The following is a 133,086-nucleotide window of genomic DNA, read 5'->3' on the forward strand; positions in this document are numbered from 1 at the left end:
TCTAAAATTAAAAGCGTAATAAAAACAAAAACAGGATTTTTAAGCCTCTGTCCACTTTTATTCGAATACAAATACAAATAATTTTGCTGCCTCAACAAATACAGATACAAATACAAATACTGGGCCCTCTGCACATCCCCAGTCCAAATATAAAGGAACCACAGCTTGTAAAGAAAAGTCAGAAAGAGCTCATTTGTTGAACAAAATCAAACAAAGTCAGCCAAACTCATGTGAAACATATCAAATATCATGTGGTTTTTGTCGTCTAAGCGCTGGTCAGTCCCTGCATACACCTAGCTCAGCAGAGAATGGGGAGTGACGACAGGAAACAGATGGTCTTTTGAATCGCAGCCTGTGGATATGGTACAGTGGTGGCAGGTGTTATAAAATTCAACATGAAAAGCAGCAGTGTTTGGGGAGTGGAATTACTACTCCTCACCTCCCAAAACAGGAAAAAACAAACGTACAAAAAAGCCCATATATACATACAGTACTGTGCAAAAGTTTTAGGCACCCTAGATGTTTAGATTCTTATCCATTATGCAATACCATCAGGGACGTGTCTGATCGGTCCCAAATTTATTCATGACATGACAATGACCCCAAGCAACAAGAAGAATGATGAGTCCTGCAACAGATGGTATGGTTTGGCCCCCACAGATCTCAACATCATGAAGTCAATCTGGGATTACATGAAGAAGCACCTGAGATGGCCTAAATAATAAATCCACAGAAGAACGTTCTTTCTCCAGGATGGTTACAACAACTTACCTGCAAGTTACCATGAAAAACTGTGTTAAAGTGAACCGAGGAGAACTGCTGCTGTTTTAGAGGCAAAGCTGCTCACAGCAAATATTGATTTCATTTAGGTTTCTGCTGTTTGCTCAACTTTGTAAGAAGTTAATTGATTAATTAAAACAATTTATAGCAATATTTTTGTAAGCATTCTCACTTTACTTTTAATGCCTAAAACTTTTGCACAGTACTGTATAGCCCAATACACATAAATATTGTGTCATTGCTACATAAATCAACAGCATGAAAGCATCATAATGCATATTGAATGCCAAACAATCAGATTGTTGGCAGTTGAGCTTGCTGATATGATATACAGAAAAGTGCAGCAATGACAGTTTAAATACTGCAAAGGGTGTGTTGGATATAATATATGTTACAACTAGTAGATTATGACATGTGATTTTGTTATTATAGCTTCTCAAAAGTGGTTTATTACTTTTTTCAAGTAATTATAACTGTGTGTTCAGACAGAATGTGAAAAAAATTTCTGACGCATCGCGATTACATACAAAGTCAATGCAAAGACACAAGTAAATGCAAATTCAAAACCAACCCAGTCGCCAGAAGAAAAGTTGGCATTTCTGCAAACCACAGAAACGTTGAATATCTACGTTTCAACATGTGAGTTACGTATCGTATCAACATTTCTACAAACGTAGCATATTAACATTTCTACCTGCTGAATAATGATGTTTTATGGTGTGACAACGCTGTGGTTAAGGTCTGATTAGGTTTAGGCACAAAGACCACTTGGTTAGGGTTAGGGAAAGGGTTAGGGTTAAAATAAAAAATAAAATAAAAACGGCCGATGTCTCACTGAAAACACTCAGTTTTCTTGCCAGAAAAACGGCTGCACATGTCCTGACGTCTCGCTAAAAACACCAGTTTTTGACAGTTGAAACAGGAAGCGGACATTGGTTTCGAGGTGGTCTCTCTGCTGACTTCCCATTTCTGCCAAAAAACTTCCTGACCATCCACCGATCCCTCCTCCTCCTAATAGGAAAGATCAACTCTTATAGATCGCATGTGAACTACGTCACTTTAGAAATGTTGATATGATACGTTTTGTTGAAATGTTAATATGCTACGTATTTCACGTGTTGAAACGTAGATATTCAAAGTTTCTTTGGTTTGCAGAAACGTAAATTGCCAACGTTTTATTCTGGCGACCAGGCTGAATTCACCCACGTCCGACAGTGTGAAAATGTTTAAACTTGCACGTATCCCAGAGCTTTATGAATCTACTTCACAAACATACAGAGATGAGTGGAAAAAAGGGGAGAAACTGGAGGAAAATAAAGAGATGGAGTCTCTGAGTTCTGAGTTCAGTTAGAAGCTGAACTGAACACACAGAAACGCTCCCACGGACACGGTCAGTGCATCCGTTGCTAGCTAGCTGACAGCTAACATACAGTCGGTGTTATGGAATTTTCCATCTTTAGAGGTTACAAATTGGGTTACATTGGGTCAAGCTTGGCTTTGAGGTCACACTGTAATTCTTAATCAGACATTAAGATATCTTCTCCTTGAGACTTCAGCTGTCTGTGAGGTTTTGGAGAAGGCAGAAACCTCTCTGATAGACGGTAAATCAGCATTTCCATGGTTACCAAGGTCAGAGGAGGCTTCCCTAAACAACACAGATGGGTGGATGACACAGTCAGACGCTCAAACCAAAACTACTGAAATTACACGCAACGTGACTTAAACGGTCACGGGTAAAGTGCAGTCCCTTGTTTAGAAACTAGTGAACCAATCAGACTAATTTTTCATATTGTAGGCTGATAAAGACGAGGACTCAGACCTTCAGAGGGCAGAACGGAAAGAGATGGCATCTCGAAGATCACTCTGGTGTTCAGTGTTTTTGGTTCTCCACTTGGCCAAGTGCTTCAATAAACATTTTCAGCATTAAGACATCAAAAGTCTCGTGTGTGCCTTTCTCCACTGCTGACCATCGCTCAAAATATCCACAACAGTCGGTATATTGGGTGTTTGCGGCAAATATACACAAACAGTCCAGCTCGTGAATGACGCCAGGTGTAAATTTGCTTTCTGTCTGAATGCAATATAATAATTTCAATGGAATTTCTATCATTATCTTTCTAAAATGTTATATTCTCAAAAGGATCACCTAGGATGGATACCAGTGTCGCTGATACTGTTAAATAAAATAGATGTTTTGGCATTGAATTAAAAAAAAAACCCAGTGTTATCATTCAAGCCTGGAGGAAGGACTGAGTTTCAAGTTTTTATTTGAAGTTTGAGTCTGAATGCTGTTTTTCTCATTCGGGCAAAGAGCTGAAATCAAATGCTCCGAGCTCGTCTGTGAAAGCAGACTAATACTCTTTCTCCCTCTTTCCCTGTTCGGCTTTACTTTAAAGGCTTTGTATTAAATAGAAAGAAACAAAATAACATCCTATGATCTGAGGGAGAGGGAATGAGGATATATTCATAGGCTCCCAAAAAACTTCATCATTTAACTGTCAGACCACTGCATCTATACAGGCTTGTATAACATGTTATGGTGAGACAATATCACATAAACCGAGTTACACAGCTTCACTGCTTTGCTAGACTAGACACAATATCTCTGAATGAAACAAAGCAATGACTCCAGTCTTTTTTAGACTTCTACTCTTTTTTAACACTGTCCGGTAACCATGTGAAGGGGAAGGCTTAGAGATTCCTCGTCTCATAATACACGTCAAGTCCTTATTGCCTCCGGGTTATTAAAAGTAAATGTTATATTGACATTTCAATCATTCAGCCTTATTGCTTTCTTCAAGACACTTACAGCCGAATGCTTGAATCTGAGGAAATTTTTCTTTAGACCTCTGTTTCTGTTACATGCAGAGCTTATGCTGCCAGAGCAAAGGTCATCTATAGACTCTGTGAATGTTTTAGTAGTCTGCTTCTTACCCCGCGTAATGAGGTTTTCATGATAACTTATAGAACTCACACTTTATAAAGTCTCCGGGGAGATTAGAGCAACCTGCTATGAAATCCAGCGAGAGGTTTCACCGCACACAAACCATGCGGAAAAGTTTAACACAACATTGCGGGCAGTGGATTTTTTTCTTATTTTCTGCCTCTGTACCACATATCCAAGTGTAAGATGATAGTTTAATTTGAAATTAATCTTTTTTTCCTTTTTTTTTTTTACCAGCAAGAATATGTGTGTTTATGAAAGCCTCAGCGTCTATTCCATCCTTAATAAACTGCCGGTTCCTCTCAGTCTCTGCCCGGTGACAGTTTCCAAAGCTGTGACATTTATATCCAAATGGTAATTGATTCAGAGGAAGCTGTTAGTATGCAGCTACAATTTAACAACTCTCCTCTTGGGGGAGGAGGAGGGATCAAGCCCTGGAAAGGAGAGACAAGATTATTTTTCTTTTTTTTTTTTGGTGATGTTTTCGGTGTTTGAGGCAGAAACCCTTCCCTCGAGATGGAAGAAAAGATTTGAATGCTACAAAGGAGAGGTGGCTTGTTTTTTTTCCACGTTTTTTGCTTCCTGGCTCGACACCACGGCTCGTGCAACGGGATGCTGCTGAGGCTGTTATTGATTGGATGCCACTGACAGAATGGACTTTGTCACAGGCAGAACTCTCCACCACTCGGGCTTGCAGGCTGTGTTTACTGGTGCGTCTTACCTGCAAAGTCAAGGCACCAACACCACTGTGGATGACAACAACAACAACAACAACAACAACAACATCATGAGGGACCCGACAAGCTGCAGTAATCCTCCCCAGATACTGTCAGGCCTGGTGAACAGAAATAATGGCATCACATCCAGCATGCCGCCCCACAAAATTGCCAGAGTTGTCACTCATAATTACCGCTCGCGAGCACCGGCCACGGACCGTTACAATTATGGCACACTTAACGAGAACAAATGAAGCGATGATTGGCCATATAATGTGACCTCTAGCAACTGCCAGCGGGGTTCATTGTATGCCCTCGCTGTGCATTTTCCTTCAACAGCTGCTAACACGGATGAAGCTAATCACTTATCATGAAAGGTGCTATTAACAAAAGAAGAGAGGGGAAAAAGAGCAATCGCTGTGCCCAAGGATTATTCCGTTCATTACAGCGATCCAGAACTTGTCTTGAAAACAAACAATCGCCCCGGCATTCAATTTTAGGTTGGGCTGGAATAGAGGTGGAATTAGTTTAGCACCACAGTCTCCGCTAAACAAGACAAATGCACTGTGTTGTACAGTTTACACCCTCTAATCTAGTCTCCTCCTGATTATTAGTGTTGCACAAGTGACAAAAAAAGGAAGAAATCATGAAACTCCCACAGTTGTAAAGCCTCTGTTTCCTCCGGCGTCTTTCATTACACTCCACTTTCTCTCTGAATCATGTAAACCAGCATGAGAAGGAAGCACAAGTGGTTCTTTTTTAACACTTTTTTTCGTTTGATTTTACGTCCGTGTGTCTGTGTGTGTTGCTCACATGTAAGCGCTGAGATATATCAGTGCGCCACAATGTTCCTCTTAAAAACTCGAGTGGTCGCTGTTGAAACTGCACTTTATTTTTCCACCGACTCTGACGGCCAGATGTCCTCTCAGTAATGTGTGTTTGTACGTCACAAAACACCTGTGATGGTGGGATACACACGGACACACACACTCAAACACACACACACACACACACACACACACAGTCTGTTTCTGTTTTGATATTTACTTTGCAATCACTGATCTCCGCTGAGAAAATATGAGCAATTCTCACTTCTGCACTGCAGTTCTTTACCTTAATTTCATACCTTGCTTTCATGCAGCATTTCAAAAACACAAACATAAAAGTTTTAATTTCCCTCGACCCTTCTTTGCATTCTTTAGGAATTCATTAAGTATTCTTTAAGGTGCAACTCATCCAGTCACTTAGGTCCAAATTAGGAGTTTGAATGTGTTATAATCCCCTTCACTGATTCACAGAGCAGTGAGGTGTGTCAAATACATACTAATTACAGGAAGAAAACATGCCAACACGTCTTTCTGGCTGCACAGGTTTGGCTTCTGAAACTTTGTTGATCCCCATGAACATATTTAGAGCATTTTATTTAGGCTTTTATTCTTTTAATTGAATTTGTTCAGGTAACAAAGTTTCACCAAATAAAGCCTTGATGTCCACTAGGGGTGTGCCCGAATACAAATACGTTATTCGGCAAAGCACAAATAGTGTTTTTTTTTTTAAGAATATTTGTTTCATACAAATATTTTTAAAATTATTTGTTTTCGGGAAGAAAAAAAAACATGTTAAATACCAGTGCGCAGGTCGGTTACATCGTTATCTCAGTCTTTCTCCTCTGCTACGCTGTTACGTCTATTAGCAGGTCTCAACGGGGGGAGTCACATCCACCTGCTACATGACGCACATTTCCTAATTTGGATGTCGCTCCTGGAGTTGGGGGTGTTCCTCAGAGATAAAGTTGAACAACTGATACAAATGAAGTGCTCCCAAGGGAACACTTCATGAACCCTTATTGTAACACTTTAATTTTCTAAAATTAAAAGCGTAATAAAAACAAAAACAGGATTTTTAAACCTCTTTCCACTTTTATCCGAATACAAATGCAAATAATTTTGCTGCCTCAACAAATACAGATACAAATACAAATACTGGGCCCTCTGCACATCCCTAATGTCCACTTCCTGGCTAGCCGCTGTTCCACTAGCTAATGTGACTTCTTTCTGAAAAATTAAAATGTACAGGGTTTAATATAAGCTAATATAAGCTGAAGCACTCTTGCTATTAAAATGTGAACCCTTCATGATTTAATAAGGTTAAACTACAGCTCCCATGATGGTTTATTAGCCTGGCAGTGCGCATCATGTGTAGGGTGTCTGGGCCGGTAGTAAATAAACAAACATTTATCAGAAATAACTACAGTATGAATGGTTAATTTATGTTTACACAGCATTATACACCAGCTGCATCAAGTATGAACCAAGAAAACTTCAACATCAGTTTTCTCAAAATGACATTCCCTGCAGGGCTTGAGGAGCACTCTCCACGAAAAAAAGGGGCAACAAATCTGAGATTTTCTTCATTTACATAATATTTGGTGAATAATTCATCAGACCATCAGGATCTCTTCCACGTGGGAATAAAAGTCTCAGTGACAGGTGAGTTGGTAGAGTAGAACAAGCTCAGTCAGAGTGCGCTCTGCGGCATTCTGTCATCACTGGAAATATTTTCTATTAACTGCAAACATTTTGTTGAGCCTCCAGAGAAACTTGTAATTAATATATAACATTTTGCAAGGAATATTGTCAAAACTTTTTTTTATTTTTAATCTGATGAGTAAAAAGCGGTTGTAACTTGTAAATATTTGTGCATATTTCATAAAATAAGCCTTCACTGACACTGATTCAATTTTTTTTATCTTCCATTTATGTTCCCAAACTTAATTTTGATACTGTGGGATAAAATGAATTTAACATCCTTTTAGTCTGTAACATAAAAATGGGATATCTCTGATTACACTAGAATTTCATTGGAAATTCATAGGGAAACATTTATATTTTTCTTATTGTCAACAAATTTCATGTGTACAGCCAAAAGAACAATGAACTGATCTACTAACAAGTACTGTGTGTGTATCCTGAAGCCTGATATATCTTATTCCTCTGTGCCATAGACCTCCATTGTTGTCCAGAAAATATCAAAAACAGTCAGTGAGCCATACTGCTGCACTGGGTGACATGTTCCTTCATTATGAAGAGTTTGGTCACATTAGTTTGTTTAGAAATGGCTCCAAAGACTAATTTCACCGATCACGTTTTCAGTCTTCAGAGAGTAGTTCTGTGTAAGTCACTGAGCATGTGCAGGAATGTGGTTCTGTTTACAGAGCTTTGCTAGCTTGTTGTGCTACATATAACAACCTATTGACTTTGTACTTAAGTTATTTACGATGTACAATGTAGTACAAAGTCAAGAGAAGATGTGTTCTCATGCATGTGCAGTGGCATCTTCCTAACACAGAACTACTCTCTGGAGACTGAAAACTATGATCTCTGTCATTAGTTTTTGTTATTAATGTGACCAAACTCATCTTAATGAAGGAACATGTTACCCAGTGTAGTGCTGTGACTCACTGATGTGTTTTTAATCGTTTTTGGACAACAACGGAGGTCTACGGCACACAGAGGAATAAGATATATCAGGCTCTGGATACACACACAATACTTGTAAGTAGATCAATTCATTGTTGGTTTGGCTCCAAAGAAGAAAAATATAGAATATTGCCAGCCATATCCTTTCAGAGAAGCATTGTGTGAACTAAGGTCAACAGGATTAAATTGCATGTCTTCTTTAGTAAAACCAAAAACACCATCACACCAAAATGGTGAAGTAAAGATTCACTTTGCATGGAGTGTTGAGCTTTTGAAACATGGTGAGACTGCCTGGCTCCTTAACAAAGGCGACGGAGCGGACCCTTGAACAGGGCCGGTGTCAGAGGAGAGCAATTCCCCTCTGCACGAGAACTGGGGCAGACATTTTGGTTGGTGCTCTGAGCTAAGCCAAATCAAGACCCACATACTGTAGATTCCCTGATTGAAAGACAAAATATAGACCAACTAGGTACTAGAGAGAGAATGTGGGGCAAATATCCGTGATGCTAATCAACGTGACAATTACAAGACGAGTGCTTTCAAGAGCCTTCCTCCTGTGGTGTATAGAGCTGTATTACTTTCCCAGTGTGATTGTTTTGTGCTGTTGGCATGGAAAGCTAACTCCGAGCACCAGATCTCTTTGTTGTCATTCATTATTTCATTCTTCTGTGGAAATATGGTCTCATTATTCTTCAGCCAATGTCGACCCTGTCGTTACCTGTCAGTGCTTTTTTGCTGAGGCCAGCTTTGCGCACTTGAAGCCGTTTAACACTAATGGACAATCCCTCTTCCCTTTGTGCTCAACATGCCATCTGATGTGCCGTTTTGACTGACAGAGGAATGGAGGGCCAATTTGCAATGCTGTCTTCCGGAGCATCCGGTGTGGAAAGACATTCATCAAAAGCTCTGTGCCCTTTTTCTCGTCTCCTTGTCATATTATCTGTACAACACTGTCAGGGGCGCTGTGGAGTTGATCACACTTTATTTCAAAGGCCTACATGGATATATCACACGGCGGGTTTAAAGTGTGGGTGGGCAATTAGGTCCATTTCTTCTTCTTCTGCTGTCTGGGATGTGAAATTAACAGGGTAAGATAAAGTGCTTCAGGCAGCTGATGAGTTCTCCTGCAAAAAGATGTATTAACTGAAATTACTCTTGAATACATCTGTGTAGAGCAAAGGGCGTAAGACACCTGTCATATCTTATGCTTTAATGACCAACTCAAGAATGTATAAACTTTACTTGAACTATGTCCGCAGTATAAAGATATACTGCAGGATGCTAGTCCTGCCTGTGCCCAACCTGTTTTGGCTTGTGACCCTTTAAAATGATGTAATGATGCAGAAAGCTTACTTTGGAAACATTTTTGTGAAATTAAACCTGCCATTTTTATTATATTATACTTTATTTCTATTTTTTATGGTGGCCCTGAAGTGCAAAACACGAGAACATTCAGGAAAAACATTAACAAAACTGAAAATATTGAGTCTTTGGCTTTGATGTTGTGTTTTCTGAGATGTTGTGTTTTGCACCTCATGTCCACTGTAATTTTTATTGTATTTATGTATTTTAAAACATTTTAAAACATTTTGTTGATACTGTGTCCCTGCCATTTATCCTCATCATTGTCCTGAATTGTTTTTAACGCTATGTGGTGAAGCCAAAGATAATTTTCAACAACATAATGAAGTTCCTAACTAACTAACTAAAAACTACTAACTGCTAAAAACTACTCAGCTCTGTAACCACTGAATCTACATTTCATCTGATGGTCTTCTCATATAATCTCTAATAATCTTGCTTTTAATTTGACAAGTTTACATTATTAATTTCTGGTTGACATTGTGCGTGTATGTGATGTGTTATTGTGTGTAGCTTTCTGTTTTGTATCATGTGTCCTGTGTGTTTTTTTGCTTTGTACTGTTTGTTATTGTGCTGTTATATGTTTTATTTGTAAGGGACTGCAGATGAAAATTAGTTTGAACTAACTAACTAACTACTGTATAAAGTCAACTCATGACCCCTCATCAAAGGTTACATATTTCCGTGACCACGAGTACTTCAAGCGAGCGACGAGTGATTTATCTTCTTCTCGGATAGTTAAATTTCAATCATTTTTGGAGGCCTGGAGTGATAAAACCATCCAATATATTTCCATAAAAGCAAAGGTAAATTTACATAATTTCATGCAAGAGCAGATTTTTTTTTTTGTTTTGTTTTTCTTCCCTAACTTGTTAATCATCTAGTGACCCCTCAGATTGATCATATGACCTCTTTGGGTCTGATGATGCAGGACATGTATAGATGCTTGAGTATAAATGCCTTAATTAATCAATCAGTCCTATCAATAGTAGTATAAGTCCTATTATTGGTGATAATAACAATAGTATCATAATACTGATATAGTCGTGTATAGACGATTGACCATTTTTGTCATAGTCATCATCCTCCTCCTCATCATCACTTATAAAATCTAAAATTATACAAATTCTAGCAACTAAACTAACCTTGTCTGACAAAATGATCTCAACTCAGGGTCCACTTCCTAGTTTTTTCTGAGCTTTTAACCACATATCAGGGTCTTCCTCAGGGAATTGAAGTGGCTCAGGTTTCATCACGTAACCAACAGTATGTATGGAACTTTGGTCATGTGATAACAGGTGGTTATATATAGACGGGAGATTGAAACGTCTGCCTTGCCTCAGAGATGGTCTTTGGCGTCAGGTGTGAATGACCTCTGTTGATCTATAGCATCTGCTGTAAACAGTATCTGTCTTGTTTATTGAAGCAACAGGAAACCCCTTAACAAGCAGCAGCCTGTTGGCGGGTCATTCTTTACAGACTCATGCTGTGCAGCAAAACACTGAAACGTTCACACTGAAATTTATTACAAATTCTAGTGGAGATCCCAAAGTTTTCAAAGATATCAAATATGTCACGCTGAATAAAATGCATAAAATGACAAACAAGACATTTAGAATTTTTCATTTGATAGAATTATGTAGCCATAAAATATTTGACTCAGCTGTGATGCAGAATATAAATGATAGTCAAGACAAGTCAAATTCATTTATCATAAATTTGCCTCGAAGGTATTTATAATATGTACAGTGCACAATAACCTCTGTCCTTAGACCCTTGATTGAGATGAAGAAATACCCCCCCCCCCCCCCCCCCAAGAGGAAGAAACCTCAGAAAGAGCACCAGTAGATGGATCCTTCTTAAAGGATGGACAGACATACAATAGACATATTTTGTACAGTATAGACTGAAGTAACAATATGGAAAATCAGGATGACAGTATTGCAAACGTATATGAAGAATATAGATCCAAGAGGATGTCGAGCAACTTCAAGGTATGAACAAATAAACAGATACTTCCTGAGCCACACATCAAGACAAGAGGCGAAGCTCAAGGACATCATTCACAAAGACGGAGAGAGAGAGACAAGGACATAATTCACAGGATGAGAGAGAGAGAGACAAGGTGAGGCTGAGACTCCTGGAAGACGAAGGTCCACATCCATACACACCTGGAAATGAAGCACTGACAGCCAAACGTACAAATAGAAGGATCCATGAACGGCTGATGGTCAGAGCACAGAGAAGCCAGCACTGCAAAGAGAGGACAAGGGGGAGAAAACAGGCTGGCAGCTTGGATGCTCATGTGGCTGTGATACAGTCAGACAATGTGGAATAAATAATCAAAGGTACCTAAAGGCGCCTTTAGATTGTGCAACAACTATAATCCTCTAAGTTTACTGCATGTCACACTGTGCAAGATGCCTCTATTAATCTTGGTCACAATCTGTGTCAGACTGTATAATATCAATTTGAGGCGTGTCAAATTAAAAGATGATGCATCAACCATCTGCAGCTCTGATGTTTGAAAACAACAAACTTCTTTTTCGTTTCACCTGCATTGTTTTGGTTTGTGTGCCACAGACATATTAATGAGAACAAGTGTGTTTTCCCTTAATTTGAAAAACTGCAATTATGAAACCTCACACTGCCCACTGTATTCTTTATCATTTCATGTCGTTTTCTGATTGGTTGGTTTGTAGACGTGGGTCGTAGCAGAAGTCACATTGTGAGAATTTGCTCCTAAATTTCTGACAGTTTCAGAATTTTTGCCTCAGTCTGTCTTTGGTCGCCAAAGCTCCAAATCATTCGTCATGGTGACATCTCGGAGCACTGTTTTGGATTGATGACAAAAGATTTGTCACGATTGTCAATTTTCATCTCAAACACCCTAAAATTGCACAGTGTAAAGATGCCTTAAGATGGGGAAAGAAAATTAACTATATTAAGTAGTGATGCTGAGATACAGACACAATTATACTCTGTGTTATTTTTTAAGATGCAGTAAAACAGTTAATGTACTTTCAATTTTTGCCTGAATGCAAACTGTGACATTTCTGTCATTTTATCAATTCTTGTGTAGATTATATATAAAATATGACATTGGTTTACTTTACTAACTTAGCTGTGATGAGGTAATGGAACATATTTTCCTAAAGGAACCCAACAAGCCCTGCTTGGTAATAAAGGATACTTTCGATAAAGACTAGTGATTTGTGGCTTTTAAGGATCACTGTAACAACTTTAATGTAATTAAATGTTTCAGAAGACCCCAATAAAAAAAAATTTAAAAAATCTCCTCGTCCCACTGGGGGCCGCGTGAAACCTCTGAGCTATAAAAGTAATAACAGCAGACCTTGGTCAAACAGCATTCACCTTGATCAAATAGCACTCGAGCCGGCTAAAACAAATAAATCTTGGCAGTGGTTTTTAGTCTGCACACCAGATGGATGAGCTTTGACATGTTGGATAATAACTGAGTGAGTGAGGACAGTGGAGTTTAGGCAATGACAGCAAAGTATTTGAAAGTCAATTAAATGTGGCTTCCTCTAGCTGTCACATTACCTGTCTGGGAAGTTTTAATGTGGTCATTTTCACCATCTGGTGCAACCAGATTTTACCAGATTAAAACACAATTAAGCCTCCATTGAAAATGAAGTTTTTCTCCTCGAAACACCTTTGTGGAAATGTTGCATTATGGAAGTGACTCAATAAACTCATTGATGATGAGTGTAGGTTCAGTACAATGTTAGGTTGTAAACTAAAAAGAAGCATTTAGCCTAATGTTTTCCCACAGAGAGACATAAAATCACAAAACTCTGGCTTTTTTTGGTCAAAATCTTGCAATTAAATTCACAATTTTGAGAGAGTCAAGTGGACCCTGAGATGACTTTTTACATGAAAGTCTCTGAGATTGGAACAACAGAGAATAAGGTTAATATTCGTATACAAAATTAAAAAAAAAAAAAGAGAAAATTCTGAGATGAAATTCTGAATTTGAAAATAAATTTAAAATTCTGAATTAAGTCTGAATTCTGAGATAAAACATTATGACATTAGAAATTCCGATTCAAAGTCAAAATTCAAAATTCCTTGATCAGAATCTGAATTTTGAGACAAAAGACATCATGATTCTGAGAATGAAGTTGAAATTTTAGATAAATGCATCTGAGATTCAGAAATTCTGAGATGAATATGATAATTGAAAGGTACATTTTCAGAAGAATTGTGTCTTTGTTATCAAAAACTGGATTTTGAGTTGTGATTTTCTGAGAGTAAATTGGATTTTGAGAGTAAAGTCAGAATTGTTGGACAAAAGTTTCCCAAATTCAGAATAATTTCTTGACATTAAAGTAAAATTTCAGAAAAAATCCAAACTCTGACTCTAAGATCAGAGTTAGGCTCTTGAGAATAAAGGCTGCTGTAGTTTACGATGGAAGAAGGAAGTGCTGCACGGTTTTGACGGTTCATACAGGTGCTCTTTAGTCGGGCAGGTGAAAGTACGAAAAACAAGATCCAGGGAGAATATGCGGCTCGGTTGCCTATATGCTCGAAGAATAAACTGACAGTATTATTTCACCTGAAGATGGAGTGCCTTAGCTTTTTTTGTCTGCACCACATAAGGACAAATAAAGTCATACTGTAGTTTTAACAGTAAAGTGTATTCTTAAAATGAAGTCACAATGTTTAGATAACATTTTTTACTAAAAATGAGAAAATCTGAGAATAAATCCATAACGCAATTTCATAAAAATGTCAAAACTCTGCGATCAGAATCAGAATTTGACATTTGGAGTCAAATTTCTCTCAGAAATGTGAACTTTTTTTTCCACATAGCTCTTTCCATACATCCAAAAATAACTTATTTTACTTTGAACGTCAGATTAAAATTCCGCCTTTATTCATTCTGGACACTTTTGAAGCACCCAAATCCTTTCCACCTCCCCCACCTCCCCATCCGCTTACATGGCATTTCATTTATAATTCTAAAGTAAACCAGCGCACATTCGCATTGAGTCACATTCGCCTGAACACACACACACACATACAGATACACAGTGGAACTGTGCACACTGCAACACAGGACGTGATTGGTGACTTGTGAGTGGATGCAGCTTGTGTGAGCACTGATGCGTGAATGTTCACCAACAGCAGCGCCTCGCCTCTTACAGACAACTTCTAATACGCTGTTATCTTTCTTTTTCTTTTTTTTTCCCACCTCCGCGTTTTATCGAGTGAAGCCTGGAGGCATATGACCAAGGAAAAGGAGGGTGAAGATGCCGATTGATAATTAACTGAGGTACCTGAATCGGTGACGTGGGTGGAGGGTGGGTGGGGGGGGTGAAAAGAGAGAGAGAGAGAAGGAGAGAGAGAGAGAGGGAGAGAGAGAGAGGTGGAGGGAGGCGGGCCGGAGAGGAGAGAGAGGTCTTGCCTCTTGTCTTGCTGAGGCTCTTTGATTCAGTGGCAGTGGCTGAGACAACCCCATTACCAGCCACCGTTAACCCGGTAAGTCCTCATCATCTCCTCTCATTTCTTCCATTTTCATCTCTCATTAGGAGGAAAAAGTAGAAGTTAAAGCTTCTGTTTTCTCTGAGGAAGCCGCATGAAAGAAAGTTTATGCGTACAATAAAGGCGAGTGAGGCGAAAAAGCGGCATTTTTTCAATCTTCTGTGTCATTCAGGAACACAAATAGTGTCTATTTTCTAGTTAACTGACTAAATGTTATGTTTTAAGTGGTATTAAACTGAAAAAAGATTGAATTTATGTACTTTTCTGGTGCTGAAGCGCTCCAAAAACCCCAATGGAAACTTGGGCGCTGTCCGCGGTGCTGAAAGTGTTCGCAAGTCAAATTATTGCCAATTATTGATCCAGATTGGGTTTAACCTTTTTTCTGTTATGTCTGTTTTTTGATAAAGTTTCTCATGCATCGTTTGCCTGATTTAAAGTCCTGCTTTACCCACTAAACCCCTCTGCCCATGCCTCTCCTCTTCACAGTGTAATTACAATCTTCGATGATACTCAAGATCAACAGCTCACGGTAAAGAAAAGACAGATTTCCCTGGAGCACATCGGGTCTTTATTACGTCTCTGCAGCCGAAATCAAAGAAGACCGAGAAAGCAGGCTCTGTGCTGGATGACCACAAAGTCGGAAGATGCATTGTGTGTCTGATGAGAGCAAAAGAAGCCAGTCAAAGTCCGTCAGTGAACGCGTGACACAAAAAGGAGTACCTGCGATGAAGAAACCCGCAAGAAGCTCCACTCGGTAAGAAGTGGAAGAGTGATATTCAGAGAGAAAAACCAGACAGAAGAGAGTGGAGGCCAGAGAACAAACACCAGCACGTCCTCAAATGATGGGGATAAAGCACCTTCTGCTTCTTTTGATTTACTTAGACCCGCTGAATGTCCTGTGCGCCGCCACCACCAACAAAAAGAGCAAAACCCCGCCGAGGAGGAACCCAAAGGTGAAGGAGGTCAACGGCAGCACCACTGCGGTCCCGGCGGCCGCGGCCATCCCGGGGAGGATCACCCAGGTCCAAGCTCCCTCGGTCGGCGTCGTCCAGCACGACACCTGCCTGGGCTACTACGACGTGAGCGGGCAGTACGACAAAGAGTTCTCGTGCAACAACACCGACCACCGCTTCTGCTGCGGCAGCTGCTTCCTCCGCTTCTGCTGCGCGGACCGGGGGAAGCGGCTGGAGCAGAAGAGCTGCACCAACTACAACACACCGGACTGGATCAAAACCCAGCCCCCTTCACCAGCGCCAACAGGTGATACTTACGACCCGGAGCTGGACCGGACCAACACCACGGTGTACATCACCTGCGGGGTCATAACGCTCATCATTGCCATTGGGATTTCTGTTAAAGTTGCCTATGATAAAGCCACCAAGCCCCCTCAGGAAATGAATGTGCACAGGTAAGAGTTTCCTTGTTATCACTATTTTTGTGTGGAAAAAAGTGAACAAATTTTTGTAATGCATATGACTTCACATCATATAGATTTGTCAGTCTTCAAACTTCAGTATGTCCATATGTTCCTGAATCTGTTTTCAAGCATGCTCACTGCATAACTGGCTTATCATTTCAGGGGAAAAATTAATCCCCAGTCAGTCATACTGCTAAAAACTGTCACATAATCCACTGTTTTGGACTCTATTGCGACCAAAATGAGATCTGAACACATATTTCACTGAAAACATGGACTTGGTGGTCCATTCCCTACAATATTCTTCAAGTGAAAATCTATGTATGTTCATCTGCTGTCCTGGTGACTCACTTATAGTAGCTCCCGCACATGACTTACATCCTCAATATCATGGGTTCAAAGCAGCTCATGACCTTTAACACATGTCATTACTCTCCTCCCCAGAGCCTCCCTGTCAAAAAATGTCATGGTTGTATACCTTTCCATGGTACACATCCCATTCTGTGTCAGTTCTTGGAGGGGGAGCGGGTGGTATTTTATGTCCGTTCAACCTCAGGGGGATAAAGTAAATGCCACTGAAAGCCATTATGATTGATCACATTTATCTACATGGGAGTGGTTTCTTCTACAATGACAATATTTTTAAATCCTCAAGGCATCAGTCGTGGTCACTGAATTGCTCGATGAGCATTAAAGCGACATAAAAACTCATCCTGTGGCCATCTCAGGCACCAGATGAAGAAATGGTTTTACAGTGATGTCGAGAACTGACCTAAGGCAACGTTTTCTTCCCCCCAGAATCATCAAAACACAAATTATGGAAAGATGGCCTTTTTCTTAATCTTGTCTTTGTTTTGTCATTTTTTTCCAGATAAGCAAATGGTGTAATCTGCACTTCTCTGAGAGCTTTGCCAGTTTTGATCTGTTGAGTCTATCTTGATTAATTCACACTGCATCCCCTTTGTTGCCACCAAAACTAACACAAATGACCAAATAATGGGCATCATGTGGAATTTGAAGGACAGTTGGTCAATTGATAAGCTATGGTGATTTAGAGCATGTAATAAACAACAAAAACAGTGCCAGGATAGATTTTCCTTCTGTCAGAGTGACATAAGCCAAATGGATTTAAGCAAGTGCATCCAGACAGCTTTCTGTCTTAAAGGTGAATCAATCTTGTAACTACAGCTTGGTCACGTAATCGAATAGTCGATCATCTGCAGCTATTTTGATGACTGATTATTTATTTGTCATTTTCAACAAAATATACCAAACATTTGTTGGTTCTGACTTCTCAAATGTGAGGATTTACTACATTATAGTGAGCCAGCTGGGTCAGCCACTGTAGTTTAGCCTGCAGATACGATGCAGATATAAGACTGTGTCAAGAAGCTCTTTGCTTGGGTGAGTTTAGGATTCAGTGAGGGTTTAAAGGTGCACGCAGTCAAAGAACGGTGTGGAAAGTTTTCTGATATAACTAGAAGCTATTTGCAAGGCTGGTGGCGTTAGACATGCGGGGATGACGGCTGGAGTAATTGATGCCATGGCATTCAGATTAAACTGCCTATCAAGCCAGTGGGGTCAACCAATGTAGGTTAGTCTAAGCAGATACAGTGTAGATATAAGGCTGGGTCAAGTTGACGAGTATCTGCTCTTTGCTTTGACGAAAGTGGGATTTAAAGCTTTCATAAAGGTACGTTAGGTTAGGGTTAGAGAATGATGTCACCTGGCAGAGGACCCAGTAGATGTATGATGGCACAGCTTGATAGCCAGTGCAGGGCCTATTGAGAGGTCAAACATCATTTAGTATCAATACTCACCCAACTTTTACCGCATAATTAGCTGCACATCTTTGGGTTTTTGACTGTTGGATTCCACAAAACATGTAATTTGAAGACATCATCTTGGCTTATAGGATTGTTACGGACATTTTTCACTGTTTTCTGCCATTTCATAGACGAAACAATGAATCAGTGATGAAAATAATCATTTGTACAGCTCTACCTGTAACACTTGTGGGCCAATATTGAGGGAAGAGTATTGCATGGAAACCCCTGTGGCAAGCTGTGATTTTGGATTTTGTCATTATTTCGTCATGTTCGTGTGGGTTTCCTCCCAAAGCCTAAAGACATTTAGGACAGGTGAAGAGGAAACCTGAAATTGAATATGTTTTTCTGCCTAAATATCCCTCTTGAGACCATCTTTTGTCTGAAGCATGCTCAGATAATCTCCATTCCCACTGAAGAAGGTACACAGAATTCATAAAATGATGAATGGGTGTTTAACTGGGGTTAGGTCTGACTAAAATTGCATGTTTTCCACCCACTGGTAAGGAAAAAATGAACGTCACTTAGTCATTGCTCTTATCCAAGAGTCACTTGAGTCACCTGCTATTACCCAGAGTCCATTTTAGATAGAGCAGAGGAGGACGTCTTGTTTCTTAGCCAGAGCCTGAAAGTTGACAGAATTAAATGAAGATAACTGAGCATTGTTATGCCTCGGTTATATGACTTTGGTGCCTGCTGCTTTGAAAATGTCAAGGGAGATTATTCAGTTTTCTTGCTCAGAAAAAAAACAACAACACAGTGACAAGTTCTTGATAAAAAAAAATGTCCAAATTCTTGCGCTGACAACAACACAAAGGAGCTCTTTCCGTAGATCATTTATGGATTAAATTTAAGCTCCAGTGATCCAATAAGTGTCTGTTGAAAAGTGAGCACAGTCAGATTTTAATATCCATATGGACTCTTGAGACTTCATAATACAGCATTTAATTTTAAACAACAGGCACAAAAAGAACAACAAATCTCATAATGCAGCACTTTTTCCATCTCTGCACTGAGAAATGAAGAGATGCTGAAGTTTACGTCTTCTTACTGCTCTTCAATCCTAGCCATGGGGTGTACTTTCAAGTGGATCTGCTTAATGCCACCACTTCAATACGAGGGGTGGCCATGAGAGTTTAAAGAGAGGACGATTAAATGAGGAGGCATGGGTGCTCAATAGAGTTTTTTCTTTTTATGATTTGTTCATTTTCACCGACCATTTGCCACATACAGCTGTCGTAATGATGTCTGCCGCAATAGACCTCAGAGGCTGGCAGCAGACATTCATGCTGACAGCCGTGACCAAAAAGAAGCAGTGGAACATGGGATTAGCTTTATATTTGGCAAGGGCCTGCTCCGAAAAAGTGGGAGCTTCTCTGTTAATTTCCGGTGCTTCTCTAAAGTGATTTAGACTCCAACCTCTGCGACTGAGGGAAGACTGTGAGCAGAATACTGAGCTGTTGGCAGACCTTTGCTGTTTGGTCTGTGACCTTCACCGAAACACAAGAAATGCAGAGAGAGAGAGCTAAAGCCAGTGATTTGAACAGGGGTGTATTGATCACCTTCTGCAGAGCAAACTGAGATGCATTTTATGCCAGCTAGATGGTGAAAATAATGCTTTGTTCTCCGATTGCAGAGCTGAGAAACTGAGATAAAAGGTAAGACGACTGCAAATGGGCAAAAATAGCAGCAGAATAACTGAAAGTTCAATGTAAAGGTGACAGAAAAAGCCTAAAGTTTGTCTCGAGAAGCCTGCTGTCAGGAGCTACATTGACTTGGAAAATGTAATCAGCCAATTTTGGCTTATCACAGATAAACTATTATCAATCAATATGTTGGCTGATATGTTACAACAAATTTCAGCACACAAATGCCAAAGACATGTTTGAGATCATGTAGAAACATCATCATCATCACATAGCTGGTCCTCTAGAGACTGATAACAAGCAATGACATTCTTTCGATTTGATTGATCACTCTGTTCTCCCACTTCGTCTAAACAGTTCGGCACATCTTAAAGGATACGATTGGTGGAATTAGATATATCTATTATATGGTAACAAACCCATTAAAAAACAAAACTAACAAAGTCTGTCTCTCAATACTTTTTGACTTTCCTACCCTGTGTGTGACTTTAAGGACCAAGCCGTCTGTATAGAATATCAATAGACTTTACTGCTCTTATGTAGTAATAGCATTCCTTTTCCTCGGTAAGTCAGTTTCATTGTGGTGTTCCCCAAGGATCAATCCTTGGCCCGCCGTTGATTTCAGTGTACATGTCAATCAGGTAATACTGATAGGTTCTACATTGATTTTTAGAACATTATTGCTGACTTGAATGGTCTTGGGCCAAAATATATAGATTTGTTGACTTCTTATGTGCCTGTCCATCCCCTTAAATTATGGGTTCTGCTGGTTATTCATAGGACCCGGCTAGTGACGAAGGGTGACCCAGCCTTCACAGATGAAGCATCCAGACAACTGGAACACTGAGATTAGACATGCCACATCTTTCATTTCTTTTCAATCACTTTCAGCATAAGACAGCCTTTGTGAATATTTAATATGTTTCTTCTGGTTTGATCACTTAACTTTTCTACATTTTCATCTACTTTTAACATGATTCTGATCCAAGTATTTTATGATTTCTTTTCTTGTTTTTACTTCCATTTTGCTTTCTGTTCTACATCTCCCATTCCTCACTTTGTAACTTTGTTAAGAAATGCATTGTGCAAATAACATTTGTCATTTTAAGTTTACTTTTCAACTGAAAAAAATGCCAATGTCAGTACATATCTTACCACATTTCTTTAATAATCATATTTAAGGGAAACCTTTTCAAAAATTTTATTCAGGATAAGCATTAATTAAACAAGTCTTGGCCTGAGATATTATCAGATGTTTATATATATATATATATATATATATATATATATATACACACACACATATATATGTAAATATATCTGACTATTTATAACCGTTTCCTGCATCGTGACAACAGTTCTCTCCCTTGGACACATGTTATCTTTTCCTATTAAAATACATGTTAAAAGTCAGACCTGTTTCTGCAAACTACTGTAGCTCCTGCTGCATATAACATGGAAGCCAACTGGGACAATGCAAAATCAGGTCGCCTCCATCTGCAAAAAAGATATAGCTAAAGTGTGCTCATCCTGGAAGGGAAATGCTATTAATATACTGTATATCTCCCAAAGTCACAGAGTTATAGAGAAGTGGACTGCATGGTTGCTTTAGGTTGACATTGACACAGTTAAATTGCCCTTTCATTTCCTTTAAGAAAACGCAGCACCGGCACTCCATCTCACAGACTGACACTTTTCCTCCAAAAGTTGGAAATGGTGTTGGTGAAATATCGCTTTTATTTCGTAGCTTCAAAGGAGAGACACTGACTTAACTCTTACATATAAATGAGCCTTGAGCTCAAGTCTGGCACAAATAATAGGACTTGTCTGTACCTTGTGTACCACGCTATTGAAAATCTAACTCCCTTGTGACTCTGGGTGTAATTAGGATTTCCTTTATGACCTTACCTCTATGATTCAAATAGAGCTGTAGCTAAATAAATTAAGAAGATCTTTAGGGGGATGTTGAGGACGAAAAAAAGAGAAAATGTTGGTAATTTGGAAACATTTCAGAAACAACATTTATGTGATTTCCTTTCAGAGCCCTGGCAGACATTCTGAGGCAACAAGGACCGGTTCCGATATCTCAATATGACCATGAAAACAGTGCAGTGATTGATGGGTCACCCAAAGACGAGACGCCAGTCAGAACTTTGAAGAATCATTACACACCTGTTCACACCAAGGCATCAAACCATGGTAGGTGACACTGTGCTGTTTTTATACAGATCTATATACCTCACACTGTGAAATGTAGTATTTTTAAAGGGCTAATAATGTGCCTTATGTGTAGCTTTATGGCTTGTCCCTTTATGAAATCCAACTTCATGTTACTACGATGATGTAAGGCTTATGTGTTGTAAAGAGAGACCTCCTTCACTTTCCTTAATCTGCTGCGACATCCTTTGACTGACAGCCACTGAAAAAGATGGACAGGCTGTGATACTTAAGCTTTTCCCTCCATCTTTCTTAAGAGAAAACATATGAGGAAATACATGGCAAATTAAAATGCGAGGGCCCTGGCCGAGCTCTCCTCTCCCTCACGCTGTGGTCCCATAAGCCTACTCAGCATTGGCTCAAAATTGAGATGCAAATTATCATCTTCTGCGGGAGAGACGCAAGCTTCTTGTCTTGAGATAATTCTGTCTTGCAACGCTGTTCCTCCTACTTTTATCCGGTCTCCAGATCCCTGCTCCAGGGATCAGCTCGTTTGTTAAGTGCCCTAGTATGGTGTCCCAGATTCAACAGTGTTATGTTTCACTCTCATGTCACCCTGCCTCCCACCCCTCCCTCCCTCCCTCCACCACCGCCACCACCACCCAAAATGGAGGGAGTATGTCAGAGGAAAGCTGATAAAGACTGCTGAACTGCAGGGTGTGAGCTGCTTTTCTCATTTTTACTGCAGCAGAGTGATTTTTTTTTTTTACTGGTGTAAATAGTTATTCTAGCCACTAGGAGAAACCACTTTTTTGCCTAAATTCTTGTTTTACTACAGAAAAAGTAGATTACCCCCCCATGCACGGTCACCAATCTGAATGGCCTTAAATAATCTTCTCTTCATCTTATGCCTGAAATATTTATAATATCATAATTTTTATATTAATAATGCCCTTGTCTAGTCTTTTAGAAACTTTCACTGCTGATGTTTTGAGACTCAACTTTGAACTGTGAGCTGGGAGACAATATTTTAATTTTGGGCATGAGTGTGTCTTATAATTAACAATTAACACAATGTTTTCATCAACGTTAAAGCCATTATGTAACTATTCTGCATTAAAATGTCTAAAAATGACTAGTTCTACGTTATATATTTTGAGTTTTGTACTTACATTATACCAAATGTTTCCAACAATTTTCAAACCCAGAGAAATCTGTAATTTTAATCAAAGTTAACGTCAATGGCGCCATACTCCCTCTACCAAAGAGTATAAGTACAAGATGGATATCATCTTGTGCACATGCGTCTGCGTTGTGGTTGTCCGCCACAATGGTGTCTACCAAAGAGTATACGCCTACAAGATAATACATCGGCATTGTGGTTGTCATCAAAATTGACTTTTATTCAGTTTTAAGCCACATTTTTACAATAAATTTTTTAGATCTTGGTCATTTTTTTAAGTATATCTTTTAACCAGATGAAGGATTTTAGTCATCGGACATCTGGATCTTAAGTTGTCAGAGAAACACGTCAGTCAAGTCCCACACACTGGTCTTTTAATACACATTGGTAATTGTAGGCTATGTTGGCGTTTTTAGGTGCAAACATGGAGTCAGAAATATTCCTCTGTGTGATTCATTAATCCACACAGTGCTGTTTTATTCATAATAAACAACACCCACAGATAAGATGTTTTAATTGTTCTGTGTCACATCAACCTGCTGTTGTTTCCTGCATGTATGTCACATTGTTGGGGTTGAATGGAAAAAGCATCAGAGAGGAAGGTGGAGGATGTCTAAATAGGAATAGATGCTTTCCAACTAAGATGTGGCTCCCATTTTTTTCACCATGACAAATTTATACTAACAGTGATGTGAACTTAACATCAGGAAACCTGTTTTTCCTTTTTTTCAATGTAGAAATGCAACTTCTGGCTATTGAAGCTATTTGTGGACTTCTTTAAGTAGATTTTATTTCTGGTCTAAACTCATTGCACTGGGACACACTTCTATACTTCCACAGTACAATATGAATTGTGTGACCACATGTGTGTTCCTGTGCTCTTCTGTGCACATCGTTGTATGCAGGTATGGCATTTTGGGAAGGTGTTCCTTTACTTCCTTTTTTTGTGAGGACAAATTCAAGTTTAAAACCTTAAGAACTGCCTCAGGATTAAACATTTGTTTTAGGGTTAGAGCTAAAGTTAAGATGACACGACTATTCAATAAGGTTTTAATAATTTCGACATAATTTTTCACACACACACACACACAGCTCAAGTGTTAACTTACATTGTATTGTAAGTATTGACCTGTAGTGTTCATTTTTGGGTTCGGGCTTGTTTTCTCTACTATTACTGTGCAGTACAGCTTGTTTATTTGGTTTTATCTACAAGTCTGTATGATAAATAGCTGTCTGCCTTTAGCATTGAGAAAAATATCTTTTATAATTCAATATATGAAGGTTCATTCGCGGTTTGAAGTTTTCAGTATTTACTTTGCCCTTGTCGTCTTTGATAAAGGTTTACACTTTAAAGATCTCTGCCACATGAACGTTCCTTTTATCAAAAGTTCAGTCTAACCCTCTCAGGAACAGTGGTTACCTGCTCTTTACAAATTCTCTTTTACACTTTTCTTTGACCTCGTGTGTGAATTCTTTGGCCACTCAGATCCACTTCGGGTTTATAAGAGTGCTGCCAACAGCTGCAGCAATTTTTTTTTGGATGGAAACCATCTCCCGTGTCTCAGTAACAAATCACAGAGTTAACTAGTGAAGGGAATAAAGAATGAATATATTTTTATGGGACACTATATCTGAATAAAATAGTATAAATTATATTAGTGCCATCAGAAACCACAATCTCAATCATTTTTTATCACTCCTCTTTAAATACTCCATAATTTTATGGCATTCCTCCCAAACAGGACAGTGTTAGCACAAGAAAAACAATAAAAGCAGCAATGGTTGGTTTCTGTATTTGAACTCAAACTCTCAGCAGTATACGATATGAACTCATCCTATTCCATGTTCCAGATGAGATATTATGCCCCGATGTGATGCTGATGAAGTGTGTCTTGTCTTCTGGTGTGGATAGTACTTCTCCAGAACAGTCCTAGAGTGAGCATTATAACTTCAATTTCCCGCAGTTCTGTTCTGTTCTCTCATTTTCCTGCTCTAAAGTTTCTACGGTGCTGTGAAAATAGGCGACAAATGTCTTCCACACTTTGCAGACAAGAGAATAGAATCGTCTCTGTAGGACACTCACAGCTACTGGGGCTCCTTTTTTTTTGTTTTAAAAGCTTCAGAAATTGACTTTAAAATGACATGAGACCAACTGTGGGATGATGTTTTTTTCAAAGGATGATGTCATGCTACTGAAGATGATGAGTCTGGAAGTCTCAGTCTTCCTGTAGTCAAACAACTGGAGACATAAAAAAGACCGTATCTGTGTTAATTCACCTCAAATCTTTTGACACCAGAATAGTAAATGTGATAGTTTAACATGTTGGACATTAATCCGGTGCTAGAACCCCTGTAAAACCACAACTTTATGCTTTTATTAAATTTTAATTTAATTAAACAAATTAGATATAACACATAAATTAGTGAGCTTTAGTGATGTTGGTGGATTTTATGAGCCTTGGACAAAGCTAGGATAGCTTCATCCCCTTGTTTCCAGTTTTTATTATAATGTTTTATAATGAGGTAATGCTATAATTAAGGTCTGGTCAGGTTTATGCATAAAAACTACTTGGTTAGGTTTAGGGAAAGATCATGGTTTGGGTTCAAATTATCACTTTGTTAAGGTTAGAGACACAGGCGACCTTTGCCCTCATGGTTATGATTATAATCTGGTGGTTAAGGTTAGTGGGTAGTTATGGTTTTTGGGAAATGTGAAACGAACAGCGGTCTTCTGTGTAAAAGTCTGGTGTTTCCAGTGTACAAACTCCTCCGTACGCTGACTTTGTCGCTACATATTGACATCATCTGATTTCCTCCTTGACACCACCAACCTCTAGATGGCGCTTGTCACTTTAACGTAAATATAGGTTGTTTTGGGCCACTAGGTATCGATCTTCTCATCCAACTCTCTTGAAAAGAAAGTGACTAAGTGTATTTTGGAAAATGTCAAATTATTCTTATAAGATTTCTTTTTATTGGAACTGAGGGTCCTCAACCTTGAAAATTGTCAGTTGTCATTATTGTCATTTCCAAATGTGATGTAAAGTCCTCTTGAAGGATGACTAAAAGAGCTGAGAGTAATGACACCAACAGTTACTTAAGGTAACCATTAGTGTTTAGAACATGACCCGCATGACCTCTCTGTATGACTGGAGTTCAGAAATGTGAAGACCTGAGTCACTAATTTGATGACAGTTTACTTTTCCCTAAAGGGCGAATCAAACATTACTTTGTAAATGTCACTTTTAAGAGGAGACTTGAGTTTTTTATCTCTGATATAAAACCATCAGCCCTTCATCCATGAATGTAATAGTGCGGTTCTTCTCTACAAGGAAGGTTAGATCTTTCTTTTTTTTTTCATTATGCAGTGTTGATAAGGCAATTTTGAGGAACATTTCCAGAGATAATAAGGGGCTGTAGGTTCTTACTGCCACATGGGAGCAATTTGTATCACAGTCAGCATCTCCAGCTCGGCTCCACGGTGCCGTCCTTGGAGCTTGCGGAGGTTATGAATCATCAGTATTTCACCCTGGGAGACATCACATAGATTAATACTCTACTGTATCATCTACATAGAAAGAAACAACACCGTGCTGTTAAAAAATCACCAGATGCAGGAAATATGTTAATTCCTTTCTTTGGATTAAAAGAGACAAACAAAAAAACAACAACAAACGAGCTGTGGAGCTGAGGCTTCAATACCAAACTTTGGTGTGATGAAGACCAAGCCTAATGTTCCCAGGTGTTTCTTCTCATTATGATAATTTGAAATGCTGTTCGATCTTGGCTTCCTGAGGCCCAAAGGTCTGAGTGATGTTATTGACTTTGAAGTGGCTCCTTGGAGAAAGAGGCATTTAACTGTTGGCTTGTTAATGTTGAGAGGGACTAAGAGAGAGAGAGATGAGAAGAAAAAGGGAGGGAGGAGGAGAGGCGGGTTTGATAAACCAACTCTCCTGATTTGGGATTTTTTTTTTTGTTCTTTCTCCTGTGTTCATTGACACAACACACTTTTATTTCTTCTTAAGGCTCGCCTGTGATTGACAGGACAATTGAATGTTGTCAGGTTCACGAGAAGACATCTTGTCTCGCTCCTTTGTGTTCGTGCCACACTCTCAATTACAGCAACGGGCTCAGAGCGGAGTTAACAGCGATGCGGTACAAATCGCATTACGGAGAGATCTTTTAACACCAGGGGGAAATCCAAGAGTACATAACTGAGGTGTGCTGGCATCCTTACACACAACTATCCAACATCTCAAAGAAGAAGTTTCATCCAGAAGTGTGATTTACACCAGAGATGTCCCCCTCACTTTTCAAAAATATATTAAAACTGTGAATCACAGCTCTCAATCAATGCCCACACGGCAAGCATCAAAGCTAATATAAGTCTTCAAATCTTATTAACAGGGCAGTAATTTCCTAAATGACCACCAGCGCACTTATTAGAGGGTCTGAATTTAGCGATTGAGACCATAATGATTCGAAAAAATGACTCACTTTAGTTTTTCTAGAGAGAAGTTGAGGCTTTTTGAAGAGGAGTCAGCTGGAGCCAGCATGTAGCGGCTGTCGGTGGCACTTTAAGGTACTCAGCCTCAAGCTGTGGTGGCCGATGCATGTTTTTCCAGCATCATTTCTTTACTGACTGTCTTTTCCCACACAGTTTACTGCCCTTCCCTCTGATTGGTGATTATTGTTGTGGCCATACACAGCTGGAGATTACACAAGGCTTCTTCTTCAGCACATTTTTTCAGTTAAAAAGTTTTTTTGAATCTTTATTTTAACTTATGTGCAATATTCTCCTAAAATTGGGCTGGAATTGAACATCCAAGATACTACTTTTATGTATTAATACTACAGCAATTAATTCTACTGCAATTTAGATAGACTATCATTACCATGGAAAGCAAATAATCAATTAAAGCTGCATTCAGTGTTGGTCGGGACCTCGCACTCTGGCCCGTCGGGATCAGATCATTTTGCTTTTTAAAAATGAGGGATATTTATTACAAGTGTGGTGTGCTTTTATTTTGAAAGATTGATTGACAGGATGAGAATTTTCTGCAGGGTGAGACATGTCTGTCTCACTCACACCTGTGTCATCAAAATCATGCAAGTTTTGGGCTCATTCACTTGAATTTTAATTAGTAAATTGAAAACTCTTGATGAGTTTGTGTGTAAAACAAATTATTTTCCTAATTTTCATCAGGGGTGTTAGCATATGATTTGTAGGTCTTGATGAGATGAATAATTGAGTTTTGGTTTGATCTCTCTACGACATTGCTACGGACCGTGGCGGCCATTTTTGTTACATAGGTGGCGCTATAGAGCGCATTTTGGCACTTTAGGGGTTAATTTTTACATTCTTTCAAATTTTATACCAGACCTGATGTGTATGCCAAATTTGGTGAGTTTTTGAGCATGTTTAGGGGGTCAAATTTGGGGTTTAAGTGGCGTAATAATAAAGAAAGAAAGAAACAAACAAACAAACACACGAAAAAGAATAGGGTCCTCGCCCTTACTGTTTTACAGTAGTCCTCTGCCTTTTGGGCTCGGTCCCTTATTATATAGTACTGTGCTTGATAGTTTTAATAGATTTGCATTAATATGTACACGCAGGCAATGTAATTCAAATACTTGTGTCTTTTTTGTTTGTTTTCTAGTTGATAAACCTCTGACTTTATGTGTCCCCTCCGCTTCTAGATATAAATCTATTTCAAAATAAAGTGTATTAAACTCCAATCATGTTCCCTCTGGGGATCCAAAAGCGTTGCAATTTTACTGTCCAATTAAATTTAATATTTCACTTACTGTGGTGAAAGACGGGGAGCATTTGATAAATGGGTGATATGAAAGCCCTGAAACCTGCAGATTGCATTGAGATACATATTGACAAGCTGATGATCCCACCTGAGAGTCAGTTTTGTCAGTAATGCCATTTTAGCCCTGTTTAGTATTCTGGTCATCTGTGGCTGCTCTTTTATAAAATGGCAGGAATGACTGTGGAATTGAGTGCAGATACTCCTCAGCATTAAGGCCCAGTCACACCAGCATTCAAAATGGGGAAGCTTGCTAACTGACGATTAGAAAGCTTGCTAGTCCAAAAGATTTTTTTTCCTTTATTCGATGATGATGTACAATCCTGACAACAAAATGCTCATAGTATGTTTCTATATGTTAGCATAGATATACAGTATACATGTAGATACCACATTGGATGCAGCAAAGTGGTCGCCAAATTGGTCCGGGATAGTCGCCCCCGTATGCATACAGGTATTTCGTACTGTCAGTTGTCAATCAATCAATTTTCCAGTAGTCTAGGTTTTCACAAAATATGTTTACGTGCAAAGTAACAGTAGGCCAATATTGCTATAATACATCAAAGATGAGCCAATGTTTTGCAATTATTTTAGAAGTATTTTGTTTTCTTTTTGCATTGTAATTTAGTTTCTATGATGATTTTTAAAAAAATACAGGATAAAGTCTCAAAGTCTTTAATAGTTAAACATCAATTCTTCACAATTCTGTTTTTATAATATTCACATTTTCATGCACACTACACTGACATTTCCCACACTATTTACATAAATTATGCATACAGTAAGTTATATCAAGCTCTGTTCAATCTGTTGTTTTGTAGAAACCAAACCAAAGAGTTGTGAGCTGCTTGTTTGTGTCTGAGAGACATGATCAAATATGAATTAAGTCCTGATCTATAACTTTATGTGTGCATGTGGTTGTATCCAGTAATAATAAGAAACAATAATAAATCGAAGCTACAAATTCACAACAGAAAAGTCCTACCGCAACCATTAACAGCCGTTTAACATTAGCTTAAAGAAGAATTGTGATATAGTATAGTGTAAAATAGTGATAATGGTATAACCTTTTACTGAAATACAAATTTTCCCTTATTCTTGTCTCACCAGGGCACTATGGGAAAGAAAACCTGCGCAGTGGAGGCCAAGACATGCACAACTTCATCTCCTCGGGATTTGTGACACTCGGACGAGGCCACTTGAAAGGTAAACGTCTGTCCTAATTATCTGCTTGTGTCACTTCGCAGTAGTTCAGTAGTGAAATAAAATAAATAATTCCACTCATCATGCTGTCATCCTCTTTCTGCCAAATGTGTGTGTGTGTGTGTGACGTTTGTTTGAACTCAGTGGAAGTTGAAGATTATACAATACGTAATGGCTTGAAGTGACATGTTGCAAAGCTTCACTTATTATCCGCGATTAAATCCACACTTCCAATGACAAGGTAACACTTCTGCACTTGGTAGGCCGCCAGCATGAAGTCAGCATGGCGCTGTGGTAGATTTCCCTGCTAACGTCTTCAATATGAGTTTGCATAAACCAGACGCAGCGTTGGAGTGAGAACGAGCTGTAAACAAGAGGCCTGTTGTTGTTGTTTTTACAGCGCAGCAATCCATAGACGAATCGGGGCAGATGTCCTGGCAGGGCGAGCTGGACATCCCCATCTCTTACGGTATGTTCTCCAGATGTTCCGCCACACACACACACACACACACACACACACACACACAAACACACACACACCTGTTTTCTGCTCGCACTTGATAAGAAAAAGTCGCTCACACTTCATACACAACCGGACCGCTCGGGTGCCCTTGGCTGATAATCACAGCACAGCCTTGTGCCGGAGTCGTCATATTTTATTCCTTTTTTTCCCCCAGCAGGTTTTCTGAGTATTTCCACTGGTTTTACTACAGGTTTGAGAGAACATATTGATCCGCAGTCAAGGTTTATTTGAATGGTTTCTATGGACGAGTCAGGGTGTCAGACATGGCCGCTGTCATGATTAAAAGTGTAAGTCTAGCCAGCTGATGAACACTTTTTTTTTTTTTTTTTTTTTTTTTTTTAGGTGTCTGTGAGGTAAGTGAAAGTTTGATTTAGACACTCAACTTGAAGCGTTTCGCTCTGATTGAAAGTGACGATCTGATATTTATCCGTTCGTTCACGGTGCTTTTACTTTGTGGTTTGCAGATGTCATCAGTCAAAGGAGTACGGGCTTAATGAAGATGTCTTTTTCCTTGATGATGTTTGACTTGACTCGTAGTTTCTGTTCAGTCACGGTGGCATTACGCTGTACTATCCAGTTCATCTTCTGTTTGTTCGGTTGACTCGGTTTCAAGTCTTTTTAAGAATGAAGAAGAATGCATTTGTAATTTTACATGTTTTATGTTTTTCCATAAAAAAAAATATATATATATATCCAGAGAAAGTCACTCCCTATTTACTAAATAGTTCACTATATTTACCCTCTGAAACCCAAATACTGTGATGTTGGTTAAATATACTTTTTTCTGCGTTGATGAAACATAATCACCATGTAGCCACACAAAGATCAGACTGAATATTTTGGGGGGAAAAACAAATGTTTTCAGCATCTTTATTGTTACAACTTGTCAGATACATTTATTAAATAGATTTCCACATTGTGTTGACAGAATACTTAATTCAGGCGGCGTCATGTTTCCTGCAAAAAAGGTATTTGCTGTTGCAATTTTGTCGTTTCTAAATGTAGGAGACGGGTTTTGGCAGGTGACATGTTTTAAAACCCTGAAGCTAAATGACTATTTCGTGTTGAGAAAGGCTGGGACATTTTAATCCCCCTGTGCTGAACATGGAGACCCTTTTTGAATAAATATTAACATTTAAAAAAAGGCAGGAAGGAAACCAGTCAACGAAAAGTGAAATGTTTTTATTGTGTAGTTCTTCACCAGTGTGACACTAACACACACACAAACACACCTAATGACACAACAGCTGGAGGCAAATACTCAATAGCAGGTCTGCAAACGGCAGCTTTCATGAACTGTTGGATGAATTATGAGTTGTGTTATGTGATGTGTAAATGGCGACAAGAGATTTGTATAACTTCACATTCAGGTTATAAGACACATTTGTAAACAGGACTAAATCTGTGCGTAAACGGCTTCAACCAAAGACTAATATTTTAAAAGCTGTCCGACGCAGCGACCCTCTCCTGACTGTACCTGTCACCCTCTCGCTACACCTAATAGGTGACACATCTTAGTGGCCTGATGGCGGTAGCTGTCACTTCAAAGCGGAGGTCCTGTCAGCCTCTGTCGTACATGGCTTAGTTTAACAGCTGGCTGTCGGCAGGCTCCCCTCCCCACCCCCCACACCCCCCCCCAACTCACCTCCTGTCAGGAGGAAGCAGACTGACAGATGTGCACTGTGTCACCGCAGACTGCATCCTGCCCCGACGCTGCTGTGCAAACGGCTCATAACTCATTTCAGGAGTAGATAGTATCTACAGCAAACACACTGAGTCTGCACAGGTCATCTGATTCACACAAACATCGGTAATTTAGAATTCTGGTTTTATGTCCAGAGGTAGAAAAGTACATTTACTTAAGTGCTGTACTGCAGTGAGGTGCAGTTCTGAGGTACTTGAGTACTTCCACTTCCAGTATTTCAAAGTATTTTTTTCCTCCTTCCTCCTGTCATTTCTTCTGTCTGTATTGTCTATTCTCTCCTTCTTGTCTTCCCTTCCCCCCAACTTCTTAAGTTCCTTTCTCTCTTCCTTCTCTTCCTTCCTTCTTTTCCTCCTTACTTTCCTTTTTCCCCTTTCTTCCTTTCCTTCCATCTTTCTTTCGTTCCTTTCTCTCCCTCCTTTTTCTGTTTGTCCTTCTGGCCTTCCTTCATTCCTTTCCTTGCGTCTTTCCTCCTTCCATCCACCCTTTCTTTCCTTCCTTCTCTTCCTTCCTTCCTTTCTTTCCTTTATTTCCTTCCTTCCATTCTTTCTTTCCTTCCCTCTCTTTCTTCTTTCCTTTTTTCCCTTTCTTCCTTTCTTTCCATCTTTCCTTCATTTCTTTCTTTCCCCCCTTTTTCTGTTCATCCTTCTGGCCTTCCTTCATTCCTTTTCTTGCATCTTTCCTCCTTCTATCCACCCTTTCTTTGCTTCCTTCCTTCCTTTCCTTCCTTCCCCACCCTTTCTTTCCCTCTTTTCACCCTTCCTTGTTTTTTTTCTCCTTCAATTCTTTTCTTTATTTCTTCTTCAAACAAAACTTACAATCATTGCTTCAGAAATCTACTTTTTTCTAAAATAAACCACTTAACAGCTCCGACCTTGAACTCAACTGTGTGTGCAACCTTTCATTGTTAGCGTGGGAGCGTCGTAGTGAAAGGAACAATACAAACAGTACAGATTTAAATGTATGTCAGGGCTAACAAGCCGCTAAACAAAAGCTCCAAGTAATGTTGTCATTTATATTCATGCATGCATGTGATATAACAATACAGCACTCAGTGCTCAGTGTGCTTCCACAGGGACACACGAGCGCCGCCGCTCCACCTGCTCGAGTGTTCGGCTCATGGAAAAGTGACTGTGTGAGGCCACCGTCAAGGCTATGAGAGATGGATTTATGTGTGATATCAGGGAGTGTTGGGGCAGAGTGGTGTGTTCACTGGCCCTGTCTGTCCGTCTCTATTTACCGTGATGGATTGGTTGTAGAGATGCAGCCATTTAACAGCTCTGGACCACAGTAGGTTTATTTTGATGGAAGGCGAGCAGGTTGATGTTTGAACAGAATGTGATTCCTGAATGAGAAACTACATTGATCAATAGCGGGGTTGAGATGCTTTGTGTGAGATTCATACCTCCTGATTTGTCAAGAAAGAAAGGACGGTCGCTTTCATTTTTTTTCAGTCTCCAGAGAGTAGTTCTTTGTAAGGCAGATGCCACTGAGCATGTGCAGGAATGCAGTTCTGTTTACAGAGCTTTGCTAGCTTGTTGTGCTACATATCACAAACTGCAGTAGACCAAGTAGCATCTGCTTTACACAGAACTACTCTCTGGAGACTGAAAATATGATCGCTGTTATTAGTCATTGGAGCCGTTTCTAAACAAACTAAAGTACTCAAGCTCTTTGTAATGATGAAACATGTCATCAAGTGCAGCGGTGTGGCTCATTGATGTGTTTTTAATAGTTTTTAGAGAACAACGGAGGTCTACAGCACAGTGGAATAACATATATCAGGCTTTGGATACACACATAATACTTGTATGCAGATAAATTCATTGTTGGTTTGGAAAATCGTCAGCCTTACCCTTTAACCATTTACATGGCAGATCAAAAATGGTCATTTAAATTTGTAACAGTCATATGGGAGGTAAAGTCATGATAAATTACCCATTCTATTGTTTACTGTAGGTATGAGGACATCATAAAGTGACATCTTCATATTGACTGTTTTGGGCTAACAGGTTGTTTTTTTTAAAGTAATAACTTTAATAAGTTTGATGGACTAGAAGCTCACACTATCTTCACCTCAATTCAACTGAACTTTGTCTCAGATGGTCTTTGTGTTCATTCTTAAAATATGAAATCGTTGTCTAACAGTCAAATAACCAAAGATTAATCAATTTACAATGACACAAATACAGAGAAAAGCAGCAAATCACCATATTTTAGAAACTCGCAATATGAATGTTGAACATTTTTACTTGACAAACGACACATCGAATATCAAAACTGCTGTTGATTAATTGCTAAAATCTTTTCACATTTTTAAAAACAAACCCAACACATCCTCAGAAATGTCCGAGGTTAAACGATCCTGCTGTGCGCATTTAGCGAACATCTCCTCGATATGTTGTGTACAAACATTCAACTCATCCTCGGGCTTATTCATCTCTCTCCTTGCCTTCTCCGCCTGTGGCATCCACTGATGTGCATCCTGCTTAATTACTTTTTCATGAGTTGCTCCCTCTTTTAGTCCCGAGGGAATTACCCCCCTCCCCCAACCAACGCCCCCCCTTCCTCCCCTTCTCATCCCAATCCACTTAAGGTGACCTTGTCTTATTGGGACGCACTGCTGCAGCACTCCCACCCCCACCCCCCCCCCCGCGCTGTAATCCCTCCAGGCCTACACTGTGTCAGCGCACGGGCATGTGTACGATTGTGCAGCTGAGTGTGAGTGCAAATAGATGGCAGATAAAGTGTGCCAAGTAGGTATCACTTGCCCAGTTTGCCTCCATTACTGAGTCCTAATATGTCTCTGTCCTTAAAACTGCTGTTAGTGAGCTTGCAGTAACCGAAAACTTTGAACTTGAGAATCCTCGATCAATAAATCATGTGTTATGTGACATCATCGGCACAGTGCACACTCATGTTTACCAGCCTGACTATGATGCTTCATATTGATTCAAAGAGATGGGACAGTGGTTAGTCAAGGCTTTTTATGGATCAAGTGTTTACTACTGCTGCTGCTGCTGCTGCCTGAGTCCAAGTGCCAGTTTGTCACTTTGTGTGGGCAGAAAAGCATCTGTGTCCACTACAAAGATTATATGGTGCAAATAAAAACTCTGGTTGGATCGTGAGCTATTTCTTATTGCAACCAATTTTTTTATCAGTTTCTCATACAGCTCAAACTTTACTGGGTTGGAATCATAGTCCTTGTGCTGTTTATTGATACTTGTGTAAACAAAGGAGACATTTTCTTAGAATATTGACAATAACTTTTTAAGAAATTACAAGAAATAGGAGACAGAAGGGAAGCTGAAGCATAGACAAATGGTAGCCAATTAAAAGCATATAAAGTCATGTATAAAATCTGGGCTACACAAAGTCAGAAGCATGGAAGCCATGTAAGAAATTAGGTGGATGGTGGTGTGTGTTCTTGTGAGATTTTCTGCTGTCTGGCGTGTTTGGTGAGCTGGTTAATGAATATAAATGCTGCCAAAGTAACAGGTGGACCAGATGAGGTTAAAAGTGAAGAGCTGTGTCCTATTTAGCAGCCCAAGAGTCCACAGGGGGGTTCACTCATTTTGCACCTCACCTTCTGTCCGATGCCTACATTCGGTGCCAATGCAGGAAATACTCTTTGCCTTTTATGTAGCGAGGCAGAAAGTGAAGGGGGTCGGGGTGTTAATGCGATGTGTAGCACGTCAGACATTCATCGCAGGAGACCAAGAGATCACACACCAATTAACATTCACTGTTTGATGAACTGTAACCACGATCTTTCTCTAACCTTAACCCTACTGTGGTTGTCATGTGCAGGTATTGGAGAAATGTTGGCAGTACAGAATCATCCGACATTAACGATTTTTGTCTGGTTGCATTAATGGGCGCCATTAATCTCTACACCTGATCCAATGCCTCCTCTTTAAATGATAGTCTGCAGAGGATTCAGCACATAATTTCACTTTTTTTTCATTTTATTTATCTATGTTGATTGTATATAATTATAACAATTGTTGACTCATGCAGAGAGGCAGAGCAACACAAAGCAATAAGACATGACTAAAATATGATAATTATAACGTTGAACAGATGCAGTTACAAGTTAGTAGACCTAACAGATAAGCCATGCGAAGTTGTAAGACACCACTATAGACAATCAGACCACATTGATGATAAAGTAGTAGATTCTCCATACATACCCAAGCCATGTAAAGCCGACCATCTGGCAACAGACAGAGGACAAGTCAGCAGCAGTAATCCTGCAGAGTTGCAGAGTTTACAGAACAGGATTTAGTGAGATGGGAAAGTGTTTTTTCCTTACTTGGACCAGTTCCAATCCCGACTTTTCTAAATGAGGAGCAGCACAGGTAAAGTCTCCACAGGTGGTGGAAAAAAAACAAAACACTAAAACAGCAAACACAGCTGATTTACTGCAGAAAATATTGTTTTTGAACTCACTGCAGTTGCTTCTCATCTCACAGTCGGCAACACTCATACAGCGGGATATAAAACACCAAAGAAGAGACGATAAAAAGGTCAAGTATAAAACAAAAAAAAGGTAAGAGAAAATGGCAGATGTGGTGCACGGAGTCAAAACCGCAGCTTGAAGTCTTGAGATGATCAAAGTAATCACAGGGCTGCAGAACTCAAAGAGGCATCAGATAAAGTTGAAGGAGTCTCTCGCGTTTCAGCCACTCCACAGGCGAGGTCGGCGCTCTCAGAATGAGGACAAATTGTTTCAAACAGTTCAAAGAGCCACTTCAAAAAAGACCGAGCCCGAAGAAGATACCGGAGCACACGATTCACTTTAGCAGTTTATCAGGGTGCAAACGACCAACGTTTCGATGTACGCTGCGTCTCCATCAGAGTCAAACAGTAACAGCATAGATTGAAAAAGTTAAATAACTTCCTCCATACACAGAACAGTCTCTCATTGGTTAATAAGAATGGGAGGTAATCAATCAATTAACCAATATATTGACAGCACTCATTCAGGCATCAGATGGATGAACCCAGACACCGCAAATCTTGTAAAGTCGAGCATTTCGACCAATCAACACAAGCCTTAAACTCTCAGATGCGAAATGAAATATTTATCAGGTTGTTGGGGTCATACAGGAGACGAGGTATTTGTGCAGTTGTTTACTGAGATTGCTGTAAAGGAGCAGGTGATAACAAGGTTAAATGCAACACTTTTTGAAGTTTGTGTAAAAATGAATGTTTATTTATTCCAAACGGTAATTGGTGCAGTTGTTGGGCAACCGAGCTACATTTTCATACTGTAGAAAATCAAATTTTATAAGAGGCACCCATTAAAAACATTTGCCTCTTAACAAAACTTGCCCCTGAGTTAGTAGCCCCACCAAAATTTTGACTGGAAAATATTTTGTGCAGTTAATTATCTTTCCATTAAAGAACAACACACAAAAAAAGCAAATGAAATTCGGGATTGCAATGAATCAGGGATTAAAAACAAGTGGCTGTTAGACGCTGCTGAAAACAACCGCACCACACCCCCGATGGAGTCTAGACACTGGTGGCGGTGATAAAGAGGCGTGGATCGAGGCGGTGCGGTATCGGTATCGGCTCCTGGAGACTTGGGGCCTCGCCAGAACGTGAGGTTGGGCAGACAAATGATGATCCGGGATGGAGAGAGGCGAGGAGTGAGCTGCGGTGTTGTGGCAGTGGAGGTGGACGGGGTGGGGGTGGACGCGATTATTGCCTGAAATGACAGCTGACAGCGACAGAGAGGGAAACGGTTTTAAAGTTTGACAGCTAGGCTGTGATTGGATGTTTAGGGATCGTGGAGGAATCTGATTTGTCAACTAGAAGCGAAGCAACTAACAGCTGATGTGAAAGCGGGAGGAGCTGAGAGAGAAGAGTGAAATTATGAATGAATGAATGATTAAGAGTCTTCCTGCCTGAATTTACGCTAAGCTTCACTAGTGTTTCGTGTCTTCTTGCCCAGGAACTGCAGATGGAAGTTAGCTAGTAGCTAAATCTCTTCCGCTTATGAGAGATGAATGCAGTCCCTGACAAATACATGTAATAAACTAAACAACAAGCTAAAAACAAGGAGAGGATATGAACATATAATGTTATAATCAGAAAGAAAGAAAGATGTTGAACACACACATGCAGAAGGTCTCAAGCATGTTTCCTTTTAGAAACCCAAGTCATGACAGTGTGAGATAATTCTCTCTATTATCTCCCCCAGATTAATGTCAGATTCATTTGGATTCATTCAATTGTTGTGTACAGTTACATTAATACGAGTTATAGTTAGTGCAACCCCAGAGGTTCAACAAAAACAAGACAGCTGATGTTTGTGAGAAGTTTGTGAACTTTTTGATCTGTAAAAACAAATCTATGTAAAGTGAAAATCTTCATACTGTGTCTTGGCAATTTTCAGGCAGCTTCAAAACTGTGATTGGTCTTTATCAGGTCATTTTAAGTCAGCGCAGTGTTCACCCAAGTGGTAATTTCCGCTTCTTTCTCAATGAGCGTGATTCGGAACAGCAGGGAGACGGTCCTCTCACAGCACGACCGCCAAATGCACAATATGAATTGATTCCTCTCCTTATCTGGCCTGTCCATTAAATAGGAGGCTAATGAGCCTTATTAGATTGGTTAGATGAATCTCACACTCTGAGAATCCCACAAGCCTCCCTCCCACATGGATAAAAGTGAATGCTGAGATTCATACATTGCGTCCTGACACACATACGCATACATAGATGATAGCCTGATCCGGCCTCATGCATTACATTGTGCATGGTTGTTACGTTGGAATCACACCTGAAGGGGTTACCGGATGGAACGTCAACCTGCGATATCTCACATTAAAAAAAAGCACTATTTACCTTCCATAAACATTCTTTATCTCACAATTGGAAATATATATATTGTCCTTTTTTCCCTCCCGTGCTCATATCAAGATATCTGACTGTATATGTTTGTGTCTGCTGTTTCAGAATATCTTTAAATATTCATGCGGATTCAAATATCAGGTTTAGTCCTCAGTTCCGATAATGTGGCTCACTATTTCATTTTGGTGCTTTGCAGTCTAGTGAAATATGTTTGCTTTCTCATGTGATGTAGAAATGTGTTCAATATAGTTGTTAATCTGCAGTATCTTTATTTTACTGTCGAGATCAAAACTTAAATTGTCTGTTTTTTCAGATTTTGGGTCTGTAATTAGCATTAGCTTACATGCATTTATCCTTTAAAACATCATTTAGTTGAATCAACATCTGACTAAACAAAAGGCAAAGTGCAGGAAATTTATATTGCAATTCATACACAAGGCAGTTTTAAAGAGCTATAAACAGTATATACACACAGATTACACAGGTTTTTATTCAATTTAACGGTTATTTTACAGGTTGTAGTTTGTAGTGTTATTGAACTGCATTTGGTTATAAGTGGTTTTCGACTGCTATAAAAGGGGGTGGATTAAAAGATTAGAAACGTCTGTCGGTATAAAGGAATACAACTCAACAGAAGCACAAACTACAGTCTTCAAAATGATCATGAAGTTGAATAAACACATTCAGAAAACAATTTCAACAAAAACTGAACATTAAACCTTCTGTATTATTACAGGGCTGTTGTGTCAAACTGTATTAGTTTTAGCTAGGTGTACCCAATTAACTGGACACTGAGCATACAACTTTTAAAGAGTAATAATAATAATAATAATAATAACTTTATTTGTGTTGCACCTTTCATACAAAAAATGCAGCTCAAAGTGCTTTACAACCAACTGCTTCACATAAAAAAAGACCTAAAAACATGTAAATTACATAAGGTGGAAGTTAAAACCCACTTTGATAATAATAATAAAAATAAGAAAATAAGGTGAAAATAGAATATATAGAATGCGTACTTTGGTGGTGGTAATTTGAGACTTAATAAGAAATTAAGAAAGAAAATTCAGAAAGTATTTGTGTACAAAATCTATAAATCAGCAGCGAGGTCTCTGAAGCCATAAACAGAACAGAACCTCTCTTTTCCCAACGGACACAAACTCTCCACCGGTCTTGATTAACCGAAATGAACCTCTTTCAGTTTACGCCAGAACGTCTTCCCGCTGGTTTAACCTCACTGGGATCTGTGTTGGGCAAGTAAATAAAAGAAAATGAATGCATACACAAAAGTATCCTTATATAACAATAAAAATATTGAAAACTAAAGAAAATGAAGTCAATAAACTTACAGGGCCTTTGTATTGATTTCATTGGTTGCATTTCTTTTATCACGTTTAACCTCTGCCATTTATTATTATATTGCCTAAACGGCTACACACATAACTGGGCTATTAAACAAAATTCATCACCAATAAACACTGATATAAAGTGACGGTTAAGGAAGACAGGTTATGAACTCAAATGCACAACTCCGAGACAAAACTGTCTTGTTCAAATCAGAGTTCATTTCCTTTAATTCTCAGTGGAAAATTCAATATTTTAAGAGCTACGGCATTAAAATGTGCTTTGATAACATATACATCATACTAGCGAGAAATGTGCATTTTATTTTCATAATCTTTGTCCAGTGAGTTTATATGACGTTTAGTTTGTTCGTTATTATGAAGATTCTTTCAGGTCTTTCTATCGTTGCTAGGGTGGTTGCTATGGACGCTGCTATCACTGAAACCACGTAGATTAGTTTGAATTATTGTCTTTGCATTGTGTAGTTATCTGAGCTGTTATGTTCAAGGAGTCCCCCCCCCTTCACACACACACACACACACACACAACAGAAATAGTGGCGTCTGGATTCGGATAGTTTGTTCAACCGGTGGCACTTTGAAATGGAACGAAGCCCACGATGGACAACCCAAAACAGGAGTTGAACACGCCAAATCCACCCACAACACAACGCCCTTCCCCAACCCTAACCTGCCTTTGCAGTAAACGGCATCAAAGCTTGTACCATGGCTGTATAAACGAGATAAAGACGAGGTTATCAAACTGGACTTTACACTCCACAACCCTCATTTAATCCCTACACTTGTCACTTTAATATATTTCATCACACACGATGAACATAATTTGTAATTTGCAGCTTTTTTAGACAGCATAGTTAGACATGAAAGCAACTCTTGCTGCCTGGTAAATGTCCTTATCTCTTAAACTCCACAACCCCGGTTTGTAAGTTATCATTAAAAGAATGTAATTTCCAATCCCAAGCGGAGATAACCCTGAATCTCTCCCCATTTACTATATAGTGCATTATATTGGAATGAAAAAAAGTAGAGTTCATGGCATGAACACTTTCTGCTAACGATCTCGTAACCGCATTTTATTGATGTGAAAATTATCAATCCCTCCTCATTGTAAAGGGAGGAATACTCTTATGATAAAAAGCAACGTCGTCTCGGGCTAGCCTGCATACTGTACTAGAGCTAATTCTCTGCATAACAATACAATCCATCCTCTTAAGTATTGGTATTTGGTTGTGGCCTCTGTGCTGACAAAAGCATTTCCATGTCCGGCTCTGCCCCGTCCTTGCCATCCACTCATAATAGATATTGACAAGTGCAGCACAGATAACGCTAATCTGCATCCTAACAGGATTTCACATGTCATATAGTGCTTTCTCATTGCTACCGCATTCAATTCACAACTTTTTTTTTCTGCTAATAGCATTTCACGGTGGCACAGAGGGAAGGATGTGATAGTGGAGTCTGACTCTTGAGAGGTGCAGGTGAACTAATGCTTATTGGACTCAGCGTATGGACCATTGTCCCATTAACGTAGATTATACAAAATATATATCATTTCAAATGCGCCAGAAATAGATTTAGTCACTGAACAAGGTGTAAAATGCCACTTTGCAGATTTTACACATTAAGATCAATTTACTAGTCACAAGGAAACAACACAGCTTGTATAATAGACACTAAATCGTTTACTCAATCATGACTGCACTGTCATCATCAGCTGTAGAGTCGCACACTGAGCATTTAAACCAGAGAGCTGCCAGACTGGACTAACATATTCAAAAAAAAAAAAAAAAAGCTGAGAAACAAGGATGAAAAAGGAGCTTCAAAGGCTGAGAGCTAACGGCCGTGATGCGAAGGACGACGTCCTCATTTGGAAAACAAATAGGACTCAATGTCAGAATACTTGCACAACCAAGAGGATCAACATGTCTTCATACTGAAACAATAGTTTCCAATGACTCCTAAAATGACACATATAAGTGTTTCCAGTTCCCTCTATAGGACAGATGGAGACCAGACCACATATACCATCTTTTCTCTAATAGCTGCCAGTATTCAAATTTGATGTCAAATTCAAAGAGAGAGTTTTGCAACATGTGGAGGAAAATTAAGGAGCGAAAGCCGCAAGACCTTTTGACACTGACCCAAAAAGAATCAAATACTGGAAAAAACAGAAATGTGAGCTGCTGTTAGCTGACAAGAGGAGAGCACGGCTAGCTGGAGGTGGGAGGAAGAAAGTTAGCTTGGAGCTAGCAGCTGATTGATATTTGATATTTGACTGTGCTGTTAACTGGCTATTAATGTTTATATCCAGCGTAACGTTACCACAGATTTGTTTAGTTTTTAACTGACACTCGCCATATTTCCCCTCCCGTACTTGTCATACTTCACACAAAGTTATATTGAAATGTTTGTGTAATGTTTCACAATAAAAGTCGGGAAATGAAGGCTTTTATTTTATTAATAGCATAACGCAGTAACAAAAACTTAACAGCAAACGGAAGCAGATCAGAAAACAAGGAGGCTTCGTACTAAAATATGAGCAAATATACTTATCAAACGGAGGAAATTAGGAATAAAGGCCTCTCTCTAATATAAGCCTGCTTCCAATAAAGGCCTGTTACACTCTGCAGTTGAGGTAAATAAAGGCCCCGGCCACTATTAGAGAAAATACGGTATGCTGCTTTACAAAAACGTTAGAAATCACTGTTAAAAAATAATGATGTTTTATGTTGTGACAACGCTGTGGTTAAGGTCTGGTGAGGTTATGGTTAGGGAAAGATCATGGTTTGGGTTAAAATGATCACTTGAAATGTGGTTTATACTAGGGGTGTGCCCGAATACAAATACATTATTCGGCAAAGCACAAATAGTGGGTTTTATACGAATATTTGTTTCATACAAATATTTTAAAAATTATTTGTTTGGGGTGTTCCCCAGAGATAAAGTTGAGCTACTGACACAAGCAAAGTGCTCCCAAGGGACTCTCCATAACCTGTTGTTTCTCTTCTCCTTTCCACTAAGTGAGGTTGTAAAAAAATAGGCAAGAAATGAAAAATGCAAAGCAATAATTGCCTTTGAAGTTCCTCCCTATGGTGAGCTGTCTCTGTGCTATGGGTGTATAAATAGGTAGAGGTCTGTCTGTATGAGTCAGTAGTCAGCGCAGTTGTCTATGATCTGGGAGACTCTAGTTCAAGACCCGATGTGGGGACCTCCTTTGTAAGGTGGTTTGTTCATCAACACTTATTGTAACACTTTAATTTTCTAAAATTAAAAGTGTCATAAAAACAAAAACAGCTTCTTTTCACTTTTATTTGAATACAAATACAAATACAAATAATTTTGCTGCCTCAACAAATACAAATACAAATACTGGGATCTCTGCACATCCCTAGTTTATACGCAACCTTCATCGTCATGGCAATAGTAAACACTACAGCATTATGTTTTTTTTTTTAAAAAAAGTTGTGATTGCGAACATGCCGCTCGAGGTCGGAAACCTCTCCTGCAACACAGTCCACTTATTACTATCCTACTATCTTGCTATCCATCCAACCTGCCTCCTCCTAATAAGGCAAAAAAATCATCTTATCAAGTCACCTTATATTGACATCATTATCTGAACTGCATCACTTCCTCGGGTCATAATTACTTCGGCTGCTAGATGGCGTGAAGGTAACTATAGGTCGCTATTGTATACTGTTGTTTTTTTCTTGTGAGGACGGGCTGAGAGGACTCACACACACATACACACTCTGACATTTTAGATTTTAATCTAAAAATAAAAAACTAAGGTTGGTAACTACCATAAAAAAGGAAAAGAGCAAAACAGCATGTCTGCGTAGTAAATAAGTTTTGTTGGCGTGTTACTTTAAATGGGCAATGATCTAATCTGGAGTGCTCACACTTCTTCAATCAGAATACACTTATTCACATCGCACAAAAGACTCGGTAAAAGACACAATGAGCTCATCAGTGAGACAGAAAACTGCCGTATAAACAAATCAGCGCCCAGTTGGGTAGAGATGTGATTTTTGTTCCACATCAAACCTCCCACTCCCCCCCCCCCTCTCCACACACAGCGCTGATGCTGCTCAAGTGTCAAATTGCGAGCGGCGGCGAGCTCTCACTCCGGGCATAAATGGCTGGTAATTGTATGTAAAATGGCACCAGAAATTACAATTGCAACTCATCTGCAGGTTGACGAAAACCCGCCGGAGTCTTCTCCTCTAAATGCTTCATTAGTCAGCGCCTCTGAATGCTGCTTTCTGTGAACGGGAGTAGTAGCCGAGCACTCCTCTCTACCAGCCGCCGCCCACCGGCTTCCCGCGACCCCTTCGGGCAGACCTGCAATCGCTCGAGTGAGGCATCCTACACACCAGGTTTCATTCATAAATCTAGCTCTTTAAAAAAAAAAGCACATATGTGAGGGAGTGATTGCCTGTGTGAATATGAAAAATTCAGCATCCCTATAGCACCAAGCTGTGATAGTAAAACCGGGGGGATTGCAGGTTTAACATGCAAATCTGTGGAGTAAGACAAGAGGTGTAAGAGTGGAGAGTAGGAAGCAGTGGCAAAAAGAGCCTGTGATTAGCGCCGTCCCTTGTGTGTTGTCCTGGAAAAGCAACCAGCAAGCACTGACCTGCCTGACAGAGCGGCAGAGACATACAGTAGAAAGACAAAAACAGAGGAATTCTGATCTTTAGATATTCTAACTGGGGCCTTTTTGCCCGTAATGTGAAACATCTATCAGAGATGTTTCAACAAGCTGTGTGGCCACTTTTCCTTACCGCTCATTAAGAGCCGACACCAGCTGAGTGCCTGCAGGAATGCATGATGGTTCATTATAATATTTACCCATTTTGCTCTCATTCATCACTGGGTATAATGTGGTTTGCAGAGCGCTACCAGCAATAGGTATTATTATAGAGCTTGCAGCTCTGTTGCCTCGCTGTAAGAGGGTCCTGACCAGCTGGTGTTCTTTCTGGGTTTCCTTAATGTGCTCTGTGGGGTTTTTTTCTCCCCACCTATCTTTATTCAAGAGTATAGTCTTTAAAACTGAAAGCATGATTTCACATTCAGATTTTGTAGTGCCTTCCCCGCAAAAAGTCCCCGCTCGTGTGCAGATTTTCCTCTAGCTCCTGCTCGAAACTGTTTGTCTGCAGATATACTGTTGCTTGCACAGATGTCGCGTGCTCCGGTTTGAGTCCAGACATTTCACACAAGCGCACAGCAGAAGCATGCTGAATTCAAGGGGAAGAATTTAAAGCAGGAGCAGCAGCAGCAGCAGCATATCTGAGTGCAGACAAACGGAGAGAGAAAATCCACGAGTGCACAGAATCAACTGGAATGCAAGAGAAGAGACTTAAAACTGGAGTACACTACATCTGTGCCAGTACATGTGAGTGGAGACAAACTCTATGTGAGTGTGAGGGCAGGGTTTTGAGGGAAAGCTTCACAGTAAAATCAAGAAATCATGCACTCAGATTGAAAGATTATGCTCTTGAATAAAGATACGGGAATAAAAAACAATAGTGCACCAGTTTCTTTCCACAATCTAAACACATTGGAGACTCAGTCATAAAATAAACTCGAGGCATCTCACCCAATGCCCTCTTGGGTAGCCTCCCTGTTGCTGAATTGGATAAGCAGCATAGAAAAATGGATATATGGAAGACTGCAGAGCGCCGAAGTAGCGAGCGAGGCCATATCTGCAAGTTTTTCTAACCCACAAGTGTATGCAAAGTAGAAGTGGAACCAGGTCACCCTTGAAACAAAGTCAGACTCAAGTGGAAGACTTGTAGTAAGAAGGTCACAACATATCATGCAAATGTTGTGTCATTAATTATTCCTACAATATCTGTGCATGGTTAGGTTTAGGCAATTAAAACACTCAGGGAAGGTTAGAGAAGAACCTCATGGTTAGAAGGATAGGTTGACATTTTTGATACGATATTCACATGCCAGCGTGTACGTTACTTTTTAGTATAAAAGTTCTTTTTACTTTAACAGACAGGGGTTTTTCTTGCTGAGTCACAGCAGAAGGTTAGTAACACAATGCAGACTGCAACTTTGGAAGATTCCCACCGGCTTTGACTGATAGTTTGTCTACAGGGGGTGTTTCAGCCACCTCATCTCATGTGAAACAGATACACTTTTATTTTACAAAATGTGTCTTTGTATTTAAGTCAGTACCTTTCTTTTTTAAATCGATAAAAAGGATCAATAACAGACAACTCATATAAACTGCAAAACCCCACACAGCTGTAAGGACAAAAAAAACACCACAAAAAAACCCAACATTAATTAATTCTCCTTCCTTTTTGCATGTTATGTCCTCTAGAATAAATTATGCAATTTATGCAAGCAATCAAAAAGGCACAAAAGTCAAACACTCTTTTAGTCTCTGCATCAAAACCAGCCAATAGGGCAACAGTGTTTAAGACAAGAGGGCTTCCACCTCTTATTTGTGTAAGTTAATAGAGTACAAAGCTAATCTTCTCTCTTGATTTCCACCCACAAGGCAACAACTTGAGGACGAAACAACACAACACAAGCTATTCAGCACAGCTGGAGATTACTGCCTAAATAAAAACGAGGATGATACAGTCTTACAATGTCTGAAGAAAGCTTGTCTGTCAAATGCGTCATCCTTAAAGATATAAAACAGGACATTGAGGCCAGAATATTGAGTTTACAGATTGCTGCTATCACAGTTTGTTTGAAAATGTTCCAAATGTTCATATCACAAGTCAGTTTTAGTCTTTAGCTGGGAAAGGAAAAGGACGTCTGTGTGCATTTAACTTCAGGTCATGTCCGTAAGGTCCGCTGTTTTATTTATTTGCATTAGTCAGGATACCCAACAGACATAATTGATCTGCAGACTTTCAGCTCTCTTTAATGAGCAGCATTTTCCGATAAACTCTAAAAAAGAAAATTTTTCATCGAGTGAGATGGAAAAGAGATGTCTTTACGGAGCAGTAATGATGCATGCGGCCGTCTCATCTCGCCCCTTATCGTTGTGATGTGTGCTTTAATATGCTGTAGAGCCGTGGTCCTATCAGATCAGATGTGGCTCCGGGCGAGTGGAGCCTTCATGAGTGGAGGGGGATGGAGAGGGAGGGGGGGGGGGCTGTGAGCGGCTACGGCTCGGGGTGCATCATATTCTTCCCATTTCTCTCCGGCTCCAGACAACAGGCCCCGGCGAAATGACTGTGGGTGCCGCCAACTGTGAAATTAATTGAACTTGTGATCCGAGGGGTAGAGACCAGCATCCGGCCCGAGGAGGCGAGTGTGCATCCGTGCTTACATTAGCCCATGACAAAGGAACAGCCAAGCCCAGGGGCGCTGACTGGGTCCGCGGTCAGTTTCCCCTCGACAAGATATCTCCGGACGTGGCCGAGCTTCACTTGACTTGTGTCACATTGCGGCAGAGTGTGTGAGACTTGCTGTCGTGCTGTTGGCTCTTGTTAGAGGCATTTATTTTGGAGAGGAATCGGATTTGTTCACAGATCCATCGTGTCCGGCCAATGATGAATATGTAGATCATGACTCTTGTCTTCAGGACAGTCTTTCTGGCCAGGAATTGAACCTAGTTAGCCCAGCTGTGATTGTGGGCTTTTAAAAGGTTAATCTAGTTTATTTATTACAACTTGGGGTCTTATTTGTGTAGTTGTGGTAAAGATAACATTGTACTCAACAAGTTAAAATACCCTTTGTAGTTCAGTGTTTCTCACCACCTTTTTCTTTGCCTTTGTTAGCACATTTCTTGGCACATCAGTAGCATGAAACAATCAGGACTGTGTATCATATCCACTGTGTCAAAAACACCAGGGTTACTTTTTAATTACTGAGATCTGAGAACATGGTGACATTGCTAAAAAAGAAGTCGGAGGCGGCAAGAAACATGAGCAGTCAGAACTCACAGGTTAGAAAGAAAGAGAGAAACAGTAAACATATTACCAAACTGTTCCTTGTAATAATCAGATTAACAAACAGATACTTTGCTTCATCTTTAACCAATTATTGTTGGTGTAGCTGTGTGCACAGTTTTCCTGTTCAATGAGGAACATTCACCAACATTTCAGATGGGCTTCATCTCAGTTTTACCTCCTATAAATGAGGTTTAGATAATCTGTTTAAACTGTTGGCTTATTCACAAGCTACAAAAATAAGCTCAACTTGTAATAAAGTCCAAAGATTTCTTGCAAGATTCAGTCTGGTGAACATTGCTTACATATGAACAAAATAAAAATGTCTCAAGATAGAATAGTGAAACTGAAACCCTCTTTCTGATGATAAACTCATGTGTCCAACAGTCTTTGTAACTTTCTAAAACTGATAATTACATCTACCAGAAACACTGAGGGACCAGGTCTGTAGAGCTGTGAAAGTGAGCAGGGTTTGAACACCATGAATGCCTTTGAGGGGTCCAAAAGTGCACACTGTTATCCCCATTTGCACTAATCATCGAGTCTTGCCCTTCTCTATGATGGCAGCTTTTTACCTTTAGATTTGCTCTGATGATAAATTGTGAAAAGTAGTTAATTTGAAGAATATCAGATTTCCCTACTGAACATTGGAGTTACTCCAGGTTGAAACTGGAGCATCCAAACAGACAGGTGTAACTTCAGATTAATGCCATCTGTCAGAGGAGCCACAAAGAAAACTAAACACCACCAGTCAAACAATTTCCCCCAAAATAATTCTCACACAATCAAACAAAATGCCGTGGACTTGCACTGTAGTTGCTGTTTAAATACTGATTTTGTTGAGGCTTTAGATATTGCCTTAATGGATGTGTTTTATCTTTTATCACTCAACTGAAAGGCTTTTTATAATTTGTTTCAGTTCTTACGAGCAGCTTCAGGCCTCTGCCGTGTGCATGTATTCTAATGAGGACCAACACAGGTGGAGGAAATTAATCCAATTTAACGCGGTTCAAGACTCCAGATTCAAAAAAAGTAACTAATGCATGTATGTTTTCAAAAATCCACTTTTTAAATCAGGATTAACGATTAAAGCCTGATCTAATTAGTGATAGTGATGGTGGTAATTGATAAAGGGATGGAGTAAATCATTGGAAACGTGAAAGGCAACACCTGCCTCCATGCTCCAAACGTTTGTCATCTCTCTGATGAAATGTAATCAGTAGGGAGTAAATGAATCAATTACATTTCTCTCATTTTCCTAATGGCCTCCGACCAGAGGCAGAGCTGAACAGACTGGAGGCGCTCAGAGTGAAGAGAGAGTAGGCCAATCTCCATCAGCGTTCTGCTTTAAGCAGTTTGTGTCCCTGAAGTTTCCCAGCTCTGCGGTCCCCGGCCCCATGGATACAATGCAATCTGCGCTGCCCCACATTAGATAAGTATCCTCCAGCTCTCATCCAGGTCACATTGCACCGCAGAGTGCAGCAGGGCTTCCAAGACTCTGCGAAGGTGGAGGAAACACTGCGTACGTGACAAAGAGCCTGTTGGTCAAAGTGTTTCAGGTCAGCTAAAATCACACCACAGCTCCAAATACGTTAGAATTCACCAGTTTGCCCATCATGAAGTCGTCTTTAGGACAACCAAAAACAGTTTAGCAGAAATGTACCTTTCATTAAGAGTTAGACGTGAAGAGAGCCCAGTATTTGTATTTGTATCTGTATTTGTCGAGGCAGCAAAATTATTTGTATTTGTATTCAAATAAAAGTAGAAAGAGGCTTAAAAATCCTGTTTTTGTTTTTTATTACACTTTTAATTTGAGAAAATTAAAGTGTTACAACAAGTGTTCATGAGTAAACTACCTTATGAAGGAGGTCTCCACACCAGGTCTCGAACTTTAAAGGCAATTATTACTTTGACCTCTACCTTTTTATAAACCCATAACACAGAGACAGCACTGTGTGTAACATGTAGGGAGGAACTTCAAAGGTGATTCTTGCTTTGCACTTTTCATTTATTGCCTATTTTTTACAACCTAATTTTGTGGAAAGGAGAAGGGGAACAACAAGTGATGGAGAGTCCCTTAGGAGCACTTCACGTGTATCAGTAGCTCAGCTTTAAACACCCCCAACTCCGGGAGTGATGTCCAAATTAGGAAATATGCGTCATGTAGCAGGTGGATGTAACTCCCCTCATTGAGACCTGCTGATAGACGTAACCGACCTCCGCTGGTATTTGACTTTTTTTTTTTCTTCCTGAAAAAACAAATAATTTCTAAAATATTTGTATGAAACAAATATTCATAAAGAAACCCACTATTTGTGCTTTGCCAAATAATGTATTTGTATTCAGGCACATCCCTAATATCCAGTAGGGATGTGCAGAGAGTATTTGTTGAGGCAGCAAAATTATTTGTATTTATATTCGAATAAAAGTGTAAATAGTCGTAACAATCCTGCTTTTGTTTGTTACACTTCTAATTTTAGGATATTAAAGTGTTAAAATAAATGTTCTTCAAATAACTGTTTTGCAAAGGAGGGGTTTCCACTCCAGGTCTCAACCCCCCCAGTCACGGACGACTGCGCTGACCACTCATCCAAATCTCAGCTCCACCAGACATGCAGCTATTTATACATTCATGACACCGAGATAAACAGCAGAGCGGAGCAGAGGAGAGAGACGGAGGCAGCGACCTGTGTGCTGTTATTTGACATGTTTTTAAAAGACAAATAATTCAAATATTTGTATGTAAAAACCCACTACGTGTGCTTTTCCAAATACCATATTCAGATTCGGCTCCACCCTTTATGTCCACCTCTGATCTCTGGTACAGAAAAGCTCTCTGTGTCTTTTAAAACCTGCAATAAAACGCTGCCTTTTCTTTCCCTCTACAAAAGCTTCAAACCATTTTTATTAGAATTGCTTAATGATATTTTCTTCCTGTCAGTCAACAAAAGGAAGAAAACACTGAATCCTTGCAAGGTTCTAGATTTAATATCCTGTGCATGAAACTGATCATATTAAGATTATGAATATCTGCACACTATGAGCAGCTTTAATGCAAAAAAAGCAGAGCTGAAGTCCTTGAGGGAAAAAAGTCTCCACTTGAAGGCGAGTCCATTTACACTTTTATGTCCTTTTCAAGTGTCTCATATCCCGATAAAATCCAGATGAGATTCACGACACTTTCATTTATACTTATAGACACATATATGCGTCTCCTTTGGGCGGATCACAGAACTGATTGCGATCTGTCTTGGTTTTCCCAGACAACATGCAAATTAGGGTCAAACAGAGACACAACGGATGCCATTATCACAAGGGACAGATGCTGTAGTGACTTTTCCCACAGACCTGTAATCTAAAGATTAGGTAGAGGAGTGGAGCAGAGGAAGAGGATGCATTAACATCTTTTTTAATATCCGGCTCCAGAGGTTGTTTGTGTTTCCTCAGATCATTACCTCAGCCAATGAGGTAATGTTTTCACCCCTATCTGTTTGTTTGTTTGTTTGTTTGTTTGTTTGTTTGTTTGTTTGTTTGTTTGTCTGTCTGTCTGACCCTAATCCTAACCCTTACCCTTAGGGGCACCCCAGCAGCACGTTATGCATGTTACAAAAGGGTCGGCTCTGATGCTGAGGGTACATAGGGCTGACCCCGTTTGAACAAGCGTGAAATCTTCAGTCAGACATGAAATGGAGGCAACAATCTCTGGGACAGAAATCTCCAAATGTGGACAAATAAACCTAAAACTTTGTGAATGGAGAGGTACTACTGCTCCACGTGCAGTAGTACTCATGTGAGGATGACTCACATCTCTTCTATTTTAAGGTCTTTGCACTGGCTGCCCATTCTTGCTATTACATATAGAGCTCTGCATGGACAGGCTCCTAAGGTACATCATGGACCTTATCCATCCCTACGTCGCCAGTAGGTCACTCAGGTTGTCCAACCAGGACCTACTGGCTCTCTATAGAAGTTTTTGTGGCTTTTGTGTCTTCTTGAGTTGTCTGATTGGTGTGTGTGATGTGTAATGATCATTTGTTCATGTGTTTCTACTTGTTAATTTTAACTTGTGGCACATGTTTTTACTCTATGTATGTTTTTATGGTCTTATTTTTAACTCCTGTGAAGCACTTTGTGAATTTCATTTCTGTGAAAGGTGCTATACTAAATAAACTTATTATTATTACTAGAGGTTTGGGGGGAAAAGGGGTGAACTGACCCTTTAAATGGAAAAGTAGGAAAGAAGCCTGGGTTTATCTGAGCCGCTAAAAAGTTCCTCCTCCTCCGCAGCCCCAGAACACAATTAAAGCACTGAAATTCTGTTCTGTGTGTAATGAAGTTTATCTTAAAATATCCTGGCAGCAATGACGGAGCTCAGGAACAATCCCACTGTATAAACCTGGAAACAGTGTGTAACAGATGACCTGTCAGATGTGTGGCAGAACACAGAACAATAATTACCAGTCAGATCCTGACTGATCCTGTGTTAATGAAGTTTTCTGTGGCCAACTGCGTGTAAATGTTGCACATCACTCTCAATTTAAAAGACGCTCTTATCGTTTCTGCTGCTGTGTGATGCTGCAGATGAGATTGAGAGATTGATCCACAGACACTTGTGTTGAGGGCTAATATGGGTGGGGGGGTCCAGGGATGGTGGGCTGTGGACCAAACCACTGTGAGATAGAGGAGTGCCCGAATACAAATACGTTATTTGGCAAAGTACAAATAGTGGGTTTTTTGGGGGGTTTTTTTACGAATATTTGTTTCATACAAATATTTTTAAAATTATTTGTTTTCGGGAAGAAAAAAAAAAAAACATGTTAAATACCAGCGCTCAGGTCGGTTACATCACTATCTCAGTGTCTCTCCTCTGCTCCGCTGTGACGTCTATCAGCAGGTCTCAACGAGGGGAGTCACATCCACCTGCTACATGACGCACATTTCCTGATTTGGACATCACTCCCGGAGTTGGGGGTGTTCCCCAGAGATAAAGCTGAGCTACTGACACAAATGAAGTGCTCCCAAGGGAACACTTATTGTAACACTTTAATTTTCTAAAATTAAAAGCGTAATAAAAACAAAAATAGGATTTTTAAACCTCTTTCCACTTTGAATTTGATTACAAATACAAATAATTTTGCTGCCTCAACAAATACGGATACAAATACAAATACTGGAACCTCTGCACATCCCTACTGTGAGGCAATTTTTGAAGTGTTTTCAATGCATATTATATTATTTAAACTTATATAGTTATGTTTCCAATGATATATTGAAGGGGGCAACTCTGTTTTTCCCAGAAAGGGGAGAGTTTGGACCCCCTTGATCTCCCAATAATTTCCACACATGGGTTTAAACAATCATATTTCAATCCGATTGAGATTCTTGAGGGCAAGACTTCATAATTAAATATGCAGGTCATATTTTTCAAGTGTTTCAGGTCTAATTGTTGAAAGGATTCAGCCTTTTAAAAAGGTACCCTGTGGAGTTTCTGACCTCTAGCAGCGCTATGGAACAGTTTTTTTTAATGAGTGTCTCAAGGATGCACAAGCACGTACACGCAAGTGGTGCAATACACAGTCTTGCCAATGATTCCACACTCCAATGATTAACAAGTGGCTGTAATTCATCAATAAAAGTAGGGAAGAAGACTGCAAGCTAGTAAACATGAATTTAAACAATGCAGGATTTAAAATACTTTAAAAAAACGGCTTTTCAAATGTTTTAGGAGGTGTTTGAGGATGCACATACTGCATTTTAATGAGTAACACATTTATTTTAAGTCTCATTTTGAGTCTAAAGTCAAATCAAGTCTTTTGGGAGTCATGTCACAAGTAGGTCAAATCTCACAACAGTCAGCATGTTCAGTCTGAAGGCCTCGTTTTAATGACTGACTATTGCTCAGCAAACCAGTATTGGGCTTCAAAAATCAGGAAAAACTCTGATTAATGATAAAAAAAAATATGAAAGACAAGACTGGGATTTTGAGATTGAGTATTGTAACTAAATGATAAAAGAAAGTCACAAAAATCAGCTAAAAACAAGTAATATAAGTAAAAATACACCAGAAAATGTTAATATTTTTTAGTCTTAATAGAAGACAAACATAATCTTTGTAGTGAAGAGTGATGCTTCTTCTTACAGAGGAGACAAAGACAAAAATCCACATATTATTTATCAAAAGCTGCTTTTAAATCTCAATAAAGCTTCTGCATAAATCAAATACTGACTTTCCAGAAAACATCTTGACTATTTTTCAAAAAAACGTGTAAATGAATCTTTTTGATCCAGTCCTGTAGCTGTTTGAACCTCAGCATGACATTCATTTATTTATAGAAGTAAAAGTGTAGTATATTTAATTAGAACTCTTTGAATATGTCGTTCAAATATCATGACCTTCAAGAAAACAGCCTTCTTTGTTACAAAGCGCCATGGCTGCTTGCGTGCCTTAATCAATTAAACGTGTAAGCTTTTAAGCTCATTCCTCTTGATATCTGTGATATGCATAATAATGACCTCATTACTGCGGGCGTCGGCATTGTGTTAGGGAGATTGGATGCAAAAACACACTTTTATCATTTGTAATTTATCCTTCAGAGGGGGCTGAGGAGGAGAAGAAGAAACAAATGGCGAGAGGAGACTGGGAGACTGCGACAGAGAAACCAGACACTGTGCGAAATTGAAACCAGTCTGAGTCATTCCAGGCAAAAATGCACATCCAACCACATGTGGCGTCTGTGCTATCGGCCCACGGTCGACTGCAAGGAGCATGAAAAGTCACTTTTTTCAAAGACATGTCCTCCCTCTACAAATGCAATGTGTCATCCTCTTCCTCGCACAGCCCGCAGATAAAAAGGATTAAAAAAGAAAAAGGTATTCTTCAAGAGAGGACGGCCTTGGACGTGTTCTTTTTGAAACTTTGCCATTTTCTTAGACTCTATTTTCCAGGTTTTTCTCTGCAGTCAAGGTTTCAGTTTAAGGTTTATCTATTAAACGGAAAATATCCTTGTCTAGATTTGATAATTGGATGGCTCTCTGGTCTGAGCAGAGCCTTGAACAACATACAGACAGCTCTAAGTGGTTTTGCTTATTTTCTCCAGAAATGTTGTTCCAAATCTCAGCTAAACCAGACCATCTCTACAACTGCAATATTACAGTATTCATCTGTTATGAAAAATATTGAGTATGCCTTGCATTTGGAGGCATTTTGCAGCCATGTTTTTTTATTTAGCCCAAATGTGACTTTTCTCATGAAAACAGACTGTGTGAATGTCAAACAAGGGTGTGAAAAAGCACAGTGGACACAGCGGATAAAGAAAAACCCACGAGCTCCTTATTAAATCCAGTCCACTGTTATCCTAAAAAGAGCCAGCTTCACAAATTCAAGACTGGCTCAAGACTAAAAAGTGGCCTTTTAAACCAGGTTTAAAAAAAGATTTAGTAGATTGTTAAATTAACCGATTTGATGTCCTGAAGGAACATTAGAGTTCAGATAACTTCAGATTAACGTTGTGTGTCAGTGAAGTGACATATTTGGACAGAAATAGCACTCAAATAAGAACCAGCACACTACATCTTTATAAACTGTCCTGGAAACATTTTACCCACTAAAATAAACCAAAAAAGAATGCATGAAGATCTGACCGTCTTTCTTTCAAAGTAGTGATCAAATCAACAGAATTTCAGCTCATATGCAGCCAATTAAAAACTGACAATATGTGATTTAGTTGGGAAACACAGATACAGAAAACATTCATACTGAATAAATCTGCTGTTCACCAAATGTTCACTGAAATGTTTGATGCCTGCCTGCAGTTTGAGCAGTTCCTTGATCTAATTTCCCACATGGTTGCTGCTAAAAGATCTGTTATTAACTGTAGTGAGCTTGTTTTTAATATTATTGAAGTAGTACTTTACATGTTCTGGCTAAAAAAAATGTAGTCTTGACTGTGACTGAACAGACAGATCATATTGTCTAACGTCTACAGCTTCCAGACATCTGTTCGTAGTAGATTTGGGATTAAAAATGGGAGAATTTCAGCAGGGATCCCTCTTCCAAGACATGCAACAGGTGTCACATGTACAGTAGAAAGATGCAACAGAACAAACAAAACAAAATTAATGCAACCAAGTACCAGAAGCAAATTGACAAGCTGATCATGTGTAAACTGTAGAATATTTATCCTTTTGCAAAAGGACTTTTGGTGTAATGTTAAAGAGTGTAAATGTGTATGAAGTGAGGACTGCAGATCGGAGAAGTGTCGACAAGTAATTTTCCAAAGACGATGTGTTTCATAAAGCCGCTTCAGAAACAACCAAGGATAACTATTTTTTTAGATACTATAATGTCCAGTATATCCTGCCTAAGAAAGTTGACCAAATAAACAAATATATCTTAGACTTTGTACAAATTTATTATGTGAAATAATATTCTACAAACCTAATGACATCTGTAATTCCTCTAAAAATACTGCATCTTCAAAGAGACCATGACAGTATTCGTTTTGAAAGCAGAAATATAGACTAATCTGTTGCTTTAATTGACAACCAGGAGGAAATGTGACCTCACTGACATGTTTCTGGCTCATCCCTGTGGACTATTTGTACATTCAGGATACAGGCAGAAGCTGAGGTATAACCTCAGTGGCCCGCGGTCACAGAGGGGCAGCAGCAGACCGTTGACACATTAACAGCAGCTTTTAAAGCCCAACTTCTTCCCACTGAGATCATTAGTGAGCTGCCACTCCACTCAGCAGCAATAACTCTTCCTCAAAGGCTCTTCACCTAGACATAGCCCTTTAATCAACAAGAGATTAACCCACAAGGAGCTGGGTCCAGATTCTGACAGGATGTCTGGCAGAATCATCTTTGTTTTATTGGATTGGACAGCTGTAATAAATGCCTGCGCTAAGACTTGAGACAGACTTGATTTTTGGTGCTTTTTATCTCAAGATGAGGAGATCAAATACTTCTAAAAAAGCTGTTTGATCTGTAATTTTGACTTCATCCTGTCTCTCAGTTTAACTGATTTTCATTTTTTTCTTTAATCTATCCGTCAATCAAGCACATTATCTCAGACACTGAATTTTTTACTTAAGTGGTGTCTATTTTACTTCTAAGATGAACTCCGTGATGGCCGCGATGATTTTGTCATTGTAGTCCTGGAATCTGTTGTTGATCTCCTCCTGTTTGTGGATAGCTGCCATAAACTCACCACGAGACCTAGCGGGTAGCTCCGGGTCTGAAAAGTGAAGCCAATGCAGATGTGACTTAAACCTGCATTCTCTTTAATGGCCATCAGGGGGCGACTCCACTGGCTCCAAAAAGAAGTCTGAGAAAATGACCCTACTTCTCACTTGATTTATTACCTCAGTAAACAGTTTCCTAATAAGTTTATGGTCTCAATCACTAGCTTCAAGTCTTCTTCAATACAGCATGATGTTCATTTTGTAAATTATGGTCCCATTTAGAGTAAAATAGACGATAAAGCAGGGTACCACGGTAAAAACGTTGGTTAGGTAACATAACCATGTCGTAACCCCGGATTCACAGAGTATAGGCAAAGCTGCGGCCGTCGCTATTTCAGTGTGTTTTCAGTTCATAACAGTTCAGAGTTTGGTTGTACTAAAAGACCCTCTAAGGAGTCGGATGTTCAGTTTGTCCTGTAAGTACATTTTCTTTTAATGGTTTTAAGCCTGTTTTTCACTAGCGAAAATTAGCATGAGCACTATCACACTTAACCGGAGACTGTTAATGAACCGTGCTAACCAAGCTAGCAGCTAGCATTAAGGTCAACTCCACCCTCTCTTCCAAATGTGGTAACTTCTGGCTCCAAAAGTCCAAGATGACAACGGTCAAAATGTAAACTTGAGGCTTTAAAACAGGAGTCCAAAAACCAGTGGGTGACGTCACAGTGGCTACGTCCACTATTATTTTTACAGTCTATGCACAAGACAGAGTTGATTTCAGCTGCCAGGAAGTCAGAGCTCCCTGGACGCTCAGGTTGATGATCTGGTCATTCAACTCGTCCTTCTGCTTCCTCAGGCTGTGGTTGTCCTGTTTGATCTCTTGCTCCAGCTCCGCTTCACTGGTGTGTGTCTGATATTCCTTCAGCCTTGCACTGAGTGAACAGCCTTTTTTTGCTTCAGCCTCCGACTTGTAGGTGCTCAAGCTGTTTATACAGGTCTTCAAAAAGCTCCTCTCTCTAGTCCAGCAGCCTACTGCATAACAAAGGAGAGCAAATAATTACACAACAGGTTACACCTGTGGCTGAATCCAAATGTCCGGACTTCACCGCACTTGCAGTCCACTCGTGGACTTTGTGGGGATGTTCCTAGGAGGTCCCCAATTCAAAGTCCACAAGGGGCCTCAAGCAGACTTTATGCAGACTTCCACAGAGTCCACTTGGGGTGCAGACTTACCTCAGAAAATAACCCATAATCCTGCAGCAAAACTCCATAAAGTGACAATGTAAAGAATACTACTAATTATTATTATCAATAATAAAAAACAAAAATTATCATAATAATAATAGTAATAATAACAGGCTTTGTTGAGATGTAGTGAGGTATAGTGTACATGCAGTATAATAAGACTATAGGCTTAATAACATGGATTTTTATCTGCTAAACTACACGGGCAAAGGTTAGTTTTTGTCCGTCTACAATGTGAAATGTCGTCAGTTGAGGATTTAATGTGAATATAATATTAGCAGTTTCACAGTTCATGTAAAGGAGAAATCTCACTGAGCAGATTTGTTGAGTGTAAAGCAGCAGACCTGCACATATCTGAACCATTAAGAGCCGTTCAGAAAAACACTTTGAAATGAGTTATAGGGTCAGGAGTTCCACTTTATCTCTGTGGAAGCACTTGAGGTCTGAAGTCCCGTCTCATTCTTATCCCCTCCCGGCTCAGCGCCCTCGCAGACTTGACATGATGATGGTGAACACGTCACGGTACATTCGACTGAAGTCCGTGAGGGCTCAGGCTGCAGGTCCGGAGGGTGGACATTTGTATTCAGCCTAACCTTGGCATTGCTCCCATGAGCCACTCCCACTCATCAATCCCCTGCAGCTGAGCCCAAACCACCACCACATATACCTTTACAAATTAACTCGATTATAAACTTAAAAACTTTAAAATATCTACAGAAATGTGTGCACAAATACAGATATGTGCGACATAAAAAAGAAAAAACTCAAATGCAGCTTCATGAGAAGGGTTGGCATGCTGGTCTGTATGTGGTAACCATGGCAACATACCTTTTTGTAAATGGATTTGCCTGTAGTGCGTAGGACTGGAGGGAGGTTAGATATGATGCACGCACACGGTGTGATGTGGACATAAGCCGTGTGCGCTGTATGCATGTTAATGTTCGACCCTGGCTGGAGACACTGCACAGCCCTGCGGCGTTCTCAATCTACTGACAAGCTTCCTGTCAGGAGTGGCTATTGGATTCTTATGAAGCCGGAGGATTCAAGAGAGAGAGAAAAAAAAAAAACTAAGTAGGGGAGGTGAGGATGGCTCCTTTAACACTGCTGGAGAAAATAAATGCTTTACAGTCAAAGAGTTTTAGTTTGTTTGTGGTTGGATTTACCTGGTCAGAGGGAGAAAAAAAAACATCAAAGCACAGTGTGAATCGCTGAGCAAGCTGTTGTTCTCTTGAGGACAGTCTGGCTGGCTGAAAGGATTTAGCTTTTGAAAAAATATTCTCATTACCTCTAGGTTAAAGAGGCATTAAATGATCTTCACTCTAAAGATCCAATGCAAGCTTAAATTTGGCACGCCTGGTTGCCAAGACTCATGATGAATGATGCACCAGAATCTCCCCAGGTACGCTGGTCCAAATCTGGTTGCTGACACTGGCCCAAAGCTGAGTGCTGCTAACTGTCTCTAATTCTCAGTCCAAACCCAAACCCACTAAGCCTTCCCAAATCTGGCAACCACACACAGTATTAGCCAGAGCGTGCTCAGATTTGATCCTCCACTGCTAGAACTTAGCCGACATTCAGCTGGTCACCCACCTCGGTCTCTTTGTGTTAGCTTAAAGGATAAGGCTGGTGATTTTCTACATCTTTCTTATTGTCAACAAATTTGTATTCCTCTGTGTCGTAGACCTCCGTTGTTGTCCAAAAACTATTAAAAACACGTCAATGAGCCACATCGCTGCACTAGGTGACATGTCCCTTCATTATGAATAGTTTAGGGTGAAATGGCTCCAAAGACTAATAACAATCACATTTTCAGTGCCTGGAGAGCAGTTCTATGGCAGACACCACTGCACAGGCTTTTGATACACACACAATACCTGTAAGAAGGAGGATGAGATTTTTTTTACAGAAAGAAAGATATAGAAAATTGCCAGCTGTATATTTAGCCTGGCAAAAGCTAGAAGTAGTATCAGTAGCTAACAAGTCCTCCCTCACAACAAACGATTTAGAAATGTATGACAGCCGTTCATGGCATTACTTCCTTTGATGTCTTGTCTATTGATAGGTCCACCAGCCCTGCCTCCCTAATTTGCAATATGGACACACACACACACACACACACACACACACACACACACATCACAGACCAATCTCCAAATTAACTTTTTATCTAAGGTTCTGGAGAAAGTAATTTCATCGGAACTGATATCTTTTATGAATAATAATAGTGTTTTTAACAGTTTCCAGTCTGCTGCTTTTAGAGCGCTTCATAGTACCGAGACAGCAAGTTATCAGTGACCTACTGCTGACTGCAGACAGAGGTGACAGCTCGATTTTAGTTCTTTTAGATTTAAGTTCCGCCTTTGACACAGTTAATCGCTTGAGCAACTATTTCTTTGATGGCTCAGTTAAGTTGTGGTGTCCCTCAAGGCTCTGTTCTTGGCCCTCTGCCTGCTCTTTATGTCTATGCTGCTTCTTGGCCATGTTATTCAGAGTCGTAATGTGCTTTACCAACACTCAGTTATACTTGCCATTAAAACCCACAGATCCTGGCAGCCTCTTACATCTTGCCTCTCTGCTATTAAATCCTGGAAGTCTGAGGTCATTCCCTGCAAATTCCATCAGCTCTGTTGGTGCTAATTTTGGCAATCTGTCAAATAATATTAAGCAGGCTGCTAGGAATCCAGGGGTAATATTTGATGCTAACCTCTGTTTTGACGATCAAGTCAACAATGTTATACAGTCATGTTTCTTTCAGCTCAAGACACTCTTTAAAATTAGGTCATTTTCATCCATTGCTGATTTACAAAAACTTGTACATGCTTTTATCTATTCTTGGCTTGATTATTGCAATGTACTTTACTCTGGTATCACCCAAGGCTCCATCCACCATCTCCAATTGGTACAAAATGTTGCTGCTCGACTTATTACCGGGACAAAAAGGCATGATCACATTACTCCTGTGCTTGCTTCCCTACACTGGCTCCCTGTTATATTTCGCATTGATTTTAAACTTGTATTTCTCACTTTTAAGGCTTTAAACTGCCTTGCACCTACATACATCTGATTTATTGACCTGGTATGTACCCTCTCAGTTATTAAGATCCGCAAATGGAGCCCTGCTGGTTACTGCAGGTCACAGTTTGCTACTAAGGGTGATCAGGCTTTTGCTATTAGAGCTCCTACAGTATGGAACTCTACTTACTGAATCTAGACACACTAAATCTCTAGCTTCTTTTAAATCTCTTCTTAAACTTTTGTGTGTTATTATTAGCAATGTGTGTAAATGCAAAGACCCATGGATCGGATGTAATTGTCCAGATAATCTATCCAGATGCAGATGACATGTTAATAGTAGGCGTAAATGGGCCCAGTATGTAATACTGTCTGACAGTGTGGAGAAACATGTTCTCTATCACATCAAGAGTATGGATGCTTTCACACTGAACCATTTGTTCTGGTTCAAGTGAACTCTGTTTTGTGTAATTCATTAAGGATGGAGTCAATCAAAAACTTATGCAGACTAAATTTTCTTTAAACCCACTAAATTTAGAAAGAAAATGAAGGGGAGACATTTTTTTGGAGGAAATCCAGAGTTTAAAAAGTTAATTTGAAGACAGATATACATAACACTATCATTTGTTTTACATTTGGCTGAACAAGGCTGCAGTTTTGGCAACGATTCAGTCGCCGGGTGAGAACAATTCCATTTCCATCCAAGTCTCCAATTAGTTGAATTGATTCCATGTTAAGCTCAGCCACCAGAGACGACCAGCACAAACAGAAAAGGAGGTGATTTCGTTTCTCGTAATATGGGTCAGTCCTGCCTCAACTCAGAAATAAAACTTATCTGTTCCATTTTAGCATTAGTTAGAACACTTTTTTTTGGACATAAAGGCATCTTTTTGTTGGATTATTGCCTTTATCCTCATACTTTTATTCTTCACAAAGTAATGTTTTTTACACTGTGATATATACAGTAGAGCAGCAAGGTGAAGTGAGAGAATAGGTGGTGTTGCATTGTATGATGTAGACCATTACCTGGGCCTACAGGAGCCACAAAGACTATCATGAGTCACATTAGGTTAGACCAGGCTTCTCTCATTGTTCCCTAGGGCCACATTCATCTTGTGACAAGTCACCAAATATTGACTGTAATGGTTACAAATACGGTCTGCACAGTGCAACACTTTACAGTGTATATTGTGCTCTCCTGCATAAAGCCAGTTCATTACTGGATTTCATTATATGTGCTGGACAGACTGGGTAATGCTGCGAGAATTGAAAGGCACCAATTTACTTTTAACAATATGCAAGGCTCCCCTAATCCCTCACTACAGACCTCATCAGTGAAACGGATGGCTGTGAATATAGAGCCCATGAATCTTTAACCGCCACCCCTCCGTTTGGTTGTTTTAAAAAACAGGAGAAGGTTTGCTGGCAGTGCTAAAATGGAAAGTAGAAGCTCTGGATTTAATCCCCAGCTCTGTTCTGTACCTGCTCAGTCATCTGGGTCGACGTGCGGCAGGTGAGGTGATGACATTTCAATCCTGATCACTTGCAGGTCGTCTTATTATCTGAACCTCCCGTTAGCCAAATCCTGCGGTTTCTCGTTTTATAACTCGTGTACGTGGGCAGGTTTCGCCATGCAGCGTGCTACACTCCGAGCTTCGAGCCTCGTGTGCTGCCCTAGTTAAAAGGGGTATTTTAAGACTTCCCACACGGGTTCATTTGCCCTCATCTCTTTCTCAAGTTCAGCCTTTAGTGTCAGAGCACAAGAACGAGCTCAAGACGATTGTTAACCATCATCTTGTTACAGTGAATAAAGTTGTTACATGTCGAGTTGCTTCCTGGTGTTATAACTCTGATCCAACAAGTCGCTAAAATGACAAATAGCTCATTTAAATGACCCACATGAGCACTCTTTGAACTGTCAACACTATGAGAAGGATAACAGGTTCGTTAGCGCCTTCAAAAACTTACAAATTGCATTTTCTGATCTGTTGTCAGTCAAATAAAATCACAATGGTCATGTTTAAAAAAAAAACTGCTTGGTTAAGGTTGAGAAGGCATCTTAAAAGACATCAGCGTTGAGTGTTGGGAGGAGACGGGATGCAAATGGAGTCAGATGCTTTGTTCACACCCACGTCACGCTACTTCCACCTTTGCTACTGATACACAAACTTCATTATTTGTAGGATCACAAGAAGTCGTTTTTCTGGAAATCAATCAATCGAACTTTTAAATGATGAAAATGTAAGCTGCTTTCAGCTTCTCAGGCAACTGTTCCGGCAGTAAAAGCTGTCTCACCACAAGATTTTGTCCTGCACTTTGTGACAACTATGGTTAAATAGGCTGTTGAAACAAATAACCTTTGCTATAATTTCTAAGGTAAATACACTGGTTTAAGATAAAAAAAAAATCAAATCATTCTTGCTTGACGCTTTTTGACCTGTAGAAGCTGGATAAAAAAACACTTCATTTGCTCACGAAGTATGTACAAATGCAGAAATATGCATGCACACTCTTTCTCTCAGATTTGAAAGCCTTGCATACACAATGGACAGAGCCAAGGCCAGGTCCTCCAACAGCACCAGAGCAGCCATTGTTATGCACTACCATTTCCCATGGCTACTTATAGCACGCAAAGTCTATTCATTAATAATTCATTCATTTATCACATGTATCTTTTGTCTTGCCTCACTTGTAAGGCGCTTCGGATAAAAGCGTCTGTACCTGTAAACCGACCATCAGACCCCAGGAGAATCAATTTAATTTATAGCGTTCATATTGAAAATTACTTCTCAAAGTGCTTGAAAATAAAAGATAAAATGAAAAGAACTTAAACACAGGGAAATAATGAGACAAGGGAAAAAGCCAAAAGCAGAATAGATAAAAAGAATAAAATTGAGCACACAATAGCAATTAAAATAACGTTTACTGTGCAAATCTGACAACCATAATTTAAATTGCAAGATGTGTAGACTTGCAAAAAATAATTGAAAGTGACTAATAGCCTCAAAGAATAACACTGTACTTTCCATTTTGACTGTAACATATCACACAGATACAGTATGTGAATTTATACACAGACATACATGCACAGACATGTACACAGTCTGTTTTAGCTGTCCTGTTGTTTTTATCCTGATTCTGATTCTATTATAGATTAATTTGTTTTATTGTTTGAACTAAAAGCCTAATCAGAGACGGGGGCTGCAACTTAGCTTCAGCTAGACATTCTGAATACATGTGTTGCATTATCTGCATACTCACTGTTAAATAAACAAATAAAATAAAATAAGTCATATGCTAGGAATACTCTAGGAAGGAATATTCTAGGAAAACTAAGTCAGTATTTTTTTCAACGAGTCATTATGGTCTAAATCTCTAAATTCAGACCCTCTAACAAGTGTGCTGGTGGTCATTTTGGAAATCATTTCTCTGTTATTAAGATTTGAAGACTTATACTAGCTTTGATGTCTGCTGTGTGAGTGTTGATTGACAGTTGGCTCACCTGCTTCTCTCCCCAGCTCCAGGAAGTCAGACTATTGTCACAATATTTCACTAAGTTTAATCTTACTTGCCCTGTTAGCACAATTTAGCTAAAGTAGCTAACATTAGCCCAAGTGTGCACTGGCCAGTGTTCCCAGTAAGCTAGCGTTAGCTTGGGTCCAAGGTAGCGGGGCGTGTTTCCAGAGCGTGAAAGGCAACACCTCGCACTCCTTATTTGGAAGGTTCGTGCTCCAAATGGAAAAGATGGTGCCGACCATAAGCTTTAACTCAGGGCTTCAAATGGAAATGGTGAACCAGTATGCACAACTTAATACATCGTCACAATATTTCACTGAGTTTAATGTTACTTGCCCTGTTAGCACAATTTAGCTAAAGTAGCTAACATTAGCCCAAGTGTGCACTACTCAGTGTTCCCAGTAAGCTAGCATTAGCTTGGGTACAAGGTAGCGGGGCGTGTTTCCCAAGCGTGAAAGGCAACCTCACACTCCTTATTTGGAAGGTCCTGGCTCCAAATGGAAAAGATGGCTTCAAACCGACTCCAATGCAAGCCAAGTGGTCACATCATTTCTTGCTATGTCAATCTTTATACACAAGCTATGGACTGAACATGAACTGGGTACATTGCAGTTCATGGTCAGCGACTTAAGAGCGCCTCATATTCTTCTTTAATAAAAAGCTTGTGTAGGAAATAGTGAACCAGTCTGCACAGCTTTATACATCGTATCTGGCCCCTGAAATGTGCTGATTTGAACTTCTACATCAAAAATATCTGGTTCACTATGTTACCACAGACCATATGACTTTTATACCATGCACTGTGAAAAAGGTGACACTTTCACTTTTATGAAGGAAAACAGTGAAAAACTGATTTACTGATGTGACCAAGCAGTCTCTCACAGTTAAATTTAGTTCACTTATCACCATTTTTATCTTTTGATGTGCTTCAGATGAATGCAATTTCAGTAATGCTCCACTCATACAGCGCTGAAGTTATTTTAATGGCTTTGCGCCTGACTTTTCGATGATTTTAGCGTGATATTATATGAAATCATCTTTCCTGCGGCGCTGTGTTATTTGTGTTTCTCTCTATGACCAGACATAATGACTCCGACTGGCTTCTCTCAGACTGTGATCTCCAGTCTGGTTTCATTCAACAAATAACTGCAAATGTTTGTGCTTGACTGTTTTAATCTACCGAGGTGATAATTGGTTTGGAACCGTGTCAGCAGTAAAGGAGGTGCCCGCCTCTTCATAATGGAGGCTCATTATTTCACATAGTCCTGATCAGCATTTCTGGGATGTTGGTGGAGACCTTTTGTAATTAAATTTAAATCTCCTCCCTCTTCTGTTGTTTGAAGAGCTTTGATCTTGCTGATTCGTCATCTAGATCATTTTAAAATTAATCTATTATCTCTATCAACTTCTGTAAGTTGTTGCCGAACTTCTGCAAATATTTTATAAGTGTGGAGTAATAAACTGTTTATTGTATAAAAGAGATCCAACCAAAGTGTAAAGATGTGATAAACAATCATGCAAGAAATCAGGTTACGCAGGAAATCAGATGAGTTTACAGCCATTGTCGTAACCTGGCAACTGTGAAACCTGTGTTTATTGGCAGCAGGTCAGTATTACTAAGTATTACTTGCTAAGCGTATTGATGATACAGGCTGTTGCTTTGTTAAGGGTTTGCCATGCACATGCACTCTAATGCCTTTACCCAATAAAGAAAAAACAAGTCTCTTGTTCACACAACATTTCTTGTGCAGAAAACCAAACCGAACCTGATCACTTATAGAGAAACTTAACACCAGGCTTTTTTTTAACCTGTAACCACATCCACCTGCAGTAAAAACAAGATTTTCAGGGAGTGGTGGTTCAGGGAAGGTACATTTATGGACACCAAACATTGCACACCCATATATGATTGTTTAAAATCTCATCCCCAAAACCATGTGTACTAACCTGCTGCAGCCTCTGCTCTTCTGTTTCCAGGCTTTCCAACAGATTTTAGAGCCCGGCTGCAGGGATTTGCTCCCATTCAGCCACAAGAGCATTAGTGAGGTTCCAGTTCATCCCGAGTTGGAATGACACTATTAAAATTAAAATATCCTCGTATGCTGTAACATTGACCCATATTCTGACCCTTCACAGTATCTCCTCATAATTAGTCTCTACACTGAATTTCTGAACCACAACTCTTATTTTCCCATCCATAAACACCTAGACATTAATATATATTAATAGAAAATAAAAATACAGAATAGAAAACAGGAGAACATAACTGTCATAATGGTGTCAATGAATGTGAGGAACATTTTTGAGTGGTGATTTCTGAAACCTGGAACACTCTACATACAGAAAAATGTGTATCAGCTGCGCAAAAGTGAAAAAAAATGAGATATTTTTGCATATTCCAGGTCATTTTAGGAAAAGTCATAAAATCTCAGGCTAAAAGCAAAGTGTTAAGGGTGTTTTTACTGCTTTCAAATGTAAAAAAAAATAGGTCACATTTGACCTGAACAGTATGTAGGTGTTGAGATTTCCCCAAACAGGAAAAAAAAACAGCCTTAGAGTAAAAATACACAGTGGACAGGGGCGTCTGCATACTTTTGGGCAGCAGTTCATTAGTCTTAACCATTAATCCTGTCAACTCCAACTCCTGCAGATATACTGATTTATGGTCTATATATTTAGTTTTTATGGTGCAGCACATCTGTAGCTCTCAGCCTGCTCATCTTCAGCTACTCTTTGTTATCCTTAAAAGCGACAACATCATGTTTTCTTGTCAGCAAACACAGACAGGAGACTGATTCACTACACGGATTCCAGTCATGCAATGCCCACTAGAATGTCATCTCCAAGCAGTCATAACCCCCCCCCACCCACCCCCCCACCCCTGCAAACCCCACAGACTGATGCGTCTGGCACCCAGAATGAACAGAAACAGCGAGAGGTGGGAAAACGAGCCACTCTGAGAGCTTGTTAGTGCATCACTCCGTCTTGTGAAGAAGTGCGTGGATGTTGTTTGTTCCCGTAGTCACAGAGGTGTCTTTTTTAATTCCCTTGAACTTTAATCCCTCAAGTCCTCAAGCCGTCTCATCTCTCACTTTTGGCTAGGTTCTGGTTTTTATTTAGTTTTCATCCATCAGGTCATCAAAGTGCAATTTCCTGTTTGTTTGTTTTTTTTTTAATATAAAGCAATGTCTATATGAGTGTATTAGCCACAGGCCCATATTTGCAGTAAACACAGAAATCTTGCTTCTCCTTTCAGATTGAAAAATGTATTTTAGGTTAACGTAAAAAAAATATTTAAAAAAAAATAAAAGAACGTGCACATCAAAAGTGAAGCAGCCTTTTCCTTGGTCTAATTAAAAAGCGAGATGTATGTTTGGTTAGAGGGGGAGAAAAGAGTGAGAGACATGAAAGAAAAAAAAAGATCAAAATGTGAGTGGCGGAGGCTCACAGACAGCAGGAGTCTTCAGATGGAAGAAAAGAGGTAGCAGGAACTTCATTTACTCCACCATGTGAGACACTTGAAGGCACAACGGCGCCTCCGAAAATCAATCTCACAAATTGTTGTTTGATTTCCCCTCTGCATCTCCATCTGTGAATGAACGCCCCGAGGTCTCCTGCTATACATGCTCGAAATACAAAAAAAATCATACGTCGCTGATTTGGGGTCTTTTTTTTTCTGTGATTGTGCAGCAGGAGCGAGGGGCTATCAGGGGTGGTTTTAAGATCTGAGTCGGAGTATTTACCGCAGATTCCTCACTTCAGGGATTTCTATTCAAGAAAGAAAGTGTTTGTTTTTTTTTAAGGGGAGTGTTGTTGAAGGTGGCAGGAGTTAGTAATGGTTTTACAAATATCATTACAGCAGGAGGTGTAAATGTTATTCCTTCGCTGTTCCTCAGCAAAACGAGGCATCACGGAGGGATTTGTGCGTCTCATCGATTGCTTCTGCACAAAGTCAGAGCAACTAAAAAAAAAAAACAAGTTGAGTTTTAGGGTAAATAAGTGGACTGTTGTGTCGAAAAATAGCTGAAATGATGAGTCAATCAACGGAAAATTCACCTTGACAACCGAGCAAACTCAATCCACCGGTGAAAACTGGTGCTGCGACTTGGACTTTAAGAGTTAAAATGTTTATTCATCAAAAATCATCAGTTTCAGCCCTACAAGTGACATGGGAACATTTGTGAATGAATGGTGGAGCATTTGATAGATTCTGAACAAGTTATATCGACTGACGTAATGTTTAAAACAGAATTGATATAATTTACTCAGTGATTGGAGGTCAGACCAACTTCAGCTCTACGTTTAAAAAGCTCTCTCAGTCCGTCCAAAATTTATTGCAACGAAATGTGACGTCATCTGGCATCATATATGTTTCACATCATCATGTTACTTTATAACATTAACGATAGAATAGTTGCCGTTGTAATAACTTCCCAGAGTTGTAAAATCCTATGTTACGACCCTCTACAAACAGCTCGCCTACAGAAGGTCCAACATAATTAAAAGTCAGGATTTCTCAAAAAGATTGAACAAATTTATTAACAAAAAACAACACCTATATTTGAATTTTGGCATCTGATAAATGCATAAATCTGTCCCTTCAGCTGGACTTCCTGAATTGTATTTCATTGTCTCACCAGTATCTAAAACAACACGCCTCCACACAAACGCATCATTTCAGTCTGAATTAAGTTTGATTGTCTTGTTTCGATTTTGTTTGGATGAAAACTAAATGACACAATGTAAGTCTGCTCCCACCAGCTCCTGCTGTTTTTGCATATCAGGTAGCAAATGGGAGCAAATCCTGATCTGTATGTGGGCTGCTCGTATAAGTTTTCAGTACATTAAACTTGTACTAAAAACATGCAGTATTTCTAAACAAGCATGTGGTCTTTGGGAGGGAAAAAAAAAAAAAAGACACTGATGTATCTTTTCAGTGTGATGAATGACCTGCAGCAGTTTTCACCATGAGTGTCTCGTTTCTTCACAAACTTTCTTTACAAACAGAATTAACTGGAACATACTCACGTAAAAAAAATTCTACGTGGCGGCTTTAGCTCATCTTACACAGCGCTCCTGTTTCAGTGTCAACATGTACGTTCAGGGAATACGACATAAATAAACGTCTCCTTGTCCGTGCTACAGGTAAGACTTGATCGTAAGAGACAGGTTTCTGGTTTCATCTTCGCCTCTTTGATGTTGCCGAGGGAAGGAAAAGTCTCGCATCCCTCGGAGAGTTGCATCTATCCATCGCTCTCACCTGGATCTCTCACATTCTCTTTATTTGGAGTTGTGGGATTTCTTCACCTGCCCGTGTGACAGACCACCTATTCTACCCCTTATCTGTTCACTGACCTCTCCTTTTGTACGAACCAGACGGCTCTTTTAAAAAGCTCTGACACAAAGCCCGACGATCAATTCGCTTATTCATACACATTAATTCTCTTTTAGCCTTCCCTTTCATCTCACCTGCTCCTTATCTCGCTCGCCTTGCTTCCTATCTGCTCTCAACCTTTCAGATTTTGGAAGAAGTATTTTCTTAATTTCTTAGGTAGTCAAGAAATGTCCCTCAAAACACCTGTTGTGATCAACTTCATCTCATTTTATTTCCTTGTTAGCTACAGAAAACAACACTGCATCACATTAGGATTCATTTCTTTCACCCACATGCATGGAGTCCCTATACTTTTTCTAATTAAAGATATGTTTTTGGGGCATTTTTGCCTTTTTATTCAACAGTTGACAGATAAAGATCCTGTTCCATGCATGAGAAAACCAAAAACAGCAACACCAACAAAAAAAAAAAAAAAGATATTTTTAAAAAGTCAGTTTTTGCGAGTTATAACAAACAAGTTACATTTTCACAGTCTGCTTCCCTGCTGTTGTATAATTAGCAGTCAGGACTGTGGGGGGTGCTTTGAGCGCCAGGTAGACAATCAACAACTGTGGACACACAGAGAGAACGAAAAGACCTCCCTGAGAAACAAGTCAATTAACTCGCTTCCTAAAAAAAAAAAAAAAAAGGACTGTGCTGTAGTTTCTCATCACGGTGACTGTACAGTAGTTCACATAGTGGGAAAAGCACCGGGTAGCGCTGATGTAGAAACACTGAGTATGGTGAGAAAAAGGCATGTAGTTCACTGGAGGAAACTTTGGGACGTTTAGCAGCTGATATCTACAAAAAAAACACAAGAGCTGCAACAAGTTGCTCCCCAGTATTTGATTCCTGTAGCACATATAGAGATGTTATAGAGCAGAGGTCCCCAACCTTTTTTGCACCACAGACTGGCCTTTGAGGTGCGGCGGATAAATACAACGAACTAAAATGACACAACCGGCATAAAAACTGTGGTATTTTATAAATATAATAATTCATTGCCTCATTAGAGAGCCGGTTGCCGCTTATTATGCAGAGCGGGCTTGGTGCGGAGGAATCACCTGTTGCGATGAATCCATATTATTTTAAGTAGGACTCCTGGTATTATCTGTTAAATGCAGCTTTTTCCTTGGAAGTCATAGGCTCTTCTTCTGTCTCCTCACGGGGCCTTTTCCCCTTCACAAAGAAGCTTTCCAAAGACGTTTGTTTTTTACTCATTTTGCTAGCTTGTGGGTTTAATCTTAGCGGTAACGTATCACATGACTGAGACAAGCGTCAAGAGTAAATCATAGACGGATGTAACGGAGAGAATCCGACCATTTTTCAAAATAAAACATCGTTCAGACTTAGATAATAAATAAAACGGAAATAACGTAAGTTATTTATTCTTTCTGTGCGTCCCGGTACCAAATGACCTACGGACCAATACCGGTCCGCGGCTCAGGGTTTGGGGACCACTGTTATAGAGGACCGAGGTCAAACCAGAACTTCCAGGTTCTGTTACAGAAGCTTTGTTAAAAAACCCCATTGACATTTGTAACTACACTAATTAAAAATCCAAAACCTTTCTCAACAATATGTCGTGTGTTTCGCTTCATATGCCAGATTACAGCTAGAAAGAAAGCACTGAGAAGTTTTATGTATATGGACAAAACCAAGTTATGGCTGCGTGACGTAGATGTCATCATCCACCCGTGTCTGCTAGGGTCTGTGTGGACCCCTCTGCAGATGTCCACACATGTGCTAGAAAAGCTAACAGGAATGCTTGTCTTGTCTACTGTATAAAAAAATACCTTGAATATTTAATTGTTTGGCTTCTGCATTGAAAGAACTCTTGTCTCAACTGTGTAAAACAGAAATTATTGAATGCCACATCACTTTAATGGTCAGCATTCAGAGACCTGAAATACTTGCATCTTTATTTGTGTTGCTGTGGACTTGAGACAGAATTACCCAAAAAAACTTACAAACAGCCCCGGTGCTGCTTTCAGTCTCCATTTGAATTCACAGATAGCCAATTGCAGCAGCAATAGATGACAACGAGGATGTTTTGTTGCTATCTGCTAAACCTAAGATGACAACAGAGAATCTTCTTTATCAGACGGATGCATCATCGGCTCAAAACGGACAAAAACAAACAACAGATCAGTCTAGCTGCAATTTAAGCAGCTGGATCAAGAGGAGCGCCACCAGCATAGCAATGAAACCAAACACTACTTTAGAAATCAATTTGGCTGGAGATATAAACCACGTCCTGTTAAAATACTGTTTTTAGGAACCAGTATTGTTTGACATCCAACCCAGAGCAAAAATCACACAAGATCCGCAAACTGCACTGATCGCTCCCAGCAAGTTTGATAGAGCAACGTTTCGATCTAACGTAGGTCTTCATCAGGTTTCACAAAGCTGAAAAAGCAATTTAAAGACACATTCATCACTCAGGTGGTTGCAATCTTCATGATCGAGAGTCAATCTACTATCAGACTGAACCAATCAGAACAGAGCTGGATAACACTTTCTGATACTCCCATTAGGGGACAAGATGTGACAGATTGTAGAGTAGCAGGAATGAACCCAAATGCAGAGACTGACATGCAGGGTTGACAAAAACCTTCTTTATACTTGGGAAGGTCAAGGACAGAACAAATGATCCAACAAAGACTGAAAAGAAAACCTTAAAAAGTAACTGAACTAATGAGGAGATGAGGTGCAGGTGGGGAGATGGGTGGAGAACAGACAGGGAGCCGATTGGCTGGGGAAACACAGGGAGCAGGGGCGGGGCTGATGAGGCTAACGCAGGGCAGGTGTGGGGAAAACAGAGCAGGGAGGAGCGCATCCCCTCTTCTCATTTCTCAGTTTGTACATCGTCGATTCCTTTCCTCGCCTCCTCTCCTCGCGTCTTCAGCCCTCCCAGAGCCGTCATGTCAATTAAATATAACGTGCTGCAGAGCTGCATCATCTGACTATTGTCGTGTTACAGCCTGCTGCTGTATTTTATGATCTCTAACAGATGAGCAGGACAGTGTTCATGTGTTCAACCTATATATTTACTTTTAATTCAAAATAACAACATGGCATAATATGACAAGAATGTACAGATGTCATACATTGTTATATTTTATATATCTTATTGTGTGAAGCACTACAAATGGTTTGTATATTCCAGCTGTGTGTCACACCTCCTCTATACGTCACGGGTGTCGGAAAAACTTCTGCAAAGGAAACACCTGTGCATCCTCGCTTATAGCTCCTCCGGCAAGCCTCCTCTCTCCTCCAGATGCATTTCAGGAATTGAGACGTCCTTAAACGTGGCGCGCTGAGACCGATTTCCGGGTCACGGGGCAGGAGGACGGAGGAGACGAGGAGGCACAAAATAGAGAAATGAGAAGAGCCCAAACTCTCAATACAACCTACGCTAACCTGTCCAAGAATAAACATGAACACAAACCCAAGTAAACAACAAAGGCAGTCTTCTAAACCCACCACCCAACTCATAACAAGTAAAACCATATGACCAGAAGGATTTAACAGAAGTGTAACACAGGAAACCCCAAAGAACACACCAAACAAGCTATTTCTAAGTATGAGGACGTGTTGAAATTTAAATGTTTAACTCTTTTTCATTTGTACTATTACAATCGTACAAATGTTCTTCATGTCTCCTACTCAATACAAATCTTCACACACATGCACAGGATTTATATAAATATATAAAGTAATCTCACCGTGACATGTGGCACTTCTTCAAAGGTCATGGTGCTGTGCCACTTGGAACCCGTAGTATGAGCGAACTCTCCCGTGTTTGTGTTGGGATTGTTACAGTACATCAAAAGGAAACTTGAGTCTCAGTTTGAGAGTCTCAGTTTTTTTTTGGGGGGGGGGTCACACTTTGCACCTGGAGCCCACCAGCACGCTGCGGGCACGTTCCCACTTCAAAAGAATCCGGAGGCTCTTTGGGATTGAAGCCAAAGTTTTAATAAGCAGTCTGACTGTGAAACTGTTGAGGCGAAACCTGGCTCCGGGGCGCGTTTGACACAAAGCTACACAGGGTGAGCAAATGTTCTTAACACCTTCACCCCTGGGGCTTCAGGCCGGGCACAGCAGGAAGAAGGGACAGAAACTTGATTATATCTTAAATTCATGAATACACAATCAAGATATTGTTGCTGTTACTGTTGAAAATGAGATTTGTGTGGCATCTATTTTTAAAAAAAAAAAAAGGTCCTCCTGTTTTGAAACCATTTGACATTTCCAAAAGTCCCACTGCGCTCAAATTTTAACGAGCGCTGGCATTATCACTGGAGTGTTCATTTGAGATTCTGATGAGGGCTGTCGATATTGTGGATGATGACAGCACCTAATCTATTAGGCCCGCAGCCTCTCAGACGGCGTGCGGTGCTGCTGTTGCTCCTTCTCGGCTGCTGAGAGAGAGAGAGAGAGCACAGATCTTCCTCCCGACTCTTTTAAGGAGCCAAATTAATCATAAGTCTCCCTAATAAACACCATTAGACGAATGCAACAGTAGCGTATCTCAACACGTACCGCCTCGCAGTGTTCAGCCGTCGTTAATTAGCATCATCATCCCCAATTGTTTACTTAATGGGAATGATCATTTAATTAGGTAACTTCAGATGGAGGATCCAAATATTATGGATAGATTATAACAGGATCAGTGGCAAACAGCTCCTGCGGCGGCTTAAGGAAGCTCGACTCTGTAGGACAAGTATCAATCACATTTATATGTAAATAGATGTAATTATCTGTTCTAATCATCACACTCATTACTCATGAAGCAGGGAAGAAAAGAGGCGCGCGTTGCTTTAATTCAGTGAAAGTGGCAGAAGTGTGAAGGAGACAAAGCCACTCAAAAGACGTGCAGCAGCGCTGAGCCAAGAAAGCCTCCTCTTCCGGAAACGGCTGTAAAATAACACCCACTCCAAGCTTCCTGATAAGAGATTCTCTGAGTAATCATCTTTTTTTGTTGTTGTTGTTGTTGTTGTTTTTCTTCCAGGAACACGAAGGTTATGTTGTAGCCTGTTGTGGAAAGAAAAGAGAGAGAACACATTTTCCAGCATTTCCTCATCCAGCCATGTCACCACAATCCTCCCACACTGCTTAAAATCTCCTCATCAAGTAATTTCGACTGTAAGAAAACATTTTAAATCTTATTTTCATAAACAAGTAAAAAAAAAACTGCCAGTTTAGGAAATTTAGTTTATATTTTTAAACATTTCAGCAAATTTTAAGAATGATGATGGTTATCCAGTAGGGATGTGCAGAGGGCCCAGTATTTGTATTTGTATCCGTATTTGTTGAGGCAGCAAAATTATTTGTATTTGTATTCGAATAAAAGTGGAAAGAGGTTTAAAAATCCTGTTTTTGTTGAAAATTAAAGTGATGTCCAAATCAAGAAATGTGCGTCATGTAGCAGGTGGATGTGACTCCCCTCGTTGAGACCTGCTGATAGACGTCACAGCGGAGCAGAGGAGAGACACTGAGATAGTGATGTACCCGACCTGCTCGCTGGTATTTGACATGTTTTGTTTTTTTCTTACCAAAAACAAATAATTTAAAAAATATTTGTATGAAACAAATATTCGTAAAAAAAAAAAAAAAACAAAAAAAACAAAAACACTATTTGTGCTTTGCCGAATAATGTATTTGTATTCGGGCACACCCCTGTTATCCAGGCTAAAAATTACTTATGGAAAAGTAGAATTTCTCTGAAGTCTGAAACTGCATTCAAATCACCATGTAGGTAGATGAATTTTACAAACAAACAAAAAAATGGGGAAATAGTAAGAAGTAAAATATCCTTAGTGGCGGGTTATGGACTCATAGCCTCAGTATAAATATTGTGAAAATATTTGTATATTCACCAAAGACATTCACAATCTTTATAGAATAAAGAAAGATGCAGGGCAGCTAAAGTATTTACCAGTGACAGTTCTATCAACACCATCAGTTTTTCTCCAGGTGTATTGAAGAGGTAATTTGTCATCTCATGCCATTCATGAAAAGCAACCAGTGTTGGGCAAGTTACTACTTGACTATTAAAAGTAAAAGTATCTCACTGAGGTTGCTGCTTTAATTTCTGCTTGTAAGGTGTTTCAGATTTTGGGTGTAGGCTATATGGTGCTGTTGTAAGAAGGGTTGAGTTGAGATTTAGGCTTTTTTTTTTTATAAGTTTTATGTATCATTTCACTTACCCACAACCAGAAAAATAGTTTTAATGCAGTAACTATCAAGTTAATCATTAATGCTTAGTGTAACTGTTATATTGCTTTTATTTTATTTACCAAGAACACAGAACTGCTTTGTTTTGAAAAGACACTAGACGCATGTAACATGTGGAAACTGACAGTAAGTCGCACTGGTGACGGCGCACAGATCCTGTCTTCTCATGTAAAAGTCACGTGACGGTCTCCTTCGGTAGGTAATTCAGACACAATCCACTCGCCGTAGTCTGGCAGCTGAACACAAAGACCACAATGATATCAACCCTCCGTTAATCCCGATAAAACAGCGAGCACGTCGACCCCCAAATGTAAAAGTAACAGGGCGTTACTGGGATTAGTAACTAATATAATTACTGAATTTCAAATTGTAGTCCCTTACACTACTGAACAAAGTAACAACATTACTGTAATGTGTTACTGCCCAACACTGAAAGCAACAAACAGATTTTCAGTTCTTCAGTCTTTTGGCTGTAACCATCCCAAATATAAGAGTTTTTTTTTACTTCAGTATTTCTAACATTCTGGCTGCAGCTCCTGAATAACATAAATCCAAATTGTTTCCAGTGTTTTTCCAAATTCAAGTTAAATTTTTCTTGATTCTACAACAACAACCTGTCTTATTGTTTCTTGCGTCGAGATAGCGACGCTCCTCTCTAGAGCAGGTCGATTTTTTTCACCCATTAAAAAAAGTTATCGGACTCCATTATGAAGGGAAATGATTTGTTACAACCTCAGTGTTTCTAAAATCCCGGCACTGAACTCGAGTTCACCAATGCAAATTTTCCAAAATGCATTCTTTGTCCAGGAACCAAAAAGAAGGTCATTAACCGTTTTTAATTACTCTTTTCTTTCTTTTCTTAAAAACTGGAATGAACTTAAAGAAAGTTTTAATTGGACAGTTGAAACTCCTCAAAGGTTGCTAAAAAACCCAAAAACTCACAAAAGAAAGAAAGGAAAGAGGAGAGTATGACCTTGTGTCCCTGAAAAGATGGAGATTTTTTTTACACTGTGTATGTCAAAGACACTTTCTGTTTTCTTTCCTTTACCCTCGTTTATCAGGCTCTGGAGAGCTCAAGAGTTTGACTGCAGGTATTTCTTCTTTCTGTTAAGAAGTCACAAGGTCAGCCTGAGGGGGAAAAACAACAGGCTTTGCCTTCTCTTGACTGGAAAAAGCATGTCGGGGAGCGTATGATACACCCAGGAGCCGCAACACACAATCCCTAATCAATAAAAGAGAAACAAAGATCCTTGCCCTCAGGGGCCCCTAGTGGGAAGTCGTCATGTGTAATGCCGAGCCGGTCGCCTCGGGTCTCCTGTCTCCGTTCTTTTTGGAGAGTAGGGACAGTTATCTGAACGCCTCAGAGACTACAGATGCACAGATCTGTCAGAATTATAGATGGGACTGAATGGATGGCACCTTAGATTGTGAAAATAGTGACAGACACACACAAATAGAAACACTATAGGAGCACCTGGACTGGAAACAAATCAGTTTCTGAGGTGTCGAAGTACATCGGAGCTAAACGATGAGTATTCATCAGTCATTTGCTCAGGGTGAATTTCTAGTTCACTATAAATTTTACATGACGCATCGTGTCTGATCAAAGTGTGAACTCAAATTTAGCTGCATCCCAACTGAAACGCTTTCCCAAAATTGAAGTGAAAAGATGTAAACATTCAGATTTTAGCATTCTGTACACTCTCCGCCAAATGCCAACAAGCAGCCGGAGCTCAGCCCATAATTGCAAAGTCATTAAAAGATCTCACTTGTAATTTTCCAGTTTGTGCCGTCTGCACAAAGCCTGCCTTTTTCCCCTTCATTTAATCATCTCATCAGCCAGCTTATCAACAGTTACTTTGTGCCAAACTACCAACGTAATTACAGGAAAACATGGAGCGTAATTATGGAAAATAACTCGGATAATGGATAATTCGTTTTTGGAATACTCTACTGCCTTTCCTTTACACCAAACGTGATAACAGACTCTTAAAATGCTCAGTGTGTCCGTGCTTAATTACTTCTACCACATATTGTCTTCTGTTTGTGCCATGAGCCTTATTAAATTCTACTTTTTTCGCCTTGGAGCATCAAAGTTTATTATGAAACTATTTCAAGCAAGAGCTCTTTTCTGTGGATGTCCTTTAAATACAAAAAAGGCAGATGCAGGCTAAAAAATAAAAAAAAAAAACATTTCTTTGGTTACTGTCAGTTCAACAAAAAGAGAAGGAGACAGTTACTTCTCTACAGTGGATTTTTTTGTTATATGTCACACAGTTATTTTCTGATTATCTGTTTTATAAAGTTATGAAATTAGTCGGATGCAGACCCCCCAATTCCAGCATCAAAGAGGTATAGATGGAGGGAGTTTTAAACACCAACAAACATTATTTTTAAAGCACACTAACCCCTTTATGTATCACTTGACTTATTTGAATGAAAGGAATCAGCCACATACTGTACATCTAATAACTGTTTGTCACTATCAGCCACTGCAGATACATAATAATGCATAACCCGAGACTTCCCATAACCTTAACTTTTAAGAACTTTGGAGACTGTCCTCCCAAAGAAAAATGACAGAATCAGCTGTTTCAGCAAGTATATCGGTTTACGTTCACGTGACAGAAGTCCTCTAACAGCCGCAGTGAATATGACAGGAGCAAAGGAGGAAATCAGGTTATTATAGGGCGACAGAGTCCGTGTAGGGAGGAAGTCAGGATGGATGGACTATTTCCTGTTTCCAACCGTGAATCAACATTGTTTTATTTAAACCAGAAACCATGACATTTCCTCAGACCTAATCAAGTCGTTTTTGTGCCTAAACCTAACCAGAACCATAGAGTCGTCACATCATGAAACATTTATTTTCCAATAGTGCTTTGTAACAGATTCATCGTCCTGCTGAGAACTGCTGACCGCGGCATCAGAAAACTCTATGATGTAGCCTGTCATTTAATTTGGAGGACTTGCTGCTGCTGCCTCCCCTGTTCACCTGAAAGCTACGCTGTCACTTCCTGCCACACTGCTGCTGCTGCTGCTGCTTTTAATAACAGCATTTCAAAAGTCCAACTCCACTGACAGGGGACGTTATTATTGTCACTCCCAGTTCCCTGCTGTGCTGAGCTTGGTGCTTGCTTGTGGGAAGGTGACGAGGTCAAAGCCTACAGTTACCAAATTTCACCGCTGCACATACTGTATGTAAGTTGTCTGACTGAACTTTGTAACATGAACACAGTAATTCTACTTGTTGAGATGGAGAATAAAATGACTGACATTGTGTCAACTGTAAAATCCTTTCTCGTAGTATTATTATTAACTGCTGTGTAGTGTTTTGGTGTCCAATAAGCCTTCAAACTCATGGATATGTTGCTCAAACTGGCATTCCTGGATTGTCTTTCATCATCTCACTGGTACCTGAAGTAACACGCTGAATGCAGTGCTATTTTTGATCTGAATTCCCACTAAGGCCTGACTCGTAGGCATATTTCCAGTTCATCCCAAAGGTGTTGGATGAGGATGAGGTCCAGATCAGTCATGTTCTTTCACACCAAACTGGGAAAACCATTTCTTTATGGACTTGGCTTTGTACATGGGGGGCATTGTCATGTTGAAACAGGAAAGGGTCTTCCTCAAACTGCTGCCACGAAGCTGAAAGCTCACTATTACTGAAAATATCTCTCTATGTTGTAGCACTAAAGATCTCCTTTAACTGGAACTAAGCAGCCTACACAACCCCAGACCAAGAGTACAATAATTTATCAATACTGTAGACATACTATGTGATTACAGTTGTTCAAGGTTCTACTTTGGTTCAGTTCAGGTTTTCCTCTTCATCATTGCAGCATCAGTTGCTAACTTGGATACCTCAGTTTCCTCTCTGTTTTCTTAATTCACGGAGTCATACATTCCACGGCAAGGATAACGGCAGCTTTGTGTGATGTTACTTCTGACATATCGAAGAAGACATCAGATAAATCTGTGCTTATCCTTGTTAGTAATTCACAGACTCCCAAGAAGCTGCGCTCACCCGAGACGCCGTCGGTCAAGCTCGTGACACTGGGTAAGGCTGAGAGACTCTCTGTGTGTTTATGTGGACCAATGCTTTTCTGTTGTACACTTAGAAATGTGCTGTCACACACTGTTTTTACAGCAATGAGATAAGGAAGACAGAGTGACTGTTTTTTTTTTGTTTTTGTTTTTTTTTTTTCTCACAGCTGCAGCTTGTGAGATGGAAAAATTTAAAAAGATGTTACTGGCAAAAACATTCTTAAGTAAATGGCCTGGTCTTTACAGGATGTGATGATTCGAGACAGGCATGCTTCACTTGTAGACAGAGTGAAGATTCATTAATGTGCTGAGAGAAATGCAATTACGAGGAAAATGCTACTGGGAAAGTCTAAATTTTTAAAATACCTAATATACTGTGATGTTCCATTTAGAGGCTTTAGCGTGTTTTGTTAAAGGAAAGATGGCAGAGAATACAGAGGTGTTCTCAACAAGCCAATATATTAATTAAAATATCGACTTCGTGCTTTACATCCGGTCATTTCTGAATAGTTCAGAAGCAAAAAGCAAGCCCCCATCTTTCCCTCTCTCTCCTGCTTTCCCTTAATGTCGCTCTGCCTCTCCATCACACACACATACATATGCACAAGGGCAAAACGAGGTGATCTGTCCCACCAGGTCCACATGGCACTTCACACTCTGCCAGTATAATGACATAGCATGGGCTCTCTCCGTAGCCAGCGTCTGTCCATCAGTTCCCCCAGAGCGAGGCGTTTAAAATGGATCTGGGTCACAGTGGGATCCCCCTCTGTCCACCCGCCGGAACCTGGAAGCATTCAACTCATTTGTGACAGAGCCGCCTGCATTACTACAGCCAATCCATGTGACACACTTCACTGTCACTGAGAGCTGCTGCATTATGTATTAACACTTAGCAGGTATGTTCTCTCCACCGTACTTCACATACTGCTGGGCTCTTTGTCAGGCGGATTCAAGATGTCAGCGCCTCAGTGCGAACGAAAAAAAACCAACTCACAAGAAAAAACGACAGTATGGCTCTAAAATTCAGGCCGACAAAAACTACCTATAGTTACATTTATGACATCTAGCAGCATTTGTAATGATGACCCAATAATTATAATTTTGCCTTATTAGCTTGGGTGGATGGCTAGATAGTTAGATGGCAAAAAGTGGACTTTGCTGCAGGAGACCACTGTTCGCTTCCCATTTCCAACTAACCCTAACCCTTTCCACCCCTAACCCTTTCTAACCTTAACCCTAACCCTAACCCTAACCCTAATTACGTTTTGAGTGATCATCTTTCCCTAACCCTAACCAAGAGGTTTTTGTGCCTAAACCTAACCAGACAACTTAACCACAGCGTTGTCACACCATAAAACATCATTATTTTTTAACAGTGATTTGTAACAGTTTAGGAAAGCGGCATATTACGCTCCTATGGGACGTTCAGGAGAGCAGGTACAATCGACTAAAGTGGTCTGGTCTCCGTCCGTCCTATAGAGGGCGTTGAAAACACTCATATATGTAGTTTTGGGAATAGACCTATTCTGTCGTTTTGGTAGAAGGACGTGTTGCCTGTAGAGGAAGAGGGAGAAATGACATTTGCTCCACTTTCTCGGTCAGTACTGGTATGATTGCAGTAGCAACAGTTGAAATCTTTAACATCAACTACTGACAGAGCCAATCAGGGAATTAAGCTGCAGATTTATCCTTTTACATTCAGTACAATGATGAACAATGGTATGAACATTTTTCTCAGTATTGTAATCAGTTACTTAATGGCAAAAAACTCTCACTTTAATTCTTTAGGTAGTATTTGTATTAGTATTTGGTCATCAAGTTTACCTGCAGACTGAGAAACTGTGTTTTTAAAGGATAAGTCTGGTGATATTCTCTAATTTTCTTCCATAGAAGCTCTATTGTTATTCAGGACTATTAAGAACACATCAGTGAGCCACACCGTCGCACTGAGTGACACGCTCCTTCATTACCATGAATACATACAACGTAGTTTATTGTAAGTCAATCCTACATGTACTATCCTGCTGCCAGAAATAGTCACTGGAGCACCGAATTTGGATTGATCCACTGCTGAAAATAGTCCCCAACAAATGTGCTGCTAGCTTTATGCTTTAAGGGGTCAGTGCTGCATCTTTAAACCCTACCACAGATGAAATTATACATAACGTCTAATTATTATCTGTAAGTTGTCTGTTGATTGCAGCAGCCAATTTATGTATGCACATTTACATGTACATAATATGTTTTTACCTTTTAAATGTATTATATTTTTTATTATGGAAACATTATTATTCTCTTATTGTTTGGTTATGCATTCTGAGAGATTGTTGTTTTTCATGGTTTGGCTTATATATACTCCTTAGTTTCAGTTAAGTGAAAACTTAATGCTGCCACACACAGTGCTTATTTAGATAATAGCATGCTTCCAACTTTGTGTCAAATTTGTGTTTGTCTCTTTCCTGTTTCAACATGACAATGCTCCTGTGTACAAAGCCATGTTCATTAAAAAAAAAAAAAAATGGTTTTCCAAGTTTGGTTTGGAGGAACTTGACTTGCTTTCACAGAGTCCCGACCTCAACTCCATCCAACACCTTTGCAATGAGCTGAAACACCAACTGGGAGCCTAACATCAGTGTTGGACCTCACTAATCCCAAACGCTGCAGCCAAGTTCCAGTTAATGCTCATGGTTTTCAGAAAGACACCATCACATTAAGCTGTAATGTTCTGGCATCTTCATACTTATATATTTAGTATGTTATGTTCCTACATTGTCTTCATGTTATGACTTTTTCAGTATCTCAACAGTTTAAACTTATTGTCTACACGACAAAGTTTCGACACATGTCAAGGCTTGTAGCAGGTGCAAATGAAGAGTGACAAACAATGGAAAGATTTCATGAACACACGGATGTTGCAACCGAGTTCAGTTTGTTGCAACAGCAGTGCCCTAAACTGCAGTTACGGAAGAGATTTCTGTCATCCTGCTCTGTTTGAGGTTTTGGTGGAAGAATATGTCAAAACAAATCTGCTTCCTGTACCTCTGACTTACCATGATGATGTTGTCTCTGTCAGTTGGCGTAATTTTTTTTTTTTGGTATTTATAAGCACAAATGGAAACGTATCGGATTGCCTTCAGTTTGTTTTTCATCATTATTCTTCTCACATCCATAAATCTGAGCCTGTTGCTTGAGGACAGATTTGTATTTTCGGGCATTTTTGTGCATTTATTATTTTTTTGGTTTCTACTTGACTTTAAATGACATTGTTCTCCACTGACCAAAGAGAACTAAAGGAGTAAACACTCCACACGCAAGGAGAAAAAACAGATTTGTTGTGAAATGTGTTCCCGCTAAAGGCTTTGGTGTTATTGTTCACTGTCCTGGGGCTGATTCATGCCTGCCTACATCATTGAGTCTTTTCTTTGAAATTCACCCTCCTCATGAACAAATAAGATTTTTCTTTTTTTTTTTACAACATTTGCTCAGTTTAGTGCTTTCAGAGCTGTTTTATGACCAAGGACTGCACAATACTAGCAATAACATTAAAATATCTCACATTTAATTGGATAATTGGATCACACACATGTAAGCCCTTAACAAAGAAAACAATCTTCACAGGGTGATAAACTTTTGAACCTTGGTTAAATGCTTGTGATAGATTTTTATGAGTGAAATTAATGTGGCAGTTGGTTTCTCTAATGTGGGAAAAAAGCAGCATTTGCAATTACACTGATAGAAAAAGGTTGTTATTTATTTTGTGCAAACCGGTTTTTCTTTTCTAGTTCATAGTAATTTAGCTGAGCTTTCAGTTGCTGCTATAATTGGTCATTTGATCAAACCTATTGGAAAGCAGAGCAGAGCTGCACTGAGGACCAAAGTCTCATTTTATAATTATGGTACACAGCTACTTAAGACCATTTAACTGGACGAGTCTTCATGCTTTTTCCTCATCCTGAACTGAATATCAGTTTCAGTTGAGATTAAAAAGGAATTCCAACAACAGGACATTAAGTCTGTGAGATTAATCTTCACACAGGCTCGGATCTTAGCAAAAGTCAAATAACATTTGTCAGAAATGTCAAATCCACCCGCTGGGAAAGCCACATCATTGAAATACAGACACTGATCTTTAACAAAAGCAGAACACAGCCCCCCTCCCCACCCCCCCGTTGTCAAATCAAAGCTTCCTAAAGAGCTCCTATACGTCTTTTAAAAAGGTATCAATGCTCTGTTTTTATGGTCTTTAGCACTTTTACAGGATGATAGATGAACATATTTAAATGCAAATAAGGTATAACAATCACATATCCATTCTTTGTATGCTCTGCTTTTCAGAAAGACCCGGCATAATTGAATAAAGGCACTCTCCCACTGCTGCTCAGTGATGGAGGTCTTAGATTATGTTGCTTTGTTCTTTTACTCCCTCAAATAACACACAGTATTAGTGCAACATCAAATGACTCACTTACAGCAAAGATGGATCACCATGAGGTGTAGCTGCTTCCATGTTCCCGTATAAAGAGGCTACAATCAATCATTTTGGCAAAGCCGTGGCGCACTGAGGATTCTGTCAATGGAGGAAACGCATGCAGTCTCATAACTGAGCAGTGACAGTTTACTGCTCACTTTAGACAGTCCGCACAAATCAAAGCTCTCATATCTGGAGAAACAGCAAAGACTGACTGGACTGGATGGAAAAGCTGACTGATACTCTGTCCAACAGGAGGATAACATTCGCCAGACAGTATTACAGCTGAGCTTGTTGTGCTAAACTCACAGTTAAAAGGAGTCAGTTCACATCCACAAGGTGTGAGAGGATTATCAAGGCAAGGCAAGATTATTTATATAGGACACCGCATGCACATAAAGTGTTTACATAATGTATTAAAGAAGAGTCTACAGCCGTGGCAGCGACTCTGTGACTAGCTAAATGCTAAAATGCTCACAGAGATAATGCAGATGCCATCCCTAGACCCACGTTGCAAGCATGACTAAACATTAAATAGAAAAGTACTGCAGAAGACAGTTCAATCACTAATTTAAAAGCTTAAATCTTAAAGGGGACATATGCTTTTTGTGATTTTCCGTTTGTTTGATGTTAAATATAGTCAAAGTTCAGACAGAGGCTGAACTGAGGAGCTGCATAAAGGGCCAGTATGAGATAGATAAGGAGGTTTTTTAATTGTAAATCATGCAAAGATATTCCAGTTGAGCCCCAGAATAAAAAATGTAGACCTGGAAATGTGCAGGATACGTCCCCTATAAAAGAAAAAGAAGAAATAAATAGAAGGTAGTTCAGGATGTAATGCTCAAGATACGTAGTGGAGAATATTAAATGTCAAAATCAAGATCTTATTTCTTCTTTAAGTGTGTTTTTTGACTCTAAATGTTGCTTCTTCATGTTTAGTTTGGACTCTGGGGACAGTTAGCAGATGACCTCAGAGGCCAGGAGGGTTCATGTGGTAAAAGACAGACAGAAATGTTTGGTGTTTTGGTCGTAAACCACTGGGAGATGTATTGACCAGTTGTCTTCTTCTATAATACACTTGGATGCCAACACAGAAACCTGAGAATCAGTGTGATGTGTTTTTTTCAGTTTTCTTCACTTTTTTGAGGGAAATTATTTTTTATGATTTGGGCGAACCTTGTGGCAAAACACATTAACACCTGTTAAATCTGATTTTCTTTCTGTCGGTTCTTTTCACCATGTTGAAATTCAGTGTTAACATTTTTGTTCTTTTTACAATAGGAAACCACCACCATGACTACCAGCACAGCCACCTGGATCTGACTGCACTCACACCTAAACTGGGTAAGAATAACTTTGCTCTGTAAGCCTACAAAATAAAATGTGAATGTTTTGAGAATCATGCCAGCAAAGTAACCGATTATTTAACATCATGTCGTGTCTTCCAGTGCTAAAATAAAGTTCTGTGCAGGCTTATCTAATTTTAAGCAAGATTTAATGATAGATATGAACCTGATTCGACTTCCAAAAATAATATGCAGCACTGTCTGTCTCTAAATGAAAGTTCGCCAAACAGTTCTTGTGATAAACTATTTCAAATTGCAAGGACAAAGTATGACTTTCACTGGGAAATTAAAATCTGAGGAACTGATAAAGAAGTGCTCGGAGAAAAATGAAAAGCAAAAAGTGTATTGTAATCAAAGGATCATCTGTGCAAGTTGCTGAAGTTATTGAAAATCCAATTACTGTTATTGCATCCCATCTATTTCTCCAAATGTGATTTTCTGTGAAAGGAGAGCCAGCTTTTAGCGTGGAATTACTGAATGGTCCTGCATCTAAACGGCAATGAAATGAAACACTGTGTAATCAAAGAGGCAATCTGCCTTAATTCTTCTTCTATGAAAAAGAAAAACCCTCTATGATATTCTTCAAAATTACAAAGATCGATGCTTTGTTGTCAGTGTTTTCAGGTTGAAGCTAAGAGACTGAGTCATTATGCAAACTTTTTCACCGTTAATGGAGCGCTGTGGTCCACCTGCTGCCTCTTAAACAATGCGGCCTTTTCACTGGCAAATGGGTTCCAAAAGTAGCCTATTTTCAGCACCAAATAAAACCCTTTAAACAGCGCTTTTGAAGTCTATTTAGCTTCTGACGAGAACGGTAGCTGCTATGCATAATTCAAGAGTTGCTGGTTTTGGACTATGTGTTAACCCATGGCAGCCTTCTTGCAATGTTGGCTTTGAACGAGGGGCAGCCTCTGGTTTGGTTGAAACATAACTGTGCACATTGATTGTCATTGATCCTTTTTTTCTCACTTGGATTTGTTAGCCCACAGACAAATGAGATACGGTAAGTAATACACATGCACATGGTGTTTATGTGTATTTTTTCTTGCCTTTTCATATTTTCTTCATATATATATATATATATCATGTAGAGATCTAAATTTACCTGCACACTGGGGGTCATTTTTATTCTCCTTTTTCTTTCTTTCTTTTTTTTTCCTTTAAGCGCTTGTGTATCTTTTGCAGTCACAAAACTTCACGCCGCTGCATTACAATCCATGACCTTTAGTCTAATCTCGAAATCTTTTTCTTTACACATTATTCTCCCCCCTCTTTCTTCCCCACAAACCCACAGACACACACGCTTTTTCCAACTTAGTGACTGTCTCTCCCTTCTACATCGTATGTTCCTTGGTGTTATGTGTGTCCCTGTCCTCTTCGCTGCAGTAGTCGCCCAGTCCTATTTTTAAATCCACCACCAGAGTCCCTGCCCGTATCCTAGCACTCCCCCTCCTGCTGCGCCCCCTGACCCATGACTGGGCGTCCCAAATACTGAAGCCACAGGAGCGCGACACAGTGCAGGGACCCATAATGGTGCCACACATATCGCTGATACCCCAAACCCGAATGGTTAAAGGCATTCCACAGTGAACTAAATGTCAGCTGAGCAGCTTAGACGACATTTAACAGATGCAGATCCCAGCTTGCTCAGAAAGTGTGAAGACATACAAGCACTGATTATTAATCTTAATGATGCTAAAACCTGTCAACATTCAGTAATCATTCAATAATCTTGAAATAGTTTGCGAAATGCTGTCTAAAACCAGTTCTTAATTGGTAAGGTGGAAATTCAGTATTGGATTAAATAGATTCTGGCATCATTTGTCAGTTCGTTCAGGCATGCAAACGTCTCTTAAACATTCATTGTGAAAAGTACCCAAAAAAGCACTGGCATCCCAGTGTTGTTGATATGGCGCCACCTTATTTGCAGATGCCTCACAGATGCCTCCTGGTGGATGTAAATGGACCCAAATAAACATCCAGGTTTCTTTGAGTTATTTTTAAGTTTTAAATCAGTCCAAGACTTACACATATGAAGTAACTCCCAACACAGTGGCTGTAAAAACAAACTCTAAGGAGACTCAAATAAAGTGAAGCAAAATTCACTTCATTTGGTTTGAAGCAACAAAAAGGTTTGTTGTTGAGCCCCTATTGACCCCCACTATACACAGTAATACTCTAGGATCAATTCATTGTTGACATAAAACTAATTGGCAACAATTTTGAGACATTTGTTAAGTAATTTTTTAAGCAAAAATATCCAGAATTCACTGGTACCAACTTCTCAAATGTGAAAATTGCTAGTTTTCCCAGTTTTCCATGATAGTAAACATTTTTGGGTTTTTGACTGCTGGTCAGACAAAATTTGTCATTTGAATGTGTTAATTTGGGCTTCTGAGAATAGTAATTGGCATTTTTCACTATTTTCTCACATTATATACACTGAAAAATCAATTGTTGAAGAAAATAATTGTCAAACCTTTTGATAATGAAAATGTAGCCTTACAGTACTCTTATGATGCATTAATACCTTGTGTGTGCAATTTAATAAAACACATATAAACTTAAACAATTGAGGTGTTGAAACTAGATTTTGACACAGAGTCCATCTTCACGACCAGGCCACTAGATGGAGGACCTGTCATAGTTGATGTTGTACTTCAGTGATTCAAATTTCGGACAAATTTTCGGTTAATCAGATTGCGTAGACCAAAATGATAACCCTAACCCTAAACCTGTAGCAAATGGACCAAAGACAACCAGTTGCCACTACATGTGATGACCAAACTGTGACGCACATCTAGAAACACAATCAAGACTCTTCAGCCTTTATTACCCAAAACCTGACATATGTCCACCAGAATGTTAATCGTCACCTAAAACCTCTGCAGTCCTGCTCAGTCTTTCTCACCCCACACTTCCCAGTCCTCTCCCTCTCTATCTGCCTCCCTCTCTTTCCTCCAGTAAAGACTCCCAGTGTATAAACCCATTCTTTTTTCGACTGTACTGACTACACTGCATGGATTCCTCCCCTGTCCCCTGTAGAGAGACCCCAGCGGATGAACAACATCCTGACCTCAGCGACGGAGCCCTACGACCTGTCGCTCTCCAGATCCTTCCAGAACCTCAGCCATCTGCCGCCCTCCTACGAGCTGGCCCTCAAGTCTGACTTAAGTAAATACTCCTCCTCTCTCCACAGATTAAGTAGGTGGTCCTTCATTCGTCCTTCGTCGCCGTGTTTTGCCTGATGCACTAAAAAAGACAGGGAATGACGTCACCCTCATGCCTCAGTGCGTTTAAAGGGTTGCCACATTCGCTGCGTCTGGCCTGATGAAGCATCTGAATGTCCATTACAGAGACATGCATCATAAGTATCTCCAGATGTGTGGTGGCTCATCATGCAGATAACCCTCACTTTTTCACCTTTTCAGGGGGGGGAAATAAACTTCTTAAAATGCATGAGCCTCCGTACTCATTCCCATCGACTCATCTATCGGCCCGTCGACTGACATCTAATTGGCATGTAATTTGGCTCCATCTGCGGCCCATGTATGTTGCTAATGTCTCGTAATGACATATTTAAGAGCCATTTTGTTCGGCTGAATGGCATCTATACGCCAACGAGATGGAGCTTTAATGTCTCAGCAGTGTTATAGTCCATTATCTTTGCTGTGACATTTGCAGTGCAATGATGACGTTCAAGCTGATGACCGTTGCATGCATTGTATTCCTCTGAACACATGCATGTTTTGTGTTTTTACCCATCCAAGTTTTTTATGTATTTATTTATTTAACCGTTATTTCACATGGAAGTCCCTTGAGATACATGCCTGAATAGCAGACTTAGCCAAAATGGTAGCATTGAGTAGTTAACATGTGTTTCCAAAGCCAGGATGCAAAAATTCAGTTATACAATTATTCACTTTCTTGCTGAGAGTTAGAGAAGATACCAGTCTCATATCTATATGGTAAATACAGTGGTAGACTGTAACTAAGTACATTTACTCAAGTACTGTACTGCACAATTTCAAGGGACTTGTACTTTTGTATTTCCATTTTGTTCTACTTTATACTTCCACTCCACTACATTTCAGAGGGAAATATTGTACTTTTTACTCCACTACATTTATTTGACAGCTATAGTTACTAATTAGGCTGCCTTTCAGATCAATATTTGATATGTAAAACATATGATCAGTTCATAAAATATGCATTGTCATAGTTTAGACTATTCAGCAGTATAAGGTGTTAAATAAGCTCTACCTTGACAACATTAACATGTGCACAATTAATCAGTTTTAATACTCAAATAATATATTCACATGTATGATACAACATTCTAAATTGGGCCATTTTGCATAATAAGTGCTTTTACGTTTGATACTTTCAGTACATTTTGTTGACAATACTTATGTACTTTTGCTAAAGTGAGATCTTTCATGCAGGAATTTTGCTTGTAATTGAGTATTTTTTCATTGCGGTATTGCTACTTTTACTTAGTAAAAGATCTGAGTACTTTTTTCACCACTGGGTAACTATGAAGCTACAGCCAGCAGCTGGTTAGCTTAGCTTAGCATAAAGACTGAAAACAGGGAAACAGTTAGCCTGGCTCTGTCCAAAGGTAACAAAATCAGCCTGCCAGCACCTCTAAAGCTCACTAATAAACACGTTATATCTTGTTTGTTTAATAATTATAAAAATCAAAGTTTAAAAATGACAATTTCTGGTTTTACAGGGGGGTAGGGGTTAGCAGGAGTCTTCCTGGACTTCCTGGTGTCTTAGTCGACACTGTGAGGTTGCCAGGCAACCAGCAAAGACTCCAGAAAGTCACTGCGTCAGCCCAAGAACTTGTCCAACACATAAAACCCTGCGAAACCATAGTTTGGCAAATACGAAGGCAAATATTTCCTCAAAATGTTGAACTATTTCTTTAAAGATAATGAACTTTAAAGATAAGTTTCTTTACAAGGTTATCAACACAAGTATGGAAAGTTAATTTATCATTCAGCCTTATTCCAAGAGCCTTTTAATTCAATTCCAGCTATTTTCAAAGAGAAATGTTATCTAACTTTTACACATAATGGGCATGATTTCTGTAGAAAGTTTTAATTGATAAAATGATAACTGAAGTATGTGAAAGATGATCAGTAATAGCTTTAGTCTGTTGAAACCTTGTTGCAGAAGGAGTGAAAACATTTAACAAAGATATTGAAGGAAACTTTTTTTTTTTTTTTTTAAATCTGAATGTTCTGTTAAGATAATACCAAGGGTGTGAATTCTGGATGTATTTATATCTCTTCTCATTCTCAAACTGATGTAGAGCTCTAGAGGATTTTGCAAACATGGTTCAAATAAAACCTTCAAGGTACCAGGAACAAAAATATTTTTACAAAATCCAACATGTTCAGTCGACTACTCTCCCACTTTAGATCCTGAAATCCATCAATTTTTTATGCGTCAGTTTTTTGAGATGAACTCCTTTCAGACGATTACTTTGGAGCGATGAGATCACCGTAGAGGGGAGAGAGTTTTGTTTGTAGCTGGACTGCTCTCGTCTGAGCGTGAAAATTCCTTTAGATCAGTGAACTAATCAAACGGCACATTTTTTTCTTCTTCCTCAGACTTTGCTTTTGCATTTTCAAGTAAACAGATGCTGAATATGTGCTGCTAAGCGTTCCATCATGTTGCCTATTTGTCAGTCGAGTGATTTAAGCGCTACAGTGGAAACATCCTGTATGCTCGTATTGTGTGGCGAGTTATCACATTTACCACATTCGGTGACGGTAAAGATGTTTTTCTTTTTTTAAGCCTTCAGAAGCTGATTTTTCAGTGAAAACATTGCAGCACCCTTTACACATATCCAGACTTCTATTTCTACAAAGTATTATTGACAGGGACAAAATTCAATGCAGTTGTACTGAACACACGTGAATGCAACCTTAGGAGAAGTTATCACTGAGCGAAAGCCATATAAATGTGTCATTGGTTCCCTTTTTTCACTGTGTGGATGTGCGATAGAAAAACATGCGTCGGCGCAATCTCCTTTCAGCGCATTCGACATTCTTCTTTTTGCCTCTTCTTCTCCCTTATCAACTCAGGGCTTTGCTCTTATCTCACTGGAGCCTTGTACACAGAAAAAAATCACAGAGATGAATCACGCTGAACTACAAAGAAAGCTTTTCAGTTTTGAGACAGGAGCCCAACAGAATTTGTTCAACAAGCAAGCAAAGTCCTCCCTTGAAGAAAGCCCTTCCACTTGTAAAAAAAAAAAAAAAAAATTGGTTCAAGCATGAGTGAGGTCTTTGGAAACAAGCCTAAAAGTAATATAATTAGTTGCTATTTTAATTAAACCATCTGGAGAGATGATTATGACTAAATTCAATTAGTATGGTTTATTTGCAATTTTAAATGATGGTGTGTGTGTGTGTGTGTGTGTGTGGCTCCTCTTCCATTCCGCATGTCCTTCAGTGATATCAACGAGGCAGAGATTGAGGACGCCAAAATACTTGCTCAGCTCCTCGAAGGAGGCTGTGCAAAAAGAGTGAAAACAAATCTTCTTTAGCTCTGTTGTCTTTCACCTTAATTACCCTAAAAGGGATTAAAACACATTTCAGGACAAACAAGGCACCTTAATCTTCCAAAAAAAAAAAAAAAAAAGTAAATGAAATTGCTGCATCTCTACCTTACATTTCACAGAATCTGCTCCCAATCTCTCTCTAAAGATCACTTTATAATTGATGTTCCACCAGTTTCACAAGTGTTAGTGCATTATATGATTACAGTCTTCTCTGCTCTGTGCTGCCTGCAGTGATCAATAGCTGACACATAAATATACTGGCTATATTGAATCTAATCTAGCAGAGTGGGAGCTGGGGTTTAATTAGCCGTTGTTAGCAATTTCCTTACGTTTGTAGCTCCGCTTCACGTTTGGGACCCCTCCAGCCTCTCGCAATCATGTTAATTGTTAAGTGCCGTATTTTATCAGCACAGCGGAGTTTTAGATCGAGCAATATGCATCGCCTGTCTTAAATCATTTCCGTCACTTAAAGTCTAAATAGTGTACACTCATAAAAAAAGCGGACCTTAAATCAAACGGCAACGAAAGGAAGTTCAAGAGGAAGAGGACGTGATGTAATTACTGAGCCCAGAAAGCTTCTATTGAAATTATTATTACCATAAATTCTCAGAGAGTGTTCGAGCCCTTTAAATACCTCGTCTGTAGAGAGAAACAGGCTTATATTAGAGACGTGCCTTTATTTCAAATGTCCCCACTTTTAAGTATATTTTATCGTATTTTAGTAAGAAGCCTCCCTGTTTTTCTCTGTTGTGGCTGTTTGCTGTTAATGCAAACTCAACACCTCCTCCTTGTTTACCTGTTGTCGTGATAAATGCTGTATAATCTCCGTTTCCACAGCAATAATTCCATCAGTACACCAACAGAATCATGTCACCGCTCCGCTGCGAAATACTGTTTTGGTGCAATCAGACCGAAATTTAGTTCCCATTCATGTCTATGTGGAACGAGGCGAGACACATTCACTTCCGGTCTCGAACTGACCCGCCTCTATATGCTTTGTGCATATATTGTGAGGCTCTCCAATGTCCAGCTGGTCTGAGAGATGGGAGGTGATTGATCTCTCATGCTAATGCCATGCTAACTTCTGCGCTTTATGTTTACAACCCTGCCCATGCCATAACCTGTCCTTCCTCTGCTTAGCAACACCATCCAAGTTAATTTTTGCCAGGTCATTTTGGGTCTGACTGCAGCTTTAAACTCCCATTTTACAGTTTTTCAAGCATGCTTAAGTTACTGTCAATGAAACTCGACACTTCCTGCATTGATATTTCAAATTATAAGACTTCCAATAGCTCAAAGCGTATATTACGTCCTGTTTCTGGTATGATTTTAATTTGAAACATCAGCTAGTGTTGAGTTTCATTGACGGTAACTGAACTGAGCTCAGAAAAACGTCAAAGTAGAAGCAATTTGAATCGATTGGTGAATGAAAACAGTACTTTTGTCAGAAGAGAAACTCAGAGCAGCAGAGTGGTGAGTATGACATGACTCTGTTGTTGTATTGATAGATGAAAGATGCTTTGTTTGTCCCTGTGGGGAAATTGGTTTGCGGCACAATCACAAGGCATTTCATCACAGCAACACAAAAGTCACCAATAGACATACTCATACTTTAGGACAGGCCAGACCAGCTGGACATCCTTTGTGACCAAGAAGGAGAGACCAAAACGCATGGGGGATAAGGTGCTAATGCATTACCTGTCTAAAAACGTAATGGCTTACAGAACAAATGAAAACTTGGATCTATTTTAGTGAACAGAGGGGGGAAATATCGTCACCCAGACGGCAACAATTCAAATGAGGAGCCTCTGGTCACCCACAATGTTGTTTGCCTTCTTCATCAGTCTGTCTCTGTAGATGTGTTCCACACTTGGTAACGTAATCCCCAAACAGTTTACTGGGCGTTGTCACAGTTTTTCTGACAGTCTTTTTCTGTGCCTCAGTAGCTCAGTAGCTTTGCCAAACCAGCAGATAATGCAGAAGGTTAAACACTTTTAATAAAAGCACAGTAAAACATTTGGAGTTTTTTGTTGTAGACATAAAAAGACAGCAATGTCTGTGTCTTAGTACTTATGAGGTCAGTCAACAGGTCCCATTTAAGCTCATGGTTGAGCACAGTGCCAAGGTACTTGAAACAGATTGTATTGGCTCCCCATTGATAAAAGTAGGGTTAGAGGATTGCAGCATTCTAAATGGACCAATGGACATTTCCTTTGTTTGAGAGGTGTTTAAGAGAAGGTTTGACTTCTCACACTGATGTAGGAAGTAGTCAAGAACTGGCCAATGATAAGAAAATTACAAGGAGTCTGTGAGGTGCTGTGTTTGTGATACAATGTACATCTTCACCAGATGCTCAAAACACTTCATGACCAGCGATGTCAATGCTGTTGGACGAAAGTTGTTGGGCCCTATGGGTCTGAGAATTTTTGGCACAGGTACAATTGTAGATGTTTTCCACAGGGTAGGGACTTTGTGAAGATTAAGAGAAGACCTAAAAATGTCAGTAAGCACTGGTGTTAGCTGTTCCGCACAATGCTTTAAAACATTTCCATAAATATTGTTAGGGCTTGGGCTTTTTCATGGATTACAGCCTCTAAAAAAGGTGAAGAACTTCTGATTCCTTGATAGTAAAGTTGGCCTTATCACTGTTGCTACTCTCAAAGTGACAAAAGAAGGTGTTGAGCTGGTTTGCCATCTCCAGTCCCTCATTACCATGCAAGACAAGGGTAGGTTTTCCCGTGCCCTTGTGTGGAACATTAGTCATGGTTTTAATTCCTTGCCATGCCTCTCTGGGACTGCTAGATGCCAGAGAGGCCTTTATCTTTTGTGTGTAGCTGTGCTTGTCCAGCTGTATTTGTCTTTTTGCCTCTATGTGTCCCTTCTAGCTGTTTCATCTTGATTTCTTGAAGTTTTTTTCTTCTGAATTGCAAGTTTCTTTAATTTGTTAGACACCCAAGGTTATCATTAGGATAAACTTTAAAGGTCTTCGTAAGTGTCACAGAATGTACATAGAAATTGGTGTAATCAAACAGTGCTATAACCTGATCACTAGTATCAGGGCTATTGAAGACTGAGAATTCTCTGCTGTATTGGGTTTCAAACGCTACGCCGCCAACAACATAGCCGTGGTTGTATCCTTTTGTAACACTTAAATAAGTGTTTAAAATCACCGCAAACAATCAAATTATGCACCATAAAGCAAAATCCATAATTGCTGCTTCAGTGCAAGTGAGGATTCACCCAAACAACACAATAAAACACACTAAAGCCAAGTGTGAAACACAGCAAGACAGCCAACGAACAGCGCCACAGAATAAGTGCAGTGAAAAAGTACATTATGCAGAATTTACCATTTGAGCCGTTATAGTACAAGATATTCCATCCAGCCTCAATGTTTCTTCCCGACCTTTATTTGTTCATACCAGCTATTATTTGACACTGAGCCATAACTCCAATATCAGCTTTTATTGAGAATTTATGGTATAATCCATTCCTGCCACATTAGCATTTGAGTGTATAATCACTACAGATCTCTTGCAGTGACTGGATACTCAAGTTTGACCTATTAATGGAGCTATGGGCCACGGCTTGTCGATTGTCTGTATACTTATAGCCTCTGGTTGAGTTTGGTTGACATTTTCTGCCATAATGTCACATCTAAACTAACTCTTCAGGGAAAAATGCTGGAGCACATCGCCACAGGCCAAAGTTTGGCCTCGGTCATTAGGAATGCACAGAGCAGTGGAGATGAAACCCCTCGTGGAGGGACAATAAGGTGACATTCTGTATCCAGGCATGACATCTCTCCCAATGAGACGAGCATCCAGACAAACAATTCCCATCCTCCCTCTTCTCCACAACTCAGTGAGGCATGATATGGTCCTAAAACGGCCATTTGACCTCTGTGTTCTGCAATAATTAACTACCGCAGAGGTAACGACCCCTTAGCCGCAACACTTTATCAGAGAGCTTCCATGGTAGCATCCCCCTGTGTGCCAGAGCTGCCAAAAACAGGTAGATAAAAGTCTGCAGAGAGCTGATTGCCGCCTCTGGTTAATGCAGCCGTAATGACTTTACCATTATGAGCGTGTGTGCACACAGCGGAGAGACCAACCTGCTTTCTGGCAGACAAATTAAACGACTGGTCGCCCATTCAGGCACCACTAGCGCATGAACTGTTGAGGATTGCGGCATACTGATGAGTTCTCTCCACACTGAAGGACATCTGCACTGATGAGAGTCTGGTTTTGTCCTGTTTTTCATGAAGAAAATGAACAAAACCATTCAACAGTTTGAATAGGACTCTCCAACTCTTGTGTTGATAATGATTATTACCAGCCAGAGGGTGTAGAATAGACATAATGGAGACTAATATGTCAACATTTCCATCCCTCTTGCTTGTTATCCACTCTTATTTAGTCTTTATGTAAACATTTAAGGACAACTTTATCTTTAACTCATTAACCTAATTCGGGGTTGACATTTGCAAATGTCATAGCAGAAACCCAATTAATTAACAAATCTTTAGAGCTGAATCCTAAAGTAGAACCGAGTGCACTGAATCATTAATCATCAGTGTTACTGACTGAATTAGTAGCTTTATGCATTGGAGCTTTTCCTGCTTGGAGTCCAATCTATTGAATGGCATTTTGGGAAATGTAGGAAATCACTAACTATAGAAGAATAGGCGGGTTAAAAATTTATTAATTTAAATACACACAATTGTACTTAAAGGTGTACTATGCAGGATGTGTTGGTTGGTGTTTGTAAACACACAGCATTAAAAGTCGGCCCCCCCTCCCCAGCAGAGAGAGAGAGAGAGAGAGAGAGAGAGAGCAGCAGTGGTCGAGTGAGCTAGAGAGTGAATGAAGAGAGCGAGCCATGCTAGCGAGAACAAAGCGGTGAATCAGATTAATAAAACATTATTTTCTGATTGTTTCTCAGCAGTTACGTTCCAAAGCACAAATAAAAACCTGCCACACCTATAGGTCTGGCAGCATTCCCGGATTTTGTGTGAATGCAGAGCTTCATCCTGTCCACTGTGGCCTCTCTGCTCTGCGTGTGTGTAGCTCAGCCCCGCCCTCGATCAAGCAGACACACAGACTTGCAGCTCTTTATACGTCCGTAACACAGAGAGCAGAGAGCAGAGTGGAGCAGAGCAGAGAGACATGCTGTTATTGGCTGGGGCTACACAGCCACTGCCCAAAGGTTGACACCCAGAAACATCCTGCACACAGCAAAATAATATGAAAATAAGAAAATACAGGCAGACGGCAGAGTCTCTGTAGATACAAACACAGTCACACACTTCTAGTGGGTCATAAGTGATGATTGAGCGGGGTTATCTTTGTCTATAGGCCACATTGTTTTTTAGGAAAATCCTGCATAGTATACCTTCAATATTGTTCAAGTATTCATGGATGTTTTTCTTACTCCTCAGGTGATAAGGACGTAGATGAATACTACACAAGGAAGCATCACCATCATGACTTTGGTGGCCGGGGTCCGACCCACATGGTGAAGCTGAATGCAGATCCCCAGCAGCACCAGCAGCGGCAGCGTCCCCACCGCGTCCAGAGGGCCATGTCCCAGGACCATGTCCTGTCTCCTCCCAGGACACCACGTCGCGGAGACTACGGTCTGTCTTCATACGGTGTCATGGCAGCTGCCGCGTACGGGAGCAGCCGCCACCTCTCAGAGGAGCAGCTACTGTCGGCGGACCGCCTCCACTCCCAGGATCCCTTACTGTCCCCTGCGATGCGGCGCGACAAGTTCCGGGAGAAGGCCATGGCACGGGCGATGTCTCACGCCGACATGCTAATGCCCACCACGCCTGTCATGGACCGCCACAAGATGACCAAGATGCACTCTCAACCCAGTGCCTCTAACGACTCCTACAACACGCTGACGGTCAACCAACAAGTGTCCACGTCTAAGAGGCAGGCATTTGCCTCCCGACGAACACACACGGTGGACCACCTACAGTACATTCCCGGCCACCACCACACATACCGCACTGCCAGTAAGAACGAGGTAACTGTTTAACTGCAGAGCGGCTGGCCGAAGGATTCCTGCAACGCACCACGGACGTCAACAGAAATCTCCAAAAATCAGCAAGTTTCTTCAGCAGAGGTGTTCTGTCTTCTTGTTAAAACAACCTCCTACATTAAAACTCTTCCTGCTTTTTAGCACAAGCTTCCTGTGTCATCCAGATTTTGGGTAACTAGAATCAACACTGGCAAAGACATTTCTCTCTTAGAGCATCATAAGGGCTTTGCGCATTGACACAAAGAGGGATCCTTCATGTCAGATGTTTGACAGCGTGAAGAAAATATTTTTTAAACTGGACATGGGACTGAAAGAGAATTGTATTAACTTTATAAATATATAAATATACTATATTTACTATTTGTATTTTCAGTCCTTGTTATAGCTTTAGAGATTCTCATTGAACGTGACTGATGTAAGCACTTCAAGTGGTGCCTCTTAAAATTCGTCCCATTTCAACGATGAAGTGGATTTGTGGGTTAAAAAGCACAATTAATGACTTCCCTTTTTTGGTTTATTTTACTCTTCTTCTTTGATAAACGGCCAGAACATATCAGCTTATTAGTGAAAACAGAGGCTATTTCTGTTGCATACAATAGATGATTGTAAATAGGCTATATTAGCAGCATTAAAACAAGAAAAGCTGGCCCTTTGGCATTATTGTTTTTTTTATTTTAGTTTTTTTCTCCCACCTGGAATCTATCATGGATTCTCAATTAATAGATTTAACTTTAGATAAGGCAAAGTTCCCAAATTAATATTATTTCCACAGATGTCTCCAAAACATGTGGACATAATATGTATATGGGAAATTTTTTTTTTTCTTTTCTAACTGTGCTTGTAGCATAGAATGATTGTGTATGAAACGATGTTTTACCACTGTCGAACGGCAGCTTCAGTCTGCAGGTGAAAATGAAAACCTAATGGTTGTTTGAATTAGCTTAAATTCTGTTCACACATTTCCTTGCTTTCTCACCTACGCCCGCCCTGCTCTGTTTGTGATTGGCCAGCTGAGGAGGTCCGGTGGTTAGTTTTGTGTGTCGATGTGTTGGCAGAAACAATCAGCACTAAAGAGGACGTCATCGTCATCATAATCGCTAGTCAATCAAGCATTAATTAAAACTGTGAACTGTTTCCCTACATGTTTTCATTAAAGCAATGCCTTATTGTATGGAATCCCATATGCTCTTAATTGAACAATCATGCTTTTGTCACATGTCTCGGCTTTTGTGCAATATATTGATCATGACTTACCAGCAGAACCAGCAGTAAAAACCTGTATAGTGTTAGATGATACAGTACATATACCTCAAAATCTCTCAATAAATTCAATTGAAGGAATCTAACATTTTGAAAGGAAAATAATCAATAGCTGGATATCATTCATATTGGAAATTTGATAAATTATTTGCATTAACTGAATTTGCTTTGTTTAAGGTTTATGAGCTCATAAGTAGGTGCTCTTGTTCTCAACAGCTCAGTCAGATTGACTGGAGAGTACAGGTCTTCACTCGGTTCCTAGTAATTGAGGCCGAATCCCACGGAGTCAAAATTATATTCAGTCTAATTGGGTTGGTAGGGTCCCGTTGCATTGCCCCAGGTCTCGGGGATGTCCGTCAATATATCTAACACCCCAGTGGATCCTAATGGATTCTCTATCAGCTCTGATCCCATGGTGCGTCATTAATCATCACAGAAAATGTGTTTTTTGAGGCCGATGGAGACGAGAAAGAAACGACACGTATCACTGCTGTCTGTTAATTAGTGGAACATCATTCTGCTGCAACAAAGTCACCAGTGAGTCTCAAGTCTTGGCGATGAAGTTCCGATACAAGTCCCAAGTCAAGGCATTTAAATCCCAAGTCAAGTCCCAAGTCAAGACAATTGAGTTTCAAGTCCTAAACAAGTGTATTACTTGTCTGTCTGCTGGTGTGCGTTGCCAACCACGCCTTTCCTTCTGCTCTCGCAATGCGATTGGCGTGATTTGAAGCAAATCGGTTGAACATGAATGATTGATTCGGTGCAAACTTTGTGCAAAATTATTTTTCATCCTTGAGATAAGGAGGATACCAAGTCATTCCACGTGCGAAGGCTGAAGTCCAAGTGAATTCACGAGTCATTGGTGTTAAAGTCCGAGTCTATTTTGAAGTCTGTTTGGATTTTGTCGAGTCTGAGTCAAATCCACACCCCTGCTGCTGCGTCATGTCTAATTATCCTCGGGTCTGTTCAGATTGAGCCTCTTCTTTTTGTTTTTCATTAATTTGTTCGTTTAGATAGATTTTCCATAGATCTGTTTCGGATCCAATATTTTGGACTTATGAAGACCTCCACTGTAGAGTCCAAAGACCATGACAGTACAGTATGTGTGTCAAATGTTTGAGAGTCAAAAACAGTCTTAATGCTAAAATCTCTGTGTAGATTTACAAGAAACATAATAGTTCCCATTGAGAAATTATAAATTCAATGCACTGTCCATTTCCAAAACAGAATTATAAATTTATGGGTATATCTTTGTGGCAACATTAATCAGATTATAACCTGAATTTATTGTCATCAGGAACATTGCTGTTTCTATCATATCTATTCTAGATATTTGAGTTGTAGTCTGCTGTATATAAAAACTTGAATACAATGTTATTTGTGATTGGAACTGCAATGTCTCATTACACATAAATCTCTGATTTAGTTGGACTACGCTTATGTCATGTTGTACATGTTTTCTTTAGTTGACTATCTTAATTTTTATAACAATAAATTAAAGCTTGACGACCTTGTAGGGATGTGGAAAGTTGGCCAAATGTATCTTGAGTTCAACAAATTCATTTCTTTAACTTGATGTGCTGTTTTAATTTTTTTCCGTCAGGTCTGCATTAAATGATGTCAATTAGAAATTGTCCCTTTTTTTTTCTTAAATTATTGTCTTTGTACATATGATATGGTTTCCTTTACTGTTCTTGGAGAGTGTTTGCAGGTTATGAAGTATATTTGATAGCTATGGGTGGGGTATGGGTGTTAAGTGTTTAGTAGACTGCTTCAGACAAGTATCTGTGTCCATCCAACTAATCTTCACAAACTTCTGCTCCTTCTTTTCACTTAATTAATAATGATGTCATCCCGAGAGCCTTTTTCTCTATGTGCAATATTTCCTATTCATGCAGCATAACTCTATAGCTACTAACTCTTTTTAAAAATGTTGTGAGGTTCATTTGCTGACATAAAGGCTTTGTTGTCCTTTTGATTTAGGACTGTATTGTCTTTCATAGTCGGAAAGGAGTGTTTTTTTTGTTTGTTTGTTGTTTTTTTTTCTAATACAGCTTAATGTGGTATGAATGAAAAAGGTGTCTGTGTAATTGCACAAATAATTGGAGACTAATTTAAAGGCTTCAAAAATGACAAAATACGACTGTTCCTGTGCATTTTTGTGTTTGTTTACAAAATATTAAAGCACATCATGTGTGTTGTATACATCGATCTAATAATTTCATGCTCTTTTATATTTATGAAATAAGTGGTAATACAAATAGACAACAGATGGATTATGGTTGAAGCCTTGGCTACTCGAGGGCAGCAGAAACAACTAGTGAACTCAACACTGACATATTAACTTGTTGAACTTGTTAGCAAACAGTTGCTTATTTCCACATCTAGCAGTTTGGAGTCGTGTTTCTGTCCAATATTCACTCTCTTTTAGCTCTGTTTTTGGTCTCCACCAACTCCTGAGGGAAATATCTGGCTCTTTAGCTGCTAAATGCTCCACTATGTTCACCAGCTAGTCTACAGCTAACTGTGTCTGTTTGCCGTTTGGTGCTGAGCAGGTAGTGTACAGCAGCTTTTTAGAGCTTTTTCTCTGAAAACAGCTGCCTGCTGCGGCTGAAAACAACACTATGAGAGCACCAAATCAGTAAAGTTGCAGCCAGACATCTAAACAATGAGCTGAAACTCTCTATAAAGCTCCGTAAAGCCGAGGGGAGCTGTAGAGTCACTGATAATTCTCTGTAGGTTCATCATTACAAGTCACGACACATTACACACTGACAGATCAGACATTGTTATTATGAAAAATACTGATTATAGCCGCTTTAAGTTTACATCAGTGGGTTATGGGAACTTATGTTAAGCTAATTATAGGTGATGAGCAGGTTTGTGAGTTTGAACTAGCATTTTAATTTCTCACCATGTAGCGCATTTGTCTCATGACTGACACAAGTCCAAGTTATTTCCTGACATTTGTTTGTTTTTCCCAAACATTTCACAAGATTTTGATCACCTCAGGAGTCAGTTACAGTTACAGCCTGGATACTTGCACATAAGCAACCCAGAGTTGGACTTAACAGTTGCAGAGGCTGTCAAAAATCCCTTTTACTAGAATAAATATAGCAACATGAGAGTAACATTGTTCTCAGAGCTCTGAGACATTGTGGTGACCCAGAACGGGTCCTATATGTTTCCTGCAGAAAAAAAACCGAACAGACCTAGTTTCTGGAAGTGAGACCTAATTTCAGGTACTGGTTATCTTTGTCTTGTTGAATTATGATGTGTGGCATTATGTTGTACAGTAAAAAAGCTTGACCCCTGACTGGTTGTAATGGGCCACATTAGCACAAGCTAGCTAATTGAGTAGGCATTAAAGGAGAACTCAATTATATTGTGCATCAAAGTGTTCACAGGTGTTGGGGAGTAGTACTGAATATGTGAAATAAGTTGTATAAATCTTTTTGTGGCTTCAGAGGGAGATGAGTGAAATCTGCTTCAAGCGATGTCACTGAAGGCAGATTTCATATTTATACTTATTTATACTCAGTTCAGCCTCTGTCTAAAACAGGTCATTTTAGCTCCTATTTCTGTAAGGCCCGCCTCCTGATGAGCCCACTCTGTTCTGATTGGTTAAGCTGCCCCTGTGGAGACTTCCTCTGGCTTCCTGCCTCCGTCAACAAACAATAGTGGTCACATTTTACTTATTTTCCCTGTTCTTTACTAGAAACACAAGCTTTTCAAATATATCCGTACATGTTCAAGCCAGAATGATCCAAAATATGGGACTGAACAACACGAACAACCTTAGCAAAAAAGGCTACGGAACGGACGGACATTTGTGGACATGCATGAACAAACTGGAGTCATCATGAGGAAGAAGTAGAGTTCACTTTGCAAACAGAGCCTCCAGAACAGGCTGAAGCCCTGACTTTTGACTTTCAGTCAGCATTTTTGCATACATTGACCTCAAGTTTTGGAACTTTGACCATGTTTAACATAGACATCCAACATCATAACAGTATGAAAATAACAGCGAATAACAGAAAGCATGTTATGTCCCCTTAAACTGTAAAGAAAACCCCATGAGAACTGTCAATCCAACTAAGGGGTACAGAGGTATGTTTCTTGCAAAAGTTTAATTAACTATTTAAAATATATCAGCACTAAATCTCAGCTTATAATCATTTTACAAATCCAAGAGATTTTCCATATGATTTCATTATCTTGGAAGTGGATTTACAATTAAGGGTTACAGCGTAGCTTCCGAACCTTTGCACGTAGCTGTCGTGCATTTAAGTCCGAGGCAAAAAGTTTAAAAGCTCAGAACAATCATCTTCATTGACGCCATTGGTGTCAGCAGTGCTGCCACTGTTTGTGATAAGAAAAATCTGTTTTTCCTGACACCACATGCATTTTTTCCTCTAGAAATACAAAGAGACAACTGCTTTTTTGAACAGCACTAAAAACAAACCCCAGCCTGACTTTCCCTCACAGGCGGGTCTTGGCTTTGGCAGGTCATTGAACATCTACGGTCACTGACACCATAAACAAAAAAGCACTGACACTTGTATTACTTTTATGACACATGTATTAATACCTACTGTTCCCATCACATCCTGGGCCGTCTGAAACCCTCTTGAAATTCATAGAGGACTGAGCGGGCAATGCATTTCTCACAATACCAGAACAAAACCTTGCGGTTACACTAGTGCACACACAAATGGGAAGATAACAAATGGCAATGGTTCCCACTTCCTTCAACACCTGTCCATTTGCATTTAGATGGAAAATGGAACAAGGCTATTTGGACAACTATGACCCAAATGGAGGAGCAATGGTCAAATGTTTGGCCATTAAACAATTTAATTCCGTTCTCACAGTGTCCTTATCAGAGGTATTAATTCAGTACGCTGCTTGAATGATCATCATAATCAGAAATGGCCTTGAGCATCAATTTACTGTCCATGTTTTGTATATTTTAACATGATCAAACTTATGATTAGGGAACCAACCATTAGAGGGGTCTGTTTATGCCTCTAGAGAAAATACTGTGTCTATTCAAACCAAGTGCTGCTGCCAACATTGTAAAATATTCACGTTTGCCCATAAATCTTGCTATTCAGTCATTGTGTATCAGTGCTCAGAGTTCCGTTTGATAGGATGACCTTTCCATTTTGTATGGAAAAAAAAAAACATGCAGACCTCTGGGAAGAAGCCTGAACTTTCAGCCTTTATTTCACTGTATTTTATTATTTTTGAAACTTGTTAGCCGAGCTGACGGGGGGCAGAGTGAAGAATTTCAAAAAAGCCGCAGTAGACCTCATATATCACCGCCGACCTGATCTGATCAGAAGCCACAGAACCGTGAGGGGCAAGTTTTGCCGTGATTGATTGATGTGCTAAACAAAGAAAAACAGGAGAGAAGAAGAAAGCCAGCTGGGAAAGAGATTCATAGCAAAGCAACAGAGTCTGACCAACAGTGGTTGGAGAATCATTCAGATCCTTTACTTCAGAAAAAATGAGTATATCAAAATATGATGAGAAGATGAAACAAATGTCAAATAATACAGAGTAAAATTTGAGAATATGGGATTAAAGTATCACCAAAAGTATTACTATCACAATCCAAATTTGTCATGTACACTACTACGGTAAATGGGGGGTGGTTGGGGTTAGGGGCTGATATTCTTGTGCACATTTTGCATCCACATGTTTAAGGAAATAAAATAATTATATTTAATTTAAAATTGGATAGCCATGTCCTATGTCATTGTCTGTCATTAAAAGCTAATTCACCACCAACAGCTCATTAAAATACACACAGTTTACATGGTTGAGGATTATTTTAAATCCATATTTTTACAGACTTCATTCAATATTCTTAAATTTTTGTCTAACTTTGATTCAATATAATCAGACAGTTATTCCATATTCTTAAATTTCGTTCAATACGTTCACAGTTTCATCCAATATTCTCAGACTTTTAACAGGTTTTTTTTGTTAATATTCAGTATTTTCAAATTTTCTTTCAGTTTGCTCAAAATTTCCTTTCATTCAACATTCTCAGACTTTAGAACAGAAAACTTTTATAGAGAGAGCAAATGGCAAATAGTTTGGCTGAGGAGAGCTACTTCACAACTGCAAGTATCAAAGAACAGGTGCTCTTTAGATCCAAGGACATATCATGAGACCAAAAAAAAAGAGAGAGAGAGAGAGAGAGGTTAGACTTGTACTTTTCTTTGTGATCCATAAATCATAAATCATCATCCTTTAACAAATGGGCTTAGCGCCTACAAATTTCAACTCACAGTCTTCTTCAGGCCATGTAAAAACAAGTGACAGCTCACAGATATACCAGGGCTGCTGTCAGCTGCCAGGCCATGGATGTATTATAAAAGCTGGATACCGGACTAAAAATGGTGCCCATTCAGTCCTATAGGAATTGCTCGCCTGGTGCATACCCCAAAAAAAGTTTCTAGCGTCCAAGTTTGCTTCTGCGTTGTGCGGCCCACTGAATATGCGCAGTAGTGTTTCCCCCGCTGGCCCCGCCCGCGAGCTCCCGCTCGGCCCATAGACTTTACATTGTGATGATGTCACGTATTTTTTAAATCGCTTTTCTCGGCTTGAGGAAAGTTTTACAAACATAAAACCTCCATGAATCAAAAGTTCATAATAGAAAGAGTCATAATTGACTTTGTTTGCAGTTCAAGGTGTCCTGTCAACAGTTTTACAGACGTCTGTTTTACAATGGTGGTCTATGGGGAAAATGCTTTTTGGGCTGCAGGGGGATTTTTCGCTGCAATACCGCGAGTGGCCACTGGGAAAAATTGGCTGCAAGGCTGAGCGGCGGCGCCCTATCCAGCTCTTATTATACATCCATGTGCCAGGCAATCAGAGTAGTACTGGATAACTGACAAAGGTGAAGTAAAGAAAGTGGGTCTGTACATAAGTAGGTAAATTCTAACAAGCAATCAATATCTTTCAGGTTAGCAAATCCATCATAAATAATCAATAGCACTGGATATTCACCAACAGTCATATAGAATAATAATTACATAGAAAAATACCCATTTTAAATATATATATATATGTATACACACACACACACACACACGCACACACACACACATATATATATATATATATATATATATATATATATATATATATATATATATATATATATATAATGGTATAGTATAGATGATTCCTCAGTACAGGTTCCATTTCCTGTGTGACTGGTATTTGTGCTCGGTGAGTCAATCTTCCAGTTTCCTTTTTGTTCTCCCCATATAAAAAAGCTACATGGGCATTGTAGGTGGTATAATACATGAGTTGAATTACATTTAATGAATCCTTTTATAGAATAGCTTTTATTCAAGCGTCTGTCCTTGAAGTTGTTAGTTTGTTGCATGGTATCACAGTGACTGCATCTACCACACTTGAAAAAGCCTCGAGGTCTGTGATCAAGCCTTTTTGTCTCCCGGTAGATATCTATGGACCAACTTGTCTCCTGCAGTAAGTTTATACCAGTGTAGGACATTTAAAAAATATTTGGGGGGCAACTTTTGCCCCCACTGTCTAAAAAATTGGGGTAAAATTTAGGGGACACTTTAAAAAAAATAGTAATTAGAGCATAAAGTTGCTGTTTTTAATGTAAAACGAGCCCAGATTAAAATACATACAGTAATCACCACCTTGTGTAACCACAACCACCTCAGTAAACACTGTCTCATTTGTAATAATTGTCCACATTTTCTAATTACAATAATAAGCACATGAAAAGCAAAACAATGCAGGCCAATTCCCTTTTCAATAACTAAGATTTTATTTAGGAAGAGCCTTCAGTACAAACCACTGAAGATAATGATCATGAGATCATGACAATATTTAATGGGTTTGATCTAATTAGCTTTAGTTGGGGGGGATAATATCATATTCAGACCTCCTACAAGTCAAAACCAGATGTAACTTCCATGATTTTATCATTTCATGCCACATCCTCACAAAATTACAGACTAGTAGCTACAAGTAGTGTCAAAAGAGCCAAAATGAGTGTAATAGTCCTTCTTTATTGATGCAGTTCTGGAAATAACTTAAGCTGGAGTGTTTTTAGTATGCTTTATTTCATCTCCAAATGTTCCCCTGCTGACATTTTGAGCATGGATGAAATAACATTACAGACTCAACTATCCAGTGCTGCATCATTGGTTAGTAGACTGAAAAAATACCTTCTAGATTTGGGACTAAAAAGCTTACTTCACTTATTGTAGTAAGCTCAGTAACGTTAGTCAAAAGCACTGATCAACCCACCAGTCAGCAAGACCCATATGTAGGCTGTAACATTAACGTTAGCTAGCCAACTTGCTAACACTAATGTTAGCTAACGTGTCAGACCAAAGACAGTTTAAAGTCTCTAGCATTAGCGTTAATGTTATTTACCACAAGCTAACTGGTGATGTTAGCTTATTTAGTGACTGATGAGCTGAATACTTTTTAACCTGTTTGCTTCTTTTAACAAAAATTGTGATTAGCTTTTAGCCGTCGAAGGCTATGTTTGGGTGGGTGAGCTCTGCATGCTTTACAGTTGAGGAGAATCGTCTTATTCAACACCAAGCCAGTCTATTTTCCATTTTTCAATTGTAGAAGCGGCAACTTTCTTTGCCATCATATTTGCTGGTCCCAGGATTTGGGTTGCTTTCTTCAGTAACAGTTGGAGCGTTTTTAATGAGGTACCGGTCCATTACAGCAGCCAACCTGACTGTAGGTGCAGGATTGCATGGTCTCTGCCAGGTATCATAACAGCAGTGTAGCGATTTGTGTGTGTTAGAGGCGGAAATGGAAATTGAATGACAATAAAATGATGGCTTAATGTAGGATTGGGATATTAGCCTAAACTGGTAAATATAAAATTGTTTTTAAGTTTTTACACCTCAATCACAGTTTTTAGGGGCATTCTGAGATTTCTTGGGGCGTTTTTGCTCTTGCCCCCAACGCTGGTGTACATACCCACTTTCTTGACTGAACCTTTATCAATTATCCATTGATACTCTGATTGCCTGGCAGGTGACAGCAGCCTTGGTGTATCTGGGAGCTGTTTTTACATGGCCTGAAGACTCTGAGTTGAAACGTGTAGGCACATTTATTAAAGGCTTTTTAATTCTTGGTATTTTAAGGTTATGATTTATTGATCACAAATCAAAGTACAAGTCTAACCTCTCTCTCTCTTTTTTTTGTCTCATTCTAAAACTTTTATTCCATATTCTGAAATTTCCTTCAATGTTCTTAAACTTCTATTCAGTTTTCACACACTTTTATTCCATATTCTTAGGTTTCATTCAACATTTTCGGACTTTCTGTAAAGTGTTTTAAAACATGCATTAAAGTTTCTTTAATTTTCACCCGATGTCCTTAAAGTTTCATTCAGTTTCCTCAAATTAATACTAATACTAATTTGTATTAGTTTTTCTCTAACTTTACCTCAATATTCTCAGATTAACTGTATATTCACAGATTTCAATCAATATGTACACTTTTCACTAGATATTTATACATAAAGTTTGATTCAGTATTCTCAGTCTTTCCTCAAATTCTTCTTTTATTTGTTTCTTATGTTCTTGTGTCAGATTTTTTAATTGATTTGATTGATTCTAACTCTCAATAGTTATAACAATTTACTGTAGCTGTGACATAAATGCAGCGAGCTGAAGAGTCAGATATTTCCCTCTGAAATATGGTGGAGTTGTATAAAAAGGGAAATTCCACTGCTGACCAACCACCTGGGCAGAAATAGGAACCATTATCTGAGCTGCAATTATACATCCGACATGAGCAGAAATTGGACAGTTTGTGTAATTTATGGTTCACAGGAGCTGCTCACCTCCAGGGACAAAAGGAATGGATGTGGGCATCGCGTAAATGCAGAGAGTTAATAGAACACGGTGCTTAAGGAGCCTGAGTGTGTAAACACCATGGCATTCACCGGTGACCATACCACCATGGGAGTTTGATGATGAATGCCGCTAATAGGCCGAGGTAGTTCTCAATGCAGCACACACACACACACACACTCGCCCACACACACACACACATACGTAGTGCTTATGGGCGGCTGGTATCGATCCCTCTGACATACTGCTTCACCACTGCTTAAATGAGAGCAGTCAATAGCGGAGCTGTCTCTGAGATGGCCCCGAGTGTTTCTGCAGTGGAATGGATGGTTGTTGAATGAAGGAAGGAAGGAAGGAAAGATTTTATTTTTTTCAAAAAGAAAAAGGAGGAAAATCATGTAACTGAACCCTGAAGAGGAAAATCCATTGCTGTGTCTATTCTGCAAACACAGACAATCTGAATGTTTCATCTTTTTTTTTTTGGTTTTATGAGCTCCTTGAGCTTTCAATTCAAAAAATGAAAGATGTGACCTTCAGACATTAATCATCTGAATGTTTTTGCTTCTTAGAGGTAACACATTCCTACAAAATCCTTCATCCTTTTTTCTGCACTTTGATATTGTTCACTTGACATTGAGAAATTGAGCCACAGATAAACCCGATACCTGTGAGCACCCATGAGGAAATCATATGTGAGGTGATAATATCAGAACAAGAGTATAATATTGTCCAATGAAGATAAAGAGATTAGACAGTGAGTTTAACTTCTGTCCATTCCCATTTCTGTCTTTCTTGGTTTTGTCAGTCATATAAGTTTGAACCAAAGCACACATTTAGTATCACACTGGGCCTCATGCAAGAACCACTCGTATGAACAGATTTGTCCTTAAGTGGGACGTACTGTAGGAGTGTTTTAAGGAAGTTTGTGGACTCAAAATTTTCTCTTAGTGTGGAATAAATTTTAAAGACTTGTGATGTGCTGAAGGAAACAAAATGCAATGCAAAATGATGATTATTAACATGATCAGAAGTATGTTAAATTGTTATTACTATGAAGCATTATATCAGTCATATTATATGTACACCTCACAAATCTTGTGATGAATGTAAGGGCAGGTAATATGTTGAGGATAATCACACACACAGTGCACTGATGAAATTTTAAGTGTATTTGTGTTAAACTTCATTAGAGAATCAAGAAATAAGGGTGAAAAATGGCAGGAATAACTTTAAAAATGAAGACCAAAAGGAAGGATATGGAAACAATGGTGTAAAATAAACCTTTAAAAAATAAAAGGAGATATATCTGGACATGTCTGAATAAACTAAACATGCCCAGACATGTCCAGGCCTACATAAAACCTATCCTGGCTATAGCTGCTGGCATTAAAGAACATTTTGAACTCTGACTGATTTTGTCTTGAGCTGTTTTGAGACATCTGCAGAAACGTCTTCAAACTGAGGTCCAAAGATTTATTACGACATTAGGTATGAATCAAATTTGCAAGTGATCCAGACCTGTCGTACGAGCCAAACAAAAATGGGAAAATGGGGAAAACAGTTGTTTGACTTAAGAATTATAACGTCTTAGTCTGAAATTAGGTTTTGGTTTGCCAGGGTTTGGTGTGGGTTAGAACCCTGGCAGCTGAGTTCTGGATGGGTATCCCGAACAGGACTCCATTGCAGTAGTCCAGACGATTTGAGATGAAGCCATGGATCAAGGTCTCGGCAACGGTGTTTGAGAGGGACGGCTGGAGTTGGAAGATGTTCTTGAGGTGGAAAAAGGCGGATTTGGTGATGGATTTGATGTGTGACTGGAAGGAGAAGGTAAGAGTCCAGGATGACGTCCACTTCAGGGGATGGGGAGATGGAGCAACCATCGACCTCAAGGAGAAAATCCCCAACCTTCTGGAGCAGCGCCTTAGGTGCCACAACCATGAGCTCTGTTTTCTTGCTGTTTATGTTTGAGTAGATTGGACGACATCCATGAATGTATTTCCTGTAGGCAGTTGATTAGAGACTTAATGGAAGATTAATATTCTGTTCACCATATCCTCATCATCACGGCTGCCAGTTTACTGAGCGCATTTTTAGACATTAAGATTTTTTATTGTCATATTTTGGTGCAGCAACTTTTCAGTAGTAGTTGTAAACAGCTGGGTCGGGATGTTTCTGCAGACCTCTGTCCAGTTTCATCTTGTGCTGCAGCTGATAGTGTAACAACCAATTTACAACAAGTTTGTGCAGTTAAGAGAGTTTGGTGAATCTACCTTACAGAGCAAACTTCACAGGAATAAGTAAGACATTTAGGAGAAGAATACGAAGATGTTCCTGCATGAGGTCCATAGTGAACCCTGTCTGACATCATTGGCTGTGGGGGAATGCACGATTAACAAGCACACTTTCAAACTCAGGCTGCTGCAACATGAGTTCACCATTATAACTCACACAGTGCATTAACAACCAGAGCTTCTATAATAATAATCATAGTAATTATAATAATAACTTTATTTATATAGCACCTTTTAGAAAACAACAACAGATCTGACCTTAAAAAGATGGCGGCCAAAGGCAAAGAAAGAAAGACAATAAAGAGATGATAAAAAAGTTTAAAAGAAAGATGATCAAAAGACAACATTACATAAAAGCAAGTCTGTAAAAATGGGTTTTAAGAAGTGATTTAAAAGAAGTTACTGATTCTTCGAGCCTTATCTCCTCAGGCAGGTCATTCCAAAGTCGAGGGGCCCTGATGGCAAAAGCACAGTCACCTTTAGATTTAAGCTTCCACTTTGGAACAGCCAGAAGGGCCCCAACCTAAGGATCTAAGGCTGCGGGCTGGCCCGTATGGGGTCAGCATATCTGTTATATAACTTGGAGCTTCAGACCCAGATGTGCTTTAAAAGTGATCAGTAAAATCTTAAAATCAATTCCAAAACGAACAGGGAGCCAACAGAGAGAAGCCAGAATCAGAGTGATGTGATGTTGTCCGTTAAAACCAGTAAGAAGCCGAGCTGCTGCGTTCTGAACTAGTTGGAGGCGGAACAGGGATTTTTGTGTTATATCGGAAAGGAGGGAGTTGCAGTAATCTAGTCTAGAGAAAATGAAAGCTTCTGGGGAGAAAAAAAAACAAAACATTTTTTGATAAAATCCAAAAACAGACACAGGTAGAAGCTATAAAGACCAGTCAGTTGACACAGGCATCACATTTTCATTGCTAATTATCTCCTTTGATATTGATTTTACTCAGTTGGTGGTAGTTTTATTATCCATTCTTATTTGGTGATGAGGTGGTCGTTTTGAATGATTAACTGATCTGCCTAAAGTTAAATATATCTAATGATGTGTATAATTAACTATTCAAACAATGTTTTTTCAAGACCAACAGACTAACAAAGCTAAATTTGATGGTTGTAATTTGCAAGAGTCTCCATTTCTCCCCCAATATAACTGGTAATTAGTGGGAATTGTAGTGTGTCTTTATTATATTTCTTGTTGTTTGTCTTGATTTGCTTCTCACTGTAAATATCCAGTTCTTTGCTTTATTTCAGCTATAAAACTCTTTTCCACCAGATGCTTGATATTTGACAATCTGTGATATATATACAGGAAAAAACCTGATATTTATTTATTCATAGTATACTCCTTTAAAATGTTTACCATCATGACCATTTTTATACCTTAACAGGGCAATGTATGCTAGGAGATACAAAATATTAAAAAAAAAATATGTGGAAATGTTTTACTTAGGTGCAAATGAGATAATTAGTAGCATTAAATTATTTTTTACAACTCATTTTCCACTCCTTCCTGTTTAAGGGTTAAAGTGGTTCATTGCTGAGGCTGGGTCATCACATTAGCAGCGAGCTCACTCCTGTTTTTTTAAGCAAGAGCTTTTACAAATTAAGCCGTGAATAATTATGAAGTGGCTACCTGCAGGTAATAATCCATAACTCGGATGTAATTAGAATAATTTCTCAATGAGGCTTGGCAAAGCACAGATGATCGGCTGTATAACCTGAATGTGCTCAGGCCTCATCGCCTTCGGTCACTTTTACCCACAGAGTGAAGTTACAGGCCTGCTGAGCCGCACAAAGTATCAGAGACAAGGACTCTGTCCAGAAAATACTGATGATAATTACTATCATAAGTGTAATTACAACAATTACGGGAGTTATTATTAAATCCCTCCTCAAATATCACAGAAATATCTATCTAGAGCTGCATTCAAAGGAAGCATTATGTTTACTACCAACTCTGTAGAGATTTACAATAAATCTCAGCAGATGTTGTTGTAAACTGTATGTAGGTTTATGCATCCAAAAGTTTTAGATTGAATATTGAAGCCTTTACTTATGATAATACAACTGAAAACATCAATGAGTAGAGTTGAGTGTAAGAACAAGTCTCAATACCTAAAACTCGATTTGTTACATCAGACCACTGTGCATGACACGGGAAATGATAAGTAAACCTTGTGAAGCAAAAAAGATGAGTGACTGGTACAGAGAGAGATCCTCAGCCACCTGTTGATGTGGTCAGTCACAGCCCTGAAGGTTTTTGGTGCTACTTTGCACCTTTTTTTAAAAAAAAAAAGGTCTAGCTGTTAATGGACTGGATGTGTCACACCAGCTGCAACGACCTCGGTTTGAAAGTTAATGTGTGGGTGTTAGAGCCAATCATGTCAGACGGCCGCGTTTTCACAAGGTCACCTATCAGGACACCAAGAAATGTTATATTGGAATGAACACAGGTTTAACTCACAGTTAAAAACTCTGCTGTGCTTCTTCTCTGCTATCTCCTATCACCCAACGTTGCCATATTTCCCCGTGAGTGCTAAAGCACCCACAGAATCAGCACCTGTGCACCAGAGGCAAAAGAATAAAAAAACATTTCTGAAATAAATGTATCTGTAATGGAAAAAAAATAAAGTGCAAAGAAACAAACAAGTTTAGTGAGTCATTTTTATTTGTTTTATTTTGTTTAAAAAGGAACTAGATTAGGTTTATAGCCAAGCTAGCAGCTCTGTGAGACTAAACTTACAGCTAAAATTCTCATAATGACAATACTAACATGCTGATGTTTAGCAGGTATAATGTCGACCATGTTCGCCATCCAAACTTAGAATAACAGCATGCTAACATTGAGGCTGATGGGAATATTGTTTGCTTTGCAGCTATTTGGCCATAAACCAAAAGATGATGGTGCTAGATGGAAAGAGAAGGGATCACAGAAGTTATTGCAATTCATCGTTAGGGGAACATGAATGTCTGAACCAAATATCATTGCAATCCAGCCATTACTAGGAAAAGTCAGAGGATCACCAAAGTCATTACGCTACATTGTCTTGGGGCCCATGAATGTCTGTACAAGATGTTTGCCAATCCATCTGGCAGATGTTAAGATATTTCACTGGATAATTGAAAACTTGACCTGCTTGTAGCACTTAGTAAAATTCAGGGGATGACCAAAGAACCACGAATATCTGAACCAAATTTCATGGCAATCCCTCCAAAAAGTGAGTTTTGAATCATCGACCGATTGTGGTTATAAAGGACTTTAAAAGTGAAGTCAAGTCAGTTTTATTTATATAAAGCCAAATAAAAACAGAAGTTATCTCAGGGCACTTTTCACATAGGGCAGGTCTAGACTGTACTCTTTAATTTACAGATCCTGACCATTAAGGGTTTTGTAGGTGAGGAGAAGGATTTTACAGGAAGCCAATGCAGAGAAGCTAAAATGGGAGAAAATATGATCTCTTTTTCTAGTTTTTGCCAGTTGCAGCTGCATTATGAACCAGCTAGAGAGTCTTTAGAGACTTGTTATGGCAGCCTGATAATAAGGAACTGCAATAATCCAGTCTAGAGGTAACAAATGTGTGGACTAGTTTTTTGGCATCTTTTTGAGACAGGATGTGTTTTTGCAATATTACGTAGGTTAAAAAAAGGTAGTCCTTTAAATTTGATTTATGTGGGAGTTAAATTTCCTGATCAAAGATAAGTCCCAGATTCCTTACAGTGGTGCTGGAGGCCAGGGAAATGCCATCTAGAGTAGCTATATCATTAGATAATGTGTTTCTAAGGTGTTTAGGGTCAAGCACAATAACTTCAGTTTTGTCTGAGTTTAATAGCAGAAAATCGCAGGTCATCCAGGTCTTTATGTCCTTAAGGCATGCTTGGAGTTTGGTTTCATCTAACTACATTTCTAAAACTCTTATTAAACAATCCCAGACCTATATTTTATGATGTACATGTACTGAAAACTGTAAATATGCAAATAATTTGATGCCGAAGAATGGAGTTCACATTTACTATGTTACATTCTGACACTGAACATAACTCCCAGTCCCATGTCTGTCTGCTCCACATTCAGAGAGAACAATCTTCAATTATAGTCAGTGCCTCCTGCCAGACTGATGAATTATTATCCCTTCTGCATTGTCTTATTGACAAGTACCTTCATTAATCACAAAACATACACACAATTCAGTCTCCATCTGCTACCCTGATAACAATGCTAAATTCTCAACACACATGTTTCCTACTCTCTGTCGTTCTCCTTCATTCCTCTCTTCACCTTGGGTTGTTTTTTTTTTTTTCCATCTTGTCAAAGTCACTTTGAGTGTTTTTTTTTCCCAGCCTGGACTTCAAGTCATGAAACCAAGCAGAGACTTCAAACTTCAGAGGGGTCATACCAAGGAGCGGATCAATGTGCAGCACACCAGAGCTCTCCAGCGTCTCTAGAGTCTCTGAGACCGGCTCATATGTCCATTTGATCAAATGACAGCAGAAAATAAATAGAATAATCTGAGAGAACGCCTTTCACACATCGTGACAAACTAAAAGAGCTCCGGGGGCTATCAGGTTGCCCTCAGTTTATTTGCTGTCAAAACACGAGCTCTGTGGTGAGCAGACTCGTTAGCTAAAGGTTAAACTCACTTCTCAGGTTAAATTAACACAAGCTTCCTTATCAACTTGTCGTACTTTCACTTAAACGTCTCATATGAAGGACTGCAGCACAACTGCTGAGGTTACATGTTGTTCTGCTTTAAATGATCGAGGTGTTGTTGCAAGTAGAAGAAAATTCCTCTGAAACCTGACCCCTGGTGCTTTTTAGCCTCTTCTAGCACATCCTTTTGGTTTTGCAGAACATTTACTTTATTGATTCAGTCCAACAAGTCCTCCAAATTAAACAATCAAATATGTTGTTTGACCACGTGACTCCTCAACAACACATTGGAGCGTTTTCTAATCTGGCTCCCCTGTCAGCAGTAATTGGCAGGACAACATGATTTGTCTGTGCTTTGATCACTTTGTTAAGGTTAGAGAAACATGGTGTGGGTTAAAGTTACTACTTCCTTAAAGTTAGGCCACCTTTGTCGTCATGGTTATAATAATAACCACAGGTGTTAAGATACAAGCATAGTTACTGTTTTTACTGTTTATTTATATATGTCATCTGAATTGTGTCAGTGCTCTGGATCACAATTACTGTGGCCGTTTATTGATTGATTGTTTTATTTTATTACTTTATTTGACAGGGACAGTGCATATTAATAACATTGCTGAAAATATACCAGAGTTAGCCAGAAAGGGTCATTTTCATCTTTAGTCCTTGGGCAGACAAAAAGTTGGAGGCACCAATGTTATGAATAAAATCTTGGGAGGACAGTCTTATTCAGTCTCCAAATCAACCCCATCTCCAGCAGCAGCAGGCAGCTGTTTTCAACAAACAAGCTTTGATGAACCTACTGCACGCTACCTGCTCTGCACCAAAGAGCTGACAGCTACTAGCCAGTGAAGACAGTGGAACATGTGAAAGCTAAAGAGCCAGATATTTTTGGTGGTGGCAACCAAACCGGAGCTAAAAGGATTGTAAATATTGGACACAGGTGGACACAAACACAATGGGATGATAATGTTGCTCTATGCCAGGGGGTTGGGGTTTAATGGTATGAAGAGGAGTTTATATTCTAAGACTGCACACTTATATTGGGTTTATTAGTACATAGTGTTTTTTTTCAATGCTGATTCAGATTTTATTTATAGCAAATATCCTAATATGTTGATGCTCTTTAGGCAAATAAAATAAAACAACAGAACAAAAGAGAAGATATTCACTTTTTATAGAGCATAATTGCCCCCAATCTTTGCATCCTGCATCGAGTTATCGTATCAATCAACTCTGTCTCCTTGAAATTACACTCATATACAACTAAATTGTTTTCCCATTTACTTTGTGCTGGCAAACATAATTGCTGGCTGGATTATGTTCACAGGTAACGTTTCTTTTCAAATGCTACATTTATATGTCACACTGAAGTCAGATAGAGGAGGTTGGTGTGTATGGAGGAGAATCCCATGTCTGGTAAGGTTTAGGCAACAAAAGCACTTAAGCTAATCATGTTTTCGCTTACATGTTGTGCTTAAAATCCCTGCTGACTTTTTTCTGTAATAAACCAAGAAAGATAAGCTCTGTTCAAACCTCTGTCTTCTGTGGCAATACAGGAACATGATGTGGGACCTCTTGTTTCCTCTGTGTGAGGGGAGAGCTGAGGTGAGGTGTGAGGCTTCCTACTGTTTGAACATGATGAAACGAGGATGTTCACAGCCCGTCGACAAGATGCTGCTGATCTGACTGTATCCTGCTGAGAGCTATCTGACAGAGGGAGCCACCAACAGAGACCAGCGCTTGTTTACAGGAGCGTTTGAGCGTGCTCACATGTGTGTTTGCGTGTGCTAATTTATGTATAGAAGTGTTTCAAGGAATATTTTCCTCACACAACATTTCCTTTTGTTCAAGTTCTGGATATGAAACTGTATAAATGAGTGGTTTAAAAGCGTATATACTACCTGAAAGTTCACTTTTCTACTTCCCTATAATTTGCATGCCAGCTAAAACCGACCACTTACAGGCAGACATATATAATCTGGGCAACTAGGCTGAAGTCTCTCAGAGGAATTTCCTGGAGGAGCACAAAGTAAGCACACAAAAGAAAAGAAAATACTCACCGTGGTCCACAAATTTCTCAGTGGTAAACGGCTCTGAGAGGCCTCCAGCAGATTGGCTGTTCAAGAGTCCACATCACAACTTCATCAATCAATAGCACTGATGCTGCAGAGGGCGCAGCATGAGGCCCAGTGGTTCTTCTAGCCAATCACTGGGTCCTGTTAGTGCAAAAGATTAAAATACCATATTATCCCGATTATAAGGTGATATTTTATTATGGAAATTACATTTAAAGGGGGCATATCATACTTTTTTGTGATTTTCTGTTATTTTTATACTGTTACGATGTTGGATGTCTATGTTAAACAAGAGGCGAACATGTAAAAATATTTCCTGCAAGTGAAGAGCCAGGGATTCAGCCTGCCTTGAATACCTTGTCTGCAAAATTACCTCTACTTCCTTCTCGTGATGACATCACAGATTGTTCGCACATGCCCATAAAAGGCCGTTGGTAGTCTTTGTTGCTAAGGTTGTTCACGTTGTCCATTTCAACTAAAGAGCAAGAAAAGGTTAAATCTGACTATTACAGTTTGTTTATATAGCCTCCAAAGTCACTGACCAATCAGAACAGAGTGGGCTCATTGGGAAGCGGGGCCTTAAAGAGACACGAGCTAAAACGGCCTGTTTCAGACAGAGGCTGAACTGAGGGGCTGCATAAAGGACCAGCAGAAGATAAATAAGGAGTTTTCTGAATTGTAAATCTTGCAAAGATATTCCACTAGTGCCCCAGAATAAAAATATAGATCTGGAAATGTGCAGAATATGGCCCCTTTAAAAAAGTGAGGCTTGTCTTATACTGAAGGGCTCGACAATTACGTTTTAATGTTGCTAGGCTAACAAGGTCTTCAAGTTCGTTTATAGTGAGTCTGCAAGAGTCACTCAGCCCTAAAAGTGTTTGGTTCAGTTTAACCTGCAGGAGTTTCTGAAGGTTCATGTTAACATATTTTTCTGCCACGGAGGAAATAAATGATAACGAGTGAAACAATGTCTTTACTGCAGGAAAAACAATGAGGACTGAATCATCTTGTCAAGCAGCCAATAATTACTGCTGTCACAGATGATGAGGAGCTCAGACAGACAAAGAGAGTCTGAAAAATGCTAAAACTGCAGGAGAAAATTATTTTGACTGCTTCCAAAAACCTGACAAGAGAGAGAGTGTGAGTGTGAGTGACTGATAGACAAGATACACAAATGCGCGATTTACATTCTGCTTTAATTGAAGTACTTCATTCTTAGGAGAGAAAAAGCTACCTTGGTTTAAATAGTATCTCAGGGAAACTTTCCCAACAGGACGAGTGTGAAAGTGTGTGGTATCTTCAAAAAAAAAGTCTTTTTTCCAAAAACAGCTGTTGGAAAAGGGTGGGTCATGTTATAATCAGGGTCATCTTATATTCTGTCCACTACGGTATTTCATAAACCATGTTTTGTGTACTTCCTTATGAACAATAAAGCTGTCCAGCTGTGCAGTGACATCTCGAGGTTGTGTAAACTTCCACGGAGCCGGTTCCTCTGCCACCCCTGCTAGTACGAGGTAGATGAACAGCTTGTCTCATGAGGCGAGCTGTCCTAGATTTAAAAGACACTGTATGACCTTGATTTCTACAGGAGAGAAACCTACAGAGCACTGATTTATTTTCTTAAGCCTAAAGGAAAATCTGCACCTTGTGTGTGTGTGAGTGTGTGATCAGCTCGATGTGGTACAGCCTACTTTAGTGTGGAAGCTGGTAAGAGAGGAGACATCCAGTCCTCCAAACTAAAGGACAAAATAGTTTGTCACTTCCTTCCAAAATGTATGTACACTGTATGATGCTGTGATTGGTCCTAATGAAACGGTGCTATGGTTAAAGCTTGGTTCAGTTTAGGCATACAAATGAGTTAAGTTTAGGGAAAGATAATGGAAACTGCAATATCACCAGCAATATTATTATGAAATATTTGAGCATTAACATTAAGCATTTTGTTATTACTACAAATTAAGCTCTAGAGTATGAAATTAAATGCACAAATGATTGGTACCTCTGAGGGAGGGCTCATTTATCCATAGGACAGTGAAAACTTCTGCCAGCTAAAAGGAGAATGCAGACATTTCAGTGACTGTTCTAACCAAAGAAAGTAAAGATTTTTATTGTTGTTAATATTAGCTTGTTGTTAATAGCGTTTTCACAACTAAACTTGAATAAAAATTACAGCTTGTGGAGAGTGCAGAGTGAGTCCAATCATCATTCAGGCACCAAAACATTAGTAACACAGCAGCACAAACAAACACAAACTCTGAATTAAAGCAGACTTCATTATCGTTAACACGGGCTAATTAATAGATTTTACTTCATCAGTGCAGTACTAGAGCTGAGTGCATTGTTGGAATTGCCTTGATACCAAAATTGTGATACTTTTCTTTGAGGAATATAAATAGTCCCCCTCTACTCTACTCTACTCTACTATATTCTACTCTACTCTACTATATTCTACTCTACTCTACTCTACTCTACTCTACTCTACTCTACTCTACTATATTCTACTCTACTAGGGGTGTGCCCGAATACAAATACGTTATTCGTCAAAGCACAAATAGTGGGTTTTTTCCGAATATTTGTTTCATACAAATATTTTTTAAATTATTTGTTTTCGGGAAGAAAAAGAAAAACATGTTAAATACCAGCGCACAGGTCGGTTACATCGCTATCTCAGTGTCTCTCCTCTGCTCCGCTGTTACGTCTATCAGCAGGACTCCACGAGGGGAGTCACATCCACCTGCTACATGATGCACATTTCCTAATTTGGACATCACTCCTGGAGTTGGGGGTGTGCTCCCAAGGGAACAATTCATGAACACTTATTGTAATACTTTAATTTTTTTTAAATTAAAAGCATAATAAAACAAAAACAGGATTTTTAAACCACTTTTATTCAAATACAAATACAAATAATTTTGCTGCCTCAACAAATACAGATACAAATACAAATAACAAATACTACTAATACTAATAATAAATACTGGGCCCTCTGCACATCCCTATACTCTACTCAAAAATGTGTTTTTCTTCTTGTTTCTGCAGTTGGATGTTGTTCTCTTCACTGTGCAGAGTTTGTTTTCACATTCATCTGCTGAAGGGAGAAAGTTTCTCTGAACTCACCTTAAAATCTCAGTTGAACAAGTGTAACTATGAGCATGATTTGTGACATCACAACTTTTTTGTTTGGAACCAATCATCATCCAGAATGAAGTAGTATGACGTGGAAACTTGAAGCTTCCAGTTCACAAACACTGAGAACGGACTTTCCAGTGAAGTAGGCGACATCTTCTGTCCTGTAGTCAAACTTTTGAAATGAATAATATTTGCATATTCATAGATTCTGTATATTTAATGAGGAAGAAGAAAATTATGTCATTTTAAGTATTTCAAAGAGATTTTTAGAGATGATGTTTTGGAGGAAAAAACATGTCAGACATAAATTATTATTAAAAAAAGATATTTTTGTATGTCTTAAAACTAGTGGCGAACAGTGGATTTTTAAAAAAAACTGCGCACTTGAATCTGCATTTTCACACAGTTTCCATCTTTAAATGTTTTTTTTCATTTACACATTCATAAAATGTTTTGCCCAAATTATTAATTTTGAGGCAGGTTGTGAAAAAATTAAGCATTTACCTTTTTTCTTTATTCATCAGTTTAAAAGCTTAAAATCTTTTAGACACATTTTTGATCCCATACAGGTAATGATGTTACATTAGAGATATACAGATGGGGGGTCATGGGTAATTTCTAAATTGAATGTATTGATATATTTGTGATATGCAGGAATGTTTGGGACCTAAAAACAGGGTCACAGGCTATTAAAACAAATCATTCAATCATATTTTAAGTCATTTCAGACAATCAGACACCATGAATGACTGAAAATAAAGTGCTGCATTCGATTCCTGAGATGTGGAAACCAGGCTAACCGCTAACCTAATTAACATGGCTTCCCTCCTGTGATTTACCAAATCAGAGGGTGCTAATTTCACTCGGCACTGCATAAGCTACTACAAGCCTCGAAAAAAGTGTGTTTTAGCATGTTATACTGTGCTAACTAACTGCTGTGTGTTTGTGTACATGATCCAGTGACGCATGCTTTCAGAGGACTGTGTTAGCTTTTTTTTTGTAATCCAGGGAAAACCTATTGTGCACAAAAAGCTTTTACCTCAGCAGTATCAACCTGTACATGTTTCCCACTTGTTGAATATAATTGCAGCCTTGTAAAATTTGAAAATTCAGATTGTTTGTCGAGACTGTGATGATCTGAGATGTTTCAATTCACCTCTGTGGTCATTTTTGAGTTTGAAGTTTGTATTGCTGTTATATTGAATAACAGATGATGCAATTATTGTGTCACAGTCTATCATAATTCATTGCTTTCATGTACTATATTGCCAGAAAATCACGTTTGGGTTGAGATTTCTAAGCTTTACTGTTTGCACAGAGACACAGTATCACTATAAAGTAAAATTCTTATTTTGCTGACTGTTGATTGCCAACCACAACAGACAGTAAATACTTAAAGGCAAAAAAGAATAAAATAGGGCAATACAAACAGACAAAAAGTGCAAATCTGTACTGTTACTTGGGTGAAACACTCTTATTCATTTGTACATACATTTAGATGTGTAATACAGTATAAAATAGTTTCAGCTCATTGTTTATCTGTCCGGCTGCAACTTTACTGTTTTGTGCAAAACGGGGGAGGCATGTCAAGTAATTTTTTTAAGCACAGGGGAGGCACTTATGTTTTTTTATATTGGATTAGGACAGTGACATACATATTTATATGATTGTATTTTGTATTTACATTTTTTTTTCAAAATACGTGTTTTACTGCTGTATGGTGACGGGACTCACACAACATTTGAAATAAGGAAATAAACCATTCAGACTTGCCTGTTCAACTTGTGTTGGAATGTGAAGAGTTAAATGAAAGACGTTCCTTTTGTGATTGGTGGTCCAGCTGTAATTTTACAGAGTAATTACGTAAATACAAGTAATTTCAAATTGACCAATCATAGATTAATTTATAATGAAAAATTGGAGTTAATCTGCAAAGGAGGATCTACACGAGAGCTAATCTGGTGCAGAAAACCAAAGCTTTTTTTGAACTCCAGGAATTTTCTTTCATTAATGCAATCATTAAAAGATAAGTTTTTAAAATGTAATAATGGCTGCCGTGCCAGCTGATATTATTCTGGCTGCTGCTGCCACTGAAAACAGTCATTAATATGTGCATGTCGCTAACGTTGGCTGTGTGCGCGCTGTGATGTGTGTATGTGTGTGTTTGTGAGATGTGTAGGCTTATTAAATTTTGTTGGTTTTGTGTCTTAGGAAGGGTGGCTGTCATGCACCCATATTCAGCTGAAGTGCACACACAGCTTAAGTGTTGATGCAATTTTAGGAGGATTTGCATTTTGCTTTGGAAATTAGCTGTTTGCTCGTTGCATTGACTGGACTACGTTAGCGTCTTATTCTTGTTTCAGAGCTGGAATTGTCATAAGTAACTTTTGCAGTAACGTTACTATAAGAAAGGACACAAGTTGCAGGGTAGTTGTTAGGCCCAGGGAGGTTAGTCCCTCCCTGGGCCTAACAAGGGAGGGACAGTTGGTGCAAAACGTGTTAACGTGTGTAAATGTCTCACCGGTTCATTGACAGTCTGCAGCTGCAGTAGAGCCGCAGCACAGAGTAGTGGAGAGCGTGTAGCTGTTAGCGAGCAGCTGCTCTCATGTCTCTCCGGGTCTTGGTGCTTGTTTTCAGCAGAAAGTCTCCCGCTCTCTGCCTGCTCAGCCTGCTCTCAGTGTGTCTCTCTCCAGATGGCAGGCGGGTCGTTCTGGTTCTGGTTAAAAGCGGCGGTCGTCCTGTGGCTAGTCCCTGCATCAGTATGCGCCGCAGCCTCATCGTCACACACAAACGTTCTATGCACTAAAAGGAGCTAAGGCTTTCTATTTTTTTTTTAATTCCCTGATGCTTAGGCCTCGTGAGAGGTCACTCTTGCAATACGCTGGCGGAAACCCTGCAGTTGGTAGTTTGCTTTTTTTCCCCGACGAGAGAAGGGAGGTCAGAGGGTCAAGTTTTCATGGTTCGCTATTAAACGTAATGGTTGTAAAAGGTCAGCTTTTGCTTTTCTCCAATACTACCTACCTTTGATGTGAAGATAATACAACATGGTTATTTATTGTGGAGGAAGGGTCATGCATTTTCCCTCAGTCACTCAGAGACTGCTTCATTCTTTTGTTGCATTGTCAGATGTCCCTTTATATCACCAGGAAATAATGCTGGAAGCTCCACCACTCAACTCAACTATCTTTTCCTAAGTCACTTTCTCTGTATCAGTTCCAGGCTGTATACCTGATGATATTGCTAAGTTTGACTCTTCACTCTCTGGTTTCTGGCTTTGGGAGAATCTTTCACAGTCAAACATATTGATTCGAGCGTACAAGAGTGCGGGAATAACATCAAGAAATTGTTAAAAAGTGTGCCTATCAGTGGATTTATGGGCCAGCTCACACTGAGCCTGATAAAAAAGACTGTTGACCTTAACTGATGAGGACCGCAGAGAAGAAGAAAAAGTGAGGAAAATTGTGAGTTCACTTTATCTGTGTATTTCAACTGTCCTGCAAACCACAGAGAGTAATCTGTTCAAGGAAAAATAAAGAAACTCATAACTGTTTTGATCTCAAGTGGCAAAAAAACATCGCCCTGTTAAGGTCAAACCTCTTTGTGTTTCCTCTATACGTCTGGAGAGGCTGCGGAATAATTAAAATGCAGCATGAGAGTTTGCAGCAAACAAAAACAGATTCGGGAGAAAGAGTACACTCATGAATAATTCAAACTGTTAGTCTTTCAGCAAACACCACTTTATAATTAACTATGAGTGTAAGAAAATAAAGCTGCCAGGAACGTGTTGATACTGACAATGTTGCCGAGTCAATTACAGAACACAAGCGTGAACGTGCAGAGAGGAGGTGTCAAATACAATCAGATATATATATACGGTTTCAGATACTTTGCATGATAAAGATGCAGACAAACAAACAATTCATATGAAAAATGGTTTGTTTTGAATCCTCAGACACTGAGGAGCGGCTGTAATTATATTCCTGTTCCTTTTGAAATGAAGCAAGTAAAAAAAAAATCAATGGCTGTCTCGATAGAGAGATGAAAATGAAGGTGGGGGGGGGGGGGGGGGGAATCAATTGCATCGACGTAATCCGAGAGAGTAAGTGTTCCTCCACTTGTTTGTCGGGGAAAAAAAAGTGCTGAAGGAAATCTTTAAACCTGAATGAAAGCTTTAAAGCACAAGCAGCACAGGAGGAAGTGACACTCTCACTATCAGAGAGGAATTTTATCAATAAATTATATCATTCCGATACAAAACTCAACAGTACTGATGGTATTCAACTTCTCACACATGCTCTGGCTGTTTAAGAATGAAATAAAAGTTAAATGAAGCTCTCTTGTTATTGTCATTCAAACTCCGAGACACGTATAAAACTGGTTATATTGTGTATTTGAAAAGATTAAACCGACAATAATTGATACTTTTAAAAAAGTACCGTATGTCTAATATATCTGAGTCATGATAGAGCTCCATTGTTGTCCAAAAAAATATTATAAACACATACATAATCACACTGCACTGGGTGACATGTTCCTCCATTACCATGAACACACACACACACACACTGTAGTTTATCTTGACTCATTCCCACACACACACACACACTGTAGTTTATCTTGACTCATTCCCACACACACACACACACACACACACACACACACACACACACACACACACTGTCCTGCTGCCCAGAAACAGTCACCAGAGCGCCAAATGTGGATTAATCCACCGCTGAAAAGAGGGATGGTAATCAATAATAATGATTCAACAAATAATGCATCATGTAACTGAGACGTCTGGGTTTCAAAACTTTCTTTTGGGTTTTTTTTTTGTTTTTTTTGTTCCCCCCCCCCCCTAAATCTGTGCAATGTTAAACAATTCGTTCACATTATTATTAGAGAAGCATTACGCTGGATATCACAAGAAAATAGGTTTGTTTTTCCGATTTGTTTATAATTTCACAATTCTGTCGGAAACTTCAAATTTCATATGAAGTTTTATATCATTGTTGTATTAATATATACATATTATAGAAGTTTATTAACATTTTTAATTGAAGAGGTTCAGCTTTTAAAGGTAATCTGCTTTATTTTCCAATATGATTGTACATTTCTTTTTACTGTATAATTCCTATGAACATAAATGCAAATTGGTTGTTTTCCAAAAATATAATCTATAACAATTTGTTACCTATATAAAAATATTGCTTTTCTTATGTACTGTAATATAGTTTGGCGGTCAGAACATTATATACATAATATTTAATCTACTGACATGTTCTGCTCACATTTCATAAATTTCATAATGAGATCCTTTATGAGTCCATGATTTAAAAAAAACTTATAATCAGACTCTATTACAGCCAAGATGCACAAAATTGGAGGGTTAACGGTTGGATGATATTTTCTGGTGTTTTCCAGTAAACCACAATCTTTCCCTGAAAACAAATGGTTACACAAATAAAGAGACAGCAGTGTTTGAGATTAGCATCGTATGCAGCGCGGGACACAAAGTGACTCATCGTCTCGGCACCGTGAATTTCTCTCTTTGCTCTGTCCAAATGTTACTCTGAATAACAAGCAATATCAAAAAAATAACAACCAATTCAGCCAAACTGCATAAAAGCAATTCATATTTTCCTCAGACTGACACATAAATTGACTGAGTTGTACAGGTGGTCTAATTTCATCTAACACTGTGCCGTCTCCACGCTGAGGGAGAAATTAAAGAAATCACCTCATAAAAGCAAAAGAGGCCAGAACAGCCCCGTCCTGCTGATTGTTTGTGAGAGCCGGTCTCTGTGGTCACACTTCACGGTCACACACCGACAAATGGCTATTTTACATCATAGCTTGAAATTGAGGATAATGTGATCGCTGACATGAGAGATGAACCTCTGCCTCTGGGTGGCACACTGAAGCCTCGGTGATAAACTGCAACATTATTTTTCACCCGGAAAATTCAAGAAAACTGAACAAACCCAAGTGTGTCAAGTCTTTAACTTTGAAGTTAAAATCTAACTGAAATTAAATTGCTTTTTTTTTTTTTTTTTTTTGTCTGCATATGTACTGCTACAGCATACATACAGACGGGTGACAAATTAAAGGGAAGACTGGGGGGTATTTTGCTGGCATGGTTTGGGTCCACTTGTCCCCTTAGAGGGAAGGGTCACTGCAGATCAATACAAAGTCGTTCTGAGTGATCATCTTTATCCTATGATGAAACGTTTCTATCCTGATGGGAACGGTCTCTTCCAGGAAAATGCCCCCCACAGTGTAACAGAGCCACCAGATCCCCTCACTGCAGGGGTCAAGTATTCAGATCTGTAGCAGTTTTTCCTTTAATTTGTCATGCGTCTGTACCAGGGATGTTCAGAGATCCCAGTATTTGTATTTGTGTCTGTATTTGTTGAGGCAGCAAAATTATTTGTATCTGTATTTGTATGCGAATAAAAGTGGAAAGAGGCTTAAAAATCCTGTTTTTGTTTTTATTACACTTTTAATTTTAGAAAATTATTATGATTACTGAGCTAAACCCTTACTAGCTACACCCATAACACAGAGACAGCACACTGTGTAACGTGTAAGGAAGAACTTCAAAGGCGATTATTGCTTTGCACTTTTCATTTCTTGCCTATTTTTTACAACCTAACTTTGTGGAAAGGAGAAGGGGAACAACAGTTTATGGAGAGTCTCTTGGGAGCACTTTGCTTGTCTCAGTAGCTCAGCTTTATCTCTGGGGAACACCCCCAACAAATAATTTTTAAAATATTTGTATGAAACAAATATTCGTTTAAATCCCACCATTTTTGCTTTGCCGAATAATGTATTTGTATTCGGGCACACCCCTAGTCTGTACCTGCCACGTGAGAAAAAAATCAGACACCAGAATCTATACTTAGTTCTCCATCTTCATAAATGAAGACCTTATTTCTAAACATCAAATCTTTGCATAGAGCAATAACATGTTGTTCTATCATCGGCAGAGCAGACGGTCACACTGAGCCTGATTGCATCCTGCTACACAACACAAGAACCACAGACCCTGAACAAAACCCCACATTAGCTTTCCTGCTAAAGTCTCTTTCTTATCTAACTTGAACAGACATCTTGTCCTCAAGCTTAGCTTGTTGAACGAGCCACCAAACTAACATTCACCGGGGAAAAGTGCATTGCTAACATCAGTTAGCAGGCTAGATAGCTAATTAGTGGCTCAGCAACATGCAAATGTCACTTCAGACCCATTAGATGCTGGTTTGGTTCTTATTCTTCATTACCACTGCTAACAGCAAACTGTCCATGACTTGTAGCTACATCGCAAGTTTGGTCACTTAGTATCTTCTTCTCTACGTGGTAATCTGATAGCCTGCCAGCTGCTATCAATCAAATACAGACATTGACACAACCCTCCAGTCATCGGTGAGAAAAAGGAGCATTTCTGAATATTCTCTGTATACCTTTTTTTCCTCCTTTCTAATAATAAAAACATGTTGACATTATTTTTGACTGCAATCAATATTTTATATAATATCAATGTATGAAAAGACAATTATCAGCGACTCTGCAGCTTTCCTCAGCCTTAGGGAGCTTTATAGGGAGTTTCAGCTCATCGTTTATCTGTCCGGCTGCAACTTTACTGTTTTGGTTCACTCTCAGCACTCTTATGGTGTTGTTTTGGGCCACAGCATGTAGCTATTATCAGAGAAAAAGCTCTAAAAAGCAACTGTACACTACCTGCTCAGCACAGCAAACAGACACAGTTAGCTGTAGACTAGCTGGTGAACATAGTGGAGCATTTAGCAGCTAAAGAGCCAGATATTTCCCTCAGGAGTTGGTAGAGAGCAAAAACAGAGCTAAAAGAGAGTGAATATTGGACTTACATTCACCAGGTGGACAGAAACACAACTCAAAATGAATGATAATGTTGCTCCGTAACTGCTGGATGTGGAAATAAGTAACTGTTTGCTAACAAGTACAATATAAAAGGTGAAAAAAGTCATTGTTGTGTTTGCTACTTGTTTCCACTGCCCCCAAGTGGCCAAAAGTTCAGTTAATGCAGGTTTAATGAGTTAAATCTTGTCAACACATTGTGATGATACACCAAATGTTACTCATTACCACTTATACATTTGAGTATATGTTGTTGAATGTAAGTTTTTCTCTAAATCTTGAGGCTGAATTTCTGCTCTTAAAGCAGAAATTGCCGAGTACAGTAGAAGAAAGTTGCTAATTACTGCGGTGGTAAGAGTCCTGAACGGTTTCCCCTGACTAATCTAAAGTCTGCGAGTTCTCTTCACTCCGCAGGGAGTTTCTCCAGGTAACTCAGCAGGACCACCATATTGACTTTGCAGCATGCAAGGAAAGACTCCCATTTATCTTGATTAGGCCTCAACATCTGCGCAGCCTCGGCCATCAAAGTGTCATTGAGCGGTAGCCTCGGTGAGTCCACTCCACATACACACAGAATATGGAGGTCTGTGAGGGGGGTGGGGGGGGGAGTGAACGGTAAAATACAGGTTCTTCTCCTTGCTGCTGATGTTCATGTGGATCAATATCATTGATTGGTCACTGCTGCTCTCAAGAGAATTAGCATTTCAAAAGGAACTCTATACAACTGTGATATTACATCTACCTGATGGTTTCTCCATCAAAGGTGAGACACGTCTAAGCCTTGACCTGTGATCTTTGTGCTTCAGCAGAGACAGACTGTTCCAAACACAGCACGGCTTTAAAGCCCGGTCGCCGTGGAAACCTCGGCATTACGGAGCGCCGAGTCTAAGTCATATATACGGGCGGGGATAGTGGTGCCTTTATCCCTTTGACCCATGCTAGATTGCTCTTATTTCCCATGGTTCAGAGAGCCAGGCCCTCTTGATATCTGAAATTAGATGTCAGTCTCTCCAGCGAAGGTGTATATTGCTTCACTTGATTTGTAACCCCGACGAAAATGCTCTCAACTCCGTTTCAGGGCTGACATCATTAGAGCTTTATTGCTTTTATGAGGATCATACAGAAGCGAAGATGGCATGCTGGATTTTTTTTTTTTTTTTTTTAAGCAACAAACGGTGGACAGTGAAAACCTTTCTGAGAATTTGGATTTTCTTTCTTTCTTTCTGTGTCTTTGTGTTTAATCACTAAATCTCATGTAAAATACTGCAATCTCTGGAATGAGCAATAGTTGTTACCCTTCACAACAATATTTGAAATAAAATGATCCTTCCTTGCTGCATTATTTTTCAAGTCATGCTCGTGTAAGTTCAGGGCCGCCGTTTCACACCCTTAAAACTTGACGTGATGTTAGACGACATCTTGAAAATTTGATATTCGCAGCACGAGTTCACCTGTCTGCTGCCATTCCCTCCGATTTCTGATGACACGACAACCAGGTCACTTCTATCGCTCTCTGTGAATACTGGAAAAATTTCAAAACTTTAACATGGCAATCCATGAATCCCTCTTCATTCCTGTGCTTTTTGGTGCTTTTTTCTTTGTCTACTTTGTCTTTTGATCAGCCATCAAGCTGTTGCTGTTTCTGATCAGATGATAATTAACTGCTTTCTTTTATTTCCTCCTTTTAAAATGTATTTTAATATCATAGCTGTAGTTTAAATTGTCATCTCTTTGCTTTTTTTTTTAAATTTGTAAAGCACTTTGAGCTGCATTTTGTGTATGAAAATGTTGATATATGAATAATTAATTATTATTAACTTCTACTTAATTCTTACTTCCTTCTGTTTTTCCTCCATGTAAAATTGAAATATGAAAACCAGTTTCCTGCACTTAAAAAATGCATTTTTCACAGAGGCAGCAAAACTGGTACATAAAAGAAAAGATGCATAACATTTCTAACTTTCATTCAGGATAAAAGGTGTCATATGTTCTGCAGGTTGTAAAGCCATTTGAGGAAAAAAAGGTGATTTGCGGTTGTATGAATAAAACTTTACCGAGCATACTGTTTATCCTCTTTACATCATGGCTTTTACGTATTTGTGTACAGTTACACTAAGAACAAGAAAAGACACATAGAGCCATAAACATACAGCAGTAAGACGTCTGGATGGTTTAAGGCTTGCGGTGTTTGCGGTGGGAAGCTGGTGAGGGATTGTGTCTCCTTCTGACTGGTTTCTCCTTCTGTGTAGACCATCCTCTATATCCTCTATCCAACAATCAGATTAATAGCAAAAGCAACAGGAAGTGAGGGAACTCACCATTTCAAAAGGTTTTCTGATAATTCTACAATTATTTACAGGAACAGTTGGCACACTTTTTTTGGAGTAGACATCAGTGTTCAAATTACACTGCAGGTTTCAAG

At 39.4% G+C, this 133,086-nt stretch overlaps 1 protein-coding gene across 1 annotated transcript; it reads left to right on the forward strand.

The window, feature by feature from the left end:
- The first annotated feature begins 15,282 nt into the window (after positions 1-15,282).
- LOC122967776 (protein shisa-6) lies at positions 15,283-102,958 on the forward strand. The gene is made up of 7 exons (XM_044332587.1): positions 15,283-16,197; positions 21,720-21,877; positions 29,945-30,040; positions 30,438-30,506; positions 86,789-86,851; positions 89,899-90,027; positions 98,871-102,958. The coding sequence occupies exons 1-7, from the start codon at positions 15,629-15,631 to the stop codon at positions 99,473-99,475; spliced, it is 1,689 nt and encodes a 562-aa protein (XP_044188522.1). The 5' UTR covers positions 15,283-15,628; the 3' UTR covers positions 99,476-102,958.
- Positions 102,959-133,086: the final 30,128 nt, after the last annotated feature.

The sequence above is a fragment of the Thunnus albacares genome, chromosome 17 (assembly GCF_914725855.1).
Source record: "Thunnus albacares chromosome 17, fThuAlb1.1, whole genome shotgun sequence".
Classification (NCBI taxonomy): Eukaryota; Metazoa; Chordata; class Actinopteri; order Scombriformes; family Scombridae; genus Thunnus; species Thunnus albacares.

Coding starts and splice junctions, on each gene's coding strand:
- LOC122967776 (XM_044332587.1), top strand. CDS start 15,629: ATGATGGGGATAAAGCACCTTCTGCTTCTTTTGATTTACTTAGACCCG. Junction 30,507..86,788: donor GGACATCCCCATCTCTTACG/GTATGTTCTCCA, acceptor TTTTTACAATAG/GAAACCACCACCATGACTAC. Junction 90,028..98,870: donor GGCCCTCAAGTCTGACTTAA/GTAAATACTCCT, acceptor CTTACTCCTCAG/GTGATAAGGACGTAGATGAA.